The sequence below is a fragment of the Echeneis naucrates genome, chromosome 5 (assembly GCF_900963305.1).
Source record: "Echeneis naucrates chromosome 5, fEcheNa1.1, whole genome shotgun sequence".
Lineage (NCBI taxonomy): Eukaryota > Metazoa > Chordata > Actinopteri > Carangiformes > Echeneidae > Echeneis > Echeneis naucrates.
In genome coordinates this window covers 16,411,305-16,554,181 of record NC_042515.1, presented here as the reverse complement: position 1 = coordinate 16,554,181, position 142,877 = coordinate 16,411,305, and the positions used below count along the sequence as shown (strand labels likewise).

The window sequence follows — 142,877 nt, the reverse complement described above, 5'->3', positions numbered from 1 at the left end:
CTAAGGTGATAGGCATAGATGCACAGCAAACCTTGTTTAATATTCCAGGAATTATACAGTTCCTATGATTGGCCTGCTCGGGACAATGTCTTTTCTGAAGCTCAGAAGGTGTCATTAACAATCAGTAATTTCTGGATGTATTGGATGGATATAGACAGCAGGATATGATGTATGCATATGTTTGTTATTGGTTGATTGTTTGTGTGTTGTTGCCCTTCTGCTGGAAGAGCTAGCAGACCTGTGAGATGGGCAAATACACAAAAAGAGTCCTGAAGTGTTATGAGAGACATTTGGTCTAAAATAAGGAGCTCTATCAAAATAGCTCGGTGAAATCTCTCTGCTCTGTCGGTGGTCAGGAGGCATGTTCAGCTGTTGGCATCTCTCTTCCATCCAGCGCTCACTCTCAATCTCTGTCTCTATTTGACTCTCCTCTTCCCATCTTCCTGATGTCTTTTCATTTTTCTAAGCCCTCTGTCTTTTTCCTCCCCAGACAGTTTATTTGTTGCTTTGTGCCCTTGTTTGTGCTTCCTCTGGTTAACCTCTTCTCTGGGTCAGTTACATAGTCATTCGCCCTGGTTATAGGTGATGCTTATCGAGGTGCTCTTTGTCATCTGATTTTGTTTATTCAGGGGGACCACATGTTTCTATCTCACGGCAGGGATGATTATAGTTATCCTGTCTCCAGGCGCTGGATGTCGAGAGGGAGAGGGTGTGAGGTAGTAGAAGGGGGGTAGGGGGTAGGAAATGGCAAAATGAGGCATCAAAGGTCAGAAAAAAAGTAAGAGATTTAGTGTTAATGAGACAAGAAAGAGAGGGGATCCTTTCATGTGGGTCCCCCTAAATCCTGAGCCTTCCCTTCACTGCTCTGGGTAAAACGTCAATTCTGTCGGAAAACTAAAGAGCCCCAGAGCTTTATTAAGCTTTCCCTGGACATTTGTGTCTTTTTGTGAGACTGAACTTGGAATACGCTGTGGTTATTTTGCTTTCCCCATTCCAAATGGGAAAGCTTACTCACTTCTCCTTCTCCGCTGTGTGATGTCAGCAGCACTGCGTTAACTGTTAGAATCAGAGTCGCCCGTCCTGGACAGCGTCTCAAACACTCACATTTACCAAGCTCACATGTTTTTCTAACTGACTGTTGTATTTTCTCTCCCTGGGAGACATTTGGTGAGTCAAACGTTTTTCAGATCCACGCCACAGCCAGTGTGTTTTAGGAGGTGAATATCAGCCAAGCAATGTAATGAAAAAGCTTTGATTGATTGCTCTTTTTCAGTTGATCAGATTGTCAAGATTTACACCAATCGCAGCTTCTTAGGGCCTAGGATCACGTTTTCAGGATGTAGTTGCACATTTTAGGCTGTAAATATAGCCACACAGCCATCCAAGATGGCTATGTGCTGGCAGTAGCTTTATATTTATGCTACCATCAGACTGGTTTGTTCATTGGTTTGTATTGTTCATCATGAAACATTCTTATTTCTTAAGCAACAGCTGTGTCCAGATCCAAACACAAAGTGTTTCAGTCTTCTCCTTAACATCTCAGCAAGGCTGAATTTTACTTTTGGTCAATAACTAAGAATCCAAAAGCCAAAGCCATGAAAAAGGAGAGCATTCTCGTCTTCAACAGGAGGAATAAACTGGTTTTGCTTAAAAAAGGAATTTAATGTTTACTTTACGAACAAAGCTAACTGATGCAGGCATCTAGTCCAGCGACAGTCAGTAAGTCCCTGAGGGTGGGATTGAGTGTCGGTGGCACCTCAGTAAATGCTAGCTGATGAACAAGACAAACTGAACCAGATGGCTCTGGTCCCGGTGGCTTCAGTGTTCAGTCCACATGCATTAATGAAGACCCTGAGGCTGGCAGAGCTACCAAAGACACGTGCATACACTCTGCGTGTGTATGTGTGAACCTAGGTTGACCAGCACTGACATCCTGTTGCAAATTGCTTCCTGTTGACTCTGCTGTCTTCCTCCTCTGCCTTTCTGCAGCATGTGGGTGCCCTCGGCCTCTAGGTTCAACACAGCTCTTCTTTCTTTGTGCATGTTTGTGTTTGTACATGCTTATATGTGTACATTGTGTCCATCTCCTACTGTTACTTCCTGAAGCCGACCACTTTATCTACTTAAGCACTGTTATTAAATCAATTAAGAGAGGATTTATGCCTATGGCTGAATCTCCTTCATTTCCTATTGTAGGTTTACAGCATGTATGATCTCTCATCACACACTAACACTGGAGCGATCAGTGGGATGTGAAAGGGGCTAAATTGACTCATATTGTTCAGAGATCACTCAGAAGATCATTAATAATAACTAATAATAACAAATGGGGCCTGTTAATATTGTATACTGCCTGCCTGACTGTCTGCACAACAATAATAACATTACATCATCATGTTGTTTCAGCAGTAGCATTTCTCGCCATGCCCTTTTCCCCTTCACCCCTCCGTTTGCTAAGTCTTCTGTAGATCACATGCCTGTTGATGTCCTTTGTCTGTTACAACTCTGCAGTGTCTTTTATCATATCAACTTTTGTCTCAGAGTCTGTGAGTCCAATGAGATGAGAATGCCATCATTTGGAAAACACAGCTTCTGAACTCCTAAAAATAGAATCATGTATGATCAAATGTGACAGACCAGCTGTCATTGTGCCTGTTTTTAAGAAATACAGTACTAAAATAAATCTTGCAAATTAGCAAAAAAGAAAGAGGTTGTAATGCTAATTCCGAAACTTCCAAGCTGTTTTTACAGTCTGAGATAAAAAAAAAAAAAAATACAACACAGCAGACCACTAACTAGCACTAACATCTACTGTGTCTTTCTGCCTCCCTCTGAAAAGCTGAACATGGATCATGATACTGAAACTGCCTCAGTGCCTCACTGTGGTAAAATGAATCCATCAATGCTTGCCTCACTTTAGCTATAACATAACAATGTCACGTTGGTGTTGTTGAGCTGATGCAGTGATATGCCTGAGAGCTATGCAGCCATTCTGTGCCTGCTGAACGCAGACAGAAACAAATCAACCTCGACTGTCACTGGAAATCAAATAACCCTACAAGCTGGAACAAAAAAACACACACACACACACACCACACACATATATATATATATATATATATTTATTTTTTTTTTTATTTTATTTTATTTTTTTATTATTATTATTTTTTTTTTTAAATCAATGTTAGCACCGATAGAGTTTACAAATGAATTACGTAGATGGTTTCAGGGTTTATTTCAACAGCTTGGTCAGTTGTGACTCATTCTCATTGTCAGGCATCTGACCTGATCTCAACCTGTTGCCTGACACCCGTCAACACTGACCGGCGCTCAGCCACGGAGGGTAACTCAGCTGTCAGTCATCCTCCTGGGATCATTCACAGAACGAGGGTCAAAAGGTGACAGGGTGCCAAAGTGTACAGCGAGGGCCCATACGCTCAGCTGGGATCAGATACTGAAATATTTTATATATATATATATATATTTAATTTTGTTCTGTGGTGTAATTGATCTGACTGTTGTGTAGTAGTAATCATGAATGATTTTATCATGACATCATCAAATTAGCTGGGAAAGTAGTACATGCCCTGACATGCTAGTTTATATTAGCTCATCATTTGAGACTGGAAGAAGCTACAGGACTGGTCAGGCTTGTTTATATAGTAGCGGCTTTAGTCTGTTTGCATGACCTCTTCCTCCCTCTCTATAAACATGTGTTTGTGGTTTTGGCACATCAGCAGAGGACAAGGACTGCACACCACATGTAGACTCATCATCCAGTGAACGTCTGTCCTCCTTATGAGGAAAAGATGCAATCAATAATTTGTACTCAGTGTAGCAGTGTAGAGCCCTTCTGCTTATTCACGTGTTGTTGGCACAATAATTTTCTGCTCAGTCGATCTGCAGTGATACAGAATTCAAAAAAGTCAAAACAATGTCCTCAAGCTATTTGGATTTTTCAGATGTGCAGACTATCAGGTGCTTGTCAAGAGCTGTCTCGATGGGACAAACCTTGTGTGTGTCTCTGTGTGCTTGTGTGTGACATAATGCGTCACTAGTTCATCATGTGAAACAGCCAAATCTGCCCTGACAGCCTCTTCTTCAAACCAGCTGCTGCAGATGACAGGAGGATCGGGTGAGAATGAATCTTACTATCCTCTCCATCAGCTCTTCATCCTTCCTCCTTACCCCTCCCATCCTTCCCATCTCTTCATCTGCACGGCTGGAGCAGGACCAAGGGCATTAAACCAAACACATGACTTGGCATGTGCCGGTCCATTCCCAGTGTGCTTGTGTGCCAGTTTGTGCAACAAATTTTGAATGCCACAAAAACTAACCACGTGTTTTTTGTTTTTTGTTTCAGGTGACTCCCACATGCACCTCAACTTCAGATCTGGTAAGTTAGTGCACGTATTTGATTGAAGATAGTTTTATATTATGCAAGACAATCAGTAATTACTATAGTATTTCTTTTTTATGTTTTTGTATTGTTCTTGCAGACTGGTTCAATTAAATCTATATCACAGAAGAAAAGAGGCTCCCTACCAAGGTAAAAGACATCAAGGCAAAAGAAAATGATAAGTAAAATAAAAATAATGGACACATAAATAAAAAGCAAACAAAGAGCAGCATTTAGAACTTAAAGCTTGGCTATGTTAAGTGTTTTGACTCCACTCAAAAATGGATTGTCCCAATGTTCAGGGATAAAAGTCTGGAACAAGTGATGGAACATGTAATGGAGCATCACTACGACTTCGACCTCACCTACATCACGGAGAGGATCATCTCTGTCTTCTTCCTGCCAGACCTGGAGGAACAGCGGTACCGCAGAAACTTGCAGGAAGTGGCCTCCATGCTGAAATCAAAGCACCAAGACAAGTTTTTGGTAAGTAACAAAATCCACATTGTAACAAAGGCTAAAGTAATGTTGTTATTCATCCCTTTTAAATTAAAGAATAATTGTGAAATCATTAATGCTGTTAAAGCTATTTATTAGCAAGTGATTAACAACTAACAGATGAATAACAAATGGAAAAGGTTGTATATTTATAAGACTATCAAGAACGGTTATTGCTTTTAGTCCCTAGATGTGGTAGAGATAGGATTAGGGAATCATTCCTGAAAGTTTCTTTTTTTTTAATGTGCATATATACTCTTTTGGGTCAAAAGATTTGTGATTTTTTTTTATTTGTTTTTATTATATATTATATATTTATTATATTTCTTGTTTTTTCTGGTCTATCTTTTCCAGCTTCTAAATTTATCAGAAAAGAGACATGACATCACCAGACTTAATCAAAAGGTACATGTACTGACTCACAATGTATTTCAAACGCTGCTTCAGCTCTGAGACATCACTGAGATACATAAACTGGATGAGACCACTTCATATTTTCAATGTTGATGGAGGGTTGAATCAGCGTATCTTCCAATTTGTGGTTTAGGTGCAGGACTACGGCTGGCCTGACCTTCATGCCCCCCCCTTGGACAGAATCTGTGCCATCTGTAAGGCCATGGAGACCTGGCTGACCTCTGACCCAAGCAACGTAGTGGTCCTCCACTGCAAGGTTTGTGTAGCCTGAATTCACAACAGTTGGCTGTAAAAATGTCATGTGACGAAAGAAACGTTTTCATAGCCACCTTGATCTGTGTTCTGACAGGGAAACAAAGGGAAGACGGGGGTCATTGTGGCAGCCTACATGCACTACAGCAAGATATCGGCTGGGTAAACGGATTATCATTACTAGTGCTGCGTTATACCAACATGTGTAAAGATGACTTTTCATTACTCTTTTCTGTCACCATAGCTGTACTATCTTTGAATACCTTTGCTCAGTGTGATCATTGTAGGGCTGCAACTGACTTTTATTTTCATAATAATAACTTAATCTGCTTTTTTTTTTTTTTTTTTTTTGGGGGGGGGGGCACAGTTGTTTGGGCTGTATAAGTAATATATAATGTTTTCAAAAATGAAATATCTTGTTTTGTTCAAAAACTAGATCCAAAACCCAAAGATATTCAGTTACTCAATTAAGTTCAGAAACTTTATGTTTGCTCTCTCTCTGAAAATGTATAAAATGCCCTATAAAGCAGTCTTTGCAATATCGATTAGGCTGGTGAACAACAGCATCCTTGATTGATTGTTGGCATACAGCTCATTACCTCTGCAACCAGAGTACCTTACTTATAAATGGTTGCCTTTGTGAATCTTAGCTGTTAATCAATACTTCGTGGTGTTGCCCACAGAGCGGACCAGGCTCTCACCACTCTGGCCATGAGGAAGTTCTGTGAAGACAAAGTCTCCTCATCATTCCAGCCCTCTCAGAAAAGGTCTGACCTACTCATACACAGTTCCTGTTCCTCTCTTCTCCCATATATCAATTCACCCGTCAAAAGAAGAGTTCTGGCGTCTCCTCAGTTGGTGCTGTTGCATCACTTCCTGACCTCTCTTCTTCAGGTACATCTACTACTTTGGCGGTCTGCTGTCAGGTACCATCAAAATGAACAGCAGTCCACTGTTCCTCCACCAGATGCTCATTCCCTCTCTGCCAAATTTTCAGACAGGAGGAGGTCAGTTTGGCACAAACTCATGTTTCTTCCAGTGCTGTAATGGTAAACACTGAGTTTTGAAAAATGAACAGAAAATGTTTTACATATCAAAGGCAAAGGAAAGAAACAATGGAGCCTTTGTTATAGCTCTTATTCCTTTTCCTCTCTGAATTTTCAGGTTTCTATCCGTTCCTGAAAATCTATCAGTCTTTACAACTGGTCTACACTTCAGCTGTCTAGTAAGTACATGGTCAGTTATCGTGTTGCGCCGATGGGTTTCAGCTCACCTCCTGGGGGCAGTCGTCTTTCCCTCTCTACGTTCTTCTGACAGATTTGTCTATATAAGCCAGGGTGTCTGTGTTTAGGTGTAGTCTGGTCTGTGTTTACGTTAACGTTAACATTATGTACCAGAGTTTGACCCAACCGAGACATGTTTTTGACTCGATTTATGTATGGTTCTATGGCCATTCATTTCATCTTTTTTGTTGTATGTGTGTGTGTGTGTGTGTGTTTGCCCAGCAATCCCCAGAGCTCCAGAGCGAGGAAGCTGTGTGTGACTATGGAGCCAGCACTATTGTTAAAGGGGGACATTATGGTGAGGAGCAGTTTACAGTCATCTGTTACTGACTGGAAACCTTTATTACAATCCTCCAATGTAGCAGCTGCTGTTTTTCCGTTTTTAACTAGTCAGTTCCTTCTACTCCCGCTGACTTTGTAGCTTTCATAGCTTATTTTTTCTTTACTGACTATCATTAAGGTTTGTAACTTTTTTAAAAATAAAATCTGGATCTTTTAAACCCCTTAAGTTACAAATTCTGTTTAGACTAAAAACATATTTAATGTTGACTTTCACGTCGCTGAGAACATAACACATTCCACAGGAAATCACTTTCGTACTTGCGCCTTTTTCTGCAGGTGAAGTGCTACCACCGGCGGAGTCAGGCAGCAGAGAGGGAGGTGGTCTTCAGAGTCCAGTTTCACACCTGTACTGTTCATGGAGCCCAGCTGTGGTTTGGCAAGACGGAACTGGATCTGGCCTGTACAGGTACAAAAAACAGAGGCTCTGTTGTTTGTTTTTTAAATGCACAGCCGACCAAGTAAGAGCAATTTCCAGTTGTTGTTATTTCCAGGTATCACAGAGGGGATGAGAACGTAGTATTTAAAACCATAAATCTATCAGGACGGCACTACACTCAAATTTGAAGATGTAGTAAACGTATGGATCAACCAAGAGATGCCTTCTCCTGTATATTTTTATTACTTCTTGGAAATTGTTTACAAGGATGTATAATTTAAGACCCCACTTACTCTTCAGTCCATTGCGGTGTGTGTATTGAGACAAACAGCAAATGACAGTGTCAGTTTGGATGAAACAGAAACACTTGCACATGGCTCAGTAAGCAGCAATCCCATGACAGTTGCTCGTAGAGCAACATGCTGATGCATGCACACAATGTATAAATAATATTATCCGCTCAGGCACGAAAATAAAAACAAAGTTCATCTCAGATGGTACATTTCTTTCAAGTATTATTCTGTGTTTATATTCTCTCGTATCATTCTGTTTATTTCCATCTTGAAAGGTGAGGGCAGTATCTTGATTTATTAGTATTGTAGTTTCTTTATATTATTTTTTTCTATCACTCTCTGTGGTAGCTGTCTGGGTATTTTAGTTTCCCTTTGTGCTTGTCTTTCTCTAGATGACAGGTTCCCTCCTGATGCTACGGTTGAGTTTATTTTCTCCAACGGACCAGAAAAAATGAAAGGTATTCATTTTCGGGCTTCTGTCTCGCATTGCTTCCTGTGGTACATGTGCCCATAATCATTTTCCTCCTTACATTTTTGTGCGCTTCATATTAAAATGTCTGTGCATGCACCCCAAGGTCGAGAATACCGCAAGAATGATGCGTCTATCAAAGTGGACTTTGACACCTCAGACCCTGTGGTCAGATGGGACTCTTATGAGAACTTCAACCTGCACCACCAGGACAGCATGGAAAGTAAGAAACAAACACGCAGAAAAAATAAGTAACCTTAAAATTGTTATATCAAACATCACATCCCTCTCCTTTCTCCTTTCTGGCAGATATCTCTCATACGAGGGGCCCACTGGACGGCAGTCTGTATGCACAGGTGAGGAAGCGACGTGGCCCCGGCTCAACTGCCTCTGCAGCCTCTCCCAATGGGTGCCTCTCTGGCAGCCCGACAGTGAAGCCCCATACTCCCAGCCAGCCCCAGCCAACCACCTACACCAGCGATTCCAGTCGCTTTTCAGCACCCACTGAGCACCTGCAAGAAGCCCCTCAATCCGTAAACTGTCCTGAGAGAGAAAATACTGACGGCACATCAAGAAGAGGAGACAGGGAAGATAAAGCAAGAGAGAGAAGTAGAGGGAAAGAAAAGGATAGGGAGACAGCCATTTTAGATGACAGCGACCCCTCCACCCAAGGTGGTTTGAGGCGAGAGCACTCGTGTTGTGGTCGAGCAGGAGCGAAGTGCGGCGATGGGGGGTGGGAAAGAGGGCCCTGCCTTCCTAATGGGCAATGTCACGGACGGTGCAACAGCATCAAAAATCATCCAAAAAGTCAAACTCTTCCTGCTTTACCTTCCAAATCGGTGTCCCCTCCTCTGAACCCAGGCCATATGGAATTCTGCCATCGCCATAGTGCACATCCTTTACCAGAGTTACCATGGGAACGTCCACCCCCACCGCTTCCCTGTCTCCATAGGCCGTACTACCCTTTTTTCCCCCCTGAGCATGCACACCCACGCAGCCACACTCTCCCAGCTTCAAACCGGCTCTGCTCCGGGGACGAGTGTCACCTCTTCCATTATTCCAGCCACGGCCCATCCGTTCATCTCTCCAGCCCTTACAGGGAAATGTTCCTCAGCTGCCCGACGTCGTCCTCTGGTTGCCCCTGTTGGGACTGTTCCAGCAGACGAGAGCATCAACCAACATCAGTTCGACCATTCCTCCCGTTACACCCTGATCAGTCTGAGAGCACACACTGGTCCCCTGGAGCTGGGGCACAACGAGCAAGAGAGGCACCTCCACAATGGGAGAGTGAACATCAGTGGGAGGGGGCAAGAGAGGCAGAGTTCTGGCAGTGCAAACCAGCTCTGCCTGCATTTCGGGTCTGCCACTCCTCACTGGATCAGAGTCTGAACCCGGAGCAGTCCAGATTTACCCTTGCGCCTCACCAGAGCTATCATAGCCCACAGTCTCTGGTGGACGTGCGGGATGGAGCCAGCAGTGGGTACCACACACCCCCAAGGCCCCGCCTCTCCTGCCCCTGCTCTCCTTATCAGTCCTCTCCAGCCGAAAGCCACGAGAGTCGAGGTTATGCCTCAGGTTACCACTCTGGATCAGCCTCACCTCTGCCTGCTGGTAGCCCTTCTTCAGGAAAAAGTAGGCTGCCCGAAATGCCCTCTAGATGCAGAGAACAGCAGCATACTGAGGGTAAATGCTAAAAACAGTCAGAATGTATATATACATTATTTGAAATAACATGTTTGATACAACTTTTATCATTTACTTTGATGATCATTAAGTAATAAATACTTCTTGACTGATTTTATCTTTCTCTTCAAAGTGGATAAGGCCAAAACTGACGTAGTTGATGACGTATCCCAGGGCTCAGAGGGTAAATCCAACTCCAATGACCAGTCAAGCACCCCTGAACTTGACTCTGATCATGACTACACACTTATTGCTAGCAGTAGTCCAACACATACTGAGGACAGGTTGGTGTAACCTTCTTTTTGGATGTGTATTAATCTGGATGAATATTCATAAAATATGGATAATTGTGTTTTTCTTTTCATATTTTGTCCCCAGTGTTACTGCTGATTGTCCTTCCCAGAGCCAAGAAACCTCCAAACAGGAAGAATCCAACACAAATAGCAACAAACACATCACACCAGAACCAGCAGAAACACAAACCCAAACATCCAACACATTTATAAACAGTTTGAGTGTTGATGACAAAATCGCTGCAGCCAGGAACACAGGAAGTGCTGATGGACCTAAGAAATTGCATTCTTCAAATTATGCTGCTGTCGTCATCACCCCAGTCCAAGTGCAACTCAATGGTTCTGCTCTTCCCAGCGATGCCCCATCTGACAGCAACAGAAGTACAACCATGAGTCCTCCTGGTTGTCCCAGTTCCAGTCCCTCCACCATTTCACCAAATTCTCCTGTTGGCTTCCCAGAGCGGCAGGTTTCCCCCCAGTCCTCCCCATTGGCCCCAGACACATCGGAGCACAGACTGACTTCAGACGGAGACAATAAACCTCCGTCACCTGTGCCTGATGGCTATCACACACCCACATTTCCGTTAGCGTCCTATTACTACCCATTGCTAAATGTCCCACATGTCCCATACACGGGCTACACTGCAGTTACTATCCCTGCTGTCCAGCCACCACTCCCTGAGAAGAAACGCCTCTCCTCCACAGCAGGGTCCCTAAACGGGCACAACTCTCTTCTCAGAGTGTCCTCGGCTCCTTCTCCCACACACCACACCCCTGCTGTGGGAGATCAGAGACGGGGTTCGATACAGTCTAGCTGCAGGGAGGAGGCAGACATCAAGGTCAATGCCAAGTTTGTCCAGGATAGCTCCAAGTATTGGTACAAACCAGGCATCTCAAGAGACCAAGGTGAGGATAGTTTACCGCCTCAAGGTTTGTCTTTACCATCACCAAGCAGTCCAATGTTTATAATCACAGAGTGAGCGACTTTCCACCACTACACCATCCCTCTAACACATCCTCTCTATTGTAGCTATAGCAGTGTTAAAGGACAAGGAACCAGGAACTTTCCTCATCAGAGACAGTAACTCCTTTCAGGGGGCCTACGGTCTGGCCCTCAAGGTGGCCTCCCCACCTCCCAACAACGTCGCTGGAAGTAAAGGTATCCGTTATAAATGCTACAAAACTGGCTCCTAATAGGTCGAGCTTCAATATTAAAATGACTAATGGCTGAATTCCATTTGGCTGCTTCACTTTCAGGGTCATATTGTTTATGTTGACTAAGTGGTTAATGTGATTTGTAATGCTTTTGCTTTCCCTACAATGATAAGTTAGCGTGTGCTGTGAAGAGGGCCCACGTGAAGGTGTCCTACATGTGTCCTTCTTGGCATCGGTGAAATCATATCACACTCCTATTCAGAAAATTCTATTTAGAAATCTGACACCAAAACATCAGTGGTTGATTAGTTACATCATTTCATCAGAGTCTTTTCTACCATCTAAAATGACTGCAGATATGTTTGAGAAGAAGAAACCTGCCAGGAAATATCTGTATAAAATGTGCATATACATACGTTCATGAAACTGTTAGGGTAACAACAGAATAGAAGACAAACATATGAAAACTTCACCAACACTGGAGCAGCAAAAATACACAGATAGGGTAGCGTAATAATAATGTTAATAATAAACATTTGGGTACCTTTATGCGTGTTTGCGTGTCATTTCTTTCACATCCTTATGGAATATACTCTGCAGCAGAACAGTCAGTCTTATTTTTCATCAATGCTCCCCTTCTCACGCTCCTCCTCTCTCACCCAGGGGATCCTCTGGAACAGCTGGTGAGACACTTCCTCATCGAGACTGGGCCACGGGGAGTGAAGATCAAGGGCTGTCAGAACGAGTCCTACTTCGGTCAGTTATGTGTTAGACACAAATGTGATGTAACCTTTTATATATTTAAATCAAATCAGATTTATTTATATAGCGCCAAATCATGACAAAGGTACATTAAGGCACTTTACATATAGAGCAGGGCTACACCAAACTCTTTATAAACTCATTTAGAGACCCAACAGATCTAGATTTAGATTTAGATTTAGCCATGCATTAGTTTCAGGATATTGAAATTAGTGTTTTTAACTTGTGAAACCCAGAGAACATAATTATTTATTTTCCTGGCAGTTACTTCTCTTCTTTCTTTAATTCATTTTAATCACAGTCTGGTTTGCCCATTTCCCCTTCCTGTCTTTTTCCTCTGTCACAGGAAGTTTATCTGCTCTGGTGTACCAGCATTCAATTACTCCCATCTCACTACCCTGTCCCCTCCGCATCCCAGAAAAAGGTAAAACCAATAACTTCACCTTAAGTTGTTCAGGTTTTTAAGAGCTAAAATGAAATATCTGCCTTTTCAAATGAATTGTATTTCTTAATAGAGATCAAACTTATTACTGCTCATCAAACAAGCAGTCTGTTGCAACAGTTCCATTACGGATCTTCAATAATTCAGACGGTGCTGTTATGTAACTGACCATGAGGACCATGACCATGATGTTTCAGACCTTGTTGGAGAGCTTCAGGAGATGCAGAGTGCAACAAACACCAGCACAGCAGCTGACCTCCTCAAACAAGGAGCAGGTATTAAATTACACACGCTAGTTTGTTTATGGTGATGTACAAACTGTGATCTTGTACAAACTGACGCAGCGGATGTGTCAGTGCAATGCAATTCTTCTTTTGACCAGCAGAGGTCGATCAAGCCCCATACTTTCATTACCCTGACCAAAGGAACTCACATTTAATCCACATTTTCCTCATCTGTTCTATGAAACAGCCTGCAACGTGCTTTATCTGAACTCCGTGGAAACCGAATCACTGACGGGGCCGGAGGCTGTTTCCAAGGCAACCAAGTGCACTTTGGCTCTGAGTCCACGTCCAGTGGCAACAGTGGTCCACTTTAAAGTGTCCTCTCAGGGGATCACACTAACAGACAGCAAAAGAAGGTGCAGCAGCATCACCCTTTTTACTCAGTGTTTTATTTCTTGATGCGTCATAACTCAATTTGAATGAAATCTAATGCCAAAGAAAAATCAGCGATATATATATATATATATATATATATAAATACATATTTATTTTTTGTTTATGCAGGCTGTTTTTCAGGAGACACTACCCAATCAACAGCGTCACTTTCAGTAGTCTTGATCCCCAAGACCAGAGGTGGGTCACTGATATTAATCAATTATAATAGAACTGTATGTGCCTGAGTTACTCCTGATTATCTCAGTAAGTAATAAATGTTTGCCTGCTGCTTCTACACAAATGCCTCTTTAAGCGCCTTATATTTTATAAATATAAGTTGATTTGTTTGTCTGCTTTTTTACACTTATAGGTGAATGATTAGTGCCAGCGTTTGTCCAGTGTTATAAAACAGCAGCTATGTCCTTGTTATTCATGTCTTCCTGCATTTTGTCTGTCTCTATCGGTGCACCCATGCTTCAGGTGGACTAACTCTGATAGCACATCAAGCAGGTAAGTGCTTTTGTCTCTGTGTGTTTTTTTGGCAAGCGATGAAGCCGTATCACCAGCCTTGTGGTACCTTGTGTAACTTTGCATGGCAATTAATCAAAGCAATGACATGTACTACTCTGACCTCTGTAGAAAATAAAGTTGTCAAAGGCTATGTGCTTCCAAGTCTTTTATCCTCTCTTGTTTCGGCTGCAGGATATTTGGCTTTGTGGCCAGGCGGCCAGGCAGTGCAACAGAGAATGTATGTCACTTGTTTGTAGAGATGGACCCCGAACAGCCAGCTGTGGCCATCGTCAACTTCATCAACAAAGTCATGCTGGGGCCACAGCTACGCAGATGAAAGAGCAGGAGAATTTGAGACGTCTGGACTATGGGGGATGTGGCCGAAATTTTAACATATTTTTTTAAAGAGGTGTGTGTGTGTGTGTGAGAACCTAAGTTTTGTCTTGCACTTGTGCAGGTGCCATGGCTGTGCTCGGCTGTATGACTGTTTTTATAAGAGAATTCACTTTTAACAGACATTGTTTACATGGAAGTTTGCAGTTACAAAGGAATAATTTGATAAGCCAAAGACTGTCCTAACTTTGGTAAACTTTGCCGGATGAGATTCTAACGAATACCATTCTTTCCTTTTTTTTTTTTTTTGGAGGGGGGTCACATAATATACAACAAACTGCATGACAATCCATTTACCACAATATTATTTCTATTCAAGCTTCTCCACATTAATAGTTCAGGCTCAAGAGACGTTGGTGCTGAATGTTTTCAATACAAAATGTAGTAGAATGTCAGTTACGTTGGTGATAAGTGAGATAAGTGAAAGAGGAAAGGAAGTGATTCAGTGTAATAGGTTATGTATTTTGAATATAGAGACAAAGTGATTGAAGTGATAACCACAGATGTAGAAGCATATGATAATGAAACTACAGTTTCAAAGCAGACTGGGATAATGAATCTTTGTAAAAGTAAAAATGCCATGGTATCATAGGAACTCAGTCTCCACGTTGTATTTCATTTCATTATAAAAAGTAGGGAACAGTCTCTCCCTATCACAAGTTTAGCGTCAAGTTTGGCATAATTTTAGATGTGTTTCATTTACATTACCTATTTAACCAACCAATAGCCACATTGGGCTTAAGAAGCAAGCTGTGTTTAAGAGAAAAGATTCACTTTAAGCCAAAGACTTCATTATTGTGTTATTCTGATGGGTGATTTTTTTGTTTTCTTTTTTAAAAAATCTTGCTTTTTGTTATTTTGGTGTGTGTGTTTGTTTTGTTGTTGTTCCTTTGTTTTTGTTTTTCTACAAAGTAAACATTTAGACGACTTCAGCACAATTATTATTTTTCATGATGGATTTTTATGTAAAAGAAGTAATATATTTTAGGCCTCTGAGATGGATGAGAAAAAAATGGAGTATGTCATATTTGACAAAAACATTCAAGCAATAAACGGAACTGAAATATAAGTGTACGCCTCATCATTCAAATATCGTCTTACTGATTTGTTCATTTTTTTGTGACTTGCCAAGAGTAGTGATGAACGTTGTGATTAAAAGCACTTTTTCCCTCAGATGTCAGCAGCACACAAACATTTGTACTCCCTGCACTCACACGTCCACATGAGGTGGATCAAAAGGACGAGGTCCCACCGAGATTTGAACTCGGATCGCTGGATTCAAAGTCCAGAGTGCTAACCATTACACCATGGGACCATGCGTACCAGCGGAGGGGTGGGGCACCTATTTCTGAATATAACTGCTGCTGTTATCGTTATTATGTTTATTTTGTACGTGTCATCATTTGATCTGTCGTCAATAATCTCTTCCAGAAACAGATGCGACCTGACGGCACGCTGCAGGGCGGGTTCACTTAATCACACTCATCACACAATTTCGGCTACGCTAGTTAGCTAACTTGAGCTAGCCCAGCTAATTCACAAGGTTAGCAAACCGGAGACGGACAAGGAGCGGCCGGACATGTGTCCATCTGCAGGTGCAGATTACCCTGTTTGTCTAATCCACGTCGTCAAAATAGGTTAGTGTCAAATATTTGTGTGGTTTTCAGAGCCGCGAAAGTTTTATCCCTTTCGAGAATTACGTCAGTCACTTGCAATGACAAAATTGTTTTGGTTGGTAAAAACGAAACAATTTCACTGTACATGATACACACTTATGACGGAGTTTGGCACAAAGTAAAGCTGTGTGAATGGTTCTTAAAGAGAACAAGGTTAAATAACTGATCAGGTGACTATTTCAGGCTTTATGAAATTCCAATGAGAATAAATAACCACCACTTGTTCCTCGTGGTATATGAATGTCCTCCTTATTGTTTGATTTTGGGGCAGCACAGTGGGCAGCTTGTGCTGTTGGCTCACAATAAGAAAGTTGTGGGCTCGCATGTTCTCCCTGTGCCTGTGTGGGTTTCCTCCCTCCATCCAAAGACATCACCTTTGGGTTAACTGGTGACTCTAAATTGTTCGTAGGTCTGATTGTGATTGTGAGTGTGAGTGGTTGTTGGTCTCTGTCTGTCTCTGTGTGTTGACCCTGTGATGGACTGCTGACCTGTCCTGGGGGACCCCACCCTCACCCAGTACGAGCTGGGATTGACTCCAGCACCCCTTGTGACCTGGAAACAGGTAAGCAGTTGAAGATGAATGAATGTTTGATTCTGCAGCCTTGGTTGTCATCTGCAGTGGTGAAGAGTGATGGGACATGTACTGAAGTACTGTGTTTTCACATTCTCTGTCCACAATGTTCTGCAGTCACAAGGCACAACTAAATAAAATAACCTTCAGTATTTGTCCCCCTGGCCTGTGCTTTCATTTTACGTTTTCAGAGCCTTTTCAGATGAAAAAGCAGTTCCTTCAATGGAAGAAATTCTACAAGGTCATCCGAATGCTGTGACTTTTATCTGAAGGCTGCCTTTCTACTTACATATCAGAAGGCCACATTTTATCAGGAAGATTTCAAACACCATTTTGCAAAACCAAAAACAGGCCACTGCGACATACACAGTGGAGGTGTGACTTCAACCAATGTTCAGTACATCATAACACCCATATATCTTTGGAGAGAGATAATTTTTTGATTGTTTGATTATTTATCTGTGTAACAAAGCCAAAGATAGCCTAAAATAAAAATCCACAGTACAGAGTAGTAATTCCAATTCCAATTTTGCCTGGAATGTGACCTCGGTGGAAAATATTTGATGTATAACAATATTCATCGCTTCTCAGACTTAGACTTCAACTTTATTGTCATTCAAATGTACAAGTGTACACCGAACAAAAATTTCACTGCAAAAAGGCTCAGCACAGGATTAAAAATGTGTAGATGATATTTTATAACCACATAAATCAGCAGAATATATTATGGTATTTACACTATAAGCACAGCAGAGGATATGCTGCTCATAGTGTCTTCTCTTTGACTGATCCCTGTGCTTTTCCTCATGCTGCTCCTGCTTTTCTCCCTGCTGATTGTCCTACTGTCCTGCTTTCCTCTCTTGCCGATTCATCAGAGCAATAATTTATGTTTCATCCTTTCTACATTATAACTGGCTGCATGAATCTTTTTTGGCACTGAAGCCTGCTCCAAAGGGGGGCTTTGCATATGGCAGGACAGGTGACTCCCAAGAGGCTGTTCATTTCCTTATGTTGGCAGGGTTACTGGATTGATATGTCTTTCATCTTCAGGGCAATCCTTTGCATCGGCAGCATTGTATTAGATAAAAGACTGTAATGAACATGGGTGCTTAGAAGAAATATATATTTTTTTAAAAAACAGCCATTTATTTGCGCAGCTCCTAGAAAGGCCTCAAGAAGTGTAAAATGTTTGGGGCCCAACGATGCATACAACATGCTGGGCCTCCTTTGCCAGTTTACTCCGTTGATTCAGCCAAGAAAGCCCCAACCCTGATTCAACAGCAGAGAGCTTCTGCCAACAACTAAAGGTGGCCAAAGAAGGTGAGTATCAGTTTCTGATTAGATTACACTGGCACTGGGCAGAAAAGAGATGAGTCTGATATCAACAACAATAACAACACACAATAACAATTTGAGATAGTTGAAGCTCGCTTTTATAACTTTTTTTTTTTTTTATCTTGTTTGGCTTTCATTTTGAATCTGGACAGGAAAGGCAAGTAGAAACTGATTTGTTAATGCTTCGTTTTATGTAAAGACATAGGAGGTGTTACTGGGCAAACCACATACATAGCTACATAGTGTACACCACACTTATTTAATCATAGAATGTCACGTATTTAGCTGTTAAAATATCATTTCAACATAATTTTAACAACCAGCCCTGGATTATTGTTTACATCCATGTGAGCTGCTGTGAACCACTTTGGACAAAAAACTACTATGAGCTTTTGACCTCCTCCTGAAAATAACTTAGAGAGGCCTAAAATATAAACAGAGGAATAAAATGTAAACTCAAATATAATTTTTTTGCCTTGCTAACCATTATTTATTTTTTTAACTCAAAATTCAAATACATCTTTATCCATACAAGCTAACCAACCCTTATTTATTTTCTCTCCTCTTATCATGCTTATAACACCTGCACTTGCAGCAAACTGTTCCAATGGTGCACCTGTGTATGCATATAATATTACTGGTTCAGTAATTCCAGTTTCTCTCACCTACCATCATTTCTAATTCTGTTATCTTTCCCTCACAGATTGAGCTGCTGTTACTCACTTATTTCAATAAAACATTAGAAAGAAAGTGGCCTTGAACAGACGTTAATACAAACATAGAAAATAATGTTATTTCATTGATTCACTGCATATTGTCTGCTATTTGTCCAAATTCATGGACTCTAAACCCTTCTCACTTAGTCACGTTATTTGTTCTTTGTTTTTATGTTTATCTACTATTTTAGCTGCTGCGATTCAAGGTCAGTGAAAGCTTTTGACGTGGAAAGAAAATAAGTTGAACAGGCTATAAATACAATATAAAGTATAAATACAGTGAAAGGAAGCTTTCCCTGTTTAACTGTACTATGTAATATCATATATTTACATCTAATCTTTTTCTCACTAAACATTACATGTTCTTCCATTTTGTGTTGATCTTCTGGTTGAGCTGCTTCCAATCATCGTGGGACCAAAAGTGAGTACATGGCATGTAGGAAGAGTTTACATTATGATTGGTATATAGGTGATTATATTTCTATGGATTCATCCTAATCCTCTACACCTGAGCTGCTGCCAGTCATTGTTGACCAAAAGTAAATATTACATATAACAGGCTGTAATCTATACACAGAATAATTCTGGATGGATGTTTACTTAGAATTGATTAATAATATATTTTTAATCATTTATTTTTCTTTCTTTATCTTTAGCTCTCAACTGAGCTGCTAATGTGTGAAATAAGATGGTGATTCTATAATGCAAAAAATGTAAAAAAAAAAAAAGTATATTTGGATAAATTACTTGCCATGTAACTTTTAGTCTAAAGACAAAAATAGAATCATGCAGTGAAACGTGTATTTTTTAAACTTCTTCACCTATTACCATACTGCCAATTTAATGTCTTATATTTAATTATTCAAACATCATTTGTCTTAAAAAGCTCTCTATATCTTTTTCCACTCATCTGTCAATATGAGCTACAGCTTTTCACTGTAGTTGAAAACCGTGAGAAGGATACTGAGGTACCTAGCAGGATAATCGACTTCTGTTTACAGTTTATTATTCACCACATCTCTGTCTGCTCTTGCTACATCAGTTTTTCACTGGTAAAGTGATCTACAATAGGTCATGATATAAACACAGAGAAGGGGATGTATGTTACTGTGTGAACAAGCAAGGAAGACATTTGTCTATCTGTCTGTAATTTATTTGCCAAAAATTGAAGATTTTTATTTTTTCATCAGATTTTTTGATTTCTTCCAGAAAAATATTGAATAATTATGTAACCATATTATATAATTGCTTATCACATACAAGTACGTTTTTGGCAAAGCATTGAGTTTATGTGATAATGGCGTGTATTAGTATAGTTTGTGGCATTGCAGCCCTCTCATCATACTGTAGTTACTATCTGCACCATACCTCGAGTCACTGCCACAAGCTTGAGCCCCACCCAGAGGTGGGAAGGGACATCATGTGTATGGGTTTTCATCCCCAGAGACTTCATGGTGCCTCCCTGTGGCAATACATAACAGGGCATTACATATCAACTATGTGAGGAGGAGACAAGCAGACAAGTGCTGTGAGGAAAAACCCCGGCATCAATGAAGTCACTACCTATATGTGGGCCAAATGAACCTTTTTACTGCTCTATCATTCAGTCCAACCCCAGAGGAAGACATCCCAAATCCAAATAACTACCCCTCTACTATCTGCTGCAGCAAGAGTGATGAATGATCGATCCCAGACTCTGCAATTCACATGGTCTGCTGTAATACAGGCAACTCATTTCCCTCTGCCTGAGGGAATATCTGTATCATACCTAACTTCCGCCCCCTGGAAGTGACGAAATTAAAAGTAAAATCTACCGTTTTAGGGCCGATACTGCATCACCTGATGACTGACGACCCCTGACCTGATCAGAAATAACTGTACAGGACAAGCTGGAGTGCATACTGAGGTGTGGAACAGTATTGATATCACATCATTATAATTTATGCTACGGGTGGAACCGGAGGTAGAGTCATGTTGCTGCTTGACTGTGAAAGATTTGTCTCCTGTTGGATGCAATTAATTTCATGCTGTTACCAGACTTGGACTCAATTTGCAAACATTTAAAAAATGTTCAATCAATGTCTTTAAACACAAATAACATTTACAAGAGAAAAGAGGATATTCCAGGGCAAAGGAAGCTCTATGAACCAGTTTTATACTTGCTCAATCCTTGCCAGTTTGTACCATGTGGTAGTCTATACACATGATTCAGGTTTGTTTATATTTCCATATACTCAACATGATTTACCTCAGCAGGTTTGTCTTAGATCTAGATCTTAGATGTAGCTGATAAATGTGGTTTTGAAATGATCGGTGCTACACGTCTAATGTGAGCAGTACAGTCAGAATGCATGCAAACTTAAGTCTGTCTGTTAGTCTTGTATATGCTGTGGTTTCACATTTGCTGTGCTAGTTGGTTGATCATTTCAGTTTTATCATCTCAAACTCAGAGGATGAACTACATAATAAGGAATCTCAGTTTAAGAGCATTAGGTTATTGATGATGCAGAAAAATCTGGAATATTTGCACATTTGTCGTCTCCCTGTGGTTGTTTCCAGAGAAATCTCATAAATACTAGTTACAGCATGTGCCTTTGCAATGCAAGAGATTACTAGATTTATAATAACAGGCTTAAAACAGAAGACTGTAAAAAAAAAAAAAAAAAAGAAGCTCCATAAAAAACAGCAGACTGCAGATGAAGTAAATGTTATATTTATCTGTACATTCTTACCAAAGGAAGTACATGTTTAATATGATTTGCCAGAGAAGAACATTTACTGATTTGTGATTCAGTTAATAAATTAGAATGTTCGCTACACGTTTTTTTTTTTTGTTTGTTTTTTTGTTTTTTTTTTTTTTCATTTTTCAAGACAGCCGCATTCCCCACGCTTTCCTCCCAATACAGCTGGATTTTGGGTTGCCAGATAGAATTTGATATGTAGTCACTCATGTAATATACTATGATTCTGTAAAACCATTTTGTTTGTTGCTCCAATAACAGCAACAGTAATAACAATACCAGGCACACAGCAACTGCAATATCATAAAACTTAGCACTGTGGTAAATACTGTTATAGCACAGCCCACGTGTGCTATAACAGTAATGGCTGCCGAATGGCTGTGTTGTCCCTTATCCTCCCAGAAGAGGGAAGTAGAGGAACTGCAATATATTTCGCAAGTCGTCTTATGTAGTCCGGTCTCCATATTGCAACTCTCAGGGAGCTCTAAATGAAAACAGTCGAGCTGTGGTGTGAGGTTAAATATTTCTGTCTGTGAATGAAAGATCAGAGCAAGCCCCACTGCATCAATAGATATGAGAACTAGTCATGTAACATATGGACTACCTGTTTTGAATAAGTCTTGCTATTTTTGTGCTTTACAAAGTCTAAGAACAGCAGGATCCCAGGATCAGGGTCCACCCCCGTCTTGGCTATCTTTCTTCCAAGGAATTATAAAAAGAAAAATAACCTTTGGTCTCTTGGGTAAATAGTAGAAGGAGGAAAAAGAATTTGAACAATGCTCAATGTTTTATGCACCCACTTTGAAGACATGGGTTTGTTTTACCTATATATATATATATATATATATCATTATTGACTGTATACTATATGTTTTACAGTAAGAAAAAATTAACACTGACATTTATGAAGTAATTGTGTTTAACTTGGATATCTAATTTTTGGGAGGCTTAACAGTTGCATTCAAATATATTTGAAATGATAATAATTACTGAATGTAGATTTGTGCCAGTTAATTTAGCTGCATATTTTGTGCATGGACACACTTCAGCATTAAAATAAATGTATGTTTGCAGTAAAACATTATTTGCAATAATAATGGTTTGTAATAATGAGGAAAAAGAAATGTTCAGAACTTTTAAATATCCATACAGGGAAGAAAAAAAAAAAAGATTTGTTATAAATGTTACAAAATCGTAAAATGAAGGAAGGATGTGAGCAAGTGTTATTTGAGTACTCATGGTTTTGAGGAGGCTATACTGTCCTGAACGCTCCTCTGGAAATTAACTCTAATGGATTTAATGTTTTCCAGGGGGTTAAAAGACAGCACAGTTTGTGGTTGGGATACGGATTAGAGTGTGGTCCTCCATGATTTTGTGGGCCTTCCTCCAACGTCCCCTGTGGTAAATGTCCTGGAGGGCTGTCCGTGTATTGCCTGTGAGAAACTATGCTGTTTACATCACCTGCTGTACAGCTTTACAGTCCAGGCCGGCGTGGCTTGGACGCCACACAGTGATGCAGCTGCTAGATACACTCTCAGTGCAGCACATGTGGACAGTGCAGAGGATCTGTAGAGCCACGCTGAATTTCTGTGTTAACATTAATCCCTGTTGCTGACCCAAAGGAACATGAAACTGCTGACACTCTCCACTTAAGGCATATTGATGAGGTGGACGGTGTTCCTCCCTGTCTTTGCTGCTTCCTGAGGTCCGCAATCATCTCCTTTACCTAACTGTTCCACTGCCATATTAAAGGATCTCCTCTCTGCATCGTACTGCACCTGTCACTGGCAGTGCAAGTGTATTTGTGTGCAAACTAAATCTTGATACTAGTTTACATGAATTAAAAAATCCTGTTTGCTAGTAGAAAGTTTAATATACAAACAACAACAGTCTTGTTGCTTATCGAAGTTGTAGGAACAACAATTAATAACTTGACTTCTAATTGATCAGTTGGAATCAGAAATTGCTTATATGAAAGTTAAAGGCCTCTAGATTATTCTTATTATACCAAAATTAATTTGTGGATCATTCATTGAGTTTTCTGATTTAATTAGGATATAAAGGTCAGATTTTGCTTGGACAAAAATTTTAACCAATCACATATTAGAGCTCCACCTGTGAAATACTGGAATGAACACATTCCCAGGTGTTTATGAAAAGAGCCCCAGGACACCAGACCTACATGTGAAATGCAACCTGACCTCTGTCAACATGCCAAAGGTTCAACCACAGACCAAAGTGCTGATCATCAAGAGCTTGAACACCAAGCTGCTGTTGAGGTGGAAGACATCCTCAATGTAGCCAAAGTTCAAGTGGAGAGGATTAAAAAAAATAAAAAATAAAATAAAAGATTTGAAGAAACTGGTGACGTTCATGACAAGCCCAGGTTAGGCAGATCCTGTAAGAAAACAGTTTGAGAGGACCGTTTGTTGCTTCAGCAGTCCAGGGCCAGCTGTTTTTCAACTGCAGCAGAGCTACATGAGAGAGTCACCAGAAACCCCTGTATCTACAAGAACAGTTTGTTGAATTCTCTCACACAGTGGTCTCCATGGGTGAATAGTACTCACAAACCAGACCAAACAAATTGTGTTGCATTTGCCAAGGCCCAAAGCTTGCAGAAAGGATGGCCAGTGGAAAAGTGGCAGAAGGTTGATCTTTCTGATGAATCATCCATTGAACTGCATCGCAATCACTGCAAGTACTGCAGAAGACCTGTTGGAGCCCTCATGAACCCAAGATTCACCCAGAAAACAGTCAAGTTTGGTGAAGGAAAAATCATGGTTTGGGGTTACATCCATTATGGGGTTGTCTGAGGGATCTGCAGTGGATGGCAACATCAACAGAATGAAGTAAGAAGAAATTCTTGCTGCCCATTACATTCCAAACCACAAATGAGGACAAATTCTTCAGTAGGATGGCACTCCTTCTCATAGTTCAGGTCCACAGCATCAAAGTTCCTGAAAGCGAAGAAGGTCAAGGTGTTCCAGGATTGGCCATACAGTCACCAGACATGAACATTATTGAGCATGTCTGGGGTAAGATTAGGTTGAGGCTTGGAAGATGAAACCAAAGAATCTAGATGAACTCTGTGAGTCCTGCAAGACTGCTCTCTTTGCCATTCCAGACTGACTTCCTCAATAGGTTATTTGAGTCACTTCCAAAATGTATGGATGCAGTCCACCAAGCTCATGGGTGTCATATGTGTTATTAATTCTTTCTCCCAAGGCACCGTGACTTTATGTTCTTATGTTATTGTACCGTGTTTGTGTATTCAAAATAAAGTACATTAATTTTGTATGCAACAAGACTTTTGTCAAAGCAAAATCTGAACTTTCTGTCCTAATCAAATGATAAAACTCAATAAGTGGTACACAACTTTATTTTGGTATAATAAGCCTACAATAATCCAGAGGCCTTTGCCTTTAATATAAGCAATTTCTGATTTCAACTGATCAACTACAAGTCATTATTTGTTGTTCTTACAACTTGGATAAATAACAAGACTTTTGTCGGGGACTGTATTACCAAGACTGGTACATTTTAAAAGCAATGAAAATGTGTTATAACAAACAAATGTGTTATTATTATGCATTTAATATTATGCAGATATATATATATATATATATATATATATTACTGTTCTGTCGATTATATTTCAGAATCCTGATACTGCAAGAGTCTGGGAGGAAAATCTAATTTTCTTGTGTTGTCCATAAACATTCACTGAATGGTTGTGGTAATAGCTGTGGTGTCATTCCTGAACAGATGAAAGTGGGGTTGAGCCGTGCCACACAGTAATGTTACCAGGGAGTAGTGGTATGAGCTTAGCATGCAGTCTTGAGTGTCTGCATTACCGAAGAGAGAAAAGAGAGGCGGAAATGCCCATCTTCATCAGCAGTGGTCTGCCTGTCACCAAGTACAGGATTCAGTTGCACATTAAGGTCCCGAAGGATGAGGTCTATTACAATTAATGCCGTGCTATAATCAACAGTATTCACACATGTGTGATCCTGATCCAAATGACAGTGACAAGCCAGTGTGTGGTTAAGGTGATGGCATCGTAACGTATCCCTTTTACACTGCAGTGTCCTTTGCTCAGGGGAAGTCACTCTTTTGACCAGCAGCCCAAGGCATCTCATGACAACAAACGTGATAGTGGCCCCACAGTGCAGGATATCCTGGGTTCCCTACAACAACGGGAAAGCGACAGTGCACTACACAACTGCACTACACTACAGCTGGAGCAGGCAGTTTTTGAGCGAGTGCCTTAGGACATCTGCCAGCAAATCAGCACACGCTTTAAGAATCTGTCCAGAGATGGCTTCAGGTGCTTTAAGTGAGTTGGTGCACCTGGGGGCTCTGCTCACTGTAGCTCTTGACACAGTTGTTGCTCCGACATAATAGCTGGCTCTAACTGTAATTCTTGCAAGGATATGTTGACAGAAGGATGCAAATACAATGTGATGCATGTGGCACATTTTATCTTCTTCTTTGTTTTAATGGTCATAACCGCTGAGAGTTCTCCATGTCCTCGAAATCTGCAGCCACATTACTGTTTGGATGTGCATGCCAATATGTGTTTAGCTAATGTATGTGGCCTGTATTTCAACTATAGAATAGCCCAAAGTCAAATCCGTCTGTAAGGCATGTGTCGGCATGAGCTGTGTTATTCAAGTTATTTATGTCTCCGCACCAGTGCCACGAATACTAATTCCCATAGTTTTAGTGAGTCAAGTGTTTTCCACTCTCCTTCTTTCCAAAAAGCAGGCCAGCTAACTGTGAAGGGCCGGAGCATCTGAGGACACAAAATGGCTGGGCTGGGATACATGTCTGACATGGGTGTTGTGGAGCCAAATAAATCCCTGTTAGCAAAGCGGCTTGATCCAGTGCTGGTGCCAGACTTGGAGACCACCCAAGCCACAGGACAAGGATCAGCTCTCCATGAGCATGAACCTAACACCCACACATTTTACTACCAGTTATGGTGCATGAATCAATAGTTAATAAGATTATGACATGTCTAAGTTGCTGAAGGGCTAAGGGCATGGTAATTCTGAGTACAAACCTGCACATAAAGTTGCTGTTTAACATTCGTGCTTGGGTTTTATGGTGTGACCTTAATCGTTGAATGGCCTGTAATCTTTAGCCACACAATGGGAACAAAATGTATAACTGTCTAATGTGGAGTGGACTGGAATATTCAAGGAATGTTTGTTGTGAAAATTCTTGTTGTTTTGGAAGCAAAGCTTTGCCGGCAAAGAATTTAGAAAGCAGAACAGCAATGTACAGCATACAGTACCTCCAGCATTGTGCTGATTTCTAGATCGATGCAGGGGATAAATAACTTGTCAGGACAGTAAGATTCCTGTTACACATTTGAACAGAAAAGAAGTGACTGTTTTGCTTTCTCATTTATTGTGTAAGTGTGGTGGGCACAGTGTGTCCTTTCAGGTCTCTGTGCTTAACATTGAATCATCCTCTGTTCAAGCACATGGGTGCATTGCAGTAATATATTTTTTAAATATAAATATTGAAGCTTTTGAAGACAATTTCCAGAGTGCATGAATGGATAAAATAGGGTGGAAAGAAAAATCGTGAACATCAGTGAACTTTCTATCCTAAAATGTAGCATATATTTATAAAAGCTAAAAAAAAAAAAACTAAAAAATAAAAATAAAATAATGGACATTTTTCTTTTTGCTCTCTCTTTCTCAATACAATCTGCTCCTCTTGTTTTCAGCACGTAGCAGGACTAAAGAATTGGTAGTTGGAAGAGGATACATGGGACCGGACGGCGCCCTCCTCGCTCCCCTTCGTATCTGTAGCTTTTACTGTGTTTACATTACAGACACACCCCTGACCTTCACCCAGGCCCCCTTCGCTGGCCCTAACACACCACCGTGTCCACCACATACCCCTAAGTGCCGTGAATGTACATGTGGCACCTAAATAAATATGCGAATGTTGGAAGAAAAAAACGATTTTTGCGAAGGGCGAGAGCAATAAACATCAGCTCGGTTTAAAGGTGCCATGGGTTTGTTTAATCGCTTATTTTTAGCACATGCCGCCGTCTCTCATGCATTGCAAATGTACGGCAACATCGCCGTGCAGCGGCATCGCCTCCCAGCCTACCACCGTGCTGCAGAGTAGACACACCCCTCAGATACGCCCGCCTCATTGCACACATTTGCAAAGTGTCAAAGAAATAATGAAGCAGAGGACATTAAATGAACAATCTCGGGCCCCGCAAAGACTCTTGTGCTGATTCAGCTGCGTGCCATCGACGGAGCTCGTGTTGTGCTTACAATTCAGTCACAAATTGCGGGTCTACAAGCCCGCGACTGCAAAACAAAGGCGCTAAGGGGTGTGAAAACAAAAAAAAACAAAAAAAAAAAACACGGCGTGAAAACGGGACGATTTCCGCCTCTGAAACGCCCCGTCGGGTCTAATGTTAGCGCGGTAATCCCCGGTGCAAGCTGCCCGTAGATTCGGAGATCGGGGGTAAAACGGTGTCGCTTTAAACCTCACGCGGTCAAAGTTGTTTACCTCTTCGTTACCTCTGACGTCACGACACACCCCTGTTTGACGGGGGCGGAGCCGCGCGTTACGGGCACCGCGGAGGCCCAAACGGAGCCGGGCTGAACGGAAATGTCACCAACCACCACACGAGAAGGCCGCCGAGCGCCCCCGTGATTGGCTACCGGAGGGGCCGGGGGGGAAATCCCTCTTTCCCGTAGAGGTCCTCAGAAGGGGGCGGTGCATAACAAAAAAGTAATGGCCATCTATTTGGGTCCTGAAGAAGGAGGGATGATTCTCGTCGGACTACCGTAGGTGTGATTGACTTTAATTCACGCTATCGTGCGCGTCTGCCCCCCCGGTGGAAGCTGGTTTTGTCTCCGCTGCCCCCCCACCAAACACACACACACACACACCGCCCCGCTGGATGTACGCTGACCGCGGTCGCACGACGGTTAATAAGCTGAACTTGGAGCCGCGTTTTAGGGTTAAAGCTGCCAGCCAGCCACGCTAACGTTAGCCACTACCAGCGCTGCTGCCAGAGCCAGCGTAAAAAAAAAGGGCGTACGAGTTTGGCGTTTTCTCCCCACAAGTCTCCCCACATTTTCTGAGTTTTGTAACAACGTCGTCCTCTCTCCTCAAAGCTTACCTGGCCCAGTCAACATGGAGGGGATACACTTTGCAAGAGCATGAAGACGACGACCGCCACCCACGGCAACTAAAGCGGATTAGATCCAACTCGGTCTTGATGGGGAAAAGTTGAACTGAGGTATGAAACTCGCATGCACAGGAGGAATGTCGAATAAAAGTCGAGACCCGACTAATCGTAATGTGAATAGTTTGAGGGTACAGAAGAAAACAGATTTAGCTGAACGTGTCTTTTTTTTTTTTTTTTTTTTTTTTTTTTTTAAACCGAAGTGTCTGCATTTCGTATTTGCACGTCTACTTAGTTTCACCACTTGTGTTTGCCACCAAGTGTGTATTATGCTGTTGAAAATAGTTGTGCGTTATATAAACAGAGCTCCAGCAGGTCAGGTACTGGGGTAAAGGCCCACTCACTGACTTGCGACATGCCATTTTGCTTTTGTGTTGAACAGGATAAACAACTTGGGATAAATTGAAGAGCAGTTTCAAGTCTTTACCTATTTTTCAAGGGCATGGTAAAACCTCAGGTGAGACACTTTTTTTCCCCTTTGACTTCTCGGCCATGTCTGCTGTTGCGCATTACATGTATTGATATTTAATTGCTGAGAAATTTCCTCTTCACGCCGTGAAAAGGAAATTCCAATTAGCGTTCTCTAATTAATAAGTTTTGTACAATGCTCGTACTGTCCCAACTGCGGTTCAATGTGTTATTTATGATGCTAAATAATTTTACGGCCACCATATGTGGGAGAGGAAACCTCTGAGAAGTAAATCGGTACGTAATGTATGAGCAATTTTAAAGTTATATTTTAAATTAATACATTGTCAGGGATGTGTCTACAATACGGAAATGCCTCTACTTTTCATAACTGAAAATGAATTTGTCAAAACAATTAGTCTAGCGTATGCAAATAGTTTTTCTTCTTTTTCTCCATATAGGGCCCAGGTCGTGCAGTTCATAAAATTTGTATAAATTAGTTCATACCGTTTTAACCATATATATATATATGTTTTGTTTTTTGTTTTTTTTTTTTTTACAACATCTGTTGATTAAGACATAGCATAAAACTGATTGAATGCAGTGACTTCAACTGCTATGTAACTTAACAGTTGTTACAGTTAGTGGGTTAAGTAATTTGTATCCATATATTCTTGCACCTTACAAAAGTGAGCAGCTGACAGATAATGATCTTATTAATTGCTATGAGCCTACTGCCTTTCTAGCCTGCAGCTCCTCTCACACTGCTGCTGCTCATTGCTTAAAAGAAAACGTGAAGGCACCAAATGCAGATAACAGCAAGGGGCACATTTTCCTACATAACTATCTTTCCAGTGAGCCTGGAGCTACATTTCTCATACCTATCAATTTCTGTTTATGAAACAGATTGACACTTTGAAAGTAGCAGGTAGTATGTTCAATTTCTTGGTTTAGAATATGGTTTCCCTCCTCGATGGCTTAGGTAATTTACGATCAACGTCAACATACATTCTGAAATGGAATAATGTGGAAATGGACAAGAGAACCTGAATTATTCGGGACAGGGCCACAGACTATGTCCAAATGTATGCTAGTTATTCTTTTGAATCCATTTCCAGTGTTTTTGTGTGTTAAATTATACGCAGGTCTGTAATGGGCATCCATGAAATGAGCTTACTTTGTGTCTTTTATTGACTACAACCATAGCCGATTGTTTATGGAGCAGTGTGCTGTGCTGATGGTATAGTCCACTAGACTGTCTTTACAGTGAATTGCCCCGCCCCTTACCCCCTTTCGTGACTCTTGTAATTGGTCGCTTCCTCTCACATGTAACCCTATAGAAAGAAAGACGCTGCTGTACTTCACTGTAAAGGCCCACTTGTATGTTCCTCTGTGCATGTGTGGTGTTTGCTACATGGGTTCAGTAGCCTTTGAGACTAATGAAGTGTTAAGTTCCCCTAATGTCTTTGTGTCCACAATTGCCTCCTGCGGTCGATGGTTTCAAGGTTAAACACATCACACAGGTAATGTTTGTTGAATAAGGATTTCAAATAACGCAGAAAAAAAGCTCTTTGAAAGTAAAATGTCTCACTGCTTGTTATGCAGGCCAGTGGATCATTTAGCCTGATTTTCCTTTTCAATTAATATCAGCGTGTACATATATAACTTTTAAATATTTTTTGAAAACGGACATTTTTCCACCTGTCACAAGTTAATTTTTTTTATTTGTTTTTTTTTTTTTGTTTTTTTTTTCCTTAAGAGAAGTATTTCCTGGAAGACAGCATTTTATGGAAATTATATAACTTTGACTTGTGGGCTAAGTGTATTTGCTCCCACCTCACCCACATGTCTATTGTGTGACTAGTATTGTCCAGTTGGCTTTCTACATGCACAACTTGGTGTGCTTGGGAACGTGCATTCTCTGTCAAATTCAGCATAGACATAAACAGGACTTTTGGTGCGTGCATGTGTGTGTTTGAGTGGGCCTCTCCCTGCCTCGTCTCTTTCCCCTCTCCAGAGTCCAGCAAGGGGCCCAGCATAAGGGGGCAGGCTGCCGTCACTGCTTCTCTCTCCCCTTGCAGGCCAGCAGTGGGGCCTGTGGGGCGGGGGGGCGCACAGACCATAGGGTTGGACACGGGACATGGGACCCCCCACCCCTTCCACCCCAGTTTAGTCCATCCTGTGTAGGGCACAGGTCACCTTGTCATGTGCTATTACTGCTGCTGTAACATGCTCCCTGTGATCGTAGAAAAGGAGCATGAGATAGACCCGTGGAAGCTGCAGGAGGAAAACGAAGGGACAGGACTGGACTAGTCTGCTCTGCTAGTTGTTTAGCTGTGTTACCGTTTCAGTTTGTCTGCTTTGCTGTTTTTGGGTCCACATTGTCTGTTTTTGTCCATTGTTCTGTTTCCACTACCTGTTCTCCTGGTGTATTGTTGTGTGTGTTGTTTTTTTTTTCTCCTAAAGAAATGTCCTAACATCAAGATTATTTGAATTAAATGTCTCTTGTCACAAATCCCTGATCATTTTTTCTTCTTTTTATATGGTACTTTTTTCCCTTTTCCCTCAATCTCATTGCCTTTAAATTTCCCTCTTTGTCCTTTTCTCTGCTTTTTTTGTGGGCTTAGCTATGCTTAGCTATGTGCTGCTATGGGTGAATCACAAGCCCATGTAATTCCATTGTAGCCCAGTTCTCTTTGCAGCACGGGTCATTCCAGATCTGATTTGTTTTATGTCTCTTCTGTACTCGTAGTGACCCAGCCCGAGGTATGCAGTAAAACACAGCGCCTTATGTTTTCTCCGCTCTCCCTCCACCTCTCTCTGCAACTTTTCCTTTTTCTTTTCTCCCTCTCACTCTCATTCTCTCTTTCACTCACGCTTTCCTCTTTTATGTCTTTCTAGCGCTCTCCCTCTTTTTTCCCTTTAAGAGAAACTTTTGGCAGCATGGAACAATTTCAGAACCATTTGTGGGATTGCGTCATGTGATGTGGATGGAGGATGCTCATTGGACTGTCAGCTAGGGCCTCCTCTCACTCAGGCGTTCCATAGCGATCCCTCTCTTTCTTCCCGTGCTGTTATAGGTCTGGATGTGATTCCGTCTCTGACTCTTATGTGTTGGGATGTGGTCTGTAAGCCCATTGCTGACATTCTTGGGACGTGATGCCAGAGGTTTTTTATTTCCCACTTTCCCGTCTCTCTTCTGCACGTCTGTGTGCAGTTAAAATGATCCCTCCTTCAAGTGCTGACTGGATCCTCCTATTTACCCACTTTGTCATATCTTTCCTCATCCTCAATTACATTTAATTTCAAAGCCCAAGCACTAATGGCTCCACTTAATTTGGTTTGTTAGATGGTGTGTCTTTGTGGAGGGGTGGGTTTGTATAATCACTTGATATTGACTTTGATGAAACTTAATCTAGCATCTGGGCTGCTCTCCAAATCTCTTTCACGGCTGAGGTCTCATTTATGTCTCCTCATCTTTAAGTAACAGGCCACCTGACAAAGAAAACCCATGGCCACTTTCCTATTTGATAATAACATACTTCACAACGGTGCAGCTGGAAATGAAATGGTCAGGAAGAGCAGAGAGAAATAAGCTACCTTATGGGTGGTATTGGACTCCTGCCACGCACCACCTTGGCACTTATTCCTGTATGAACATCTCACTGAACTGCAAACTCCCTCTAAATGCAGTAACTGTAGTAGGAACTCATGAATTACTATATGCAAAGGACTATGTTCGACTTTGGTAGCATACCCGGCATCAATTGTTACTATCACTCATATTAGCACTTTGCAAGTGTCTTCAGGTTCACACCATCTGTAACGCAGACTTAGTATCAAATTGATTGACATCTAATGCCAACTAATTAGAAGGTGCAAGTTAGAGGTATTTGTTTGGGAGCCTGGGATACAGATGGTGCGACAATTTACACTGATAGTGTGGCACAGGTTGTGTCATAGACTGAATCCATTATGCAGACTTTGGTGGGATCTTTTTTTCAACTGTAATGATTTAAAACCCTGCCAGGTGTTCATTACTAAATATTTAATCGCTGGACTTTTTCATGTGGTGTAGGTTAAACTAATGGTATTAACGAGATTCTGTTTTATGACAAGAGCAGTGGACACGTCAATCTTAATTTAGCCCAGGCCACCAACAGCAATGCACACATTTGTCTTCAGAATTGATGATCTATTAACTGTTGAGCATAGGCACTTCTGTCAGCAGTGTCATGTGTTTAAATCTAGCCTAAGGCTAGCTCTAACGTCAGTTTTTGGATTATGAGACACGTGTGTCGTTCCAGCCATGATGTGAATAAATCAAAGAGGAAAAGATGAGTCACTGCACCACTGCATGCTAAGTAGCACTTCTTCTTCCTCGTCTAGTTTGTTGGGTTAAAAGAAAGGGAAACTCCCTAGCCTCTCCTCCAACTACGCCACCAAAATTGGGATAATGTCTTTATTTTGCAGCTTTCACCACCCAGTTAAAATGACAAGCTACAGTCAGTTTGCGGTACTGTACATAATTACAGCAGACCTCATCTCTTGCTCATCGGCCACTGTTGCCGGGTTTCTCAGACTCAACCTCAGTCTTGCTTTTTCATCTCTTTATCACTAGATTTCACAGATGTAAGCCATCTGTTTTCTTTCTTATGGTTGGAAAAAACTATCACTGTCGATAGTGTTTGTTTTACACTATGTGATAATCTCAATTTAAATTTGTACAATGGAAAATCAAAAATGCCAAACATGCCCTGTGTTTAGTCTCTCTCTTATGAGACCTTTTTTGAATATCTTTCTGTTTTGAACTTGCTTGGACATTTAGAGATGCCATCTTGTGCCTCTGGAAATTGCGATGGCAGTTTTCATTCATCTTCTACTGCTTATCTGTTTCCGGGTCGCGGGGGTGCTGGAGCCAGACCCAGCTTGGATGGGGGCAGGGTACACCCTAGAGAGGTCAAGAGTCCATCGCAGGGCGAATACACAGAGACAGACAAACACTCACACTCAGACCTACGGACAATTTAGAGAAACCGGAGTACTTTGAGGAAACCCACGTAGGCACGGGGAGAACATGCAAACGCCACAGAAAGGCTTCAGGCCTGGGAACCGTGCGCACGGCCTTCATATTGTGGGGCAACAGTGCTAACCACTATTCCTGCATGTTGCCTGGTGATGGCTGTTTTGACTTAAATATTAAATAAAAATTGTCATGCTGTGCAGGTGAAAGATTGTTAGTTGCAAGCCTAGTTATTAAATTAATGTATTTTGTTTAGCCAGACAAACCTTAAAAAAATTTTCCAGAAAAATTATTCAAGTCTTCAGCGTTATTCCTCAGTGGGTGACCAGCAGGGTATGGCGGTTTGGAGCCCATGTTTATTATCTCAAAGACATGCAAAGCCTTAAATGTAAAGGTTTCCAACCTAAATGACTGAGATTAAATATACTCATACCTGTTTGTGCATAATTTAGGTGCCCAACTAACAGATGTTTTGTAGTGATAATGATAAGTGGTCACACACATAAACAGCACACAATTCAGAAACAGGCTCCTTAATTTCAAAAAAGGAGCGAAGCAGGAGCAGCAGAAATAAGTCATACTATAAATGTAATTCTAACATGAATAGCTAATTGCTTTTTCCCCTGACACTTTTCAAGATGAGGTTTGTCAAAGATGAGACGTGTATTTATATTTAGCCAGTGATTGAAGTGGCTTATGGGTGTGTATTTTTAGCCAACTTTTAAAATAACAAAAACAGACTGTTTGTGTGGATGGCCTCTCTCTGGGCGGCTGTTGTGTACCCTCTCCTCATACTATTTCTCTGTCATATCCGTGACAGCCGGCAGGGCACAGTTGCTCTTTGTGACACAGAAAGTCACTGTGACAAAGAGGTCACCCCTCCCCTTCTTGTTGTATCTATGTATATATCTCTTTCTGCTACATTGCTCCAGCATCTCCTTCCCCACTTTGGTTGGATTTTCCAGTGCATCCTTCTCTCCTCCTACATTAATCTCACTGCGCTCTTCTGTGGGCTGGCATTTCCTCCCCCTGACTGCAAACAGCAAATGGCCATTCACATGGCAATAGATGAAAATTTGACCAAACTATATAGTTCAGTTTGTCTGTGTGGAGGGAAATGTAGTGCACACATAAATAGTCTACTGCCTGAAACTCAATAGCAACATGGTGAAAAGATTATAGGAGCCAGAGGATACTGTATGGTGGCAAAATCCTTACAGAAGTCATAATAGGAATAATATAGTTAACTTTACTTAAAAAAAAAGAAAAGAAAAGTATTTAAGTATTGGTATAAAGCAATTCACATAAAAGTTACTATATTATGTGAATTGCAGAAACAAACAAACTTGTATGTACGCAAATACATGAATATGAAAAAAAAAAAAAAATTGTGTCCTCAGTCATCTTCAGAAGCAAGTTAAAGCTAGTATATATTTAGCTTTGGTACATTTATCACAGTGTTAGAACTTGTTTCTTTTCTGGGATCCAGTATGTGGTGGAGTCAGCAAAGCACAAAACAATGAAATCACTCATGTACAACTGTTTTAAGACAGAAACCAAATTCAATAAACTGCTTAAGCTATGTAAGAGTTTCAAAACATTTTACATAAACCAATGTAACAGCCATAACAACCTGGTAGAAATTGTTCTTTTTCAAGAGATTTTTCTCCTTCAGCTGGTATAAGCTTATTTCAACTCAAACTAGTCATGTGGTTGAGATGAGCTACCTTAATTACCCTCAGTGGTCCTGTGCTTCACAGGGATATGTGTTCTCAGTGTTAGCTATAATTGTCTGTGTTTTATCCTTCTTGCAATTAAATGCTCCTTAAGATTACAGTTGTTTTTGCCACATTTGTACTTGTATGCTAATATCATTTCATTAATGATGCAAGTAGCAAGATGAAACTACATATGTCCTTTGACTTAATGTCTACACGATTGGTTAACTGTTAAAACGCCAGTTTAAAGTAAATTACCTCTTAGTACATTTTTTTCTACTAACAGCTGCCAAGGATAGAAGCAGTCCAGAAATGCAGGTAACATCTACCTCTAAATTCAGACGTCTGTCCTGAATTTAGAGGCAGGCTTTTGACATCCAATGACAATCTTGCATGAACTTCTGCCTGCACCATTTATTTGACTGTAGTGCAGCCCCTCCATGTTTGATTAGATGTTGGAAGGAAAGTGTGTGGCAACATTCTCATTTGTATTTTGTACTATATTTTCTGTTTTTAGTGTATAATCACATTGAAATAACTAGCAAATAGAGTTAAGTTTTGTTTCTTTACCCCCACTCCCTCTCACTTTATCGCTGTCTTTTATTGAGTAGTTGGAAAATTGGAAATATTGCCTAAACATGAATAACATTCCAAGAAATTTCCATCCCAAATCCTAATATTGTTAGCAGTAAAAATAAGTACTTGTTTGTAGAAGAAATGCAATATACATCACTGCAGCCTGGGGGCCCATGTTTGACCACTCAGTAATGTTTAGTGCCACAAACAACACCACAGTAGTTCTCAGACCTCTGGAAAGTATAACTTTGGGAGCAAGGACCCCTATAAAAAGAAAACAAAATAAAGATCAAAACCAGTATATAAAATATTGTTAAGTGAAAGTAAACTTCCCTTTCACTGAACTAAAAATAGGCAAATTCCTTTTATTAACCTTATAGTAGGATTTTAAAAAATAGACCCGCTCATCAGTCACAGAGCAATTTGTGTCTTTAATGTCATATGACACAAAAAGTGACTTAAGCCTTGTTTCTCTAGCCTCACATGGTTTATTATTAATTAGGTTCATTATTTTCCATTGAACAGTCCCAGTCTAGCATCCTGTTTTATGTCGAACCACGGGTTACAAACTAGACTCTAAAGCCATTATATAGCCAGGACCTTTAAAAAGGATGCCTCTTATTTTCAGCAGTCTTGTGTTTCTCATGGTGTCATCGGGTTGTGAAATACCAGCAGCCTTTCTCTTGTTACCATGATCACACTAAGTCACATGTTGGAAAGTTTAAGAGGAGCTCCAGAAGTGAATACAGTCAGTGGTAATGTATGATATAATCTCCCTTCTGGTGCATGAGCAGTGAGTAAAGTTTTACAATTGTCCAGTTGTGCAGTCTGTAAGCACACCAGTTTCAGCTACTTCTTTTCAAAGGGTGCAGTCATGAATTGCAACCTTTTAACCAGCTGTCAGGTAAGAGATGCATAGTGGGTCTGTTTGTGATAAAGCTGGACTCATCCCTTTAAACTAATCAGAAATCAGTGTTACTGTTTTATCGTCAGGCTTCATGGCACTGTAACACCCACTGTGAGTGAAAAAACATTTAGCATTTTTACAGCGAGGACACATGATTGATGCATCTAAAGGCAATACACACAACTTGTCTATCTAAGAACATGACATTCATTGGAAGCCCAAAGCTCAAAACCAGTTCGCTGGCTGTGCGTGCGCAAGACTGCAATGAGTACAGATCTAGTCTAATAACCTGCTGCATTATTTAGAGCTCTCTCAATACTACTGTGCATTTAGTGTAATGGCCTGTCAAGGCTGAATGCAATCACGCAGTCCTGACTTCACCGATCAGTTGATGATATAGTTAAGGTGAATGCGTGTTTTCCCTCTTGGTTCACAGTGAGTGATGAGTGTGAAAGCCCGCTGGGTTTAGTCTGCCAGCCTACTCTGCAGGGAACAGATTGTATGCTTCATAATTGTGCTGAATAATTATATTGGTCGTCATTATGTAACATTTCATTATACATGGGTGATTTAAAATCTTTTAATTTCAACATACTTTATAGGTTGGATCACAGCTCACTATTGATCTTAAGCAGGGCCAAGTTTTACATTGTATATGAGAATAGCAACAACCAGACTTTTTTTGTTTTGTTTTGTTTTGCTTTAATTTGAGCATCTCTTATTACTCAGCCAGGATTTTAATTGTTTGACTACTACTCACAACTAGAAAGCCACAAAGCAGATAAGGTTAGGAGCACAAGTTTACCCTGGACAAGGGTATTTTCACCCATGAAATCAGTTTAATCTCAGAACCCTGACATTCAACAAGTGGCAACCAGAGAAATTTAGATTACAGAGAAAAGATTTGGTTTGCCTTGGCAAGGTCCTGTGAAAGTGTGTCTTGGTTAAGCTGCATAGAGTGTGCATGTTTGCAATGCAAAACCTGTGCCCATTCATATTACATCACCTTGATGGCAAGTGTTACTATGTAGTAAACAGCCTTGGAATAGTAAGTCTTGTAACGCTAAAAGCAAGTAATTTTAAAGGACCCTTGTCTCAACATGTGTATTTTATGCCTGCTATCAGAAAGGATAGTTGCGTGAAAGCATAGGTGGGCGTAAGAAATGTTGTCAAATCTGTCAAGTGGGGAAAACGGCAGAGCGTAGATACACAACTTTACCACTTGACCCCAACTGACAATCGAAACAAAACCCTGCATTTAGAAAGTTGGACCTGATCTCTCCAGTGCAGCAGCAGCTGTCAATGTTCTATGAAGATAGTTAAAATGTGAGGCTTTACAGTGTAGATGTAACCGCTCATCTGTTATGCTTCACATAAACTTGCTATAGCTCGCTGCTTCAGGAGCCCGGTGCTGAAGCCAAACAATCTAAGGTGTCTTCCTGTGAACCTATGAATTTCTCTACGTTCTGTTGTTTATCAAAAGCCTGTCTGACCCATCTGCCGAATTCTCTCCACAAATATTTGCTGTCAGTTGCTGCTACTTCCAGTTATGCACATACATTCTGTTACGGCATACCACAAGGGTTGTTGTATCAGATGTTCCTTGTTAGGGTCTGCGGTGTCATGATACAAAACGCCAACTAACCAAAAATGCTCCAGCCTCTCGTCCATGATGCTGCTAACGCTGGGGCAATGACTAGATCCTCTGTTTCCTTTCTTCTTATGACCTTTTGTTTTAATAAGGACTGTGTGTCATGTTAATAGAATTGGCCAGGAACAGTATTTGGCTCAAAATAAATAGTTTGCATAATATTCACAACTGTACTTGGCAGCAAAACAACATCAACAAAAAACAAAGCCTCGGCTGTTGAATTTACAGGAGTATATGTAAGACTTTTAGGTAGAACAGTGTTTTATTAATTAGTTATGAATTATGGAGAGCTCCGTCAAATCATTTTAAATTATTCAGCTGGGCCCTCACCTCATTGGCTGCTGATTTGTGACTTTGTTGAGGTTTTTATCGGTTTAGTTTCCCTCGCCTGCATTCTCTTAGCCCTCCATCTCCTTCCATCATTTGCTTCACTTTCCCTCTGCAGTGCAAGAAAAGAAAAGAATAAGAAAGGAGCTTTGTGAAAAGGACAGTGATTGTTTGTTTATGAGGATGCTAGCCTTGCGGTGACATGCCTTTTTTCTCCCTCTTATGAGGCTGTTAAGTGAAATAGATACTCAGAGCGCTATGTAATCAAATGTAACCCAGATCCAGCATTTTGGAGTGGAACAAGGGTTTTTCCACTTGATTCATATGGCTCCAGTTCCTCGCTCCAGGACAAAAACTCTGGAGTTGGGTTCACCTCCAAAGGGTAGACTGGGACTGTTTGGATCCCTCCTGGTGGAAGGGACAGTGTTTGGTTGGCATGGAGATTGTTGAAAAGAGACGTGTCTGACTTGTGTTTAGGGCTTTACTGCAACCAGTGTATGATTATCTTAGTTTAAATATAATTTAAAAACCTCATGTACAATGAACATTTATGACTTTTATTATTTTTGTCCTCAGTTATCTTGTGAACTACAATACAAAACAGACTATAATTTTCGAAAATATTCAGAAATTTGCTTCAGATGTTAGAAATTGGCTCCCTAATTCAGATTTTTATTTTTTGTGCTGATTGGAGGCAAAGTAAGTGAACAATTTCTATAAAGAGGAGCTGATTTCATTTGTTTTTTTTTTGTTTTGTTTTGTTTTGGGTTTCCCCCCCCCCCACCCCTCTCTCTCTCTCTCTCTCTGTTTAATTCCCATCTGTCTGTTCAGTGATGGAGCCCACGGTTGTGAGTACATCCACTCTGGCCCCAGATGAGTTTGATAGGAACGTGCCGCGGATCTGCGGTGTGTGTGGGGACAAAGCCACCGGTTTCCACTTTAACGCCATGACCTGTGAGGGCTGCAAAGGCTTTTTCAGGTACACAAATGCATATTTGAGCTCACAGATACCATCTGAAGCAGACATTAATTAATTATGTTTGCGCACACACACACACACAGAGTATTATTATATATTGTATGTTTAGCAATTTATTGAGACATGTTCACATTGCCATACAAACATGGTTCTGAAACCACCCACACACTCACATGCACATTAAATGTAATTGGCACCCGCAGTTACATAAGAGAACACACACAACCACTGACAGCATTCCTGTTCACGCTAATGCTCAGCAGGAGGCAGAGAATACAAATGAGCTCGGCCCTACAGTGCCTTGGCTTCAGCCTGTTCATTGACACACACCAGTTTCCAATTTAACCAAAGACAAAACTAGAGCAATTTAAGATTTTTTTGATGCTTTGTGTGTGTTTCATGTATCTGCCCATTTTTGTCTGTTTCTCTCAGTCTAGATATTTAAAGTGAGTGGATGAAAAAGACGGATGTTTAATAATCTCCTTCCTCATCTTTCAGCTGGCCTTTGTTTGAACTCTCACCAAGCATGCGTGTGTGTGTTTGCTCACATCTGTGTATAAATGTTCATACATAACAGTGATGTCTAAAAGTATGAGAGAAAATTCCCATTGGCTTGACTGGGGAAACTGGTCCATCACTAACTAAGTCATTATGCTTTGCGTCATCGTTTGGCAAGATTCATTCTTTACCCCTGGATTCCTTGGCACTTGGCCATACATACGCTGTTCCACTCAGCCCCAGACTTGAAGGGCAAAATATTCATTCTCTTCTACTACAATTATTATTTGAGCAAAAGACTGTCAACTGTGCTACTTTGCTACATTTTTCAAATTCTCTCTTTACACACAGAACTCTTTTATCAACACAGCTACAAACCTAATTACATTTCTAACGATTTCAGTCAATTATTATTATTATTATATTACTTTTGTGTATTTATACACCAGTATATCCTTGTATTTTAACAGACTGTAATATGTATACAACTTATTTAGGCGCAGCATGAAGCGTAAGGCCACCTTTACGTGTCCCTTTAACGGCAGTTGCACCATCACCAAGGACAACCGGCGCCACTGCCAGGCATGCCGTCTCAAACGCTGTGTGGACATTGGCATGATGAAAGAGTGTAAGTATCATAGGTGACCCATATGTCTTCAGGTCAATACTCTATAACCTTGTATAACCTGATTTACTGAATGTATTGAAAGAGTTGATTATTTAGGTTAAAGGTTAAACAATTTGATCTTAGTTTGGCTATGTTGGGTTGTTGGTCAGTGCATGGTTCATCATCATGGATTACTTGATTCATTAGATTTTTTGTGATCGAGAATGGTGTCAGTGATTTTATGTTTTTAATGAATCAACAGTAAATTCTGACTTTGGCATTTTATCCATTAATTCTGTTTACTGGTAATTACATTGAATTTGCTTTTCTTTTTGAAAAACTATAATTGTTCGTAACAATTGATAGTAAATTTTAAACAATCTCTGTTTGCAATATTTTGCGGCCTCTTGTAAATATTATGTAATATTTGGACTGTGGTCAAGTGTCCCAGGGTCTTTACCCCCATTAGAGTGTTTACACATTCTATTTGAACTACCAGAGCCTCCCCACATTGTGTACAATAAGTATACTCCATCTGAAGTTTCAACACCTGCTGTTATGTACAATCCAGCAAGGCCTCTTCTTTCCACACAGGCGTGTTTATTTTCATTTTCTGTAAATAGCAGGTACATCTTTTCTAGTTTTCTCCTGATATCCGGATATTGTCCACAGGCCAGTTTTAAAGCAAAGGCTTCCCACTTCCGGTTTTTACCCACGGTGTTTCTGGGAATACCACAAAAGCTGTGGCACCAACACTGAAATTTACTGTACGTGAACAGCATTGCTGTTGCAAAAACAGGAGCATGTTGTTTGGACCTACTTCTCTCTCTCTCCCTCTCTCTCTGTGACTCTGTGAGCTAATTCACTGGCTTGAACAACAAGGAGTGAACAGAACAAAGACAATGCATTCACTTGTTCATTGCAGCAGGGGTCTCCATATGGAACTGTCCCCTCCCATTCTCTTCCTCCAGAGAATAACAACCCCCCCCCCCCAGCCACCCAGCACCCATTGACATAGTTGTCATCACAGTGTAAAAAAACAAATACAAACTGAAAAGCTTTTGAGTTGTGTTTCTACCTGTATACTGTCATCAGCTTTTTTAAAAATAATTTTTCTATTAAATTTTGTAGTGGTTTCTTTGCTTCTCCTATTTTATTGACTGCAGTCATCTATGTGTGCATTGTAATTCTAACAGTCCCTCTTTTACCACCTGCCCCCCAGTCATTTTGACAGATGAGGAAGTGCAGAGGAAGAAGGACCTGATTCAACGAAGGAAAGAGGAGGAGGCCCAGCGCGAAGCGGAGAGAGAGGCACGGCGGCCCCGGCTCACTGAAGAGCAAAGTCAGGTCATCGCCACGCTGGTGGAGGCACACCACAAAACATATGACGACTCCTACTCTGACTTCTGCCGCTTCAGGGTTTGTGCCTAAATATGGTTATTCTTGTCACTATATCACGTAGGAGTTCAAACAACATAAGAACCAAAATGATGTTATAAATGTTAAATAAAATTAAGGGCAGGGACACCTCGTGTCCAGAAACATTGACAAGGGTTTGGGGTGTGTTTCTTCCATAGTTCCATAAAATTATACAATTAAAATTAATAAAAAAATTTTACAGGGATTCTTTTGATATTCTTCATTCTGTACCCCAAATAATTTCCCCTCTGAAAAGTAATTTTCATTTTAATCCCCACAAATTGCACACAAATCCACACACTGCCCCAGAAATTAAATACTTTTTTTTTTTTTTTCATGTGCTGCATTTTTGAATGAGTGTCAGAACAATGAACTGAACGTAGTAATCATCAGTAAGCCTTAGGTATCTTTTGGTTTTAAATTTTGGATTTATCCTCTGGAGTCTTAAACGTGCCGTTTCCACACATCTAGCCTCCTGTGCGCGAGGGCCCAGTGACCCGCAGTGCAAGCAGAGCTGCCTCTCTCCACTCTCTGTCTGATGCCTCCTCTGACTCATTCAGTCACTCTCCAGGTAAGGGACTCATAGAATGAGGACTTCACTTAAAATTATTAATAGTAATAATAATTAATACTTAAGCAGTTATTTTGCCAGTTCCATTTTTTTATATATTGGCTTACATAATTTGTTTTGCTGCTTTACTGAGAAATCCACTGAATAACTCGAACCCTGCAGATACCTGGCTTGTTCTAGTAAACATCAGTTCATTACTGCATCCGTCACTAATGGAGTGAACACAGCAAGGGACATGGTCACGTGTCCCACTGCCAACACTCAGCACACACAAAAGATTCAAAACAACTCAGCTGGCTTTTCCTAGTTCACATATTGCCAGAGCTGTCATCTAAACTCAGTTCTACTGACCTGACACTCATCTAATTTCAGATACTCCTTTCTGCTTTCACGCCCCATCTATTTTTCTGTGTATGCGTTTGTAGTTGAATGAAGGGGACTTTTTTTTTTTTTTTTTTTAGAAAAATGTTCACACCTTTCTCTTCTTTTTCTGCCCCCTTGTCTCCTCCCTGTTCTGGTCGCTGTATCCTACTCACTGCAGAGTCAGTAGACACCAAAATGAACTTAAACAACCTGTTGATGATGTACCAGGAGCAGGGCAGCAGCCCTGATTCGAGTGAGGAGGAGGGTTCCAGCTTCTCCATGCTGCCTCACCTAGCTGATTTGGTCTCCTATAGCATCCAGAAGGTCATCGGATTTGCCAAGATGATCCCCGGGTTCAGGTGTGCATCCAGTCTTGCTTTTGCTCCTTTTCAGTTTAAATATTTATACTGGTGTTTATGTGCCTTTGTTGTTTCCTGTTTGTCACTCACCATCTGCCACTTGTTGCACTCTGTGTGCAAAAAGCATCTATGTGTCCATCTGTCAGTGTTTTCAATTTGTCACTCTGCATTCAATTTAATTGTTATTAGTTCCTAAGTGTTGTGTGGAGATTTGACTTGTCTGCATGTAGGCTCAATGACATAAGGTGGAAAGAAAAACAAGTTAGTTTGTATAAAACGGTTACTACAAGAGGCTGGATCTATTTTCAGTCATGGTCTGGACTGGTTTGCATTAAAAACTAGCATACTACTGACATAATGCTGGTTTACAGAGAGAGAGCGAGAGAGGGAGGGTGACTTTTTCTCTGTACTTCAGTTTTGCAGAGAACGTCCTGTTTATCTGATTTTCTTTGTTATCTTTGTTGTTGACGTTCAGGATAGTCCTGCTTATGTAACCAAAAGGTATGGTCTAAAAAAATAAAATTGTTTTCTAAATGCAGACTGTACTAACAGAACTTTCAGACCTCATGACCTGAAATGTGTGTTGAAGACTTTGTACATCTACTTGTTTTTCTGCCTGATGAGTCGATACTGTGCCACAGTGATGGCTGTGGTCTAAAGGCCAGAGATTACTGGTAAACTGTTACTGTATATTACACGCAGCTGACATTGTATAAAATCTTTGATGTCATGCTGTTCCTTCACTGGATGTAGTTATACATTTTCCATGGCTGTGATGTCTATGTGAAATTTTCCCCTTTAAGCATGTTAATAGGTTATTTCTTAACCTTTGAGAACAGTACGCCCACTAGCAGAATTACATGTGATCATGAGAACACGCAACAATCTGTGAAAGCATGTGGTGGACCTAGTACGCACAAGACTGTCTATACTAGGAGGAAAAGAAAAAGGAGATTACAGTACCTTTCGTCCTGAAATTTATTTGAGTGGGTAGAACATTATTACCTGTAGAACGTACATACCATCACATTATGTATGACAATAAATGCAATAGAAGTGGCCAGGGCTTTTTCATTGTTGTCTCTGTATCTGCCCCCCTCTATATGGCAACTGTTGCCTTCCAACACATTTGTTTCTCGCTCTGTTGACAGGGAGAAAAACTCTGCGTCTCAAGGGTTACCCCAAAGTTGTGGCTAAAACATGTCACAGCCTGTATTTCCTGAAAGTTGTCATTCCCACTGGCAGCGGGTGATAGACGTGGTCGGATTACCATTGGAATGTTTGTTCACTTATGATCTGCTCCCTAAGCCCTGAAAAACAGCCCAGACCTCCACTAAAGAGTTGCATGTTTCAGCTCATGTCTCCTGCCAGTTCAGTAGTTTCGTGTCATAAACATTTGAAGATTCTTGAAAATATTAGTGGATGCTTTTCACTGTGACAGTGATGATACTTATAGTGGTATCAGTTTGGCTAATGTTCATCAAATAAGACAGCAGGACATGTTACAACAGGATAAAGCAAACAAAGTAATTTTGTATGTTTTTCTTCTTCGTGCACACCATATCTGATAAAGACTATGAGTGACCTTGAACCCATGGTCAGTAAAACACTGGGCAGGTACTCTGGGGAGCTTGACTTGTATCATTCATTGTTGTTTACCTGCTGCTTTATCATTTTTCTAGTGTTGACATGATCAAAGACTGTTACACTGACATAAAGAGGATTTTTTTCCCTACAGAGAGTTGACTGCAGAAGACCAGATTGCCTTGCTCAAGTCCAGTGCCATTGAGGTGATCATGCTGCGCTCAAATCAGAGCTTCAACCTGGAAGACATGTCCTGGAGCTGCGGTGCACCTGACTTTAAATACCAGATCAGTGATGTCACCAAAGGTCAGTTTGAAAGCTGCCACGTCTACACTTTGCTGTGAAGACAGTCCAGTGTTTAAGACAGCGCATATACGTGCTTGGCAACTTGTTTTGCTCTACTGATAGTTGGAGGGAAGGCGCGCATGTTACACATTAACACTTCTTCCCACAGCTGAAAGAAGCAGAGCAGCGTTAAGGAGGTGGATCATTGCTGTGTGAGCACAGATAAGGTTCCTGGCATTGACCTGTATACATGTCAATAGCCAAAAGATGCTTTTTTTTTTTTTTTTTGTTGTTTTGTACTTCCAATGTTGCATTTCTACAGAAGGCCCTTTGGGCATGCCTTTTTGTTTGCCTTTCAAACAAGACCCTCTCTTTCTGGGATCAACCAAAGAATGTCACTCCTGACCTGCTCACCACACAAAACAGCCACTGTGTGGACAAGGAGAAGTAGTGCTATTGTGCTTGTCTTAAACTATATTATAGACATAAACAAGGAAAACTGACATTTCTTAATGTCATAACAAAAACTTTACAATGTGATACTATATTGACCTTATTAAGACAATATTGAAATCATTGGTATCAATGGAAAGTGTTCAATGCTAGTGTCACTACAACATAAATAGCTCAGCAGCTCAGTAACTGCCATCCCAGCCCTGAAATGAGAAAATGGAGGCACATTCATGGCAATCAAGGGAAACTTTTGATCAGTACTACTTGAAACGACATGGGAACTGACTTTAAATTTCACAAATTCCCACCCAGTAGTTCCTAGTGAAAACCTTAGTGACAACACATGCATGCACACATGCAAGAAAAAAAATGCACACCAGAGATGATTCAAAGAGTCAAAATAAAATATTAAAGAGTAAGAGGCATGGAATTTCATTCCACGTAAGGCTTTTCTTCTGGGATACAGTATGGAGCCGGTTGTACGGGCTGCACGATAGCCATGCGCTTTTTCTTCTGTAGCTGGCCACACTTTGGAGCTGTTGGAGCCACTGGTGAAGTTCCAGGTCGGCCTGAAGAAGCTCAACCTGCACGAGGAGGAACATGTGCTGCTGATGGCCATCTGCCTGCTTTCTCCAGGTACTGTTCATCTGAATGTGGAGGGGGAAACAGTGACTATAATCTCTTATCAGTTTGTTTGTTTGTTTTTTATGTAATAATATATTTGGGGTTTTTGTGGTGGCGAAGGATCAATATGAGATGAGATTTAATATTTTTTGTCAGAGTTAATGACTCTGATGTGATAGGCTACATCGAGGGTTTCCTGTCGCTTGTCGTTCCTGGCCTTTCTTTGAACATAATTGACACATTTGTGTCCGATATGCTTTTTGGGAAAACACAGTACATATGTTATAGATGTAGAGTTATGCAAGCAAGCATGTGTAACTAAGTGGATATTTGCATTTCTTTGTCTATATGAGGCAGCTCATTAACAATACATGGGTGTGCTCTACCTGATCTAAAATTAGCAAGCATCCTTGCCAGAATGGCTGGATTACAAACACAAAGATCATGCAATTTTGTTTAATTTAGCCGACTTCTTGATTGTTTTGTGATATAAATATTGCAGACCGCCCAGGTGTGCAGGATCATGCACGGATTGAAGCCCTGCAAGACCGCCTTTCAGAGACCCTGCAGGCCTACATCCAGCTTCACCACCCAGGAGGAAGGCTGCTGTATGCCAAGATGATCCAGAAACTGGCCGACCTGCGCAGCCTCAACGAGGAGCACTCCAAACAGTACCGCTCACTCTCCTTCCAGCCAGAGCACAGCATGCAGCTCACCCCGCTTGTGTTGGAGGTGTTTGGCAGTGAAGTCTCCTAGAGTCTCCCCTCTGAACCTCTAGAGGTACAGCAGGAGCTGGAGACGAGACCCCAGGTGGTGAAAATGGAGGAAGAGCTGAGAACGTGCTGGATGAGCTAAATGGAGGTGTGAAGTACTATAATAGTAGAGGAGAGAAAGGGGTGTGCGTGTGTGTGTATGTGTATGTTTTGAGTGTGTGTATGTGTGTTGGCTATGTGGATTAATGTGTGTCTCGTCAAAAGAAGTCTTTCTTGGTGTAAAGGCCGAGGTTGTATGGAGAGAAAGCTGATGTTAAAAGACACAGTAAACAAGGGAACTTCATAATTTCAACTTTAACTATACATACAACGTCTGTCTATATACAGTGTTTTGTCTGTATTTAAATCAACAAACAGCTGCTTCAGATGCCGGGACATTTTGTGTGTGCACATGACGTGCACACATCAACACAACAAACATACTCAGTTATTCATCTAGCCATTCAGTTGAGCTACCTCTTGGTTTTACTGGGGTTGTTTTATATTTGCATCACCTATGTGAAACAGTAACTTTTACACACAACAATTTAGATACAGTACAGTTTTCAGTTTACTGTTGCAAAAGCAGTGCCTGCACATTACTTTGACGTTTTTGGATGTTTCATAAATCCTGTATTTTATTTTTCATCTGCTTCTCTCAAGGCAGCATATGTATGACTGTATACAATTCAAATACATGCCTTTCACCTTTCACCAAAGGTATGGTCAACTACTTTCTGAAAAAGCTTCCAGTACCTAAAAATAATAACCTTGCTGCTTCATGGGTCTTTCATGCATGCAGTCTTTTGACATGCTAGCAAGTTGTCTGACTAGCCTCACAGCCTATGAAGGAAAATGTCATAATATAGGTTTATGCTGCAGAGTAGAGAGCATAGTGTAATTTAGTTAGGTTTTGATAGGAATTTGGGGTGCTTGGTTTTGAGGTGAGATTTAGCCACTAAATGTGTTAGCTACTCTTAGACTGCTAACTGTCAATCAAACGAAGCCTGCGTTACGGCTTCTTATTCTTTTGAAATTGTTTTTCATTATTCCTCTCTTTTGTTAAATTGTTTATTTTCCTGTAAATAATTAATTGCTACCACATGTATCCTAAGCACTGTTAAACCACCTTTTACTCAAGCCTATGTATTGTTATACAGCACGTATATTATCACAGATTTTAAAGGGCTAAAATGCCAAATCTAACTGGAATAGGAAATTGAGGCCAAAGCCAAAGGCCTCTCTTGTTAATATATATAGCTGCATACCTTACTTGGAATTGGCATAGATACGGATGTAATTGCAATGGTCTCTTTTGTGTTTTATGTTACTTCACCTTTAAAAACAATTCCATGAATTGTTCCTCCTCAGTACACAGTGAGCTCGGTGGGTGGAGAGCTTGAGAAGCTGCTTCAGACCTCCACAGATATCACACCCCTTTCATTTCTGACTGGGAAGTGGATTTTCTAGAATGTCTGAGGACCTGGTTGTCGTAGTGGTGCGCACCTCTACACCCAGGCCCTCCTGTTTGATGATGTATGCTGCGCAGCCCTCTAGTGGCTGCATTTTGTAAATACCAGGTGTGTGTGTGTGTGTGTGTGTGTTTGTATGTGTGACTGTGACTGAATGTGTATGTAAATACACATAAGAGTGTGAGTGTCGCTGTACATAGGGCTACATATTTCTCAAGGCTAATTTTTCAAAAAATATATATGCAAATATAATATTGACCCTTTTTTTTGTTTTGTTTTGTTTTGATTCATTATCATAATGTGCTGAGACACTATGCTCTTTGTTTTGACTTTGATAATGTTTTTAGGTAAGAATGAGTTAAGAATGGCTTCACAGGGATTGCTTGTGTATTTGACTCAGTCAGATTATTATTTGTGTAGCAGTTTGATGTATTTGAAAAATTTCCGAGGTTCAATTTCAGAAAGAGGACAAGCTAAACACATCGTGCTGCTCTCTAATATAAGCCATATAGATTGCCAAGCTAGTTATACACCTGATGCATTACAGTACATTGAGATGATGACTCCACAGCCTTGGATATTCTCATCATATAATCTACTAAACCCATGCTATCAGTATATCTATGGCTTTTGGAAGATAAGCTTGTGTATGATAGGAACTTATATGCCTTCTCTCTGCTGTCAATCATCTTTGGCTTATGCTTCATCAGACAGCATCTAATGGCTTATGAATCGAACTGCCAAGAAAATTTATATGCTTTAGACATAGAGGCCAGTAATGTATGGCTTGCCGCATGTGGGATAATGATAAAAGTATACGCAACAACATGCCGTTTATATCAAGGCAATTCCCCAAAGAAGTAATGAGTCCAATCCCTGCCAAGTGCAGATAGTTTCACAAGAAGCAACTTCGCTTAAAGGAAATCATTTGCAGAGATGACACTTAAGTCTCAAACTTTTACTTTAGTCTTCTATTTGCTGTGTGACAGAAGACATCTGTTAAAATTGTGCCTGTGATTGGCTATACAGGCTTCCTTTGTCAGACCTAGAGCTTCCTTCATCTCAGTGGACCAGGGTTACTCTGTGATCTTAGAGGAAGATAAAGAGAGGGCGAGAGAGAGTGCATATGTTTGTTGTTGAACTCAACGTGTTGTCACAACTTCTTATGGAAAATATGTGACAGTTGTTGCTTTAATAGCCCAAATGGGTAGAGGAAAAAAAAAGAAAGAAAAAAAAAAGTATGTTCTTCGTCACTGTGGCTTTATTCCAACTTTTTTTTCACTTTTTCAGTCACTGTGACCTTCAGAAAACTGACAGTCAGGGTTGGACAGATAGATGATCTGCATAGTGCAGATATTTAACAGTGGATGGTTGTTTCTGTATTCACAAAAATTAGCTTCCTGGAAAAACAAATAAAAGAATTCACATGTCCCACAAATTTCCCTACTGTGATTGAACTTAAAGGAGTCGAGGCTCGAGTGTCTTTAGGCAGTACCACTCATATGTATAGTATGTTAGTTTGATGAGGGGTATGATGTGCTTGGTTACTGAACACTGACTTTTGAAGTTTAGAAAAGTCTCCATGTTGATTTTTCTCTGAATACATACTTCTGTATGTAGCTATTGGTTTGATTTTGTTCTATTTTCTTTTTGAGATAGAAATGCAGTGTTGATTTGTGTATGTTTAATACAGTGGGAGGTTTGGTGAACATGTAAGTGCCACGGGGAGAGGTCCCTCCACATAAGAACAGGGTAAAAAGAGGAGTTCTCTTGGGGATTTGAAAACTGAACAGGAAGCGTCTTGAGGATGCATCATACAGCTGCTAATTGAACAAGTAGATTTTGGTCAGTAACACACAGCGTCTTGGGAATTTTGCCTTCGGCCTCTGGCAGTAGAAGGGAATCCCCTGTTTCCCCTTTATGACTGAAAACGTGATTAAATGTTTGTGGACCCGTTTCCTCATTTAATACCCACCAACACCAACATACTGTTCACAACATGAAAATGCAGTTAAATCTAAATCTGGTGCGTCCCCAGAGCTTCCTGCTTGGTTTTACCATGGAAGGCTGCTCAGAATCCGTAAGTTTAAACTCTGCATCGTGGTTGTTATAATACTGGAACTAGAAAAACCATACATCAGCGAAAGTCTACACAATGAAATTAAACAGATCCATCTTTGGTGAGATTTCCTCAAGATTGACAACATAACACAGTAACAATGCCTGCAATATACAACTCATGGTACACTATCACCAGCAAGCTTTACAGTTTATCATATTCTTAGACATTTTAGAAGTTTTTGTATAACTGTTGCCATTACAAATCCTGTCTGTAAAACATGTATGGTATCATTCATAGAAATCAGTTGGCCATCTCCAGCGCAAAAAGGCTTTCAAGTCTTTTCATCATTACTTTTTTTTAATTCAATTTTTGTTCCTCCTATTAGGACAGGGATTGTAATGGAATCAACTTAATGTAGTTCTTACAAAAAGGAGTGTCCACAATGGATGTACACCATAATCTACCTAAAAAACCTACCTCTCTTAGCTCAGATTTTTTTCAGCATTAAGCATTTGCCTCTGTTTTTACTTTTGTAATATTTGTATTCATGTTGGTATTTATTGCTGTCTAATGAGTCATACTTCAATGATTACCTCAGAGATATCTCACAGATTTGGGAGAGTCCAGCTAATGAAGTCATTCATAGAATTTTTTTTTTTTTTTTTTTTTTCCTTTCTCAGATTTAGCTTTTTCTTTTCTTCTTTTCTTTCTTCTTATTCTTACTTTCTTTTTTTTTTTTTACGCACAAAATACCAGGAGTGTGTTTTTCTTTTGTTTTTGTTTTTTTTTTATATAGTGCCTGCACTCTGACCAACGGGGCTCAGACTGGCTAGGATGAGGTTGCATTTACTCCAGAAGTGATGTCCTTCTCTTCCTTTTTGTCCTTTTTGCTCTGTCCCTGGGATATTGATGCAGTTTTCAGCAACAGGCGTTGTTCATCTTGTAGCCACGTTGCTGATTTCTACTTCATATCTGTATAGTTTTATGGACGAAATGAACAGGAGAGCTTTGATGTGATTGTAGCTGTGTAGAAGGAACAACCTGAAGGACTTTGTGGCAGTAGGAGAAACGAGAGGTGTGTTTGCACTCCATGTGGTATTGTTAGCACGGTCTTTGCTCTGTAGTACACCATCCTTACCTTGTCTCTCTTATTCGCCCCGTCATTTCCTCCATGCCCTCTCTGCGTCTTTGCCTCTCCTTCTGTCCTAAAGTCTCGTCTCACACCTTCATCATTCCCTGCCAACGTTTGGTCACATGAGGGGAATTTGGAGGGGTAAAAATCGTCAGTATCCACACATTGCTGCTTTTATCTCAAATATCACCGAATCATGTGTTATTGACACTTACATAATGTAGGCATTATCCAAAGTGTCGGCCTCCAGTGGCCCAACAGGCCTCATTGGAAGACTGTCTTTTCAAATGTACACAACTGGTGCTTATTTGGGGAAAAAAAAACAAACAAATTCCATTCAGATCTGAGTCTCACTGCTCACTTTGGTAAAATTAACCTTTTTTTTCCCCCCTCTTTGTTTGTTTTCTTTTTTCTTTTTTTCGTTCATGTCAAACTGCTTCAGGTAAACACTGAATGAAATTAGAGAGTATTATTGATCAGTACATACTGAGGAACAGTGTCACCATGGTCAGATCTACCCTGAGCTGTGTGCCATAACATGACCCTTTTAATGCAGGGAGGGTGTTAATGAAGCTGGCTTCAGATGTTACCCAGCACAATACGAATGGGAAGGTTGTCTAAGCATGAGATTAGGTTCTTACTTAGTACTCTGTCAGCCATGTTTATTGAGCTTTTTTTTTTTTTTTAAGAATAAAATCTGAATTTGGCATTGAATTCTAACCCTGCATTTTGAACCCAAATCATGCCACGTTCAATTAAAATGCCTGAACCAACAAAAGCACTTAATGTAATGTTTGTAACACATGCATACTGACAAATCTACTAGCCATAAACTGCCTGTGTAGGTCAGCATGATATGGCTGCAATTATGGAAAAAAAAAAAAAAAAAAAAAAAAAATTATGTCACCTAAATTCTAATGTCATTGCAATTTATCTTTTGTCTCTTTTTTTTTTTTTCAAAGATCTTCTTTTTTCTATTATAAATTGGTGTTTATGTAATGTTATTTTTTTGTCAGATGTTTTGCAAATCAAAAATAAACAGTTGTACATAGCAGCAGGTTTCTGTGTGTTTTTTTTTTTTTTTTTTTTTTTATTCAATTTTTCATGGTTTGCTTCCTTTATGGCTAAATGCTGCTATGAACTGTTAGCGCTACATCCTTCCTGTATGAACCTGCAGACATGTTTCCAAAGCATCCATGATGAAAATAAAGTGCTGTATTTAGGTTTTCATCCTTGTGTAGTAGACTGTGCAGAGCTAACACAAATGTTTTAACTCAATAATAAAAACATGAGAAAATAGTATTTGACTCCTGAAATGTAAAAAAAATATATTTGCAAATTTCAAAAGATCTTATTACGTATAGTAAAACTGCCAGGTGAATAACTGTACTAAGAGGCCTGTATAATAATATAGCTGTGTGAAATATTTATATCATGTTTTTGGTTTCAAGACATTATTCTATGCAACACATATTTTTTTGCAAATTTACCCACTAATCTGACACAATGTCACACTATTCTGGAAGATCATCTGTGAGTATCTTATCAAATTGTATTCCTAAATATTTCTGCACACATAAATACTTCAGTGGATAGATTAAGTTTAGTGTCCCTAATTGTTATTGCTGCCTCTTCTAGGTAACATCAGCAGAGACTAGTGACTTTCTTTTTTCACATCACAGTGCCCATGAAAGATTCACACTAAAATTTGAATGGTATTCATGTATTTCTACTCTTGTCCTCTTCTTTAATGCAATCATCTTCCTTATATTTGCCTGCTTCAATGTATCCACCAGAGGGCACTGTCCATCACATTTGTTTTTTTCTCCCTCATTGACCTGATGACCTCTTTGATTGAACACTGAGGTGGCCTAGAAAACAGTTAAGCTGATTTAGATTACCCCAGACAGTGTCACTGCTACACTGTGATGTGTGTGTGTGTGTGTGTGGGGAAGCAGAGAGCTGGTGAGCGCGCACCGCAGACTTGTATCAGGACATATCTGACATGTGTACAATATGGCGGAGGAGATTTGAGCTCACCTCAGCTCTCACCTCTTCGGCTGGTCGTGCGCACAACGAGATTGCATGAGCGGCGATGTGCAGGCGGAACAAATAAAAGGTTATCAGAGAAATACAGTCATTGCGCGACAGTTAATTGTCAGCTCTGGTACAAAGCAGGGGCACTTCTTTTGCCTGCTGATAAGGTTGCGCTCGTCCTGAGCCGTTACGTCTGTGCATGAGGTTAGATGAAGGAAAGAGAGGTTCTGGTTGCAGCAACATCCCTTAGGTGAGGACTCTGGCTGCATTATCTCAGAGCAGAGCAAGAAGAAACTGAACACGCTGTATTTTTCCACAGGCTTGTGTTTCTGGCCTCACAGCCAGACAGTTTCATGGATCATGTTCACTTCAAAGGTGAACCAGTGAAAATGCAATTTTTGGACATCCACAATGGTGCCATTAAGAAACAGGCCAGATTGCATCCATATTATTCTAACTTTTCAATCAAATCGATTTCCTTTGAGCCCAAACTATTGACTATTTGTTGTAAACCTTCTGTACATTTATCACGTCAGTTTTCTTTCCACCAAGAAAATCACATCTATTTATCAGCTTTATTAAATGTTTTCTTTTAAAACTACTCTAATTAACATTTCTGTTTTAATAGCGCTGCTTCAGCTCTTTTTATCTTTTTATCTCTTTTTACTTTGCAGCCAATCTGAAGCTGACGATCTGAAGAGGGATCTGGGATAAAGTTACGCATGAATTTCAGAAATTAGAGAGACATCAAAAATGTTTCTATTTGATTGATCATTTTGAAAGCATTAACATAAAATATTAGATGACGGTAAATTGAATTGCTGTTTTCAGCAGAAAAAGCACTTAAATCCCGCAGTGCTGACAGACAAGAGTTTTGTGAACATTAGGGAGCCTTTAGTTGCCAAAGAGACAGATGTTTCACACTGGAGATGATGACCAAAGACAATTAGTTCAATGCATAAAATGAAGTAAAAGGAGTTTTGCCTTATGTTGCCAGGTTGGGTAGAGATATGACGATTATTTGGTGTTGCTCCACGTCTGGTGGATATGTGAATAGATAACTGTTAGCTAACGCAGAAGTCACAAAAGTTTCATAAGGTTAGTAATAATATGTCAAGAGGAAAAAAAATAAATAAATAAAAAGATTATTACTTAAAAAAAAAAGAAAGAAAAGAAAGGAAATGTCTTGTGATTGTAAAATGTTCTTCGAAATGCGATAACATCATATCTATGTAATCTGACAAATGTATAATTGAAGAAATATTAGTGAAAAGAAATTTGAAAATGAAAATTCTCTAACATCTTTTGGTGCTCTGTCTGGGTGTCCCCCAACTGTGCACTCAGTGTGTAGGGTTACACCGGGACAGTTTCTTGGAAGGGCACTATGTGTTTTTGTTTTTGGCTGAGGCAGAGACCAGTCATGGGTACCAGATAAAGACACACACACACACACACACACACACACACACACACAGTCTGGAGTGGCCTCAGTGTACAACTACAATGGGGTGGTCCTGAAAGACATTTATTTCAGTCTGTGAGGGATATTAATACTTACAGGCGGTGCCTCCATATTATCGGAGGCTGATATTGCTCCTCTAAGCAGCACATGTGCACACCGATAGATCGCAGCCTCTCTGTGAAATCTAACTGTATGTTTTACTGAGAATGCCCCTGGCATAATAAGGAGTGTTTTATTTTTGCACCCCAGCTTGGGGTATGACTGTTCAGCTGGCACATAGCCGCCTGCAGGGATATGTCAGTTGTGACTTTCCAGTAATAACAAGGGCGTGTTGTTTTCTGTGTGCATATCTCTTGTACATGTGTGTGTGAGGGAGAGGGAGAGTTTTATTTCAAACCAAACACCCGGTCACAACGAGAAGACAAAGCAGAAAACGATGAAGTCGGATCAGTAACATGACGCTCTTGTTATGCATTGAGTGTGTGTGTGAGAGCCTACAAGTCAAACCAGAGAAGATCTCTTGCTCTTCTTTTTTTTTTTTTTTTTATTATTCCTTGCCCACATATCTAGATTGGATGTTAGATGCCCTTTATGCAAGTCATCCAAATATCATTAGTGCTAAACCCACCATGTGGTTTTGGTTCAGAATGTGAGGAACGCATGCATGGCCCGTGGATGTTTCTCTACTCTCTGGCCCTCCATGGGGCAAAATAATATTCTCCGCTCTCACAATGCTGAAGGTGGAGACGGAGAGAAAATACATAAATACAGAACATCAATAAACCTGAGTTTTATGAGAGATTTTGAAATCTAGCACTCATGAGACACAAGACACCCCTTCACCGTTAACAGTAGCTTTGCATGCAAGTACCAGGGCCACAGGGTGAATACCCTTTGTATTTATTTTTACAAAGCTGAGTGATCGCATTCTACAAATTTGTTAAGAATGAGACAGAAATAAATTATCCATTATTATGAGGGGAAAAAATGCTGGAGTGAAGTTTTTTTTTTTTTATTCTCTTCCTCTTAAGCCGGACATTGTTCCACAGGGGAAAGAAAAACATCTTGGCTTTTCTTTTCTTTTCTTTTTTCTTTCTTGAATTATTTTATGTTGTTCTCGTATCCTCTTTACTTTCCAGGCAGGAGGAAGAGGGCAGTGTGTACGCATGAGTGTGTGTTTAAGGAAGTGTTCTTCTTGGAAAATAATGCCCGCAAAGTCGCCTTAACAGCCAAACATTTCCTCCGTGTTTTCCCGTGGCCTACATTTATATTCCAGCCTTCACACACACACACACACAAAGAGAGAGAAAGAGCATGCCACTGTGTTTATCCACTTTTTAGCCACTTCAGTCATGCGGTTTCTATAATGGCCCTGATTTCATTATACGTGGCGTTTGGGTGGAAACAAGTTCTGATTTATTTCTACAGTATGAACACTAAACGCAGATTTATCTTAAATTGCAGTTTTGCTTCCTAGATAAATTAATAGGCCAAAATTACAGATGAACTGCGCCCAGAGAAACTCCCACCACACAAATGAATTCCCCTCCCATGTGTTATCGTCTGTAGTAGCTATTTGTCTGGACTCTATTATTGTTCCTTGATTGCCACTTTAATCATTGATTTTTTTTGTGTCCTGATGCGAACACCAAATATGAATTTGTAAGAAATGATTTCACTCAGTTTTGATAAATTTGAATAAAGGTTTAGCTCTCCTGTCGTGGAGACCGATCCCTCCAAAGAAAAATCTACCCATGTTCTGTCTGTTCAGCAGATTATTATTAGTCATTGAACTTGTTTGGACATAAAGAGATGCCATCTTGTGGCTCCGGAAATTGTGACGGCATTTTTCATTCAGTTAGTCATTCATCTTATACAGCTTATCCGTTTCCAGGTTGCGGGAGTTGCTGGAGCCAATCCCAGCTCACTCTGGGTGAGGGCGGGGTCACTCTGGACAGGTCAGTCCATCAGAGGGCCAACACACAGAGACAGACAGAGACCAACAACCACTCACACTCAGACCTACAGACAATTTTGATCTGTTAAAAGCAAACGTGTTTGGACGGTGGGAGGAAGCCCACACAGGCACAGGGAGAACATGCAAACAAGCAAATGGACCAATTTGTCAGCCTGTCAGCCTTCGATATGGGCAAGTCTGGTCACGCAGCATGCGATGCCATTGATCTTTAAATGGATATGACCTCCTGCACCAGGACACTGTTGATGTTGTTTCTGTTATCTGTGACTGTTCCACAAAGTTAACCACATCTTGAATTGTCTTCTTCCTTGTCAGATGTTTTATTTTAACTTTAGCCACAACTTTTTTGTAAATGAAATGTAAATGAGTCATGATGATTATTATAGTAACCATGGTGATAAAGGTAGGTATGCTGCTCTTGGTACAGTCTGTATGGTCATTGTGGTAACCACAGCAATGGAGCTCCTATATTCTTGTAATACCCAATTTCAGGAAATACTCCTCTGGGTTGAATCAGAGGGTTGTGAAAACAACCAATGGTTGTTCAGTTTGGAGGAATTATCTGTGTCTGCTGTGAACTGAAAGACGTGGGTCCAATTAGGATCTGGCCATCTTGCTAATGCAAATTTTTCAGTTGGACTTCCAAGAAAATCTATTTGTTTTTTAAAAACCAAACCTTAAAGCCAGTGCCAGTGAAAGGTCACTGGTTTCATTCTCAAGAACTGGATAAATCTGAAAGAGAAAGTGAACAAGCAGGCTGACATTGTGCCATTGAGCACAGGGGAGGAGTGTTTACATTCTGAGCTGCTGCAGCAGAGTTAAATATGTGTGTGTACGAGTATTTGAAGTAGGATGTTGCTATAAAAATCCTGCCATCACTGCAGAACTTTTCTGAATAAATAATGATTGGAAAAAGGATCTACCCTAATCAGTGCAAAATACACAAACTGTGTAACATTTCTGAGTTTAAGTTACATAAGAGTGAAAAACAAACTTCTTGAACTTTGGTGAGGCATATATTGGTTTCAGTTGATTTTTCTCACCACATCAGTTTATTTTGTGATGATTTTCTCGTCATTGTCTGCTGCTGCTTGTTGTGGATGCTGAGCTGCTGCTCTGCCTGAGAACCAGAACTCGTCTCACACCTTATTTGATGTTGAAAGATGGAGTGAAAGGTTTTGATGCAATCTGAAAGTGAGATCAAGTTTCTTATCTAAATGAAGGGAATTGTTTTGAGAATGCAGTTTGTCTTACATCTCTGATGTACACTACGCCGTGCAATAAGTGTCTCTGGATTAGAAACTACACTACACCCCTGGCTTCATCCCAAATGTGTCCCCGCATGGCTCTGAGGATATGGGGAGTTGCGTAGGGCAGACTGTAAAAGTCTTTGATCCAAATTTCTGGTTTGCTGCTATATAAATAAAGTTGGTTTTGCTTGCCATTACTGATTTTCAATGGCTGAGAGTGTCAGTTGGTCCATAACTCTGATGCAGTCCAAAGTCTCAACGGTCCTGGGCACTGCTGGAAATGAATGACATACCCATTAGCTTTGTGTGGGCTTTGTTTAAATCTATCGGACAGCCAAGTAAACATTATACCTGTTATACATTGCCATGTCATCACTGCCATCGTGTAGTATGAAAAATGAAAGACGGGATTGCCTTATTTTTGGCCATCATTGTCTTCTGTTTGTTGTTCACTGAAAATAGTCCCTGTAGTCACAAGATGAGCTGCTATGTGGTCTGAAAACAAATACAGCCTCATAACACACAAACCAGATGGCAGACTTAGTCTTGTTTAAACTACAGCAAATACTTTGTATAATGTAGAGGAGAGGGAGGCTTAGTCTGAAATAAATGGCCACACAACAGCAAGAGTGAATCATTTTGGTCATGAGTCAAGGAACAAACACTAAAAACTTACATAAAATCACTCAATATGAATGCAGCATATCTGTATGGTGTTAAATGTAAAAACTGTAATATACGGCTGCATGGGTAGCCATCAGATTGGTATGTGTGTGTAGGATCTGAAATGTCATTGTGTGCCACTCGAGCAGAATGTCTGTGGTTTCCTGCACATTTAGCACATATCGGGCCTGACTGAAATCACAAAAACACACATGTACAAAGCACAGAAAATATTGCCTGAAGTATAACTTTGATAGTTATACTTTGATAGTTCTGTGTAGTGTATGTGTGGCTCTGCAAATCAGGTCATTTCAGGGGAAAATTGGTACGGTTAACCTGCAGAACATACATTTGCTGTGTGTATGCGGTGATGCGTAACCTATGTGGATTTGTGTACGTCTCATATGCATATGCATTGCGTAATGCAAGCTATGCTCACTGGCAGTCAGCTATGGCTTGAATATGGGTGTGTAGAGTGTGCAGCTCTTTGGCTGGGGGCTATGGGTTTCACGCCTCTGCAGCGCGGCACTTTCTCAGTAAAAACCAATGTGTTTCTGATCACAGCTGGAGGCAGGGGGACACCTGTCAACCTCCTGATGAGCCCCGTGGTCACCCTGTCCTACATACAGCAGAGAGACAGTGGAGAGAGCACATTCTGCAAAAAGGCACCACAACAGACGAATATTTCTATATAGAAAAAAAGCTGAATATTGAGAAAGCTCGGCAGCTGTGAGCAAAATTTGTCCTTTTCCTAATGACAGCATTGTCCCTCCTTACGTCCTTTAAAAGTTTTATTTCAGGTTTGATTTCGATCTCTTTTTTATATCAAAGAGCAAGACAAGACTGGGTTTGTGCCAGCATCGTTTGCTCATAAGTTCTGGAGCTGCCCAAAGATATCAAACCACTGGAGTAATATTTTTCAGGCTTTGCCAAAAAATATGAATAGACCATTAGATGCAGAGCCTTCGATGACAGTTCTAGGAGTGGTAGACTCTAATGTTATAAAAACTAAGAAGGAATATAGTGTGGTGTCATTTGTCTGCCTACTGGCAAGAAGATTGTTCTCGCTTAACTGGAAACAGAAGACAGCCCCAACACATTTAAACCCGATGAAGGATGTAAATGAAACACTCGGAATTAGAGAAAATTAGATTCTCCCTGAAAGAACAAGGAGACATTTTACAAAATATGGCAATCCTTTATAAATGACTTTTTACTCCACTAAATCATCTGACAGAAGTTAGCATGGTTCTTTCAACATAAAATGGGAATATTTTATCAATTTATTTGTTTGTTTTAAAGAGAAGAAGAAAAAAAAGTTTTTCTGCAGAACTTATGACATATTAAAATGGATAGCTACAAATAACACCTCCGGCCAATAAAGAACACTGGTCCACTAAGCTGTATCCCGAGAGCGTTTGAATATGAGCTACTTCTAATATTTCTCTTCTTACTTTAATTTATCACTTTTTTCACAAAGTGTTACACTGTTTGGGTATATATATCCATATACATACAATAGATATATATATATATATACACACATATATTTACGTATTTACATGTTGTGATTTGTGGGCCTTGTACAGTTATGTGAAGACATGAACTTAGATAAAAAGAAAAAGAAAAAAAAAGCAAGACAAGGAAATGCTGCTCCCCATTACGATGACTGCACAAACTTTAAATATCTTTGTCTTTGCCTTTGCCATTTTATTATTTTGTTTAAGATTTAATTCATTTGGTGGCAGTTTTTTTTTTTTTTTTGGCCCTGAATCTTTATTTGGTCTTTCTTGTCCTCAAACAGCTTTTCAGAAAGCAGTTGTGACAAGTTACAGGGAGAGCATTAAGGTGACAAGCCAGACAAGAGACAGCACAGGTGGCCGATGTGTATTTGTGTATGTCTGTGTGTTTGCACTGTGGTGATGTTGGGTTGGGGGGATGGGGGGGGGGGGGGGGGCTGCTGCACTTCCGCCAGCGCACAGGTGCATAGTGTCATGTAGCCCCCACTTTGATCCTGTATGCGCACACACACTAACATACGCTTCAGATGTTGTGATAAGTGTCATCTCAAACCGCGTTGACAGTAGAGTTTCTCTAGAGATACCAGTAGGAGGGGATTTCACAAGAAGTGGAGCCTCAAAAGTAAAAACCTCTGAAAAAAGTGTGCATGTGATCCAGGTGTGTGACGATAGCAGGTGTCAGAAATGTTTGCCTCACCAAGTAAAGGAATGGAAGTTCGAAATCTAACAAAATTACTTATCCACAAGTATTTGATGTGTTTGTATGTGTCTCTGCATGCATGCAGCATGGGGACTGTTTGTAGCTGCATGTGGTTTTCTCTCCATCTCTTTTTTGTTTTTTTTTTCATGCTATTTTCTCTTTCTACACTGTGTGTACGCTGAACAAAAATGTAGCTGTCTTCTGAAAAATGGGAGTGGCACAATAAACCACATGCAGATGCTTTCTAGTATAAAAATACTGACAATGACAAAGACACATACATAACGTACAGATGTATATCTTGGCTAGGTTTCCCTCAAATGAGGTTGTTAACAGCTCATAACAGTGCTGCAGTGTTAAGTTGTGTGGATTAAGATGCTATTAAACAAACAAACAAAAAAAAAAAAAAATTTTTACAAATCCCAGTTTTAACATATAACGCCTCAGAGCACGACAAAAACTGAGTAGCCAGTACCATCTCAGCCAGGGTGACTTCATGTTATTTCCACTACCTCCAACCTCCTCCCACACACACACACACACACACACAGACACACACAGACACACGCACACACACTGGGGATCTGCAGTTTGTCATCTTTGCATTGGTGTTATTCATTCAACCTCTTTCAGCCGTTCAAGTTCCCAAGGTTGATTCATTACAGAGAGGCCACTTAATCGGAGGCACATCCACCCAACAGCGGATCATCGGTTCTACAACAGCTGAGCAAAACATCTGCTGGTCCCCCCAGTCCCAGCCAAGTTGCTCTGCAGTTGATTTAGACCAACATTTGACATAAACCGATAAATTTGTTGATTCCACTCCCAGAAAAATCCACCCTGTCCACATATTGTTACTCTCAGAAAGTCCACCCCCCCCCACCCCTTTTTACCATCATCTTTTCTGTGGCTGTACTTCACCCCTGTTCTGTGAATCAACTGCCCCCCCCCACCCTCTTGTTCCCCCACCTCTATACAGCTGTTCCCTTGCCTCATGTTGCACATTCTTTCATTCTTTAGGGCTCTGGATGTCAGGGACCCATTACTCTCCCCTAGTGCTGTGTGTGTGAGAGAGAAAGAAGCAATGTAACAATCTGAGAGGGATCTGGAGACTGAAAGACAGAGTACAGCTGCATGGAGTAAACCCCCCCCAAACACACACACACGCACTCCCCCAGCTGTTTGTCTCTCGCCAATTACTGTGGCCCCTGCTTGTCCTGTAACCCACACCCCCCATCCCCGGCCCATGAGCACCTTCCTATTCCTGCTATTTTTAGCTTGAGAGACAAAGAGAGACAGGGGGCCTTCGCAGCCAAATCATGGAGTCCACTGTGCCACTGCTGCCTTCATATCTCCAGCATTCGGTCTGTAAATATGTCTCCCACTCTTCAAAGCGCCCTCCCTGCCTTTCCCATCTTTTTGGCCACAAGCTCAGGTAATATACTTGGGAATGCCAAACAAAGGAAGAGTGCAACAGAAAAACAGGCACCGACCCGACAAACAACAAAGCAATTAGCCAGTGTTTGGTCTGGCTGGAACAACCGTGACCTTTCAGGAAACTCCCCTTTCCTGTGAGAGATGGACCAGCTCACTGCTCAGGCTCCACTGACGGCTGGGGAGCACAACAACCAGCTCTCTTGGAACAGTGCAAGCACGTTTGACACAGTAAGTGGCTAAATTTCTTCAGGAGGGCATCACAACCTGTGACAGGGATGTCTGCAGCAGTGGTGTAGCGTAGAGTTAATTGTTTGATGTTTGGTTTTGAACTGGTGTTAGTCAAGTAACCTGTTCCACATTGCAACAGCCATCCAAAAACCATAAAAAAATTACAAGACACTGGGTTACAGTATATGTTGTGAAATTTTATATATGTCAACTATTTACATATTATTGAGCATGCATAATTTATTTATTGAGTGCCAGGAGATGTCAGCATACAGGTACTGAGGCCACAAACCACCACACATTACACACAAGACACCATTCCTTAATACAGTGGTTCTCAACCTTTTTTCAGTGAAGTACCCCCTAACATTTAGGGGGAACTCAGCTAAAAAAAAACCATAACCATTTTTAATGGCTTTTGAATTTATTTCTATATTTAGCATGTATTTTTTTTAAAAATCTCATGTACCCACTGTAGTGCCCTGAAGTACCCCCAGGGGTATACGTAACCCAATTTAAGAACCACTGCCTTAGTAGGTGGGGTCGGGACACTGCCAAGATGGCAATTGCACAGCAGCCCACTCTGAGCTCAAAATTGTTTTTATCAGCAGAAATACAACCAGACCTGAAGAATTTGGAAAAAAAATCTTCCAGATGGCATGAGGGGCAATCATAAAAAAGATTCATAAAAACAGATGATGGGGGGGAAAAAAGATGGTCATTCACAGACTGATAAGACATTTCCAGTATTTTCCTTGCCTTTTTTTCAACAGGTCTGGCCGATAAAGTCCACCTCCTTTCCAACCTCTCCTCAGGGTCTGCGTGCACCTTATGTTTCCAGATGATGAAAATCCCATTGTGTTCCTCAAGGACTCCTAACCTGTTTCTTATCAGCCTTGACGTCTATTTTTTGCTGTGTTTTATTTCTTTGTCTCCTCTTCCTCTTCGTGCTCCAAAAGGAAGTGTTTAGTTATTTGTATCCACTCAGCCACAGACTTGCAGGTGCCCAGTCTCCATTGATTACACCAGATCGAAAGGAATTTGTATTCGCTTAGCTTGAAACCGGGCTCATGTAATTCAAACTATTTCCCTTATGTAACTCAAAACATGCATTCTGTCTTAGGTGAAATTAAAACATAAACACACAAAATTAATTCTGTCATTATTGAAATACTTCTTTCTTCTCCAGGAAGGCAAAACTTGCATGACAGTTTTTCTTACTAAATTTAATAAAGGCAACCATCAATTTGCCGCTTTTGAACCGTTGACTTAAATTTTGTACATCACAATGTTCGACCCTTCATAAAGTTTGTTTGAAGAGAAACTGAGGCAAGGGCAAGCCAGGCTCAGAAACTATCTCAGTTGCCATGAGGACAGAGGGACATGACCCCCAAACATGAGTTTCCTTTGGCCAGTGTGTTTTCCCAAAGGATTAGGTTACATTTGAAGCAGAAAGCTAATCCATAGTGGCGGTGCAGGAGCGAAGGGAGCCAGACCACACAGCAGTTGAGGTCAGCAGGGTTGTCAAACTTTGTAGCGGTATTTCTCTTCCACGGAAAGAGACAGTCACGGAGCACGCGCTCCCCAAAATCAGCACAGGTGTATTCAAACAGACACAACTAAGCCTGACAGCAGTTTCTCTGTGTTCTGCTTACCTGTCATGTCTGGTATTGCTGTGGCATTGTTTTGTCCTTCTGAGAGATTTTCCGTAGGTCAGTTGAAATATGTGTCAAGAGGAGGGGAGAGGAGAATAAAGAAAACAAATTAACTGATTAATGTAGATTTAGGAGAGTCCTTACATATACATACCTGAACATCTTATGGGAGGATGACTTATATTCACAGGAAGGAGTTTTTCAATCATTCATTTTTCTGAAAAAATAGTAAAATGTATGATTATAGAGAGTATAAACAAAACAATTTGCAGATTGAATTGAAGATATTACTAATTAGTTTCTCAGAAAGTTAAGGCCATTTTACCAAAGCATTATTTTAACCATACTTTATGTCCTCAGGCCAAAGGGCCCATATACTTCTGCATCAGGTAGATTCCTGTATTAACAGCCGCAAGATTTCCATTGTGTGTGCCAAATATGGCTGTAACACATGATAATCGTATATATGCTGTGGAATCAGGCATTTACTGGGCCAGAAGAAAAACAAGCATGTTGCCCAAGTGTGTTCCAGGTTTACCTTGTTGTCTAGTGTCCATCCACAGAGCAGCTTCTCTCAATTTTTTTTTTTCTTCATTGCGTCTTTTGGACTAAACTCCACTGATGCGTGATGCAAAAAATGGAAGAATTTAAACTATCTTTGGCAGATGAATTGATCGTTTTATTTCCTGCCTTTTTTTAAAGAGTATTTTCTAAAGCATTGTTAGATCAACAAACTCAGGTATAAGTACTTGATTTGAATTTTTATCCTGTGACTTCCTGGGGCTGTGATTTTTTTAATGATGCGCAAAGCTGTACTAAAATCGGGCTCAGCCATTTTTAGCCCTCTGATGTAGTTTTATATGAATGAATATCCCCTCAGAGCTCAGTGGTGGCAAAACACTGAGAAAACCACATGCAGTAACTTGTCTTTTCCGCTTGAATTTCCGGGGAACATTTACCAGAATTACTGTACCGAAAGAAATTATTTATGTCATGCATTTGCGTTTCCACTGAAATTGACATCCAACAATGTAAAGCCTGCCTTATTACAGCAGATGGGATCACACTGAAAAAACTACCACAATTAGCTAAGATTTTGCAACACTCTGGAGTTGTTTGCTCCTTTATCACTGACATCCTGTTTTCTCCCTTGTTAATATCACTCAGCCTGAAATGTGATTACAGTGGTGATATATGTCGCCTTGTCTAAGTAATCACACAGAATGCTTCATTTGTGTTTTCATGGAAGTTGGAGCTTGACTGGGTCATGTTTAAAAAAAAAAAAAAAAAAAAAACAGCAACCAGCGTTGCATACTATCGTTATCTGCCTTTGATAAGCGCCAAGAGTAAACTGTTGCCTTTGAATAACTGATGTAAAAACACCATTTAAGTGCAGCACATGTTGTGGACTACATGGTCAGTTTGCATGAATTTACAAGTAAAGGAAAGGTGAAGGTGTGTGTACTATCAAATGTCTCCATGCTGTTGAAATATAAGAATAGCCCCCCAAAAAACTGCGAAAATGAACCATAAATTAAAATCAGACACAAACTGAGGATGGCGAAACATTACAAAAATTAAAAAAAAAAAATCATTTAAGAGCCATTCTAGCCATTTCAGATGATAGTTAGTTTTAGTTTTTGTTTTTCTTTGGCTTTGGAGCCATTTTTATCCCATCAGCAACAGCAGATGTTTGCAAAACTGGTTGAATTTATTCTGCAGTGGCCAACAAAAGGTGACATTCAAGCAACAGACTTGTTTTGTACCTTCTGATCCACTGTAATAATGCTGTTAACACATGAGAAAAGCGTGATACTGTTGCAAATTGTTATCCTTAATGCAACTTTCTTGTTTGGGCCCTGTGTACTTTGTACATCCTAAAGCAACACTTCCTGCTATTGTCTGTGAGACACAAGCTGCTACACAATCCATCGCTCTCTCTTTCTCTCCAACACACACACATATCACTCCTCCCCTCCCTCCCCGGAGGTTCTGGTTGAGGGGCAGCACCGACAAAATGTTACAGCGGGATGATAGGGCAGAGCAACTGTGTCTTGTCTGAAAAAGGGCGAGACAGAGTTAGTGCACATGGGAGGAAATGCAACAAAGAAAAGTCAGAGAGCTCGTTGTGTGAAGCAGTTGACTGTGGCTCTCTCTATCAATGCACAGCCGGCTCCAGCATTGCAGCACCACTCCCCTGTCAAAGCAGGATCTATCCTCTCCGTGAGCCACTCAGCCCGTCCGATTGCTGCCGTTTGTGATTGAGTGGACTGCTCTGGGAGCACAGTGGGACCTCTCACTGGATGTCAGCACCCAAATCTGGTAGGATACTTCACACATTTGCATGAATATTTATCTCTATCTTTATATTAGTATATCCTCTGTGTAAAAAGAGCAGCACAAATAACATGTGTTTTCAATGGTTGTATGTCACTGGGGAGATGAATCTTTACGATATTCTGAAGGGAAGATTCATACTGCAGCTCTGAAAAGAGTTTTGTTTTGTTTTGTTTTTTTCAAACTTAAGATTCTTTGGTTTATCTTTGGTTGCTCTTGCTATGTGTAGATAGTCAGCTTTGGTTTCTTCTGCCGGGAGAAGCCTGGGTTTGCTCTGGGTTCAGAGTAGCAGCTACACTATGGTATCAACACAAATGTTTCAAAATCGTATAGACATACGAATGTGAAGGAATGTTTACAGGAAAACTGTGGTCAGCAACAAAAAAATAGTTACTGAACCTTTTTTTATTATTTCTTTTTGTATTTGATTGGTTTTGGAAGTGTTGTTTCTCAGGACAGGGAAGGGGAGAAAATTGGAAACAGACCCACCCACCCTGGAGAGCTAGTCTGTCCACGGAAAGTAGAGTGCAAAGAATGATACACACAACAACACTCCTTTACTGCAATGCTGAAGGAGACAAGCACAGAGAGACGTAGATGAGAAACAGAAAAGATAGAAAGCAGTTTTAGTTTTTAAAGTCAGAATTAATTAAGCTGCTGTCACAACATCAGCCATCCTCTGTACTCAATGACTTTACATTCAAGCTGGAGTAAAAACTAAATCTTGACAATGCTTAAGCTGTCAAATGTTGCTTATGCATACAATTTCTGCCCACAGGCAAGTGGTTTTTAAACATTTTTAACCAGCCATGGGCATCACATCATCTTCACTTCTACATGCTTGAAGCTGCATCATTAGAAAAATGGTAAAACATTGGGAGAGCCCGTTGTATAGCAGGTTTTCCACCCCTCCCTTGTTTTTGTGCACTGTACATAAATCTTGCTCCTCAAGATGAAATGCTGGCCTCAGCCATTTGCCTGCTCTCTTGCCGAAAACAGTAAACTTTCACTCTATTTTTACTCTCCCATGCTGCTCCATTTTTAGAGACTTGTCTATGTGGTTTGTTGGGTAACAAATCAGACTTTAACTGTGTCCTTCTAGAAAATAATGGAGGTAGAATCATGCCTGTTTTTATCACAAAGTTGTGTTTCAGGGAGTTAACACCTGACAAACAACTTAGCAGACTAAAGCTGAAGGAAGAATAAGCCACCTTGTCCAAACCTGAGTGTCATTTTTAAATTCTAGGGATTCTGTTTCAGCATAAACTCCAGATTACATGATAGACAAATAATATGTCTCTCATTGCAAACATTTGTCAAGTTGTGTTTCACATATTTATTCTAGAAGAATTGTGTATTGCCAAAAAAAAAATTATAACATTTTGATAACTAATCAATTACAAAAGATGTTTAAAAAATATGCTCTTTCCAAAAGCTAAGTGTAAATATTTTATGTTTTTGTCAAACTAAATCCAGGAAAGTTGATATATTTATATTTGTGGGCCAAATGATTAACAAATTGCCTGAGAAACTAGTTTGAGTAGGGGAGAACAAAATTGCCCTGTGCAGTAATCAATCTATACGGTCAAACTGTGTAAATAACTCAGTGAATCTGAACGTTTGAATTTCTGTCATTGTGATCAATCATCAGATGCCAAGTTTGGTTTGTAAAGCTCAAGGGGCAGAAGGTTAAGAGGCCATAGTAAGGAAGGGCCCCTCGGGGGGACTCTCACTCATCTCTGAGATGGAGTCAGAGCATGGGCGTCTAAATCAAGCCAAGTGGGTCGCGCTTGAGGGAGCAGGAGGGAAACAAAGTTGTGTTTTGATTCTGGATCAACAAAAATGATGAATGAAAATGATAAAAATGTTCACATTTGTGATTAAGTTGATTAAGTCATTTGTCTTTGGATACCTCCATCAACAATGACTTGTTGAGCTTTTTCTTTCTTCACAAATGTCAATTCAATCAAACCGTAAATTTAACATCTTTGTTTTCCAATGACTAAAATTGCTTTTGGATTCGCACTGGTCCATTACATTTTTCAAGCTCCCGAAGGACAGTACAGTAACTTGGCTCTTCAATAGGCCAAAAGTGTAGTGATTCAAAACAGATCACCTCCCATTAAGTCCACTCTGGTCTGAAGAGGGTTCTCAGCAGAAGCTGCCAACTGAGGTCAAGTGAGTGCTCTACATGGACAGAGTAGAATCTCAAGATGAGCACTGCATACTGAAGAATGGCCACCAGTGAATTCACTGTGAACCCTGCTCTTGCCCAAGATGTCTGCTCGGACTGGCTTTAGCACCCCCGCCACCCTGATGGACAAGCAGTTGAAAATGCTTATCCATCAAAAAAGAAGAAAAAGAAGAATTCTTACTTATTCTTAAATGACAATCAATTGACACAATAATTTCTTTGAGCAACACCTCAACACCTTGGTGAAAAGATATCTACAGCGGTTTATTTGAATGTTATTTCCATGGGTAGTCTAATCCTAAAAGGAAACACTGTCAGAGGATTTTATTTGTGGAAAAAGCTGTTTATGTGTATACTATTAAATATTATTGTGTGGAGATGGAAACCACTGTTAGTAAGAGATAAAAGGCATTTTGACGGTAGAATTGGACCCATTTCACACTCTCCCTTGTTTAAATTACAACTGAGGGATAAAGCTGAGTTGCCATGAGTTCAAAAGCAGAGGTATTTTCTGAAACATATTCCCCAATAAGCACAGCGGCGTAGTGCTTAGTGCTGTCGCCCCACAATAATAAGTTGTGGGTTCAGGTCCTTGCGTGGATCGGGTCCTTGTGGGTCCTTGGTTTGATCTGCGTGGATTTTGCATGTTCTCCCCGTGTTTCCTTTGGTTTCCTCCCACCGTCCAAAGACATGCATGTGTAGGTTAACTAGTGACTCTAAATTGACTGTAGGTGTGAATGCAAGCATGAGTGGTTGCGTGTTTTTGTGTGTTGGGGTTGGGGACAGGTTGCCAGTGATGGACTGGCAACCTGTCCAGAGTGTACCCTGCCCCTCGCCCAATGTGAGCTGGGATTGGCACCAGCAGCATCGTGACCCCGGAAACGGGAAAAGTGGTAGAAGATGGATGGATGGATATTCCCCATTATATTTAGCTTAAAGATCTTATTTTTTCTGTAGCCTGGCAGCTTCAGAAAAAAAAACTAAGGTTTTTCCAGATTGAGCAGCAGGATCACATGAGCCTCTCTGAAAGACAGTTTAACTGAAATGTATAGGAGGTTTAAATGATACGTCACAAACCTTTTCAACGGGGTACAAACTGTTCTGAACTCTGTTTTGACATTTTTCCACACATGTGAACACAGGAGTCTGAAGGCGTCGTAAAGCAACACTTTCCAGCATCACAGTCAGTTTCCAGAGAAACCAGGCTAGTGTTAAGCGCTATCTCTCCTCTCTGTGGGCTGACTGATTTGCTGTTGGGAATGGAAAGGCTTCAGAAGCTACCCACTGCTGCGTACAGCCTCCAGCGACTTCTTGGTTCAAAGTTACCACATAGCTGCTAGCTACAGCGACGTAGGGCCTACTTGCACACATGCGATGGTCTTAAGTATATGGAGTTCAAAAGAGCGAAAGAAATGTGCACCTATGAAAACCACTTATTTACACTCGCAATTGAGCTTTTTCCACGTACATAGCAAGACAATGCGGTTTGAAGATTTGTTTTTTTTTTTATCTCCTCTGCATTTCACATTAAGTTGTGGTTTAAAGCCAAATTAATAGACTCTTTGGCCAAGCTGTAAACACAACATTAACTTATTAACACCTCAGTATCTCTGCCTGTTTCGTTGTGATGGCCTCACATTAGTTAACATTTCAATTATCATAATGCAAAATAAAAAAAAAAGCTGCATACACAGAGCTGAAGTAATAGAGAAAGAGAGAGAGAGAAAACAAGAATGTTCACCCTGTCCTTCATCATTACATGATTCCTTTAATGTAATACAGCAATATTAGATATGTTATAGCTATTAGCGCAGCTTGAAGTTTCTTGGTGCATATCTCCAGCATTGTACCAGTTTACTACAGCTATTCCTATGACTCAGTCTGCCTCCTCTTTGTATGACACCTTTTTCACAGCTATCAGTCAGGAAGGAGGTACCTCTCTTCTGCTGCTCTTTCCTTTTGTTCATTTGAAACCTTTTTGTGAAGAGGGTGTAGTTTGTTGCATACCACGTATTTCAAAGTTCTTTATCTAACTTTAAAAATGTCCACAGTATACATAATTACAGCATAAAGACATTCATTTCATTCATTCATCTTCTAGCCATGTAGCCAATCCCAGCTCACTCTGGGTGAGGGCGGGGTCACCCTGGACAGGTCGCCAGTCCATCACAGGGCCAACACACAGTGACAGACAGAGACCAACAACCAGCCACACTCACACTCAGACCTTCGGACACTTCACAGTACGAATTGACCCAAACATGATGTCTTTGTTGGGAGGAAGCCAGAGTACCTGGAGGAAACCCATGCAGGCACAGATAGAACATGCAATCTCCACACAGAACCGAACCCACAACCTTCTTGTAGGGGGGCAGCAGCACTAACCGCCATGACCCCATGCTGCTAGCATAAGGACAAAGAGAGCTAAATTGCCCAAGTGAAACTTATGAGCATGAAAGAAAGACAAAATAAAGTAGCTAAAAGTTGCTTGTACTGTATCTGTATGCAGTTCTCAGTGCACTTCCGAAGAGTCACTGCACGTCTGTGTGTCTGTAAGGTAGGATGAATCCCTAGATAGTAAAAAAAAAAAAAAAAAATCTTGTTTGTGGACCCCCAGTCTCCACCCATTTCCAGGAAATCTGTCTGTCTAACTGATAACTACACACACAGTTCACTATATTATACTGCAGCTTTTGTGCTACTGACTCCTCTAATATCATGAACATTATCCACATCAAACTGTCGATCCCAGAGAGAACAATCACACGTGCGCCACATGGAGCTACAAAAGCCGCTTCTGGGCGTTTGTTTCTGCATGAGTGTGTCTGTTCAGCTTTGGAGGAATGCCTCGGTTGGATTGTGCATCTTAATTATTCCTGCCCCAGCCTTTTCAACTCTAATCACTTTCTCACTCCTCCTATCTTTCCTGGACTCCCCACTTTTCTTTCATTCTTCTTGGCACTTTGCCCTGTAACTGCTGCTCCCTCCATCACCGTATTGCTTGACTGCATTCCTCTCATTCCTGCTGGCTTCCTGTGACTGGAAGAAGAGTGAGCCCTACTGGCCACAAAACTTCACCTTGGAGTCTGACCCATGTATGCCATATGTGTCTTTTCATTTACTCACTTTTCTGGCTTTCCGTTTTTAAAAATCAAACATCTGTGAGTTTTTCCACAGCACCTTGCTCATAATTTCATTGTACTGAAGGATGACAAAGGTTTAAAGAAGGCTTTCATTACTGTCCGTCTCTCTCTATGAGCCGGTCATGACTCACATTGATATACACTCACCCACACACAGATCCAAACCTTCGCATGCTACATAGCAGCAGCACTGCCCTTCCAAAATGACAGCAGAGACGGTTCAGAAATAGCGTGAGGGAGCGATATAAGTAGGAAGAGCACTACAACCATCTGATGATGACGTGTTTACAGAAAAACAAGCAACGCTGAAAACTTCAAGTCCAGCTAATAAGCACTTACAGTGGCCACAAGCACCACAATGTTTAAATTCTATGAACATTAAATGAGTCATGCAAAAAATTATATACAGATCTAAGCTCATGAAATTATTTGTACAACAAATTGGTAAATTATTTAATTTTGAGGCATATGGCATTTAAAAGTTAAGCTGTTTGCGAAATTCATGGATAATTTAACTCAGGAAGCAACCATTACCAGCCACTCTCTACATCCGCAAATAGAAGAAGGTCTGTCTCAGGCATGTGCCGTTTAAAAGTGGATGAGCGGCTATAAAATTCAATTTGCTTGTACGTATCTCAAATTATTCAGGCCACAGTCAGCCCCATGACTGGGGGATGGACTGTTAAGCTGTGCCAAGAGCACAGGGAAAAGACATACTGTTGTTGAAATTACACTGACTGTTGTTGATTTCTGTTTCTTTCTCTTTTTTTCTTTAACTGGTCATAATTTCCCCCTTAGGTACTTAATTAAACTGATAAACAACAAGCATATTCACTCAGGAGAAGGCCAGTTGGAGTCCCATGAAATAAAAATCTGCCTCGGCTCATAATCTTTTAGTAGTTTTTTTCATCACAAATCCAAAGATATGGACTTTTGTGTTATGTTGGCAAATGGTGAACTTATCCTCAGGAAGGATGAGGACTCATTAAGCTACAGTCAGAGTTCAGTCTCAGAGAGTGCTCTTTGTTGTGTTACAATAAACAACACAGTGCAAATGCCTGGATCTATGTCTCAACATACCCCAAACTAAGCTAAGTTGTGTTTTCCACAGGTCCCTAAAATGCAATACAACAAAATATGACAGTTCAGATAAACACATTGCAATAAAACAAGCTGCTTCCTGGTAGCATTTCAAGGGTTCACTAAAAACTGGACAACAATATAGATATTTTTTCCATGTACCTAAAGGTTTGGGAGGCTGTGCAGCACCTCCTGCATAAAGTAGGTCAAATGTATTGTAAAAGCAGTTTAGAGAATAATATAGCATTTGAGACTTTATATGCATATATATCATAGGACTGCTGTCTGTCTTTCCAGTGAGGAATGTCTCTCCACTGTCTTTCTGCTGGACATCCTCAGCTTCCTGACTTCCTGAAGTATCGGATTATTAATTTGAACTGACTCTAAAAATATCAAATAGGAAAAATAGAGGAAAAATTCTCACTTCTGTGGTAATCTTCAAAAATATTTATCACTAACTTGGCAAATATTGCACTTGTCAAAGATCCCTGAATAATCCCCAAGGTGTATTTACACTATCTATCTATACATGCCTGTATAGATAGATAGTGTAAATGTATCTATGCCTGCTGTGAAACTTGTGAATACAAACTCTACCACAGAGCTGTTTGTTCATTACTACCAATGGAATATTTCTGTTCTTTGTAAGATTACAGTTGTATTTAATGTAATTTGTGTAAATAATGGCAGCATCATTCACAGAGGTGACAAACAACAAAGTTCAGACCATTATTTAAGGGCTATAGGTGGCAGCGCTTTGACACGTCAAAGTAAGAAAAACTTACTGGTACTATTTCTGTTTGAGTTCAGTTCACTAATGGTGTTGTTCATGCTGTATCACTGTCACCCAGCCATGGCTTTCTCTGACATTTCACAACAGAGTCACATATTTGCGCTGGAAATTACTGACTGTACAGTACAAAACCATCTATTTGCACAGGAAAGAAGGGGATTCTAATAAATTCCTGGATGATTTCTAAAATACACTGAACTCCTTTTTGGCCTGTCGTCCATCCGTCCGACCTTTGGTGACATATAAACAGACAGCATAAACAGCATAAATTCCTTGGCTATGATAATATGAAGAATTCTACAACAGTGATCATGGCAGTGGGCGGCTTGCAGTAACAGATCCAGACTCTTTCGTGACTAATGTCTTTCAACTGATCTAAAGGTTGCTGTGCTAGATAATCTGAACTTTTTTTTTTTTTAATAACTTCTCTCGTGACTTCCTCATATTAACAATGACTGCACTTGTCTTGCCACACTTACGGGACTCGACTTGCTTGGTTCTCACCTCAGTCCGGTCTTGCTTGAAGCTGAAAGTTTATAACAGTGTAAACAGCTAAGGTCCCTGAAACATCAGTGATCCCCCCCGCGCGCGCACACACACACACACACACACACACACACACACACACACACAGCAGCAGCAGCAGCATCATCCTTACCCAGCTGAGTGCAGCAGATGGAGCCCTCACACCAGCAGCACACACACGGATGGAAGTGAGACTCCCAGCAGATTTATCAGCAGTTTCAGCTCTCACACAGAGGCAGTGAGGAGGAGACCCGTGACTGGAGAGGAGCCCTCATGGAGTCGGTCTAGTCTTTTTTAGTCTTTTTGGAGTTTTTTTTTTTGTTTGTTTGTTTGTTGTTGTTGTTGTTGTTTTGTTTTGGTTTTTTTTTTTTTACTCACAATCACCGCGAGGCGCTGAGCCTTTCCTCGCGCACGTTCAGAGCTCTGACGGCGGCGCGTGCTTGACGGTCAGAAGTAAAACCGTAAAGGAAAACAAACCAAAGCAAACACAACAAAACAAAACAGACCAACATGAGAAGAAGCGGCTGGTGGACAGACCTTCTACCCGTCCTCTCTTTTGTCTGACTTTGTTGCTGAAAACGCGTCGCTTGTCAACGTCACGTCGAAAAGGTAGGCGATCTTCCTCCGGTTTAAACTGCCGCAGACAGAAACGGCGGTTTGAAGCTAGAAAACACCGTAACTGGACCTGACTGTCACCTTCCGGCCAGTCATGTCCGCTGGACGGTGCACTGCCGCCATGAACAGCCTGTGTGCCGACAGGTGAAGACAGGTGGATGAGCAAACAGCAGCTCCCCTGGAAGATGTTTAGTGCAGAGGAATAAATGGCCACGCTGGGTTTCAGAATCAGAATCGGTGTCGATACGGTGAGGACAGTGTCTGAACAATGAACACACTTCTCCCTGTTTTGACTCATTGGCTGTGTTCGTCTGGGTGCTCGGTTTTAAGGTGCTAAATATGGCTAAATAATTGTGTGATTGTGGTGTTAAGGCCTCATTGTGAGTGCAACTGTAGAAATTCCTACTAAATGTATTTCTGCCCATAACGTCATTGAAAAGTTTGACTCACTGCTGAGCAACAAATGCTTGGTTGTATGATGACCCAGGGGAGGGGGGAAGTTGTGTTTTAATGTGTGTATGTGTGCTTTATTATGACAGACGTTGTAAAAATTGTTAGATCCCACCTGAGCCCCCTTCAGTCTCTAGAAAATGAAAACACATACACACAGCAGCTATGTGTGGAGTAACTTTATTGTGTGTCCAGGTTCCCTCTCTGGGCAGGATGAGGTCATAGCCCCGGTGCTGTTGTGGAGATACGGTTACATTAGTTTCATGTGGGCTGTGCCAAAGGAATTGACACCACCTACACTCCTCTGACCCCTTTCTCTTGCCTGTTAGATCTCTCCCGCGCTCCTTAGTTTTTTCCTCTAATCATCTCAGATAACCAGCAGTGATCCTTAGAGCTTTGAATAGGTAAATGCCGACCTGTGTGTACGCATGACCGTTTGTGCAGGGTGCCAACACCGTATCCAGATATATGTGTCTACAAAAGTGTATCACTGAACTGAATCTTTGATCATAATAACCAACCCTTCATGCAGCGTGTTCAGTGTCATCTTTCTCAAACTGTTAATCGAAAGGCCCCTTTGCTGCACACGCTGTGACAACCAGTGGGTTCGGCTTCGTCACACTAATCAACATTGAACAGGCATTTTCTACATGAAACTTAACCACAATCATCTTAGAAAAAAAAGTTAATTATTTCCATTAGTGACGTGGAAACCCTGTCTCTCTGTGAAGTTTGTCTACATTTTTTTAACCCAAGACTTGAGATTTTATCATCAAAACGTCAGTCTCTCCTCCTGCAGTTGGCATTAGTTGTCAGGCGTGCTCTGGGCTTACTGGTCTAGCTGTAAGCATCTTGGTTCATACGATTTACACATTGATTCATTCATTCATCTTCAACTGTTTATCCACTTCCGGGTCACAGAATGATTTCTACATAAGTGGACACACTTTCCTATTCATTTGAATTAGAAATTGTGTCCAAACTCTTGACTGGTGGTGTACACATATATATATATATATATATATATATATATATATACACACACACACACACACATAATTGCTCTGGGATTGTGGTTTATAACAGTTAGTCTTTTTTTATTTGCTCTTGAGGTATGAAACAAGGTTTCACTTTACATACTGTATGAATTCCCTCATGCAGATTTAGTACTTTGTGAAACACAGAAGATGATGGGTTTACTGTAAATTCACACAAGGAACCAAGTAGAATGAAGTTTGCATCAAACACATTATCAGTGTGCATTTGAGCAATCAAATTAGATTTGTCAATTAGACAAAGGGTTTGAATTGTTCCTTACAAGCTTACTGAAATGCAAATCAATTAACTGATTCTCAAAATAGATTATAAATACATTTTCTGTCGACGGAGGAATAGCTGTTTTCATTTTAATTAATAATCCAAGATCAACTACATAATTATCCATATACATTTTTGCATGTACATGCCCAGCATTGTCATTTGAGAGAACAAACAGTAGTTGGCTTATGTGTGTGTGCCTGCTCACATTACCGTTTATATTTGAGATGAATATCTTGACAACACGTTGTTAATGTAAAATATGCAACCAAAACTCACTCAGCCTGCATTCTGTGTATATTTCTGGATGCCTGCCTTAGAAATACTGAGGTTACTCCCAATTTAATTTGAAATGCTTTATGACATATTTGCATACTGGCTTTTGTTCATCTATAGTGCCTCCCTGATCCTCCGTGTCAAATTCAATGCATCTCTTGATGTGTGTGATTTTTTGTTTGCCACAAACTGTGGTGGGCAACTTGTTACCTGCCCCAGCTGCCATTCCATGTGAAGTTATTGTTTACGTAGATGAGCGGTAATTGACCCCACATAATGAGTGAGTGCATCACTTATTTATAGATCTGAGGACAACAAAGGTTGTGCAAACAAAAAAGTCATATTTAGTGATCATTCATTGTGTATCCATTTTGAGTGGCAGGCTAGTTGTGAAAGTGAACATCAACCTTTTCCCAAGTCAGATAACCTTTAAAAGTCCCTAGTGTTTTCCCACTGTCCCACAGCAATGCACTGACAATAGAGACAGTGTTCTCGACCAGCCAGAGCATCGGATCACATTTCCTGTTCCTGATTTAAGATCAACTCAGCTGACTGCTGATACACTCTACTCCTCAATACCAGGGCCATCACTCTGCTAGTGTATCACTTGAGTTTGTGTTCCTTTGTGTGTTTATTATCATGTAGGATGTATTAGGAAAATCGACAAAGTTCAAACAGAGGCAGTAAGTTTATCAAAACCAGGAGTAAAAGCATGTTAGAGCCAAAGACAGTAACCCTATTCTTATTCACTACAGGGTGTATCTGAAACAAAGAAGCCTGTCTGTGTACATGGGCTGTTAACCTAGTGTGCAATAACAGACTGTGAGTACTGCGGACGCAGGGGAGACTTACAGTAGGACTTGGGCATGAGAAACTTTTGTCTCAGTTAAATTATTCCTGTCCCTATTTACACCTACAAAGGCAACATTGGCCCAGGTAATATCTGGTAATGTCAGTATCACAGTGCAGAGGTAGTGGTTTGAGGGCTGAGCTGAGGTGTGCAGACCTGTTTCTTTTGAAATACATGAAGGAAGTCAGATGATGTTCCCCTCAGGTCAAATGGCTCATGTCCTGATTTGCATAATTGTGGGTCAAGTTAAAGTGCTAATTTGTGTGTGGTAGGTGAATGAAGAGTGAGTGAGAACTAATATTCAGAGCTACATGAATGAGTAGCACCTGCCACATTATGAAAGATTCACTGCCAATTCTGTTAGCAACAACAAATATTGCCAATGTTCTCTGGCGAGAGAACACTTCAGTCTCATGCCAACCTTATGACAGCACCCTGGGCCAAATGTTGCAGCCCACCCCACCCCCCTCGAAAAAAGAAGACCTCCTAGAACCCAAGGAAGAAATAATGAAACAATTTCAACAATTGTCAGCCTGTTTTGCCTGTGAGAAATCAAGCTAGAGAATCATACTAAAGAGCATTCTGACTTGTGACGCTCGAATATGCACACAGCTCTACAGTGAGCTGGCGACCTCTCACCTTTTTCCCGTGCTGCCTCAGGGACTCAAGATCAAGAGAAGTAATTTAAGTGTCTGACCTCTGATCCTTTGGTTGAAGAGAGTGGCAGGGACAGTACAAAACAGTACTGATGGCACTATGAGAGAAAAAGAGAAAAGGCTAAACATCACAGGAATCTCATATCTACTTATTCTACTTTCCTGCTGACACTCAAGCACAGGAATGTACTAGTCTTACGGCATGGCCCAATGACCTGTTAGTTCATCAGCCTGGTGGGGAAATGAGCTGTGCGGTATGTTTTATACACTTAAACTGCAACAGTAAACGCATGACTCTGCTAATGATAGAGTGGATATATCTGATTTTAGATCTGAAAGTTTTAGTTAATTATTTGATTACTTTATCAACAGAAAACGATCTGGCAGATACCTCTATAATCACTATAGGTATTATGATCATATATTATTTTTACTGTGTAAATGACAGCCACTGGCTGGCTCCAACCTCAGTGATTGCAAGGTTTTCAGATTTTCTTTGTATTCAGATAATTTAGAACTGAATAGTTTTGGGTTTTGGGCAGCTCCAAAGTAAATAATCAACAAAATGACAAAACAATTTACCACATAATAAATTTTTGAAGAAAGCATTGCAGCATAGTGGTTAGCACTGTTGCCTCACAGCAAGGTTGTGGGTTTGATTCCTGGGCCTGGGTTTCTGTGCAGAGTTTGCATGTTCTCCCTGTGCCTGTGTGGGTTTCCTTCACCATCCAAAGACATCGTGTTTGGGTTAACTGGTGACTCTAAATTGTCCGTAGGTTTGAATGTGTGTGTGAGTGGTTGTTGGTCTCTGTCTGTCTCTGTGTGTTGACCCTGTGATGGACTGGTGACCTGTCCAGGGTGTACCCCACCGTCATCCAGTGTGAGCTGGGATTGGCTCCAGCACCTCTTGTGAGCCAGATACGGAGAAGCAGTAGAAAATGAGAGAGAACGAATCAATTTTTTTTCCCTAAAGAAAATCAGTGGCAGGTTGGCAGTCAGGCAGGATTTTATAGTTGTCAATTAAAAATGCAATAACACTAATAACAATTGATACAAACAAACATTTTCATCATAGAGCTCACTGAACTGTTATTATTGATAATAATCTGAAACACATACAGCAAAAATGTTAGTCTCAAATCCAGACAAATAAGTCAGAAAATTCCTGTACTGTAAACATTTTGGTTCATGATGTGGAATATACTAACATATGTAGCACCTCAATCATAGTGATAGTGATGTTGTTTTCTGACTTCATAAATATGAGGTTGAAGTTATTGACAGCCGCTTGCACACTCCATACACATACAGAGAAATGTGTGTGCAATCGCTAATGCTATTAATACAACTGCACGCACACACACACACACACATGCCAAATACTAATGAAAACATGGTTTGATGCTATTAATATGTTGAGAAACGGCAACGCACAAACCCAATGTCCTGGCACATATGTGCACATAATTGCATACAATAACACAAGTGTTTACTGGCAGGTGATACTAAAAATAAACTGGCTCACTTACATACACTTCAACTTGCACAAAGAGCCACAGTGAGCTCGTTCCAGAAACAAATGGGCGCTATTAATACTCCGACACCAACACGCAAAAATTAATGCACATGTGTACATGTGTACACTGTCAACTGTTGCTCAAGCAGATCCTACTTATGCAAACACAAAAACCTGTTATGTACACTCAAAAGAAACAACTGCAAGCTATTAATATCTTGGCATGTTTCAGATGGACACAAGCACTCACACATGGATGCACATATTCACTCAGAGATTGATACTCCAGCTGCTCGGAAGCAGAAGGACAGAATGTCCCCAGCAGCTGTGGATTCCAGTGAACGTAAGGAAGGGGGAGGGATGGAGAAAACGACAGAGGGATAGGTGGCGGCAAGGGGAACTAGCAACTGAAGGTGACCAGTATCGTGGAGAAAGTGTCATAAACTTGTTTCCATTTCCTTACCAGCCATCCAGAATTCATAGAAGCCCAGTTATGTTTGTAGCTCTTGTCTTTCATGTGATACATTAATTTTGTTGTTAATATTGAGACCAGAGTGTAAATAAAATAATTTGCATTCAGCACAAGAAAGTGCAATCGATATTTTAAAAGAAACAACATTAATATTAATAGTTCTCAGATGTCATTTTGTTCATGAAATCTTTCACCCGTTCCCTTTGCTGCTCATTTAGCAAGGCATGACCTCAACCCTGCCTCCTGTCTTTATGCATACAAATATTAAATACCACTTAACCTGATCTGTTACTTCCAGATTTAACTCCATTCAATATGTCTCTAGAGTTGACTACAGCCCAACAATAGTCAAGAGCATTTTAAGGCCATACTGTAGATATAAATACTGCTGAGGGATATCTGTGACTCTCTCAAGCTGCAGGAATGAACCAGTGAAGCCATTCAACCAAAATAGCAGCTTCTGCTTGCCTAATTGAACCAAGAGGATGTTATGGTGCAGGCTAACTTTAGAAACAGGAAGTCACTGTTTCTGTTTGTGAGTCTGTGTGTACAGCAGTAAAGCGTATGCATTTGTGCAGGTGTGTCTGTGTGTGTGTCTGAGTTCTTAAATGTGTTGCTGCAGAGGGCCTACAGAAAGAGGATGGTGGTTGTGAAACAAATATGCTATTACAGAAACCAGAAGTTTGTCTCCTGCCTATTTTTAGCAGCAAAAAAGCACAAATGAAAAACAGAGCATGCATACAGATCGTATCTACATAACTTCTCTTGTTACAGATTTTATCTTGTGAATAGAATTTCTTTCTCATTTTAAAATATGTATGTATTTTTAGAGCACAGTTGATAAATAACTGACTATAGTATGCACTACAATTGGGATACTTTTTTGTAATGTAATGTTGCATAAAATGTGTTACCGTAAATCTCCTATTGTAGTGAGTTCTTTGTAATATAATAGGATGGAACTAACAACCTTTGAACCCCTTAAGGATACAGGTGGAGGAAAACTTAACTCTTTGGCTGGCTCTTTGAAAGCACAAGCAGCCACTGAGCTGGTTTTGTGTCCAGTCATATAATGAGTCATTCTCTAAATCTGTCCCAAGTCATAGCTTTGGTATCAGTATGAAAACTCAACAAAAGATATATAAACTTATTGAAGGTGTAACAGACACAATTGAGTGAGTGTAAATCATGTGACTCTTTGAGAACATTTACTGTTACTTTGGTCAGAATTCAGATGTATGCGGCTGACGCAGGTTGATGTTTGTGCTATTTCTAGGGTAAAAATATACCACAGGTGTTTTTGTTCTGTTTAGTAAGACTTACTTCCTGATCATTTCCTTTCTCCCTTTTAGGGCCCTGACTTGTTTGGTAGTTGTGCATGTGTGTGTGTGTCTGTGTGTGTGTTTGTGTGTGTTTTAATGCATATGAGTGTGTCTGTGTGTCAGAGAGTGTATGTAGATTATTTGAGTACCCACCATCACCATCCTGCTCCTGATTTCCTTTGCAAACACAGCAGACATTCTTCAATAATACGTGCTGTTCTGCTGTTTCTGGTACTTCCTGTTTTTTTGTGTCACTTTTTAAATAGCTAAAAGCTCGAAAGAACCCAACACTGTCAGCATCAACAGTAATATACACTTGGGGATGCATTAACCAGCTGAAAGTCACATAAAGTCTTCACTGATGTACTGATGTTTGGCTCTGCTGACAAAGTAGGACTTCTACCTTGTGCAAAACAAAACAGAGACATCATATTAACAATAGGCTTGTCATCTGCGTGTTTCATTAACTCAGTGAATAGCTGTACAAATAATGACCCATCAAAGTTTTCGTTCTTACACAATAGTTTGTGTAGTTCACATGTAGAGACAACAAAGCTGATCCCATGCAGGTATTATGAGCTCCATTGTGCAACAGATCTGGAACCATTTGGCTTAAAATGTACAATACTGTTGTTTTGTAAATAAATCTGGCGTTGTTAACTGCCCACCAGTTTTCTTTCACATTCTACTGTGTAACTCATACAGAGTTTTCTTCTCTGGGAATGAGGGCCAAGTAAATTTTCTTGGATCTGTACAGCTTGCTGTTTGACTCAAAGAGGAGGGAATTTCAGTGGCATTTGGGTGCAGCCTGTATGTGGAGGTTTGTCTAGGGCTGTTACTGCACCACAAGAAGTTAGATCTGAGAATGTTGTTTCTGTAACTTATGGAGGTGTTGTAAACAATGAATCTGTCTTCGCTGGAATTACTGTTAGCTGTAATCGCACTAGTCTTCAAAACAGTCTTCAAACTCTAAAAATACACCCCTCTTGATTTATCTCTGGCATTTTGTTCTTCTTAATGTGCCTTACCCACATAGTTGGCTTGATAACGTCATCGTTTATTTATTTAACTAATGAATAACTCCCAAAATAAGTGAATTATTATGATAGAAAATGCGACTGTGGTATGAGAGGCAGTGTTTTTACTTCAAGGTTGTTACTGTGATACAGTGTTGACCACAACAGTTAGTGTAATTCAACAGCGTATTCAAGTAAAGAAATGTCCTCTTACAGGAATAATGTGAGTAATGTTGAGTAATATTCTGGGCTGCACTCATTCAGGCGTATAAGCTCAGTAAATTTCCACATCCCTCCCTTCTTGTCACTGTCCCTCTGCCCCAGAGGGAGCAAGGTATCTCCTTCCACACTCTATGTGCCTATTCCTTTGTATTAGCAACCAAAACATTTCCTGACAATGTTTATTGGTCTCAGGTATCAGGTGATCCACAGGCTTCCATATGTTTTTGGCTTGCATCATGCATCACAATAGTTGAGAATAACCTCTGGCTGTTGTCTTCCCAGTACCAGCTATCATCAGCCTTCTCTTGTACTTTTTATAAGTCATACCAGCAGGTCCATTTTGTGCGATACATACCACAGTTAAATCAGTTGTGATGAAAAGTAAAGTTATTCTGACATATTTACAATAGGCTTTGGATTGCATGAATGGATCAAAACCTTTTCACACTCCCCTGCACCTATAAAAAGACATCTGTCTTTAGTTAGGGCACGGAGGCTTGGTTCACTTGACTCACTTGTGCTAAATTTAGCTTTTTATTTCTTTCATTTTAGTTAAAACCTGCAAGGGCATGACAGATTGATGTACCTGACCCAAATGCCTTGACCACACGATGTTCAAATCCAACTCACCACTCAATTTTTTTCCATTTTATTTTATGCCTCTATTTCCCCAACACACACAACAGCCCTCTCTTTTTCATTGCTGAATGTAGTGTTGGACAATGGCCAATTCACTTGAGGCAGGAAGACTTGAATGAAATGAAATATGGCTGGTGAACGTGCAGAGTTCAAGTACAAGTACACATCTGGGCATATACTTGTGCCAAATAAACTGAGTGCACTCTTGATCTTGTTTATGTAAAACATAAACACTGGATGGTGCCCGAATTGTTCTTGGACTTTTTGTTAGTATATGTTGAAAACATTTTTCCTCAGGTGTTACAAGCTCTAAGTTATCAGAAAATTTATGATGCTATAATCTGGGATGATGATCGGTCTATGGCATTGAAAAATCATCACATTTTACAGTATGGTGAAAAGTCACATGATCTATGAAATTGTAGCTGATGTTTCACAGCACAAACAATTCTCACCTTTTTTCTTTATTTTTTTTGCTGTTTTCTCTTTTTCTCTGAAGTGGATGTGATCACCAGCAATCAGGTTTCATTATCAATAAGTGGGGAGCAGCCCATGGACCTAAGTGTCACCCAGAGGTTGTTACATCCAGGCCCAGATTCGGCCATGCTGGCTCCCCGCCCCGGCTTGTTCCTGGGACCCCTCAACACTCAACATTGCCCTCAGTTTTCCCAGCAGCGCTTGCAGGTGAGACCAAACCTTTGTGTCAGCAGAATAACACTCTTAACAGCCCTCTCAGCTGTCACAATCACCCAACATCACCAGCTCCTTAATGGCTCTGTCAGAGGGTTAATATGAATGAGTAAACCAATGACATTTCACACTACATGTCTTGCCACATCGTGCAACATTAACACCTCAACAATTCATTTCGTGTGCAGGATTTCCTACTATATCAACCATTAAGCCAACCAGTCAGTCGCCTTTGCCAAACTCCTTCAGACAAGTCCAATTCTCAGCAATGTCCAATATGCAAATCCTGTGGCAATATTTAACTGTCGACATGTTTGTCGGGGACTTTAACCGTTCCTGCCTTTTTGTATAAATCTCATATTTATAGCATAAGCAAATAAAGTCGGTCAGTGTTAATGTGTCTTCCTGCTTGTCCTTTGCAGTATAACATTGAACAAAGGCAAAGAGAGATGGAGGAGGAGGAAGAGCTTCAGCAGCTGACACGAAAGAATAAAAATGAGCAGAGTGAGTATCACATGTACCACAGAGACTTTACTGTGCCATAATGTGTTTTCATATGTTTGCTGAAAGACCATCAGGTTGTTGACGTGTTTCTCATATGAGTCACAGCACACACTATGTTTAAATAAAAAAGGGGATTTCCTCTAGTGCTGTGATGTATTCACAGATTCCTAGGAAATTTGTGCTCATATCAAACCAAAATCAAACAAGCAGTGGTTTCAGGAAATGTTGTGCTGTTTTTATATTTGGCATGTTGGGAAAATTAAGTGAGTATAAAGAAAATAGACTAATTTCCTGGATCATACCACTGACCTCTTATTCAAACAATATAATATACATCAATGTGAAAAAAACTGTTCCAATTTCTGCATCAAAAACATGTTTTATTATTAATTCTCTATCTCTCTACACTATTGCAGCTTTATCTATTGCATGACTTGTACATGACCCAAATAATTGTCTTCTTTACTAATGGGGGTATTTTTTGATTGGCAGGCGCTGTATCCAGTCCTCTGGTAAGGCTTAAACTTCGGGAACATATAATTATGAAGAACCAGCCCACTCATGATAGAGTTACCCCCAACCACAGCAGTCCAAAACAAGGGTACAGGTGAGAAAGACAAACTAGCGTAACAGAAATCCTGTGATTTATTTGAAAGCAGAACATAGACTGTGAGAGCTGCAAACACAGCACACTCTCAGCAAAAAAAAAAGACTATTTTGGTAATACAGCAGTTTCACATATGTTCATGCGTCTATATTCTCTATTTTGACATTTGGTTGGCTATTTTAATGATTCTCATGAATCGCTGTTAAAAATAAAAACATATTTCCTCTTATTTTCCTTTATCTTCATGAATAAGAATCTGTCTAATTTTGTTTTGGTTAATTAGACTACCAGCTCCTGAAATGTCCCCAAAGACTCAGCCCTCACCGTGTGAGCAGCGTAAGGACATTGCTCTGCGCAGGACAGGTGAGATGGCTCTAGCTGTCAGTGTCTGTGATGACGTTCCCAAACTTGAGGTTAAAGATGTGAAAGTCACTGGTGATTTTCCACTTGAAGTCTATTCTTATTGTGTTGTATTCTGTGTAATTTGAGTCAGATGGAAAGTTATCTGACTGTACTTTACATTTCAGTAGTATAATTTTCAGTGTCTCAGCAAACTGTCATTATGTATGTATTCTGGGTAGAGAAAGAGAAATTTAACAGTAGTGAGACGAAAGAAACCTATGAATCAACAGGCCTGCAGGCATAGAGACTCAGCAGCCATAAGAATAGGAGCAACACAGATGTGCAAAAACCAAAGCAGTTACATAACATTTAAGTAAGGTATGTGTAAAATGAACTGCGTGAGAGTCCTGAGCAGGTTTCCCTCACCGTGTGAATGACAGTGGGAGTGGTTTTGTCAGTTCAAGTACACTAACCATTCAAAAAGCTACTATTTATTTGCATTGCCTCAGAACCCTTAGGTGCCAGCGTGCGTACACACACCCTCCAGTGTTGGTTTTGGCCTAGAGACAAAACATAGCTGCCTTTTATCTGCTCTTTACCAGCTACTGATTGATTGTTTTGTTCAGGCTTACTGGAGCCTGACCAATGTAAACATGGGACTTTTTTAATTCTACTGAGATGAGTTGAAGCATTTGCTTGGTTCAGCTGTTCTGCAGATTGCTTTAACTTTGTTTTGTTATCAAAATTATGTGTGTCAATGTAGTATTACTGTGCATTACTGAGTCTGTGTATTCCTGCTCACATCCAGTATAAGATCATATAGTTTATCACTAAGTTCTAAGGACGAAAGCTATACATATGTATACATTTTTTGAAAAGTTAGTGCGTGTGATTCTACTGATGTTCATGTGTGTATGTCTGCATGTCCAGTCTCTGAGCCCACTCTGAAGTGGAAGTTGAAGAAGCTGATCAGTACAAGGCCAAACCCCCTGCAGCGTAAGATCAGTGCCCCTCCTGCTGTCAAGCACAGGACAGAAACTTTGGGTAGCGTATCTACATTTAGATAGATCATTCTTACGAACTATTGCTTTTGGTTTGTTCTTTTTATTTTTCTCCCTGTTTCAGCTATCTATGTCAATGTTGCTTCATCTGTTTTGTTTTTTTTCCTCATATGTAGTTATTTTACTAGAAGAATGTTTTGTTGTTGTTTATGTACAACAAACAATTTCAACCCACACTGTAGTGAGATGGTTTAATACATTTTCACTTAGCTTTATGTTGTAGGAGTACACTTGCTCTGTTGTTGGTTTTCATGAGTTTTGTGGTATCTCTTCATTCTATCATCTAGACTCATCTCCAAGCAGCAGTAGCACTTCAGCATCAGGGTGCAGCTCACCTAATGACAGCCTCCACTCAGATAATGGCACCCTTCCACTGGCTCATGAGGTGAGCTTTTCTTTATATGAAGGCTTTGTCAAATTTTGATATCGACACTGGTGTATTATTGCACTAGTTAAGGTTCAGCGCTCAAGCACGGGTGAACACAATTCATTTGGCCAGATGTTGATGTTTTATCTTCATCATCTTGATTATTTATGTATTTCCTCGAAAACTTTTCACTTCCTGTTTTCTTAGCAGTAATTACTCACTGAATAAATGATAATAGTGGGTTTTTTCTGGTGATTTTACATCTGCAAAAACCATCATGCGCTGAATGTGACATTTTTTTCAATTACATTTTTTCTCATCTCTAATTTATTTAATAAATAAATTCAAGTGGTCATATGCTATCATATGTGACTGTCTGTACTGACAACATGTAATGACTAAATGAAATTTATATTTCATTTAGGCACAGAGGTTGCTGCTAAAAGATGGTAGCTTGTCCCATTTCACCTTGCCTCCTAACCCCACTGCAATGCCCAACATCACTGCTGGACTTCCTGCACAGGTGAGCAGTGACACATTTTGAGGGTTCCCATTTGGCCTATGGTTGAATTACCAATATAAACTCCAGCTACCTTTCTGAATCACATATCAACTTATCAAATAGACACACAAAGTTAAATTTGTGCTGGGAACCCTTATATAGACGTGGTATATTCAGGTTTTCACTTCCCTCTTGATCTCTTTAGGGCTTTCATATGTTGTGAGCTAGTCTTGTGTTGGTTTACCCATATCACTAACATCTTCAATGGCGCTTACACAGTTTTTTGTGTAAGCTCCAGACATGACAAGGGTTCCTCTAATTCTTAGTGACCCCACCAACATGTCCTACCTCAGGCTCTTGACTTTTGTTTTCTCTCACTCACCAGCCCGACAAGCAAGTAGCCAGGCCACTAGCTCTGCATCAGGTCTACTTACCTGTGGAAAGAAACAGTCCATCCCTGGCCCAGCACCTGCAGCCTGTGCTCGTACTGGAACCACACACTGGACTGGTGCACCCCCAGCTTGTGTCCTGTAAGTTTTAAATCAACAAATGTGCAGCAAAAGCCGAAACACTGTGCAAATTTACAGTGAAGTGAAAAAGGAGCATTTATGTGTGAATTATTTTAATAATGGTGCAACCTCAACTTAAGGGGATCAAGAGACTTTATTGGATTTTGTTAATGAATAGTTGTTTTTTTTATTTATTGGTGTTAATATTGAAATAGAAGAATTGTTGAAGCTCAAAGTCATACATCTGGACATTGTGTGATGCGCAATGTCCAGATGTTTCCCATAGATTGATTTATTTGTAGATTACATTTGGTCATTTGGTCTTAGCAAACACAAATTCGGTATTTCCATATAGAGATTGAAAATGAGAACGAGCTGTCACTTAAGTTGTTAGTGTAGGTGCAAACTGATACACTTGGAGTCTGACATGAAGAAGTACATCTTAAAGAACAGCAATGCCCTGTAGCCTGTGCCTCAATATAATAAACAACATAAGGGTGCCCTCTACTGGGTCTTTGATACTACTGTAGATAATAATAAAACAAATCTGATGCAAACAACCAACATTAAATCATCAGCAGAAGTAAAATGTTCACATTTTCCTCCATACTTTACTGCCTCCAGCTTGCCTTTTTCATAAATTTTTGGGGGGCTTTGATTGCCTTTGTTTCATTGGATAATTATCACAGAGGCCGAGAGGAAACCGTCAGAGAGATATGGACATGAGCTGCAGCATAGGTCCCTTGCTTGGATTTGAATCAAGGACACAACTACACTAACCAATCAACCACCCGCACTGCCCTGTATTTTCATTTTTATGTCCATTTTATTGTGTATTTTTTCCCCTCAGCTCTTTCTGTCACCTTTACCTCTATTTCCTGTTTTCATTTCTTACACTCGCCCTTACCCTTCCTCTCTGCAGTTCATGGTTTGAGCTCCATTCCTCTGCAGCAGCATCAGCCCCCCAGACGAGACGGTGCTGTCAACTTGCCCTCACATAGGCCTGTGGAGCGTACACGCTCAGAGCCGCCACCCTACAGCCACTCTCCTTTTTCTTTGCATGCGATGCCACATTCAAGTGCTCAGCACCAGCTGCTTCAGCAGTACCACAAGAGTGGGCTGGAGAGGTTCAAGCAGAATACTCATTTGGGAAAGGTGAAAGGAAACACACATGGACAGAAGCATCGCATATAGAAACTAACAGCAAACAAGTTATTTGAATACATGTATGAGACTTAAGTACTTAAGTACTTAACTCTATTACTTCCCATATAAAATCTCTATGTAATTTATTTATTCAACATCTGACTTAATATAGAAAGAAACAAATTATCGTTAGCAAATTGTAAACATGGTTTAACTTCTATTTTATATTAGCCAACAAGCAAGTCCATTGAGAAGCCACGTCTGACACAGATCCCATCAGAGGACATGGACCTTGAGGAAATTGGATCAGGCTCTGGTTCGAGGTCAGGATCTGTGTGTGGCTCAGAAACAGGCTCAGTGTGTGAGGACAGCAGCCACAGGAGACAAAGCTCTGCAAGCACAGACTCTGTTTATGGCACTGAGTCCACAACCTCCTCACGGGAGAGCTTGATTGAACCCTCACATTCCCTGAGTCAGGTAACCTACCACTTGATAAAACTCTGCTAACACACAAAAAGCTTCCCAAAGGGATTATGTATGACTTAATGTAGTATTTGGTTGTGAGTAAGTTGGTTGTGTTTTGTGCAGCTCAATGGCTATATGCAGGATGTGCATATTATTCCCTCTGCTTCAGAGTTTGATGAATTGTTGTCTTAAGTATTTAGTAATTAGTTTTCAATTTAAATAACTATTTATCGTGTAATTAATTTATGATATTTATGACACAGAAAAAAGAAATTGTGTTACAGTTATGTTCATAGACATTAGAGGGCGCTGCAACTTTATTTATACCAGATTTAAAAAACGTTATATAACTTAACATTAAAGTATTTTGATTCAGTGTTTGGCAGTTCTTCCTTTTCTTTATCAGTTGCTTATTCTGGACACGCAATATTTAAATTGATCAAATAATAGGTTGCTACAAAAGTAGGATTTCTGGAATTTCTTATATTTAGTCTTTGCCCAATACTGCCTATGCTCCATCAATGATAGTTCTTCTTTTGGTACCACAGAGGCAGGTGATTCTTAGAGCAGGACTCCAGGTGGACCCAATGAATACACCTGCCCTAATTTGGCCTCACCAGCCTTTGGTTCGGACCAGGTCTTCCCCAGCCTCCACTTCTCTATCTCCTACGCATCCACCCACCAATATACCTTCTCTATCGCTATCCACCCCTACTGCAGATGTCCAGTTACGTTTCACTACTGGTGAGTGACACCTTCTTGATCAGGAAAATGGGAAACTGTGCTGGTTTTCATTTTTCAATTTGGGTTTCAATTCATGTACAATCAGATCCTGAAATACTAAAGGAGGTCTCATGAAGTTATGTGCACTTGTGTGTGTTTGTGTGTATTTAGGTCTGGTTTATGATGCCCAGATGCAGAAGCATCAATGTACCTGTGGCGACAACAGCCGCCACCCTGAGCATGCTGGGAGGGTCCAGAGCATCTGGTCTAGACTGCTTGAAAGAGGCCTCAGGAACCAGTGTGAGGTATAGTATACACACACACGCTTCCCTACAGACGCACTTTCTATAGGAGACATTAGGATTGTACTGACTTTATCATCTCATTCATCACGCCTTAAAGCCCAGCTGGCTAAAATGCCCCAAAAAATTAGCCCAAAAAGGCATGTGTACACTTACACACAAACTAAACGTACTAGAAGATGCATATTCCCACAATTAGTAATGTGTGTGTGTGTGTGTGTGTGTGTGTGTGTAGCGTATCCGCAGCAGGAAAGCAACTCTAGAAGAGCTACAGTCAGTCCATTCAGAAAAACATGTGCTTCTGTTCGGCACCAACCCTCTCAACCGCCTCAAACTGGACAACCGCAAACTGGCTGGTAACTTAACTAAAATAATCACAAACTTGCTTAACAAATTAATTAAATAATGACATTCATGGCATGAAATATCTCTTGCAGGCATCTTGTCTCAAGGGATTTTTGTCATGTTACCATGTGGAGGCGTTGGGGTGAGAACACACAGCCACGCACGCACAGTTGCACAGTTGAGATAACACTCATTGACATGGAGCATTCTCTAGAACCTCACCTTAGCTTAACCATTGCAGCTAAACTCAAATGACCTAGCAGTAATTTTACCCTTTACCGTAAGACAGCACTTTAGAGGATGTGAGAACCAGCAAAAATTTCTTCACGGCAGTGGTTTCAAACTAAAATATTCCAACCACAGAAGCAATAGGAAGAAAATTACAAATACACATATACACGGACACACACGTATACACACGTACACATCATGCAAAACCAGTCATGTGGGAATCTTTCCACTTATCTAATTGCATTACTGAACTGCAAACATTACATGGCTGATTATGCCTCATTACACAATTAAGCTAATAATGCTACAAATTGTTAATGCTATTGTCTTTGGCTGAGATGACTTTGAACCCCAATCGGAAATCAAAGGCTGTACAAAGGTGAGATGTTGGAGAAAGGGAGAAGAAGGGGGAAAAAGAGGGTACAAACAGAAACTACAGCTTGCATGCCAATGATACTGGGTTTTATGGAGTGGGGATGGATTAAGGCAAACCGAGAATGCAGAAGAAGAAAAAGATCAAAAGTGAAGGTAGCAAATTCAACAATTAACTGTAAGAGAGGGAGAAAATAGAGAGAATAAATAAAGGACATAAAGCAGTTTGTCTATAGACATGATAAAATACAGATAATAATGCCCACAAGAAACTATTGAAAAAAAATTAGAAGAGAAGAGACTGATCAGTAAAAAGAGAGGAGGTAGGAAAGGAAAAAACAGAGCTGGGTGTCAGTTGATAAGACGACTGATCTGCCTGGATTTCCGGCCTTTGGCCAGTCTGGTGAAGAGGAGTGATTGGAACAAGATGGCAAAGTCTGTGATAAAAGAAATTCCTCTGATTTCATTGTTCGACCACGGCACACCACCAGAAATATGAGTCTTGAAGAATTGAGTAACAGAGACACACATGACAGGTTTTTACTGAGAATAGATGCAACAAACAGAACGTTGATTTGGAAAAATAAGTGCATTAGCTTTTTTTTTTTTTTTTTGGATCACACATTTGAATATTTGTCAACACACCAAGAACATACTACACTATAAGAAGCTGCATGCCATTAAAAAATATTGAAGTCTCTTAAATCAGTCTCCTAAGTCAGTTCTTAACTACCAATAGCAGATTCTGCATTGGCCAGCAGCTCGAATAAATGAAATGGGACTTTACAGCAAGACTGTCTGGTAAAGCTGCTCAAGCTCTTCTTACTGGATTTAAGTTAAAAAAAAAAATTAGGTTCATCCAAACAAGACATTCCATGTTTGATGAGTCTGCAAGTAAGTATGCAGCAACTTTCTAAAACTTCAACACAGTTCACTATATCTTCAACTAACATCTGTGGCTGACTTTTCAACTAACTCCACTTGTCTCGTCACTGTTTTCCTGACAGGTAGATATTGATACAATCTGGAACGAGCTTCACACATCAGCAGCTTCCCGTATTGCTGCAGGATGTGTCACAGACCTGGCACTGAAAGTCGCACAAGGAGAGCTGAAGGTGTGTCTTTCATAGCTAGTACTTAGTCATCTCTGACATGTGTTTTCTCTGTATGCTGTGTAGTAGGTTGCAGGGTAAACACAATAATATACAGTTTATTTTGATGGATATTTCAACTGTTGACTATAATTTACATGAATTTACAACAGTGTACATATGCAAATCTTTAAAAACAGTTTGATTTATGAAAGCACAGAGGTGTTGAGTGTTTTCCTCTCTTCTTTCAGAATGGCTTTGCTGTGGTGAGGCCCCCTGGACACCATGCAACCCAGTCCTCCCCACAGTAAGGACAACAGCATGCACACGCGCACGCACACACACATGCATACACATACACACATACCAGGAGCCAGGAGGTCTCCGCAAATATTTCAAAGGCTTTATTACGGATCAGCTACACTTCTGAGCAAGAGAGAGTGAGAGGGCCCTAGGTCTCTCTGCCTTAATGTGTGTGTGTGTGTGTGTGTGTGTGTGTGTGTGCGCACTACCTGACTGATGCCTGGGGCAACCTACATCCGCCACTCAATTTCTTTCAAGCTTTCAGTCAGGACACAGAGCAAAGCACCTCAAAGAACTGTGTGTATGTGTGTGTGTCTACATGTGCCTCTAATGTATGTGTGTGGACATGTGCACTTGTGTTGTGTGCATGGGTGCATTAGTCTTTGATAGGAGGCATTAGCCAGTAACCACATTCAGCTGGAACTGTATGCTCAGCACTGTCTGTCGCTGGTTATTTATGGGATGATAATGATTTCTTTCTTGATGAGCAGAGTTTGAGCAGCATATATGATATATTGTCCACACGTATACACACGGCCACAAAAGCCTTCACAGTTTATGACCCATGCTGACTCTGCCACTTTTAACAATCCTCCTTTGTTTTTCATATATCAACACTTTCTTTGCATGCCTTTACTGTAGACAGTGAGTGGTGAGGGAAATGCTGTGCCAAATTGTGAGTTCATTTCTCTGAAATCACCTCGCAGCCAGCCATTCACACTGTTATCATTTGGAACATGCAGGGAATTTTCTGTTTGTCACAGAATTTATGGTTTCTCCATTTCTCAGGAGTGCAGGATTTTAGACTCAGCATAATGGCATGATATAAAAAAGGAGATTTTTGTTTGTCAGTGGTGAAAGATGAAATGCAAAACAAGTTGAAATGATTCATCCTCATTTCTTAAATATTTGCAGTAAATGTTTACGTGGCAGGAGTTTCCCTCTATGACTTGTGCTTGGAGTCAGTTGCAGTGACAGACACAACCTGGACTGATTAGCCACCATATGACGCTAGATAACTGGAGACATGTCTTTGAGGTTCCTAAGGTCCATATGGTGATTCTATGATATTAATTTAGCAGTGATGTCCCGATAAACACATGTGGCTGCCTTTGTTCCTGTCTGTTTGTCCACAGGGGCTTCTGTTTCTTCAACTCTGTGGCCATCGCTGCCAAGCAACTCCAACACAAACTCAACGTCAGCAAGATCCTCATTGTGGACTGGGTGAGGACCCAACACATCACTAGCTCCACTGGGCCACACATGGGCAGAAATAAACACACATGCACAGGCATATAAATACGTCATAGGCACATACATAGTCTCAGAAGCTGAGCAGCCCTGCACAGTAGCACTGCTATATATAATTTTTTCATTTGGACACTCTTATCTCTGGTCTCCATGTGTGATCTGAGCTGTCACGTAGGCTCAGAGTAAACACAGGGTCACATACAGTGAAATAAACGCACACATGCAGTTATTGATCTGCAGCCAACTAATCTTCTCTGTTATCCGTGTGTGCACACGAGCCTGCAACATGTCATGACGCATATTGTAATCTTACATATTATGGCATCAAACACTGGTCCATCTTTAAGATTAAAACACATATGCCATTGTGAGGGAAAAGGTGCAGTGGTTTTATGATAACTGTCATTCCTTCATTGGGCAGGATGTTCATCATGGCAACGGCACCCAGGAGGCTTTCTATAACGACCCCAGTGTGCTGTACATCTCTCTACATCGCTACGACGATGGCAACTTCTTTCCTGGTAGTGGTCATCCCAGTGAGGTAGTTACAAAACTCTCCTCCAAAGCAGTATTGTGTTTGTTTATTTATTTGTGTTGCCACGGGGATTTCTTAGTGTTTTTGTCTGCGTGCATGTACCTAAATTGCTAAGAACAACACATGAGAAACTTTTAGATCAGACACATGCTCTTTGAAGAGCAGACTCTGGACAGTCATTTTAGTTGGACTCTTGAAGATGCAGAGTTATAACAATATCGCCGCGGCCTCATGATGAAAGATATAAGAAATATTTGTGATTCATGAGTCTTGTGTTTTGCATTTACTTGTCAAAGCAAGAAAAATGCTTTTAACTTTATTTTATATTTTTTTTGCTAAACACATGATTCAAGCCATAATGATAACGTAAATTAATAATTTTCCTAATGATGACATCTGTCCTGCGCATGAAAATCGTAGCAGCTCCAATAAATATGCTATCTTGCACTATAGAGGGTTCGAAGATTATCTTGTCGTGAACTGCAGCGCTCAGAGTTGTCATGATTAGGACCAACATCTTTGACTTCCCATTGGAATCCAGGTTATGTGATCTGATGTCAATCAGAAAGTGTTTCTCAAGAGTTTAACCTGAAAATGTTACTAAGTTACTAATCAAAATATAATTTAAAATACAGTTTAAGATCTTCACCTCCTTCCACTTTCAAAGCGAGATAATGTTTTCATCTGTTCAACACGACATTTCCAAATGCTCCAAAGGTGTTTACCCAGTGAAGTCACGGTGAGCAGATGCCACTGTGTTTTGGTGTAACCACAGTAGGTTTAATACCCTACATCAATTGAAAAATTGCATGGCTTTGGACGTCAGAACCTCACAACAGGATGTGTACTGTGGAATTGCATGCCTTTGTTTGCGCTACAGGAAACTGAGATGCCTATGAATTCTGCCTGCGGTCTTACCAGAAACCAAGTGTGATGACTATCTCCATTCAGATGAATTGACCCCAACCCACAGTGGTGTTAAGCAACCATCCATTCCCCCACATCCCCTCCTCACGCTCCCATCCTCCTCCACAATAATAAGAGGATAAAATAGTCAGTGTTTTCCCATAAAACCCCTTGATGAGGGATGGTACATAAAACGCTCTGCTGACTTGGATGTGGCTTTGCCTAAAGTGGCCCCTCAACCTCTGTTGCGCTGTGTGGTAAACCTCTGGAGTCTCACTGTCCCCCGTGTAGGTATATAACACACCATGGGGTAGGAGTGTGATGTCATCGCTATAACAGAGAGTGCAGCGTACCACACAGAAACCAGCAGAGGCCTAATCCAGTCCAGCTACTCTGAAAACATGAAAGAGAGGAAAAGGACAGAGGAGCACATGAGACTTGGAGCAATAGCTAGAATCATGTGTGTGTGTGTGTATATGTGTGTTTGTGCGGCAGTGTGTGTGTGTGTTCGTGCACACATGTGTGTGCACGTGGGTACATTACCAGTTGGCAGAGGACAGGAGGCCTCATGTGTTTTTCGTTTGCCCTGTGAACATCCCGTCCACTGAGAGAAGAATGGAGACAGACGTTCTGTGATGCTCATCAGCATTCTTTCTCTTTCAAACATCCTCTCACACCCATACGCACGCACATATACACACACATGCAAAGGAAATTACCACGCCTTGATGCCAAGAGTGTGTCAATCAACCTCCTCATTCTCCCCTCAAACTGACACTTTGACTGATGGTGAAAGGCTCAGAAAACAGCTAAATGGCTGCTAGAAGGACTACAAAGAGAGATGCAGGAATACTCTTTCCAAGACTTGAGCTTCAGTTCACTCATCCCCAAGTATGTGAGGTCAGACTGAGATGAGCTCCATCAACTCTGCATGGTGTTTTTTCTACAAAATCTACATGTAAATCAGTAATACAGAGAAGTATGCCATGTTAGTTTTATATGACGTGATATATACCAAACCCTACAAACTGCCAAAACCATCATGCAGTATAAATATGTTACATACAAATACATTTTTATGCCGAAATATAACATTTTACAACATTCAGTCCGTATGAACAGCATTTGCCAAATATGAAGCATTTTCCAGTATGTCTGTAGCCCAAAGCTTGGGAACCATAAACGGGTGTAACTCTGTTGTGGCTCCGACTGATTTATAAGGCCATTTGACAAATTGTATCAAAATCAAAATGGAGAGACAGGGGTGTTGAATTAACAGCCATCCGTCTTTCATTTAGGAATCATAATCACTCCCTGGTGTTGCCTTAAAGAGATGCAGTCACTTTCTCTCAATTGCCGCTAGTTTTGCAACATGCTGATTTGGTGAACATTTGACACAAATCTGTCATCGTCACAGTTTCTGAACTTTTTTGGGACTCATTAACTTTCTCGACATTCACAGAGTTTGTTTTTTTTTTTCCTCTCTCTTGCCCTTGCTCCTACTCCCCTCACTCTGTCCATCCAGGTGGGTGTAGGTGCAGGTGAAGGCTTCAATGTGAATGTAGGGTGGACTGGAGGATTGAACCCTCCCATGGGAGATGCTGAATATCTGGCTGCATTCAGGTAAAGATATTATTCTTCAGGTGTCTGTTTGCCCTGTTATGTTTCTTACTTACTCCAAAATGTAAAATCTAATAGGTTTACAGTTAAATATATGTCCATACATTGCTGTAATTAGTTTACCAAAATAGAGCGCAGATTCACATTGTGGGTTTGCCTTCTTGTTGGACCTTTTAGACAGACATGGACTTCACTTGGTGTCATTGCAATATGTAAATGGACTCTCACAATTTTATGTAGATATCCACCCCTGAAAAATTTACACTGGTTATAATTTTTTTGTCACATTTCAGCCACTATGTTGAAATGATTTTCATGCTGAGAGTTTGCTGAGCATGAAAATTCCTCGTCCACAACCTATTTATGTGTTGCCTGCTGTTTTGCTGTGTTCTATTGTCTAAGTCTTCAAAAAAATACAAACAAATATAAGAAAATGCAACTGCACACAGTAAAATGTAAACCCGCTCATCCCACCAATCCATTATTCCTGCAGGGTCAGAGTGGGAGCTGGAGCCAGTCCCAGCTCACATTGGGTGAGGGACAGGTCCACCCAAGTCAGGTCACTAGTCTATCACAGGACCGACATATAGAGGCATGCAGACAAACAACCACCCAGCCTCACACTTATACCTGCAGCCAATTCATGGTCACTGGCCCTAAACATGCTTTTCTCTGGATGGTGGGGGAAAGCAGGAATACCTGGAAGAAACCCACACAGGCACAGGGAAACAAAGCCACAAGGCCACAGGCTTGGAGTTCAAACCCAAGATACTTCTTGCTGTGAAGTAACAGCGCTATCCACTGGCCCTTTGTTGAAACATGGCAGCCGTTACTGTAGACAAGTTTAGACAATTTGTATTGAATGGGAACAACAGTGATAGCAATAACTCTAAAACTAAAACAAACATGTATTCACGTATTCATGAAACACACCTGTACTCTCATCTCACTTTTCATTACATTTAGTATATTTTTCCTGAGTGAATATGGTTTGGTTCTGCTCTGCACTGTAATGAACTCAGAGTATTTCTGTCAGCAACACTGGCTCACCACCAAATGATTAAACAGTGTGTGAGCACTACACGGTGCTGCATGCAGCACACACAGTGGGTGGGCTCCTCGTCAAAGGAAAGATGCTAATGAGCTTCCCCATACTGGTAAAATCCATAGACCCAATAGGCAGGCTCAAAAACAGTAAGTCCAGTGTTTACTGGAGCCTTGGATGCTAATTAAGAGACAACGGGTCCTTTCCTAAGCAGGCGTCTGGTTTTGGTATTTTTTCATCCAGTTTGGGAAATGGCAAGTGTTTCATGTGTAAAACTTCCTTAGTTAACCGCACTGTAGTACTGCTCAGTATTGTGTGTTACTCCTAGAAACTTTTCCCCATATCAAAGCTCTGTGGTGAAGGAATGTCCTGGTGGTCCAGTGGTTTGAGGCTCATACCGTGTAGCTGTGATATCCGGGGTGCATATCCGGGCAATCAGCTTATGTCATATGTTATCACGGGGGGACAAAAAGTTATTTACTGGCCTTATCAACAATCTAATGAAGGATAAAATGACATCTGGATTTGGCAAAATTATGTTCTAAGAAACAAAATGCACGATAGAGCTGAGAAAAAACACATACTACACAAATGTTTGAATAGGTTTTCACGAAATGCTGCCATCTTTCTGTGGATTCACTGGCACGAATAAATGGATAACACGCTATACAGACAAAATTTAATGCATCATGAATTCATGTTTATGCAATTAACTATCCAGTCCGGTGCCAGTTGTGTAATTCAATTTGAATACATGATTTAGACAACAGAGCGTTCCAGACTGTGTGTTTCTCTTGGGAATGGAACAGAAGACCTAGCCAGAGTACGGCTATTGGTGATGTGTGTCTCTGTGTTCGACTTTGTCAGTGAAAGGGGAAATATTGTGGTCGAGAGTGGCGGTAGGACTCCAGTACAATCAGGAGAAAGCTCAGCTGCATTGAGATTAAATGTCATGACGTAGTGTGAGTGTGTGTGTGTATGTGCGGAGGATTACTAAGGTGGTCAGAACGTAAGGTCAGTGTAATCACCGGTAGCACAGCACACGTGCACAACATCCAGTTTCAAAGGAAGAGAATGCATATATATGTCTTTTTTGGCTTTTGTGCAGCATGCGTGGGTGCGTGGGCACATTTTTTTATGTATATTTCTAGGTGGCTACTGACAAATGACAGACTATGGAGGAGAGGAGAATGCAGCAGAAGAGAGGACAAGAAGTGGGGGGTGCATTGTTAGGGAATCCAAAGGCGGCGTAATTAGGCCCAATGGATCCCAGATGGCTGGCTGTCAGTGACGTGAGAAGAGGGACGAGCTCCTAATAGGAACCAGACCCACACAAGCGTCTTTGAACTGCCGCTGAGAGAGAGAGGGAGAGAGGGAGAGAGAGAATCAAACGCGGCATGGGCCATGCGCTCTTGCTAAATAACTGGCAGCAGGAGACAAGAGGAAGTGAGGAGAAGAGCATAGAAGCGAGGAAAGTGGTCTGCCCTGCGTAGAGTGTACAGTATGTGGGCGTCACAGCCCAGATATATCAAGGGTCTCATTTTTATCTGCTTGTGTCATTTACAAAAACAGAAACTCTTCAGTGTTACCCACCCACCTAAACATGAGTGATTTCAGACTTTGCTCCAACTGTTTTGCGATGTTTATGTATCCAGGGTTTGCAGAGCACTTGAGCTTTTTTATTTTATTTTTTTTTTTTGCACACATTCACACCTGGGAACTACCCCACCTTATTGAGTTGGCTTCTTACCAGGAATGGATCAAGAACAGAGATCAAGCACTTGGAACATGGTCTTTGATAATTTATCATTTTCAAATGGAGGGAGTTTACAGTGAAGTAAATGTTTGCAGTTAACAATCCAGAAAAAAATCTTACTTTGTACATGTGTTCCAGTTCACCAATCCAATCCACCAACACGATGCAATGATTTTTTTTTTTGGAAAAAACTTTTCTTAAAAGTTTGCTCATTACAATAATTAATCAATATTAGTTTAATCTAAAGTCAACAGCTTCCTCATAAATCATGTGTATGATATTTTGATATCACGATATCTTCTGTGTTCAGACCACAGGGTTTAAATGGATACATCATCATATAGATCTGCTTGCTTCCTCTTATCCTCCTTAGAGCTGTGGTGATGCCCATCGCCCACGAGTTCTCCCCTGATGTGGTGCTGGTGTCAGCTGGCTTTGATGCCGTAGAAGGACATTCGTCATCACTCGGAGGATACAAAGTCACAGCCAAATGTAAGGTCCAGACGTTCCCTCATTTTCATACAGCGTATTCAAATGAATACAGTCCGGCCCACACACAAGTTATTTTGGCTTGTCGGCTGTTGGTAAAAACACGCCCTTCACTTGGCAGCTGCCCCGTTATCGTCACTTAACACTCATGTTCAGCTTCCTGACATCTAAATGAAGAATATCAAAACGAGTGGTTGCATTAGCATCAGGATGGAAGTGCTGTACAATATGGCAATGTGGGTTGGTAAACTGGCCTTTCAGTATCTTACTAAAGTTACATGTGTGTATTTGTTTTCAGGTTTCGGTTTCCTTACCCGTCAGCTTATGTCACTGGCTGGGGGTCGAGTGGTGCTGGCTTTGGAGGGGGGACATGACCTCAAAGCCATCTGTGACGCCTCTGAGGCCTGTGTCAGTGCTTTGCTGGGCATGGAGGTGGGATACGTGTGTTAGTGTTTACAGAACTATTTGGGTGCCACTGCAGATATATACAGTATGATCAATTCAGGGTTGTGTCACAGGTGGAGCCATTGTCTCAGTCCATCTTGGACCAGAAGCCGTGTAAAAACGCTGCCCTCTCACTGCAAAGAGTCATCCAAGTTCAGGGTGAGAAGTTACTCAACACAACACAGCACAACTCGAAGGATCAGTCGGAGTGTTTGCACTCTGAAAATGTCATATTTGAACATGTTTGACTGTTGTATTGAGTCTAAGTCCTGGAAAACATTTTTTACCTAACCTGTCATGATTTATCCTTTTCTGTCAGCACCACCATCTGTCTTAGAGGCCTTTGATATCTCACTTGTACAGATGCAAAAGTCATACAGACTGTTGAAACATTGCAGTAAATATGAAAAATATGCAAATGTAAATATATTTTCACCAGCCGGTTGAAGTGAAAATATGAATACAGGTTTGTATGTTTAACACCATATACATGTCAAGATCTTAGTTTTTATAGGCCAAAAATGAACAATGTACATTTTGAACAACAAACAACACCCTCTCTCCTTAAACCAGTCAAGGAAAAAATCCAACTTCTCCCCTGTAATAAACAGCAACAGAGGAGAGATTGTAAAGCTATCCAGAGATTTTAATCTCTGTAAGACTGAATTATTGTATGAATAGACTGTGCTATTCATTGTGTTGTGCTATTTTGAATCCACATAGCCGCGATTGGATACTTGTCCAGGTGGTTGGTAGATTTTTCTCTATGTTACTTAAACAGTTCAAAATTTCAACTTCAACGTTTTCTTTATAGCTTCAGTTTCTGCCCTTGTCCACTTAATAATCTCTGCCCTCTGCCTCCCCATTGGTCCCCTTCTCCGGCCACCTCTCCTCCTTTGCATCCCTGTCTCCCTCGAGCCACCCCACACGCAGACAGACCACCACACACACACTCACGCACACGCACACGCACACACACGCACGCACAAACAGCCTGCCCTGGCTCCAATTATCTTCAAACACTTCTCTGGCACACGACCTTCGCAACATCCCCTCCTGATTGCGCACAAATGTTATCCCAACCAAATTAGATTAATTAAAAATATTTGCAAAGCCACAAGAATGTTAAGCCCATAATTTAGACCCAGGGTGAAATATGTGTGAGTTGCATGCACAGCCAGAACACACACATGTGCATAGATGAACACATTTGCAAACACTGATTGATTTTTTACTTCCACTGTGTGTCACAGGACTGAAGCCTGGAGACCTTGAGAGAAGAGATTGAATTTGAGTTTACATTTCTGAAACGATCAACATGGCTATTTAGACCACAGGCTGTTTATATCACAGTCAATGTTTATATTCAGATCAAACAGCTACAACTGCTAGCTCAAACACCGAATAGTGCTTTTTATTAATGCAGTGGAGGCACTTTCCCTGAAGGAACTATTCAGGATGAAAAGAACACTGAAATACCAACGATGGAGGCTATTAATCTTTCTCTATCCTGTTTCCTTCCTCTTCTCCCTCTTTTCCATCTCTGTGCTCCCTGCAGGTGAGTACTGGCAGAGTGTGAAGGATTCGGCCGCCACAGTGGATCTGTCATACCTGCAGGCCCAGAGACGACGGCTGAGACGAGACTCAGACAGCGAGGCCGTCAGCGCCATCGCCTCGCTGTCCATGGAATCCCTCATGTCAGACAGGTAAGGACGATGTCACATTCAATAACACCTGCTTTTACAGAGTTACAACACGGCACGTCATGCAACATAAAATCTCTCTCATTCTCTCGTTTATTAAGGAAAGAAAAACTGACAGAAAAGGGTGATTCTCTTTGAAGAAACATACTCTTGACAGCTGCCTTCGACCAAGTCTCAATGGGCACATACACACACACACACACACACACACACACACACACACACACAGAGCTATGCATTTGGACCATCAGTGGAACCAGATGTCCTTCTCAGTTCAACCACTGTATTCATTGCCTCACAAAAGGTTCTCCACCTGTGTTACTACTGGCTGCAGTCAGATGACTCAGATTCAAACACACACTGAGCAACAGCAAACCTGGACACTTGGACAACATTCACATTCTCATGACGCCTCCATGGGCTCTTCCTGAAGGGGACGTCACTCACTTGACTGAGAAAAAGTGAAATAATACGACACCTAGAAGCGGACTAATGAAAGATGTACGTTCTTGTAGCATTTGGGGCTGCCTACATGGCACAAAACACTCAGCTCTGCAACTTTAAACATTCACCGTATTAACGTCTCCAACAAGACCTGCACGTGACCACTCGGACTGTTGTAACCTCGAGGGGCAGAGGTCACTTTGGCTTACTGGAGCTGATCACTCAGAGCGGAAGGAGTCGTCGTGGCAGGACGTGCCTGTGAAGAAGAGCAGGCACATGAACGCTCAACTTAAGACGTGTCCTGCTACGATGATGTCATTTCTCTGCAGCTGACAGACATTCATGAAGGCAAAGATCTTCTCTGATCTTTTTTTTTTTTTTTTTGCACTGTACCGTTCTGTAATGTGAACTGGACAAGATGGACAAGAAGACTGATTCTGACAACCAACCTGAACATGTCTTGTTTGCTCATATTTTGAATTCATTTAAATATTCATTCATTTGACCTATGACATACTTTTTTGTGAATGTCAGCGTAAGAACTTTTTATTTTTTATTTTTTGTTTACGAACCCAATAATCCAGAGTGAAGCTACAGTGGAGTCTGCGATACATATGTTTCATATTGTTTTGTATGTCCACATATTTTCTGAAATCTTTCTTCTATTCTTTCTTTCTTGGGCTGTCAGGCGAGCACATGAAGAAAGACTCTATGGCTGCAGTTATTGTTATCACTCCCGGACAGATAACAGTAAATGCATCCGAAGTGCATCTTAAATGTATTTACATTTTACCAACTGTAGCTTATATCTGTGGCATAAGTCACAGTGAAGAGCTAATACCTCTAGTCACTGGAGTATCAATATCAGGAGAGAAAGTTGTCCCTCTGAAAGAGATTATCTACACATGAAAAATCACCCATAATGCCTCAGCGCAGCTTGACCACTCAGAAATGATGATTGTATATAAAAATGCAGGTCAGAACGGTGATTTTCATTACGTTGGATGAAGATCACACCCAAAGCCATGAGGATTTTCTGACAATCACACACACAAAGTGCACTTAGACGTCCCTCCGGCTGGGAGGGTTACAGCCACTTGGATGTTCAACTGAACTTTGATCATTTTTATTTAGCGGACCAGTGTTTCTACCTGTGGATGAGCATTCCTGCTGTAATTTGTAAATTTCCTTTTATACATTTCTTTCTTTTGTAACAAGGACAAAGTGAGCTACCCTTTGTTCGCCGTTTTGGTAGCACTGCTCTGTTTAACATCAGCGGGATGCTGAGATGTTTTCCTGCCTGGACCAAACAAGTACATTCGAACTGTTAGGATGGGGCAATAATACGGAGATAGTTGAATATCCACACAAAGCAATTGGACACAGGTTAAGTGCAACCAAAGTTTATGAGAACAATGTGCCGTCCATGGACTGGCATGGCTTAAAGAACTTCAAAGACTTTCAAGAGTTTCTGAATGTTTCTTCTTTCTATCCAAACACTTGAGCAGCACCAAAAAGGCACAATATGGATATATAAACAAATTCATTTGTCAAGAAAAAAAACCTTCACAACTTCTATTTAAACTTTCATACTTTCATACTGTCTTTGAAGTGCTCCTTGCATGTGTAACACAGTTTTGACGGTGCTATAGGTTTTTTTATGCAGTATGTTTGCCTTTTTTTCTTTCTTTCTTTATGTTGCATGATGTATGCAACTCAAACCTTTGTTAATCAAATGAAAATGTGAAAACACATGGCAGTGAGAGTAAATGGAGCTGTTCCAGCTCCACATTGTGGAAGACAGTGCTTCAGCAGTCTGGCTTTACGAAGCCTCACAAGTCCATCTGCGACAGTGACCTGACGAAATATTGTCTTATCTTTTGTCTTAATGGCTTATTTTTGTATTTGATCTTAAAAATGAATCCCAGGAATCACTTAGAGACCAAATTATCTTCCCATGTGCCTTGATATATCATGCTGACCATCCTTTGTGAAGTTGGCATCAACAAACTGGATGTTAATTAAAACTGCAGGCTAAGTCCAGTTTTACCAGAACTGACTGACTGTGTTTTTTTCTGTACAGTGTAAATAATGACTTATTTAGTTTTTTGTGTTTTCTACTAAAAGCCTTAATAAAGGTAAATTGTATACACTTGAACAAGATGAATTGAAATGTTTATTTCCAACAGCATCCTCTTTTTTTTTTTTTTTTTTTTTTTTCAGTCATTTTTAATTTCTTAGCGCTGATATGTCATGTATTCATTTCGGTACATTATACAGCACCAACATGTAAGGGAGCGGAAACAATAATATGATCAGCAACAGCACTTTGGCTATAGATCACTCCATCATAACTTCTGAGTTACAAAAAAAAAACTTTTTTTTTTTTTTATCCTTTATTGAAAATAATGAAGTTTGCAGAGATGTTTTTAAAGCAACAGAAATAGCAGACATACACTGACTTTGCATCTTAAAATACAACTTTCTGTCATGCTCACTAGTAACAGATAAACTGAAGTTAAAAAAAAAAACATTGAGTTGTGATCAGTGGTTTTAAAGCATTTTCCCATGGACATATTTCATCAAAGCCAAGTATAATGAGTTAGCAAAGTTTACAGTGTCCATACACCAAATTCACAAACAGATACACTTCAGAAAAAAAAAAATCTATCCAGTTCCTACAGCACAACAAAGAAGATCTGCATCAGATTCCTCCTGCTCTTCTTCTTCCCACAAGACGGGGGGATTTGAGAGCCAGAGTGATTAGCTTATTAGCATTTTAGCTGTAAACATTCATTGGCTGTGACCGCCCTCTAACCATCACTGTGCCATCATCATTAGTCATCTGAATGTCTGTCTGGCAGTGAGTCATCCGATCTGAAGTGTCGGGTGGGTGATGGTTATCATGGTGTTACCCAAGGCACTCGAACCAGCAGCCATTTTGTTTCATTGTCACCGCAGGCCAGCTGTTTGTTTGTTTGTTTGTCTGTCTGTTTCTTGTTTTTGTTTTTTTTTTGTTTGTTTGTTTGTTTGTTTTTTTCTTGTTTCCATCATTCAAAAAATATTCAGCGCTTGACTGGACGGTTATGTCTCCTCATCAGTGTTTCGGAAACACTTTGGCGAAAACAGTTACAGTCAGGAATACATCTCAGTGTCATGAGTCGAGCACGTGTCCGGAGAAAGAGGAGGGAGAAAAAAAAAAGGAGAGATTCTTAAAGACAAAAAATAAAGTGGGGATGGCTGGTGAGGCAGGAACAAATTTCTACTTTGTGTGTCAAGAATTTTCCATTTGTGGGTTTTCTGCAGAGATGAGAAACACAGATGAGTTAACATCACTCAGCATAACACTTTTCAGATAAGAGGACATGGATCATTGTCGAGCAGAGAAAAAAAAAATCCAGTGAAAGCCTGGAGTTATGTGTGGAGGTTATAAAAATCTGTATACAAACAAACAAACACCTCTGTTTGGAAGTGGGAAGTGGAAAAATCCCGACAGCTTCTCAACTTCGTCTTCTCATGTTTTAACAAGCAAATATTTCATCTGGATCACGCTCACGGCGCTTTAATGATAGTGTGTTTTTCTGCGCTGAGTGACACAATCAGTCCAACAAGCACAAGCTAAACGTATGTTTGTGGCTGTTGTTTCATGACAAAATGAAAGCACGCACATCTAAAAGCTTTCATTTTCTTTTCTTTTACACAAAGACTGAACCACACTGCCAGGTTAGATGATGGTTTTCAGGTCATCATTTTTGATACTGATTGTGGTCTGTTTTTTTTTTGTGTGTGTTTGTTTGCTTGTTTGTTTTTTTTTTTGTTGTTTTTTTTTTCGTTGTAACCACTGGATTTATTTACACCCAGTAATTACCGCTCTACAGTTTAGTTTTAATTGGCAGTCTGTCCTCCCTGCCCTGGATTCAGACTGCCCACCTGAACATATATCAAGAAAAATTTGTTTATTGTTGTTTGGAAGGATTTTTTTTCTACTTTACACTTTCGAAATGATTTGATCTTGAAGTCACAAATTCTTTTTGCTTTTGTGCTCATGAATGTTTGACAGATCCCGACGTATTTTGGACTTAAGTTTTGTTGCCTACGTGTCAAACCAGAAGTCATTCCACCATAGTTCACTATTCCTGCCGCTGCCTGGAAAGGCCAACACATACAAATAAGCAGATATGCATGCAGTAGTCAAATGCACACACAGAGCCCACCCCCGACCCCCACCTGCACTCAGTTCATAGTTTGGCTCTCTAAAAATAAAGATGACTATCAGAAGCCACAACTTCTGGATGGGGCTTTTAAAAAACGCAGATGAGCCACACAGCACTCTACATCTGGTCCCAAATCAGTCCAGAGAGAAAGCCAGTGATTTAATATGCACAGAAGAGCGTCCAACAGCTGGTCAGTGCAAACTGTAAAACATATACACACCCACACAAACACACAAAGACACACACATGGACACAGCAGAGCCAGGGGTTCCGGCAGAGGAAAGAGCAGTGACAGGCATTTTGATTATAGTATAAACAGAAAGGAGAGTATGTTTTTTTTCCAGCTCAAACAAAACACTCCTCATTCTAAAATTCTCACACCGAGCCAGACACCCACATGCCATGAAATCTGGTTCATTGAAGTGCTCAAACCTGTCCATCATATTTGTGTGTGTGGGCATGCTATAGTCTCCCAAGGAAACTATTTTTGAAGTACAAACTATAGAGGGAACTCACACGTTACCCTCAAGCACAATGATGCTGTGAAGTCAGGTAAAATCAATTATATATTTATCTTTGGGGCGAAAAAAAAATACAGGAACACTGTGTCTTAAACACACATTACAGCGAGAAAAATCAGTAGTTAATGAAAAAAAATAGGATCTTATCATGACACGTCTTTGTAATCGTAGGTAGTTTTCACATTTTAGCGGCTGCGACTTAGCTGATATATTTGGTATTTTGCATTCACATGCAAGAGGGACTGACTCTCCACCATACATACATCCTATTAAGTACATAGGCTGCAAAAAAAAAAAAAAAACACGGCACAGGCTCAAACATGCGGACTCTGACTGACTTTGAAGTTTCCCTCATTCTGTCTAACCTCATCCCTTCCTTCAAATTGAACGTTCAGGTCAGTACCAGGCCTTGACTTTCTGGCTCTCTCTGTGGCAGCCCCTGCAGAGCTGATGACAACAGGCAGAGCAGGCAAAGTGCTGGGTAATAACTACCGCGCTGCGTTCAAGGACATTCGGCTCCATGTGCAGGGGCCTTGGCTCTCCATCCGCTGCACTGAGTGGAGCCCTCATTGTCTGCTGCAGAGGCCGCTGGAGGTTTGATAATAACGCCGAGTGGAACACCTGGAGTACGCACACTGCCTGCAGCTGCATGTGTGTGTGCGTCTGGACAGTGTAATGTATAGATGGGGTACTTGTAGCATTATGTGTGATTCACTGAATCCTGTGTATAATGTGCCTGTAATCTACTCACAGCTCTGCATCAGTGTGTGTCTGTGGTGTGTTTACCTTGAGCTGTCATCTAGTTTATTAAAGGTGTGTATGTAATTGCTCAGCACAGCAACACACGTTCATCTCTGCAACATTTTCACTCTTTTTGCATGTTAATACTTATTACGTATGTTGTCATTTTATTTTGAAGGACTTCCTGGCTACTTCTAACTTTAAGCAAACTAAAACGAGAAGATGAGTGAGATAAAAATCACTGAAACAATATCTGTCAGCATATTCCTGTTTACTAATCTACAGATGTCTTCAGATACGTGCACACACACACACACACATACACGCGCGCGCACACACAAGCTAATTAAAGCCCACTATAAACACACTCAAATACACACACAGTGCACATGTACATGCGCTGACACACACAGGCCCATGTGCCTGACCCTAACCCTGGTACACACACCTTCCTAATACCTCACAACTGTTTCCAATCTAAAGGTTCCTGCTTGTCTGGGCCCCGGCGGGGCCTGATTGCACGATACAAGATCCTGAGGAGAGAGGGCAAGGCAGCAGGGAGAGAGAGAGATGTGCCCGCACTTTTTTTTTCCACCCTCCCTTTCTTTTGCTCCTTTCATGCTGTACCTGTGCAGGAATCTGGTGTCTGTTAAAACGGCTGAAAAAAAACAGACCCTGTGTGAAGTCGATCCCACAGATTCTGGAAGAAAACATTTGTCTTAAATACATCAGAGGTCTGTCAAACACTGGAGCAGCACAGTTTAGATTACCATGATAATGGGCTGTTAGTTCACTTTAGTTAATAAAATGAAACAACCAAGGCGCTCAGAGACTCTTTTTTTTTTTTTTTTTTTTTTTTTACCTTTAATTAGGTTTGATCTAACTCGTTGCATTCATCATGTTAAGTGTGGCTCATGGTTTTTATTGTGGCCATTGGCTGCAGTCTTGTCACACATTTTTATAGTTGTTCATGCTGATCAGTGTTTGGATCTTTGTCCTGGTGTATTTACGAGGAGAAAAAGATTTTGTGTAAGCACATTTTTGCTGCTAAACTGGCTGGATTGAGAAAATTCACAGAATTTACTGACTTTTTTTTTTTTTTTTTTTTCACAAGTCTCCCCTTCCTGATCTTTAGTTATTTATTATATCTTTTATCATTTTTAGAATTGATTTTGCAGTCTAACATAATAGATTCTATACTATATTATTATTTTACCCTATAACTTAACATTTGTTTGAATCTTTACTTTTTCAGTATATTGTTGGAAAAACTTGTTTTTGTAAAAAAAAAATTCTTTTGATATTTTTAATGTTTAATTTATGTGATAACTTTGTCTTATCTGAGCTGCATATTGTTTGTGGACTTCAATGTAACAACAAACAAAGAAATAACAGTCAACAACAAACTGCCAATTATACAATGACACTGTAGCAGCTGTAGCAAGTAAGCAATTGAAAATAAATTGTTTCATTTTCTTATCAAACTGATTCACATTTATATTGAACTAAGTGAAATACAATTTTGTTCATGAGATTTCATTAAAACGCTCAAGCACATTTTTACTTACTCATATTTCCTAATATATTTAGAATTTCCAAAAACTAAAATCCTAAAAAAAAAAAGAAAAAAGTTATTTCTATTAAGGTTTTATATTTTTGCTAATAAATACATTTCATTAAATTACAGTTCACAATTATTGTTTCCCTGTTGAACTTCATTGGTGCTCACAAATTGAACTTCTGGCAGTTTTTAAGTATGTGTTTTCCAGCAAAAACATTTGCTGGCTGTGCTGCATTTCTCATAAAAATTTTAAAACCAAAAATTACAACATGTAAGGGTCGTGAGTGTTTGTGCTTTGAGGTTCCTTTAAACACATGAGCAGTACACATTCGTGGGTGTTTATTATTCCATCCCATTTAACTTGTTCAGGAGTTCATCAGTATTTATTTGTTGAGCTGAAAGGTTCATGTTAAATAACGTATTGAAGAACTTTTGTTATTACTGGTCTGATTGTGAAATGAAAAAATAACAGATGAAAAATGTGTGTCCATGTGCTGATGACATGAGGAGCACAGGCGCTAGCATTTTTTTGAACACTACTATTTACTGTGCGTGTGTGTGTGTGTGTGTTTGTGGGCTCAGTCCATACCTGAGGGGCAGCAGTGGAGCGTCTTGTTGCACTGGACTAAACTGTGGGACCAACTGGGGAGAACAACAGTGGAAGTGGGAACAATGGAGGGAAACGGGGGGAACTGCAAGACGCTTTAGTTGCACAAAATCCACCTACGAACATTAGTGGATGCTAATAGAGTGAAACGTTACGAGAGACTGAGCAGAACGGGAAACATATGCAAAGGCTTGAGATGAAAAGATTAAGGTCAGGCCAGAAGACGTGAATTCAGAGGTTCAGAAGTCAAGAAATGGGCGCAAACACAGACAGGGGCGGTGGGATGGAGATGTGGACACGAGAGGATTTAGGAGAAAAGTTTGAGGGGATCCTAGTGGCTGGTTGACATGGCCCAGGCCCCCTCCATCCTCCAGACAGAGAAGGCGTAGCTGAGTCTTTCGTGGGCCAGGTAGTTGCAGCTGGCCAGCTTGGCGTCCATCTCATCGCTCTGCAGCACCTGGTAGAGGAAGTCGATGTAACGCGAGGCCAGCTTCAGAATCTGGATCTTGCTCAGTTTGTCTGAAGGTAGCGTGGGGATGATCTTGCGTAGAGAGGCGAAGGCGTCATTCAGGGACTGAGTACGTTGACGTTCTCGCACGTTGGCTATGATGCGCTGAGAGTGGAGATCCTCGAAGGGCTGCTCCGGCCTGGGGCACAGCGACGTGGGGGCCAACGACACAACTGTCGAAGGGCTTTTCTTCAGCCGCTTGGGCCCGGATGGCAGCACGCTGTTGGGGCTGCCGGTGCTGCTTTCCTCAGCCTGGCTCAGGCTGTCCTTCTTGGGATAAGGAGAACGTTTTCGGTTTCCCGGAAGGCTCTTCTTCGATCCTCTCTCCATCTCCTCTTCGCTGGCCCCCAGCCCTCCTTCAGGGGAGTTGGTGCAGGAAACCTCTTCTCTCATTGTACCGTCCACCAAACGCTTCCCACGCTCCGCTGCAAAGACGGCCTGTCGTGCGGCACTTTTTCAGCTGACAGCTGTAACAAACCTCAGCTCAGAAAGCTTGTGCCACAAAATTCTTCTCTTCCGTCAAATAAAGTTACAGCTTCTGAAGCTCCATCGGACTGGACGCTGCTCTGGCTGCCCTGTTCCCCGGTTACCTTGTTAAATTTCTTTCTTTCACATTCCCCGCTCAACCTGGCAGACAGAACAACAACAAACCATCTGACAGGCAGGTCCACCTCTACCTCTTTTATACCCAAACACTGACCCAGGGCCAGCGCCCCCTTCTCATTGGCTGCACCGACATCCAGAAGGTGCGGCCCAGCTCAGACAGGCAGGGAAGCAGGAAGTTAGCGTTATATGGGCGGGTTATAAAGTAAGGGGGTAAGTGGCGCTCTTAGCCAATAAGAGGTGCTGTGTCTAATGTTGCAGAGATGTCTGAAGCTTTATGGGTTCCAGATTTGGGCTAGAACGTCAGTCCGCATGCAGCCTTGTGCCTGCGTTCACATTTATCAATTCGTTATCAGGCAGACATGAGCCTAAACCTTTTATTTCCAGCAGCCACCAGTCTTAGCTTTAATGTTGACTGTGTATCATGTGACATTTTCCCGACAACGTATTCGGAAGAAACGTTTTGTTTTTTTTTCTTAAACAACAAATCTGTAACATAACCATCATAAATCGTTGGTTCAAAATGTCTTATTTTCTACTTTAACATGGAAATAACTGTGAGTTCACACCAATATTTGTCTGCCACGATCTTCACCATGCTGATAACCAGACGCTATAAAAACAATCAATCCATCAAACCAACAACCTTCAGTCAATGAAAATACTGATGATTAAAAGGCAGAAGGAGGATTTATGGGTTATATATTGCAATTACTGATTTGGAATCACATTTAAAAATGGCATAAATTATACATCCTTCTATGACAGATGGTAAAGACAGATAAAAAAAAAAAAAAAAAAGTAAAGGATTGTTCATAAATCTGTTTGGCTGCAGCAGCTTGAAGCAGATCTGAGAGAAAATGTGAGATTGTGAAAGCACGCATCCTGGGAAGGGATTCAAAAGATTAGCTTTTTTCCTGACACATGATTGTCTCTGAAAACTCTGATGAACAATGAATTACTAAAAGAGCAGACCAGCGCTTTAGAGCGTTTTAATGAGCAAACCCCTCCAATATCACGCCTGACATCAGCTGTCCTCCTCCTCTATGGTAGATCAGGAAGGGAGCGCAGACAGGACCCTAAATAACCCCCTGACCTAAGTGGCCCAGTGACCTCAGTCTGCTGAGGTGAGAGAGCACCTAATTGTGCCATCCATGGCCTGGAGGTAGAGCCGACATATGTTCCACCTTGGCACGGTGAACCCATGCAGGTCTGCAACCACTTAAACACATTTTCTACACGTTTGCAGTCATGACACAGCAGGAAGGCTCCTTTTGAGAAAATGACAACGTGTGGCTCCCGTTTTCTCCGTCTGAGCGCAGACAACAAGGTAGCGGGAACTTAAAAGTGAACAAGTCTTGCAAAAATTTGATTCCCAATGAGTTTCCCAACATCGTGTCCATTTATATCTACAAGCGTCACAACATGGGTGACTAATGTGTGGATCATGGCAGAGACATCATGTGGGGAGTTTTCTGCTGCTCTAAGCTGCAGAAATTCTGTACTTTTTGATGACAGCGTAGTAAAGTTGAAGCCTTTACATATTACAGAAGAGTCATTACGCATTTGATGTTTCCAAAACTGACTTCAGTCACTGTCATTTTACCAGAAGTTGAAGTTGACCAACCAACCTTACATGAGCTTTCACTAAATCTCATGTCATTCTCAACTTGCTGTTTGACGGCTTCCAGCCGACAATTTGGGTGTGATTGCAGCAGCATTTGAAGGGCTGTGTGTGGAGGGCGGTTCAGAGGATTTTTGATGAGCCCCGTGATTGCACTGGTTTACATTTCATTCAGAGAACGACGTTGAATGGAAAGTGTGCTTGATCCCAGTTGGGTTCAATCATCTCTGAAGAAAAAAAAAAAATCATCTGGCCATCAAAGTAAGCCTCTGGACAGAGACAATGAATTACACGAGGCTGTATTTACATAATAGGCCAAGTAAACTCCAGGATTAACTGGTATTAGAACTGGGGCTTATTGGGAGCCCTGGTGGAGACAGCGGAGGGACAGGAAAGTCATTGTTGCTGAGGCTAATCTCGGGAGCTGCTGCTTACCTTTTAGAGAAAGCGTGGCTGTGTGCCACCATCATGGAAAAAATTAGCTAATGAAACGAGTTGGCCAACAGGAATGTCGTGGCACATAGGAGAACAGAAGGGGAGAAAAAAGAGAGAGGGAGAGGGAAAGAGAATGGGAGAAGAATGGGAAAAGGGGAAAAGAAAAGGAGAAGAAAGGAGAGGGAGAAAGGGGAGGGGGCGGAGGGGGGGCTGTCCAAACAGAACCAGATGCAGGAGTGTGGAGGCTCGTTTGATCTCTGTCCTCATAAGCTGATTGATGTTGCACATTTCATTTCCTTGTCAGAGTCTTGACATAATGTTTCACTAAACACTCAGGTCCTGCTCTCCTCTTCGTTTTATTTCCATGGGGGTCATAAGTTACCCTTTCTGGAGCTGAAAACAGATCATACACATATCAATATATATCAGTGTATATAGGCTTGCACATACACACAGGGGGGTGGAGGTTGGATATCAAAGAAGACCAATGTATTGTCTATTTCTGTCTCCACGCCATATGGTTTGGTCCTGACTGAAATACAGCACTGAAGGGCAGCCATGTTGAAACTTTGAAGTTCCCCAAAAAAGGGGAAAAAAAGGCTTCTTAAAGTTCGTAATGCAGTCAGCTCAATTATCGTCATCCACCACTGGGCCGACGCTCTGCAGTGACATCCTCAGCTGGTTGGAGCGCAGCAGGATGACCAATCATAAGCGGTGTGTTTGGAAATCCACACTGGTTCAACAAAAGGAGCCAGTCATTAAATTCCTCCTCACCTTCACCCTCCTGCCCGCCATTATTAATGTTTGCACACAGCACACTACCCCCCCCCACTCCATCATACCCATCCTTCCACTGTTCCATCCCTCCAGAGGAGCCTATAGTGGCACAAAGGCAGACATCTGGGACCCATTTCCCTCCTGGAGAAGCCCTTCCTGTGGGGTATCCACTTAGAGGGGTTCAGGAGGAGCAGGGCGGGGGAGTTGGGGGAGGGTGGGGCCGGGGGGTGAAGGTGCATGCTAGGTGGGGGTTAGTGGGGACGTAACTGGTTGGGGTAAGGGGGGCAGACTTCTTTCAAACTAAAGATCACAATGATTTTATTTTTGCACAGAATCAAGAATCAACACCTGGCTAATAAGCAGTGAAATTAAAGGAGGAGTGCAACATTTTGAAAAAAACAAAGAAAAGTATTAACAAGAGTTGTACGAGAATTGTACCACTTTCAAGATTATTTGCAGTAAATGAAACGACAGTCAGCATGAGATTATTTTAGTGGAGCATAATGATTGGGAACACAGGGAAGCCAATCCTGTCAGCTGTTTGTTTGTTTTTTTGTTTTGTTTTTTGATGTTTCTGAAGTATTCAGATATTCAGATGCTCATGAGCTTTTTAGTCAGAAAAAAAGGAAATTTGAACATCCGCATGTTTCAGTCTTCTGACAGCTTCCATCTGATGAGGAGATGCTGACATGAGCGACGCTTCAGAACAGACTCTAACCAGACCTTGATAGGTGACTGTTTGGTCAGATGTTAACCAACGTGAACGTGCTTTTCACTTAGAAAAGAATCACTTAGTATTAAAAACACGTCCCTTCCCCACTGCGTGTAAGTCTGTATTATTCTTGTTTAGCTGTGATTTATCTTCCAGTATTAGTGCGTAATTTATCATAACATTTAGTACTCAAGCTCCCTTCGAATGTCCCTGCTTTCATGTGTAATTTAGCCAATATCCTGCTCTGGCCCTGATTACAGTGTTTAAGTGCTGGGGTCCTTCCATGGCACATTACCAACAGTCCCAGTGGAGCTCACAGCTGAGCTGGAGATTCGGCATGCTGGGCTGGTTAGTGGTGAAAAGCAGGTTAGGGTGGTTAAAGGCTTGGGTGGTTCAATCTGGAGCATCCAGGGAAGAAGCAGTGCATGATGCCTCCGTGCTTCTTGACTGATTATAAGTGATTATTCAGAAAAACTTAGAAGTTACCAAGTGCCCCAAAAAGATAACACTTTATTGTAAGTGGCTCCATAAAGCATTCATAAGCAGTGCAATGTATTGTAATCAGATATGTGTTAATGTGTTTATAGGAAGCCACAATAGACGTCATATTTGCTTGCAAATATAATAATAACTAGTTGCAATAAACCATTCATTAAATGTTGCAGTATCATTTGTAAGTCTTGATATGTTTTTAAATATAGTCTTTTTTGGTGGTGTTATGCTTTCTATCCAGTAATAATGTTGTAAATAAATGCTTAACAAGTTGTTAATCAATTTGCTCCAGATCAATCTGCAACTTTTTCCAGAAGGTGAGTGGTCAAATGGTCCAAACAGTCATAAACTGGCGAGCTTAAACTTCTGCTTATTGAAAGCTGATCACAACCACGCAGGCACTAGCTCGGCAACAACTTACGAATTCTTTATAAAGTGGTTGTTTATTAGAAGTGGCGCCCAAGTTTATAAAATTTGTCTGTTCGTTAATGTAACACAGACGTAAACAACATACATGAAACATGAATTTATAAACAAACGGTAATGTCACATAAAAGCATTGACCTTTGCATGTTGATCATAATCTGTTCTGTAATTGTAAAACTGTTCCCAGTGAAAGTTCATCCTGCTGAGTCCAATCAGCCAGGCAGAAAGACAGTGATGTTATCCAGCTCTATATATAGGAATATCACATGATAGTCATAAAGTCCTCTGCTGAATCAGCCGCTCAGATTTGACGTGGTAGGTTTACTTACTCGTTTTAATACTAATAGGAGTCTTGGAGAGTCAGCAGATTAGAGAAGACTATGTGGCCACAGGGGTTGGAAAATCCTGTTCAGCGTGAACTTCAGAAATGAGCTTATCAGCCCACAGAACTGTTGCTGAGAGAGGAACTTCCATAAAAAAAATGTGTGCACCTGAGAGAAAACAACTAAACAGAGAGAGAGATGAAATTTATATTCACCATATGTAAAATAACAAGGGCATCCAAAGATCATCGGGTGATGTTTTAGTAAATACTGATTAGTACAGCGTGTCCTCTGCAGTATATCTGAAAACTGGAAATTGAAAGGGCAATTCATTTGGTCTGTGTCTGAGCATGGCTCCTTGTCAGAAAAAACAAAACCCTCACGCCACAAATCAATATCTTCACATAAGCAGCCTGGCAGGGAGCCAACGCTGCTGCCTCCAACCTTACACTGTAAAAAGCTGGCTACTGGAGGCAGTGTCAAGCTGGGATCGGCAAGTTAGACACTATCGTGCATCCACTCCTGTCAAATGGACAGTGCAGCAGAGCCTGCAAGGTAGAGAGGAGTGCTGTGTTTCCACAACAGAGCTGTTGCATTGGAAACATCAACAGAGCTGGCTTCAAAGGGGTATGCCTTCACATTGAATCAATCCCCACTTCCATTAGATTAGATGACCTTACCAAAGTTACATTGCGCTAACGTTTCTTTATGGTTTCTCAAATCCCTCGCTCTGGTTCTGGTTCCCCCTGTGAAGCCACTTCAAACAGCCTCTGCCATGGCATATCCCTTTGTGCTCTAAAACAGCAAATATGTGTCTCTCTAAAATGTTTCAGATGCGAGCTCGCAGTGCTCCCAGAGGCACAGACAGCTTTGCACACAGACACACCAGAATCAGAGGGGTGGAGCAATAACTGAGCGTCAAGGTATGGAGCATCTACGGTGCTGTCAACTCAGCAGAAAGTGTGACTGACACATGTGTGAGGGGAGAAGATGATACAGTGATGCAGAAAAACAGGGGAAAATGCAAAGAGAGAAGAGTCAAATAGTGTGGGAGAAATGCTGCAGCAGTAAATCAGTGTGGAAATAGGAGGAATGGGGCAGGAGGGGGGCTGCAAAAGGTCTAGAAACATATGTTTCAGTTTGTAAATAAAACAGTAAATTGCTATGGATATTGCTTAAATATCTGTGGGCTTTGTACCACGCTTGCGGAAGTTCCTCGGAAATCATTCTGGGACTGCCTTCTTAAAATGCCAAAGCGGCTTCTTAATGTCAAAGAGGCCATCTGGTTCTCGACCAATTCAAGATGTTTGCTTTTCATTTAGCTTTTCTTTCCTCCCTCCTGACGCTTCTTTTTTTAGATCAAATGTTTCGTTTTTGGATTATTAATACCAATGTTTGCAATCGAAAGCTTTAGCCAGCGTGCACAACAGACACGAAGCTGTGGATCGGCCGGCACACAGCTAGTGTTTCGATGTTACCTTTCACAGCACTACACACTATTGAAGGAGCAGATTGTCATTGTTACACCACTTCAATCATTTTTATTTACTTTGGATATGAAGATGTTATAGATCTAAAATGTGTTTGTCCTCTTATTGAAACTAAAGATTACTACTTTAAGCAGCCAAAGCAGCCATAAGATGTAACAATAAAATACTTCATTATTCATGCATTATTAATAATAATTGCAATTGTAAATTTCAGCATGACTATGCTCCACAACAAAATTATTTCATGATTACATGTAATAAATATTTTGATAGTTGTTGCTTTGACTTAGGTACAGGAAAGAAAACCATTTGTATTTATAACCTGATAATAACTGCAGTGCCGGCAGCAGTGGAGGTATTCAGAAATGATGATGAAATGAAATGATTAGAAGTACTAATGCCATGCTGCAAAAACATTAAACACCACCAAGTCCTGCATTCACATCTTCAGCAAAAGAAGAATTAGTAGTGAATTGGAATTGGAGTGAAGCGATATCAATGCAGTAGTAAGCAACATGCTGCCATAGAATATAAATACCCAAGAAAAAATAAAGCTCTTCACAGTTGTTCCTCATTTAATGTATACATTAAATGTATTAGTATAAATAAGTATTTTTAATTCCACTCCTTGAGTAGACATTTCACCATCAATACTTTACTACTTGTGGTTAAGGAAAATGTTTGATGGCTGACCTTTGGCAGTAAAGCTGGTATGCGAGGTGTAAACTGATAAATGCAAATAGCCTGCTCATTTCACTGTGTCAGGGAGTTCACGGGAACAGGTCTGAGGGTGCACAGGTGGATGTTTGCACTGAGTTTGTTTCCTCCATGAATAAATTCAAATACTTGGATTCTGACATCATCTGCTGAAGAAGCGTGTGTGTGTAGCACAAAGGAATACTTTACCCCCATGGGTTGTTTGTTACAAACTTTTATTCAGCTGCTCTTTAGTATCCAATTGTACAGGATGTTTAGGATATTTGTGTTGTTTGAGTGTTTAAACTATTGTTTCCAGTCTCACCGCACTCTGCCAGACAGCCAGTCAACACTTGAGACAACTTCCTTCCTTGATTTGAGTAGAAAGGAGTCCCATAATTGAATAAAACAAGATCCCTCCCTCTCTTTACATACCACACACACACACACACACACACACACACACACACACACACACACACACACACACACACACACACACGTTTTACAGGATGGTGTATAAACTTAATGGGACGCATTTGGTTCCAAAGCCCCCAGCTTGCTCAGTGGAAAGTGAGCCGGATTGTTTTTCAGTTTCTTAATGTCGAAGTTTATAACAGCCAGATAAAAAATGTTGCCATGGTGATTTAACCACAACATTGCAATTACCTTGATGCAATGAGACTCTGGGGGCTTACAAACAAACCAGTTTAATGCAATTAACATATAAGTATCACCAAAAATGTCCTTAAAACGCAGAGGAAGGATGCAGGAAAGCAACAAAGAACATGAAATAATGATAGTGGCTTTTTAAGGATAAAAGTTACTGATCTTTCTAGTGAATAACAAAGCAATGAACCAGACTCACTTCCCTCGCTTGCAAGCATGAAAGGAGTTTTTTCCTCAACATCTCCATGATGGACTAAAGAGACACACTTTCACCAGATAAATGAATCACTTAATAAGTTATAATGCACCAAAACCTGATAGTGCAGTAATAATCCAGTCCCCCATTTTTAACGTCAACTTCAAAGTCCTTCAATCAGTCGGCTACTTTAACAAAATCATACAGCAAAAAACTGTGCGTCCCCACCCCCCACCTACCCTTTGAGGGATAAAATAAAAATGTGGATGGATGGAATAATTGCCTGACTTCAAAGTGCAGGTTATTGGTCTGCATTTGCTGTTACGATTGCAATGCTGTGGGGTGTTTTTTCGTCATAAATGTGGCTTCGGTGGGTGGGAGAAGCTGTTCACTCTTCTCATGGCGCAAATCCCACTTCTAATGCCCAACACTGACCTTCCTGACCCAGGCTTGTAGGGGGAAGAAGAATGTGCAGCAACTCCAGTCTGCCTCCATGACACTTTCTCAGGTTTCATGGAAGTCACGAGCCTTATGAAGACAATAGCTATATATATATATATATATATATTTTTTTTTTTTTTTGTTGCCATTGCATTTCCTTTGAGGAATTAAATGCTTTTAAGGAACAGAAACTGTAAAAGATGTCAACACATTTCTTCTATAAAAGAGGAACGGTTTTTAGCCGCTGGCCTAGCTATTTTAAGATTTTACTGCAAAAACACACAACGTTTTACATGGGATGTCAAAAACAACACATTTTTATTAAAATGACTACCCGCTCCTGTACAAATACACATTCCTACTTTCAGTCAAGTGATACATGTGGCTGAAGAAATACAGTAAAATAATCTCACTAATAACTCCATGCACATCAATGGCAGCGTGGCAGTTATGAGATCTAATGCTGTCATTTTCTTTGAATGTTTTAAGTCACACCGATAAAAAAATAATACAAAAAGCATTCTTTACATGAAAAATGCCCCTGCGTAGTTCAGAAATATATTAAATCAGGGCATGTGGTGCTTTTTTAGAATTGCAATTGAGTGCATTCACTTTGATGTCACAGGATTTTGGGGTTGTCCATTTTTGCAGACCCTAACACACAATGCATATTATATATTAAAACATTGAAATCAGCACTGTGATATAAGTACTTCATCATTTGCATGTGCAATCTGTGATTGAAGCATGGCTGGTTTTAGATTATTTCATCATTCCCTAACACAAAAAATAAGATAGAAAAGAAAAGAAAAAAATGCAGTTATATTGTAAAGTAGGGTTGTGATGTACACATACTGTGTTTTAATTGTTGGAAGAGTGACCCCCTCTAATGGCTACAGCATGAAACTGCACCTGCTAATTACAACTGGCCGTCGATTTGAAATGCCCTTCACCCTGTAGTCGATAATAATGACCATATTTTGAATTTATTCTGTCATGAGGAAATTTTGCATATACATGACATACAAGTATGAAACTGAGGTGATAATGTAAAAGAATAAAATCCATCATATAAAACTGGGTAGGGTTTTGTCTATAAAGCGACTCAATCACAACAAATCCTGCACAAGAAAAGGAGAGGAGGCCTGGGTGGAGACACTGAGGCTAATCCACAATAAAAAATATTCAACACTCTCCCCTGATTCCTCTTAAAAGTGTCCTCTTTCACTGTCACGTTGTGATGCTCCAGCACAGTGAGTGAACTTCAGAGTCTGACTGACCAATGTGGGACGTTTCACGCTTTTAAAAGTCACTGAGGATACTGATGTCAGCAAACTCATTGCGGTAGCGCCGGGCACTCAAGACGAGGAGGAAGGACCACTTCAGGCTCATGAAGCTCCACACACAGGACAAGTAGAGACTCTGAGGGTCAGCCAAGGCTGTGGGAGGGGAAGAAGCACATATTATGGTATATTCTTCATTATCATACCTGGTCAAAAACACTATAAATGGCACCACATAGATCGTCACAGCTGCACTGCATTACATACAGTCAAAATTATATTGCAACTACGCCCATATTTTACTCACTTATGCAGTGTGAGACTCCTCAAATACATACTTTATGTGTGATATATACACATATAAATATACATACATGTACATATATTGTATGAGTTGGGATTATTGAGACTAAAACCAAAAATGTGGGAATCTCAAAACCAAAGAGGAAAGAAAATCTCTGTCTGGTAGATGAGGTCTTTTGTTCAGCAAACTTGTCATCACATACTGACTTCTGAGTGCGGTCTGTCTGCATTACAGCTGTTTAGGAACCGCTCCGCTCCAGCTTGAGAGCGGTGAAAAGTTCTCCTAAATCTAAAAAGAACTTTTCACTTCGGGAATCATACATGTTGGACTTGAGATGAACAATTTTTCTATCTTTTAAGTCATAAAAGAATTTTGAGCAGTTTGGAGCTGTTCAAACCTCATCCCAACGTTGCCATATGGGGATGAGGGACTTGAACAGACCAGTCAACTTCTTCCACACCACACTAACTAAAAGGGGTTTGTGTACTTTGCCAGAAAGGAAATGGCCCTGATTCCCGAAATTATGGTTACAAAAATTGAAGCAAACAATTGTCCATTGTCTATCTTTGTTTGCTGCATTAAGAGTTCCCTTCACTGTAACCAAGGAGTCCTGCACAAACCATGAAAAACAAAAACTACACAAACATAGACAGACAGGGGTTCCCTTAGTCTAATGTTTAACAGTTATATGGGAAATAAGACACAAATAACTATTTCTGAATATATTGTAGCCCAAAAATGTGCCACATGCAGATATGATGCATCCAAACATTTTCTCAAAAAGGGAAATTTCTCAGTTTTTATTAAAGGGAATTGCAGGAAATCTGTAGGTTAAGTAGACATAATAGCATAATAAAGAACAAACAACTCAAATGGGACAGTTGTCTGCTTCAACACATCATCCACTGGACCTTAATCCATTTGTATTTATGTGGAGTCTGACTGATCACACCATTGGAAGCACAAATGGTACAGCACATTAGGAAACATCTGCACTACTCTAGACTCATGTGCATGATTTTTCTTAGAAGACCCACTTATATGCTAATATAGAGCTCGACAACCCAGTTCTCCCACACATTTGGTAAAGAACAGCATGCACACAGCGTGCTAATGTGTAACAGGAAATCGATGGAGAGGAGCTTACATTCTTTGTTGCTGATGGCAATAGACAGGAAGGAGATGAAGGCTATGACTGCCAGCAGAGAGAAGAAAACACCAATGTAGAAGAAGAATTTTAGGCCCTTCAGCCAGGTCCTCCAGTAGTCCTGCAGATACATGATGTGAGTGATGAGGGTCCAAAGTGCCAGCACACCTGAGGGACAAACGCACAGGAGTCTTAGCATTCAAGCTACATCATTTCAACACTGACAGAAACCTCACCCAGAAATGTTCCTGTTATTGTTGCAATAAGGGACTGAAATTACTGAGGACTCAAAACAATGCATTGAAAAACTATTGTATCAATCAAACCAACAAACTCAGCAGTTAGCTTGGCACAGTACAAATACAGCAATGTAGCTAAAATGAAGGACAAACTTATTCGACCTGTTCTCTCCCTATACAGATTCTGATCAATAACTCAGGATATACAGACATTCTGGTTTTTGAAATTTGCCATGTTCTTTATTTTTCCCTAAATTCACAATCTGCTGACTGATTGCGGAAACATAGAAATAAACTTTGATGTGGTCTCCAAATCTAAGTTAATTATTTATAAGTTAATGCATCCACTTTACAGGGTCAGTGTGAGCCCCAGTACCAACTTTTGTTCGTAACTGAAGTGAACGGAAACCAGCAGCAGGCTGGAATTTTAAATGCTAATCTAAAATTCTGATATTGTCAGTAAAGGGTGATAATTGTTGATATTGACATTTATTTGGATGATCCTGAACTTCCGGTGGCACGAGGTATGACTGTTCATTTTTCAGCAATAGACGCATCATGATGCAGCATGTTCCCATTTGCTGAGTCAATTAATCACACTTCTTTCTTCCCTCTTTTGATTTACAGCAACCACAGCATCCTGGAGCTGAACTACATTTGTATTACACTGGATTTCCCCCAGTTGGCTCTCCCAGAGCGGTGACATGAGGAGCTGAAATGTAGCAACCTAAGGTCAGCTTCTACTTCAGCCTGAGTGTTGAGTGGGGTAAATACTTTTTCAGAATGAGGGTGTACAATTCACACACACATACTGACCATGTGTATTGACGAAACAGGCTTGGAGCAGTTTGCAGCCAGAATAAATATACTGAGTATAGTCTCTAATTTTCCACTCCAGGCATCAATATTTCATGTTGTTATCTAATTTCTCTGAGAATTTTGTTAATTTTATGTGCTTGGATCGCCGATCTTAGTTGTGAGACAAAAGGAATAATTCAATGTCCATGATCATTTGCAAATTTAGGAATACTTAGAACTTTTGAGTTAGGGTTAGGCCATATATATCTGTTTAAAAGCCACTAAAAGTGATATCAGTGCATCCAGTAAACGGATGTAGAGCACAGAGTTTATAGCCAACTTGTGGCATAACAGTGGCTCAAAGGTCAGATTGGTGGACACAACTGTTAACAAAGTCCATTCAACAATTCACATTGTACAAATCTATTGAAATGCTCATGCTGTGAACCACAGTTAGAAAACGGCTTACTCCAAATTCACTGGATCATAATATTGCCATTTTGGTGACATTTGAAACCAACCATTCCCAATCATTTGCTTGTGTTTTCATGCCCTGCATTAAAGAGTGATTTCTACTTGTTAAAGTCGAGTTTAAAATTAAACTTGCAGAAATGTATGAATGGGAAAAAAAACAACATCTGTGTCAAAATGTGAAAAGAATACAATTCAACGTAAGACGCTTTGAAAAGAGTTTGGTATTTGGTAAGAATGGGTGACTGACCACATATTTGGAATGAAACATATGGTTCAAATAATGTGACTTGGAAACCCACTAAATTCACAGTAAGGGACCTAATTTACAATGTCTCTGCAGTGCAATAATACCATTTATAACATTCCTATTCCCATTCATTTAGCTGAACGCTGTAAAACCTGCAGCGAGAAAGACTGATCTGATGTTCAGGAAGGAATAATCTGATTTGACCAAATAACCCCACTGAGCCTTCGACAAGTGGGCTCTGTATTTATAGTGACCAGTGTGGGGAGGAGGTGGGGGGACTGTCAGTGCCTAAATCCATGCACCGTGACAGGAGACCAAAGACAGATCTGAAGGACAGACAGCAGCAGTGTTTACCTGACAGTCCTCCCATGGCACCGGTCCACGGCTGCTTGTACACGATGTTCCACACCAGGAAAGCCGAGAAGCCCACCAGGACACCAAACGACGCGTAGCCGACACTGATGTATGTTTTATTTACAGCCATTATAGCAAAAATAAACAAAACATATAATAAACAAATGCAGAGGCGAAAAATAGCGAAGACTGTGTGCGCACGCACGTGTGTGTGTGTGTGTGTGAGAGAGAGAGAGAGAGAGAGAGAGAGAGAGAGAGCAGCGAGCTGTTGTCAGAATAAAAGCACCCGGTCGTTCTGCAGATCCCAGAGGGCAAAGTGTGACTACAGACACATGTCCTGCTGACTAACGGTGGTTGTCAAACATGACAAAGCGTTTCTTTCTTTCTTTTCCAGCTGTAAAAACACAACCACACTACGTCATTTGCTGTGAACCAAAGAGACCTGCAGAGTGCGGACAGTGTATGGCTTTGCGTCCGCACAGCGCCCCCTGCAGGACCAGGTCATACCCCCGCCCCCACCCCCCTCCATGAACCGGTCTGAGGTCTGCCTCCACATCGCTCCTCCGGATTTGAGGAAACGGGCAGAAGCCTCAGTGCGTGTTTCACGTTGTCCCCTCTGGACAGATCTGAGATCAGTTTCTCCCCCAGGCCGAACACCTCAGTCAGCCACACAGTATCAGTAACCCTCTGACACCAAACAGATATCGTCATTACATCTGAGACTGCACTAAATATTGCAAAATCACCGAATCAACTTCAAATGGCTGTACATGTAAATAATAATATTGAGCATATGTATTTAGAAACGTTTACATTTCAGTTTCCATTCCCATCCATCCCCTGTATGCAGTTCCATCCAATAATTATTTTTTGTTCTACTGCACTCATGCAATCATACTGTACAGTGGCAAAGGGAACACTTTATTTTCACTGTAATTCAATGTGTAAACAACACAGGGACAGGGTGTATGGATAATTTGGTCATTGTTTTGCAACACATGAGTTTTCATGGCATACTAACAATAACTGGCATCCAGTCGTTGGACACCTCACATCTCTTTTTTGTTAATCGTTCTCACTTCAATTATCATGCAGATTTACTACAGGGGTATATTTGTCATAAAAATAAAACTTAAAATAACATGAGATCGTAAAGAATTGGGAAAAAAATCATAAACATAACACATGAAGGCAATAAAAGTCAATAACATCCCAAAATAAAAGTACCAGAGGACCAGAGAAATATACAAGGTGACACCAATAATAAAAACCACTTAAAGTTGTAAAAACAAGACATAAATCATAGAGTGATGCGAAAAAAATCCCAACTAAAGTCGGGATTTATTTCGATTAAAAACAAACAAACACAATTAAAAACAAATAAACAAAACAACATTTTTGAGTTGCTTGTTAAAAATACCAGTTGATTTTGTTGATCTAATATGTAGTGGGAGTTATTTCTTTGTCTAGCTGCAGAAAACAGCTCAACTTCTTGACAGTTTATTTGTAAGACATTTAATAAACCAACATTAACTGACTGACTGAGCTGTCAACTGCAAACATCATTATATGGTAAATATTTTGTATTTAATCACATATTTAAACAAGCTCAAAACAGGACTAATGCTCAGTTGTCTGCAACAGATTCATGAAGTCTGAAATTGTGTTCATACAATTAAACATCATGAAGCATCATTGTGATGAAACAATTAAAACAATTATACTTTTAAAGAGTTATTCAGATGTAGGAACCAAAACAAAACACTGGGTTTAAGCAAGACACTATCCCAGTGTTTCAAACAACTGACACAGACCTAGAGTAGTGAGATATGAATATATTTATTCATATTCTCGATTACAGCAACATTATCGAAGGAAATTGACACATTTGACATGAACCAGTCCAAAACTGTGATTCTCCTTGGGATTGTATGCCATCCCAACTGGCTGCACCCCTAACAATGGAGTTTCTGGGTGAACAACCAGGCCACAGCCACAACCTGTATTCCATACATAGATCCATATAGGAAGCAATAGGCCTTGTAATTTAGTGGTGCATATACAGCAACAAATTGTACAGGCACCTTAGTGTAGCTGCCTGCTCTGCCGAGTCGGAAAACTAGCTTCAATCAATTGGATTCATTTAATTAAATGTCAAAGTACATCAAGACAACAAGAAGCAGGGAGATAGGCTTGACAAGTGGTATTTAAAATTGAAAAACATAAAATAAGACACCCATGAATTCATTTATTATTCATTGGATATTTTAGTGAGAAATTTGGGACATACCGTCTACTTCGGTTCCAGCATGCCAGAGGAGCTGTTGTTCCCTTTAGAAAGCTTTTTTTCTTTATTATTACTGTCATGTGGATGTTTGGCCTCACTTGTAAGTATATTTTCAGGCACATTTCTGTGTACATGGGATGAAACACATCTAGAGCGGATCCCGAAACACGGCTCACACCAATGGAGGGCGTTAATTCAGCGCTTCACCCCGCAGCCGCCAAACAGGCGCCGAGAAGAAGAAGAAGAAGACGACGAAGCAGCAGCAGCAGAAGAAGAAGAAGAAGAGGAGGAGGGGGGGAGGGGGCGAGCAGCTGGTGACAGCCCGAGTGAACCGCTCCCCCAGTAGTACTCAGTAAACTGGAGTAAACGGAGTTTTTTTCGGACAGGTTGATGGAAATGCTGTAGTGAGGTCCACCGCTAGCAGGAGACACTCTGTACAACTTTGACCCGGCCGGCTCACGCCTGTGGGGCGGTCCTGTCGCTGGTCCCGGTCATGTTATCGTCCATGGACAACTGAGTGAACACTGTTGCTTCGAGTTTAGCGTAGGTAACGTTAACGTTAGCAGCAGTGTTAGGTGTTAGCTCGGTGTTTACGGTGGCGTCGAGCAGTCCGTTGCGGTAGCCTGTCACCTTGTCGACAAAACGCCTGGTGGTCGGCTGTCTGCCAAAGATGGGTGACATAAACCCATCGACATCTCACGCATTTCAGTCGGAGGTGAGTGTTTTGTGTCACTGTTTTACGGTGAAGAGTTTGCAGTCACGGCTAACAACGCTAGCAGATGTCAACTTGCCCGAGGTCTGTCACCACACGGTGTAGCAGCTGCTGATTAGTTAGCGATAGCTCACTAATATTAGCTACTGCTGCAGAAATAAGACAACTTTCACGCGTTTGGTCCGTCTTACATCTCACAGCCAACTTTCACTACCACAAGTTGACATTTAGTGAGTTAATTAGTCATTAACAGTACTTCTGATGTACTTAGATGACTGATGTCTCCGTTAAAGCTAGCGTTAGCTCATGATTACATCGAAAAGAAAACATTCCTTCATTATTGCGGAGCATGCTAACATTAACATTAGCTAACTAAGCTTCATAATCACGACATCTGCTTTTATTACCGGCTAACAGTTGGCTAATACAGATGCCTCGAGACTATTGAAGGGTCTGCGATGTGAACTCATTTATTTAGTTTTGACAGCTAAACTCCACCGATACTTACAAGTTGCAAGCCTCTTTAGCATTACTTATTTGCTGCCCATTGCTAGCAGAACAAGCTAACACTAGCTGTCGTTTTTAGTTGGTGCTAATCGGTGGGGGTTGGCAGCAACGATTTCAGGCGAGTCCAGAGAAATGTGTTCACGCAGTTCATTAAACTTGTGCCCATATTGCTATGTTATTGTTTCGTTTCTTCCCGTTTGTTTACGTCGCAGCGAGCCAACCCCGAGTGAGTGTGCTCGTTGTTTGATGATCAGTAAGTGTCAACGCCATGTCGACGATATGAAGGTTTGATGCAGCGAATGTTTCGTTTCTTTGGCTGTGTTTCAGGGCTTCAGTCCGCCGTACAGGAGGAGGAGGACAGTAGAGGATTTTAACAAGTTTTGCACTTTTGTGCTGGCCTACGCCGGTTACATCCCATACCCCCAGGAGGTGAGTGAATGAAGCGGCAGCTCCTGCACACCCATCCTCACATTAACTAATGTGCGGGCTTATTTTATTTTATGTGATTTGTAATTGTAAAAATTTTCTGTGGAACCACCCCGAGCATGTTTCTTAGTGTTGCATCACACTTCTAAATGTCAGCAAGCTCATGTCAAATAAAATACAAAGCAGAAAAAAACCTTCACCAAAATGTCTATACTAGGATAACAGAGTATCCCACAAAATTGCCCTATTTTTAGTGAAAAGGGGCTCCTGGCCGTAATTAAATAAAGATAAGTCACTTATTTATTTTTTGAAGAAAACATTGTATATGAATATAGGCCACATGGATGTTGAATTTATAGTAAAATCTTTTAACCTTAAAATGTGTCATCATTGCAAAGTGGATATTAGATTGGGGTTTTCTTGCTTTACTCAAATTGCATTCTCTGTTTGAAGAAAGGGAGGTAAATATCCAGACAATGAGATTATCTTAAATGGAGTCTTTTGTCTCCGGCTACAAGTGTCTTTTTCAGTGGAGACACCCTCTGCTAAGAACTAACCTCAAGTATTCATTTTACACAACAGACTACAGCAGGTAATTTATATGGTGAGAATACTATTTTGTTCACTTACACTTTTCAGCATTGGATTTAGCATCCTGTCTTTTTTTCCCTTCAATACTTCCACAGAAAAGGCCCTCCAGGTTGGAGGGATCTTCTGGTAAAGTTGTCACACCCATAAAGACTTCATCAAAGTTTGTTGTGTTACTATACTGTTGCAAAACAACAGGGGAAAAAAATATAAACTTTCATTCCTTTTAAAACCAAAAATTGGTAATGTGGAATAACTTTTTTGTATGAGTAAAATGTCTTTCTTTTTGTTTGACAGTTCACTTACTTTTCATCACCATCAGTACCAGTGGTTTATGAATTATGAACCGTTTTGTTTTAGTTGTGGCTGTTCCTTTGAAGGCTTTTTTTTTACCATGCTGCTTTTCTATTTTTCTCTGAGGCCTATTACATTTGTTTTCACCCCTCCTTCCTGTGCATATTTTGTCACCTGGTTTAAGAATGTCTTGTCATCAGTTGATACTTAGTGATTGGTTCTGTGCGTCACATCAACCTGTGATTGTAAATATAAAATACATTTTAGTTATTCAAGATTGAGGCATCGTGAAGATTTAAATTGAGTTTGATCCATATGATAGAAATAGTTTAGCCCAACATTTAAGCTGGCAGTACTTAAGCCCTTCCTGTACTCTTATTACTGGTGGCACTTCAACCATAACACCAACTATTTAACATTGTTATACAAGGGAACTTCTGACATCAAAGTTTCGCTAGGACATAGTGAAGCCCTTTCCAAGTAAATATACAGCAATCAAAGTTATAACTAAAGACAGCTAAATGTTAAGTCCTAAACTACCTCTTACCCACATGTAGTTGTCCAAAGTGCAGTGCATCATGGTAATGCTTGGTCCACTGGGCATGTACTGTTTGATAATCATTTATATCTTAGTTAGTCATTTAATTTTTTAAATGGACTCATGTTTGCAAAGCTTATTTATTTATTTATTTATTTATCTATCTATCTATCTACTTTTCAAATTACTGACCTCTACTTGTGCCTTTATTGTTACAGGACTCTCCACTTCGCAGTAGTTCCAGCCCCCCTAACAGTACAGGCAGCACAGCTGACAGTGATGGCTGGACCCCAGGACCTCCAGCTTCTTGCCCCCAGCGCCCCACCAAAGTCTCACAGGACAGGAGCAGGAAACGTCCACAGCCAGGAACCATGCTGTCCAACCACACCAAGAAAGATGTGAGTTGAATTGATAACTCATCACACCCTCACACATTTTGTGTTTGTTTTCTTCCATTTTTTTTTTTCTTCTGTTTATGCAGCATGCAGTTGCCAACCTGCACCCAGACGACCGCAGGAAAGCAGACAAGCTGAAGAAGAAGAAGAGGCGAAAGGAAAGAGAGCATCAGGCTGGAGATGAAAGTGAGATTCAGCAGGCCCACTCATCAGTTTCAGAGCTGCAGTACCCAATATCTTTTGGTGGCCGAGCAATCAAAGAAGAGCCAGAAGATGATATCAGCATTCCCCTCCACCCCCAGCGACTGCCAAGCCCTTCCCCCTGCAAGGAAGAGCCCAAGGAGGAGCGTCGATACTGGGATGGCCGAGACCTTGAAGAAGGAGTAGTAAAGGTACAGAAGGTGGAGGGCTTTTCAGGAAACAGAACGGTATTCCGCCAGGGAAAACAAGTGGTGTTTAGAGACGAAGATGGATCAGGAGAGGATGAGGACATCATGGTAGATTCAGGTGAGGTCTTGTGAGAGTGAATGTTGGATCGTTACAGGTTTGACGAAATGACAAGCATTGATTCCCTGGTCTCTCTCTTATTTCTTCTCAGATGACGACTCGTGGGACTTGGTCACATGTTTCTGCATGAAGCCTTTTGCTGGCCGGGCCATGATCGAGTGTAACAAGTGTCACACCTGGATCCACCTGTCATGTGCTAAGATCCGCAAGAGCCATGTGCCAGAGACATACGTGTGCCAGAGCTGCCGAGAGACACATGGAGCCCCAGATGCCCGCCGCTCCCACCGCTCACGTGTAGGCCCGCGCAAACACCTGCTAGACTGACCCCAAACTGAACCGTGAACTCTGAACCCTTCATCTTGCCTCTTCTCCACCTGCTGAACTGACCCTTCCTCAAATTCAGGTCTTGGGCCCTTCATTCTTTGTCCCTCATGGTCAGACATGACCCACATTTTCTATAAAGACTGTGGTGGACCTATCCCAAGCCCTTATTCAATTTGAGAACAGTTTGAGTGCTGTTTTAGATTTACTAAGGTTTGTTTCTGCTTCCCTACAGACTCTGTGCGTAAGGCAATCACCAGATGGATGTCTGTCTGTAGTTAACATTAGAATAGCAGCAAACCGCTACTGTTGGGACTTGGTGTCTCGTGAACACTGGAAAACATTAGAACTGCCACATAGAGAATACCCTCACAACTGCCACCCACTATGGTGCATGCTGGGATTTGTGGGAAAGACTGTTTGCACTTTTTCACTTTTTTCCTAGTTTTAAAACCATCTGACCTTTCTGTAATAAGGACAGGTATGTCTTTCTGATTAAACTGGATTTGATTTCTCAAAGATGCCTCTGTTAATGTTACATAATTAACCATGAAAAAGAAAAAATAAATTAAGCCTTGTGTTAATTGCTTCAGATGGTGCTATAGTATTAAGCTGAGGTATAATCCAATAGAACAAAGATATAGGATAAGAGACTAGACTGTACATCTGCTTCATCTGTTTGTTGGTCTGCTTTGTTATCAAAGACACTGTGAAAGAATATCACCAAGGATTTAAGCCTGTACAACAGAACCAAGCGCTTGTTACTCTCCCTTCCATTTCACAAACTGTCTTCCAGCTTCAGCGACCCATCACTATCAAGGTGTTGATTGGCCACACACACATGCGGCTTTCACATGCAGTGTTCTCAAATAATGTTCAAACAGCATTCTTTTTTAATTTCATGGTTTATAAAAACCCCAAATAATTGACAAGATTCAGCCAACATAGATTTTCAGTTGAGGTGTGTTTTATCGCCTGGTGTCAGCATGATTTAGCTGTATTTCCTGACAAGGTTGGAGGGTTGTATTGTTCACAAATACTTTTACTTTACAAACCGTTTACAACCAGGTTTTCAGAGAAAAATAAAATTCTAATAAAAGGGAACTCCTGTGGCCATCTTGTTAAAATTAGAAACAGAAAAATGCTATCTTAACTGGAAGTGGTATTAGTTAAAGTCACTCCAGTCCAATTATGCATGAGTGTATTTGATTGAATTGCCAATGCTGTGTGAGGATGTTGCATGAGCCGTTAAAATTTGTTTCAGCCAAGCTCCAAGGTTTTTGTGAGATGGGAGATTGATATCAGCAAAGTACTGTAGGCAGGGTTGGTTTGTTTGTCAGATCAGAAAAACAGATCTCAGTCTCTTATCACCTTTCACTAATGTTATTACAGCAGTATTCAGTTACTCCCATATGCCAGGAGGTTTATTTGTGGGGGGAGGGGTCTTTTTTGCTTATTTCTTAAACCTTGTTCCAATTTGGATGAAAAATTTTAAAGCTTTGTTATTCATGTGCCATCTGCTGTTGGGCCTGTCTGTGTAGGCTACATGTTGTTTCTGATAATACAAAAGCCATACTGTAGAGTGACAGATTTTAGAATCAGAGCCTTGGATATTAGACCAGGATGGGGTTTTTACAATGCAGAATCAATGACATGACCAGGGAACGACAAACGCACACAGTGAATGTTCGGTTTGTTAAGAACACAAGTGGTTTAACTCATCTCTGCACTCTGTTCTGCTATTTACAAATGTTGCCCAACTGGTTCATACTCAATTCCACAGGCCATGATATTTTTAAGAACTAAAATCATCCTTTACTTGCTGTTTCTCAGGACATTCATGTCTTGAAGAGAACCTGAAGACACCTCCAGGCACAAATTCCTAACGCTCTTCTCCGACTTAAAGACATCAGTGTAATCAATGTTAGCGACTCTTCATTGTGATACAGCGCGTGTATTCTGATCCTGGGTTGTCTTATCCCCTTATTGAGAAAGCGTTGTCTATACTGTGGTGCAAACTGTTTCTGTGAAACTATGTAAACTATTGTAAATAAAGAGTTGCCATTTTAATTTGTTGCCTTTTGTCTTTTATAGTTTCAATGAGTTTTGAAATGGACTTGACTGCCCGGTACGCTCTTGAAATCAGACACCAGATCTGTTTTATTTATATTGTAGTCTTTACAGAACAGAGAACACAGGTTCCTCAACCATTCACTATATTACACTGGGTGGGTCAGTTTTGACCATGAGCTGACGAACAATAGGGAGCAGCCTTTCTGTTGGACTCATGGTGGCACTAGAAGAGAGATAACCAGCTGACCTATCAAAAAAATTTAGTACACTGACAGCTAAAGAGGGAACAAGTACTACAAAGAGAATCAGTGCAAAATGTCTGCTGTAATTGTAACCCCAAGCCAAAATTGATGTCTCTGTGTAGAGACTTGCAGTGACAGGCGTCCATCTAACTTGTCACTGATGGCAAAGTAAGAATCCTGAAGAGGATGCCATTAGAAGTCAGATCAATCACTCTTAGATGTACTCTATAGAGATCAGTATAAAGCATCAGCAGCATCTTTCATATCAACTAGCTTTATATACTGCATATTTTTTGAAAAACATTATCTTTAATATATTTAGTAAAATACCATTTATGTCGTCAAGTAAATTCTCTGTAGTTCATTTGTAGTTGTTGGTCTCTGTCTGTTGGCCCTGTGATGGACTGGTGACCCCGCCCTCGGCCAGTGTGAGCTGGTGTTGGCTCCGGCACTCCCGTACCCAAAAATGGATAAGTGGTAGAAGATGAATGAATCAATGAATGGTACTATTGGTGCCTTTTGTAAAAGAAAATAATAAATCAGAATATAATTAATATTGCTTTATTATCTCTTATGTACAGATTTTTTTAATGATGAATGTGTAAAACGTATGTAGTTCACACTGATTCTCTATGGGGCTTATAAATCTGCTTTTGCAATTCATTTGCAATAAGCTGAATGGCAGACCAGCCAAAATTGGCAGTTGGGCCATCAGTGGAATAGAGCTAGTGTACATGTTAAACCTCACTTTTTACATCAAATTCCTGTAACCATGTAACTGTGCAAGAAAAATAATACTTCTTGTTTAGTGTTACTTGGATCAGCTCCAGCAGCAAGTTATTGTCTGTCATAGTAACAGCTTTAGCAGCAAACAACCTACATAAGGGACAGTGTTGATCTGGATGTTTTTCTGCTCTCATCCAAGCCAGTATATCTCCTTTTTCGAAATAAAGGCAAATAAAATTTTAGAAACTTACTGATATCACTGTCTTTCCTTTTTTCAGATATTAAGAGTGATGGAAATACTTTAGTCTTCACCGTCTTCATGGTAGAATTTTGGCTGCACAGAAATAATCAATAAACTTAAACTCCCAATGGAATTATTGCTTTAAAATTGCAGTCTTGCCAGTATGTTTATAAAAATTGCAGAGAGAATTTGAGCCTCTCTCTCATTGGTTGAATACCTATGCTATCCCTCCCCCTAGATGAAAATCCACAGCTTTACAGATATAAGTTTGGAGCACCAGTTTGCACCTGCTGACTGACACCTCAATGAGCAGCCGACATGCCACGAAAGTGATAAATTGATAAATTAAGATGACACAATTTCATCAACAAACAAAGACAACAAAAGGAGCTACGCAATCTTCCTCAGGGTCACAGTCATGACACATGTGTCTGCATAGTGTTGCTCTTAACATTTAGTGAAACGTCTGCTATGTTACAACATTATTCAATTCAAAACTACCAGGGTGATGCACACAGAAATACTTTAGACGGCAATGACAAGGGGTAAAATTACAGCACAGCTCATATTTGACTACAAATGTCAAGACACCCAGAGCACATAGTTGTGCTCAGGGGTGAGGAAAATGGTCACCACATCCTCAGCAACTACAAGTTCCTCTGTGTAGTGCATATATAAAACTATGTTCAAGGCTATTGTCTGATGTCCAGCAGCTGGCAGATGTGTGAGCAGCCCTGTCAGCCAGCTAAAGACTCAAAGAAACTGTGAGCTGACTCCTGTGTTTTGCTGAACCTGGGAGATGGCCAACAGGAAAGGGAGGTTTGGAGGAAGTCGATAAAGGGATTCACTGATACCATGTCAGAAGAGAACTGGAGGAAAGAAACTGACTTAATTTCAAAGCGTCCCCTCCGTTCATGGGTTCCTCTGTGTACACCGAGTCTGTTTTATCTGCTTTTACCCTCTGATGCTCCAACCACAGTGAGCTCCTAGGACTCAGTCTCAATTCTGTGAGCTAGAAAGACAAAAAAAAATATTCAAACTTGGTCCTACCATAGGGGCTTTAGCCATGATGTAATAATAATACAGAGTGGCTGCGTACTCACATTGCTTGGGTATTCGTAGAGGATCAGTGTCTGCAGAGATGACTTGGTGCATCACACCCCTGAACTGGTAGAGTAATTTAAGACTCTTCTCCTCTCCTACACATGGGTCATAGAAGCCTGGAAGCCCTGCCTGCAGACAGAGAAATCATTCATATACAAAACATTCAGATTTAAAAATGTGCAGCATCAAATGCAATCATGAAAACACACACCTTCGAAGCCTCTGTAAGGATGAGTTTGGAGTCTTTGACCAGGCACTGTAATGGCACAGTGACGTCAATAACCTTTGCTTTCTCCTGCTTCTGGCTGGTGTCTGACACAAACTTTCCATACCAGGCGTTGAGGATTATAAGACCTACACATAGACAAACAATAAAAGTGTTGGCATCCAAATTTAAGACTAAATTGTGCACAAATAACATACACACTATTTAGGAATTCCTACTATAGGAGGAATTCCTTCCTCCTATGTTAGCTTGCAATCAATAATTTGCAGCGATGCACACCCATATTCGATACAAAGACCATCAACAAGATGCCATGAACACACCACACAGAGTGGTGCTTCAAATAATCACATGCTCTCTTTACATAGATATAACAGAAAATCCATTAGCAGACTAACATCACGGTTTTGATTTATTTGAGTGTGCACACTGGTGTGTTGTGCACAGATTTACAAGTCCAGCCTATGTAAACACTGCAGCATGGAGATGGACTACATCATCATCTCTTGCTGTGCAGCAGGAGATGATGGAAGTCAGACTTAGCTAAAGAGACAGTATATTAGGCCGTTGACAGCAACCAAGAGAAATGCATTTAAATTACACCTTGGATTTTTACCAAGTCCTGACTGGCTGCAAATTAAAAAGGTTCTTTTCTCGACATAGTGTAGCGTCTGAGTGTATGCGAGAAAGTGCATACGACAAACTGTGTGTGTGTGTGTGTGTGTGTGCTCGCGCATGTGCAAACGCCGTGTATGTGTGTGTCTTCCCTCACCCATCTTGGATTCTTCTGCTTCTATGATTCTCCTCACAGACTCCTGCATCAGCAGAACCTGCAAAGGAGCCAAGGGAGAAAGGGAAGGCAGAGGAGGAGAGCAAAACAGGATAGGATAGAGGAGGAGAGAGGTTTTCAGACGAGATGAGGAGAGCTGAATCTAGACACAATGATCAATGATCCCCCCACACACACAATGAATAACGGTGTGTTTGCATGCGTGTGTGTGAGTGCTCACAGCAGACTCTGCCTCCTGCTTCTTCTTGGCAATGTCTGTGGCGGAGCTCTTCCTCTGCAGCTCCAACTCTCTGAGAAGTACAGAGACAGACAAGGCAGACATCAACAATCACCCACTGGGAATCACTGTGGAGGCATTAAAGAAACCTTTCTAGTATTAATGACAGCCACAACAGAAAAGCTGCGTCTTTTCCTACATCAGAGGTGCATCTTTGCTGTCAGCTGAAGGACAAAGCTTCATCATCTTAATATTTACTATGTGTTCACACAAATAATATTTAAGAACAGAATAAATCTTCAGCAGAGATGAATTGGGATGAATATAAATGAAAACTAGCTGAGTAGCAAGAAGCGCAATGCTGCATGAGGAGATGTACTGACTGCTGTTTCTGTGCTCGTGTATATGGGATGATGATCAGTCTATGGACGGCCATGTAGACCAGCAGGGGTCCCACAGTGGCGTAGAAGACAGCACTGGGCAGCAGCTGATCTGTCAGGTGGACTGGAAACAGGTAAGTTTGACTGGCACGTGCCAACCTGAATGGAAACATCAGCACAAACACACGTGCAGATCAGATTATAATGCAGCCAGAACAGGGACCCACAGAAGAATGAGGTCGTATTTGGTCTGGCCAGTACTTGATCTTGAGTGTGACCCCCTGTGGGACACCAACGCTGACAGTGGCTGACAGGACACTGTGCCGGCTTATCTTCCTCTCTGCTCCATATTCCACCACGGTGCCAAACCACCCTGTCCTGCAAAGGGAGGGATACAAAAATGAGCAGAGGCTGTTGGAGGGATGGAGCACAGCAACCTGGGCAGAATTAGACAAAATAAATTAAACAGCAAGGACAGCTGGATTAAAACTGTTTACTTAAACTGTTGATTACATTTTTAAACACCTTACACATGTTTTTTCTTTTAGAGTTAAAATTTCTTTTGTATTAATTTTTGTATTTAATGAACACTCAGTATATTGAATATTTTTTTGTGTGTGTGTGTTTTTGTTTTTTTTTTACCCCTAGCAGCTCTGTTAATGCTGCTAATGGCAGTCATTAAGGTCATTAATCTAATGACATTTTTTTTTTTTGGCTTGTTGCCCCTATTCAATTAAATTCAGATTTTTAGTTCATTAAATGGCATGTAGGATTTTCCCTGCTTGGTGAAGATAAAGGCTACATTTTCATGTTTTATTCACAGATTATTCCTATCACAGTATAACTACCATTTGAAAATACAGTCAGTATCCTGAAAACTATACAAGTTCTTTGCCGAGAAAAACATATCTTGCAAAAACAAGGACGACTTAACACCAGGGAGAAAACTAAACAGGTGTGTGCTGCACCTCTGGCCACAACCATTACTAATGTGTCCAGACACATCATCTAAAGATCTCAGCAAGTGCTCAATTTTACTTGAAAGTGCACGGCTAAGCATGCATTTGTGTACATTACTATACAATGTCTCTTTCTAGGTGGTTGAATTTTAACAAGTTGGTTTAAATGGCACTTCAGTGTTTAGAAACAACATAGAGAGACATACTTGACAGAGCCTTTAACTTTAGTCTGGTCTTCATCCTGGAACTTGTACTGGTAACTCATCATCAGGTAGGAGTGAGGCACACCCAGCTGGAAGACAGTTGGGGTTGTCGGTCCAAAGAAGCATATATATTTAAAAAAATTCCAAACCACAAGTCTCTGTTCAGCAGATTTCAGCCTTAGTTCAAACCTTATTCAACATGATGACAGCTAGTCGCGGAGTGTATGCATACCTGCAGAGCTAGGGTGAAGTGACTGCTCTTGGTATCTCGGACCAAGCTTGTAGTCATGGCGCTGTTGGGTCCCCAACGCCACTGAAGGTAACCCATGGTGTTCTGGTCCAGGTGGCGTGCGGTCATCATAGAACAGCTGGGCCGCAAACCTCGAGGTGAGAACTGCAAACCGCACTGGGCTGTCAAGAAACTAAACAAAGAAATGACAGAAAGCTGATTAAAGAGAAAATAAGTGATACAGAATGCTCTTTTCATGTTGTATTTGCTATTTTTCTTGCTGTCAAACTGCTGGCCTTACCAGCGAGGAGTGACGTTGCGAAACACCTTTAAGCCAATGAGTGGTCCCAGGATGTCTCCAGCACCCAACTCCACCTGAGGAGATGAAAGCATAGAGACATATAGTGGGGAACAAACCTGTTTTATCACATGCTTAATTTGACATGAGATTGGGAATTTATATTTCTGCTTTGTATTTTCTGTGTGTACCTCTCCCCAGCCTTTGGCTGAAGTAACCCTTCGTACAGTCATGTTAATGTTGCCCCCTCCATTCCCATTGTGTGTAGAGAGTGAACCAGACAGCACTGCTGTATCAGAGTTTGTCAAAGGAGCCTGAAAAAACAGAAAAAAGTGGGAAGCTGACAAAACAGATAATACTAAAGTGATTCTGGCCCATGCTGAGTTTGGTGTTTGGTTGGTTATACCTCTATGGACTGGGAAATGTGCATCTTGTTGATTTCAATATGAGGAAAGCCTCCTCCCGGCATCTCTTCAAAGTCCTCATCGTAACGATCAAACAGGTCAGTCGCATCCACACCAACGCTGATTGTGCCCTGGATAATGAGGGTTTAAAGGAGAGATTGATGAAATTAATTAATAAAGAAGGAAGGAGAACATAATTAAATCAATATGGAAACCTCCACAATCAAAATTAATTTGTGAAGTAAAAAGTGTTGGCCTGAGCAAGAAATGAAAATTAAAAAAGAAATGTAGTCGTGACAGAAGACCTTGGGGTTAGTTCTTTGCTGCAGTCTCCTCTCCTCTCTTTCTCTCTGCAACCTTTCGTACTCATCACGAATTTCTGCTGGAGTTCTCTTCCTCTCCACCACCTACACAGCATCATTGCCATGAGATATTGGTAATGAGGATACATTAATATTGTATGTATAATAGGGGAGCAAACCAACCACTCAACAGTGCAATTAGGATTATATCAAACAGAATACACACCTCCCAGCCTTCCACCTCGAGTCCTTTCTTCCCAAAAATGTCATAGATGGCCCTGGAGTGAGCATCAGTCAGAACTGAAAGAGAGGGAACAAAGTCATTCTTCAGTTCATGTTGCAGTATTGTGCTTTTTGTGTCTGCTTCACTTTGGCTGTATTTTATTTATTATTTTTTTTTTAAGATGAATAAGAGAAAAAGTCCAAATTCAATTTACCTTCATATGCCTGATGCACCTGGTTAAAAAGCTGCTCAGCTTGTCTTTTCAGCTCTGGGTCTCGATGTTTGTCAGGATGATAAAGCATACATAGTCTCCGATATGACGCTTTTAGCTCCTCCAATGTAGCCTGTAATTAAAAACAAGCAAAAGTTTCTCCAACACTAGTAATTTCCCAACTGATGGTAAAATGTCAGAAAAATAATTATAATAATGTCAGTCTCACTTATGACTGCTGACAAAACAGGGATCCGTTTAATCATCCAATTTAGATAAATCTAAAAATAAGCATCAGTCGGCTTACACTGATCCCCACTGTTGGGCCACAGTGTCTGCCTCAGTACCAAATGTTACAAAACATGATCCAGATAAGCGCCCAGGTGGCAGTCCCTGTGAGGCCTCCTTAGTAGTCTCTCACGGTACTCTTCACTGCAGATATGGAAACTGGGCTAGGTGCAATTTAAAGTACATTGTCTGCATTCTGAACAGCTGATGTTTTGATAGCCTTCACGTCCATATATCTGCAGCAGCAGCCGGTCTCCGCAGATGAAGGTGCTGATGGAGAAGACCGCTACTCAAGTCATCGATGATGCAGCGGCTGCACATTATTTTCTCAAAGTAATCATCCCGCAAAAGACCACCACTGCCGGGCTGCGTTATAAGAACACAGAAAAAATCGTACCTCTTTCCTGACGTTGAGTAGAGAGTAATAGTCCTGATTATTTAAGTCAAAATCATCATCTACGGACGCCGCCATGTTTGCCTTTGCCCCGGTCCCGCCCACTCCTCCAGTGTCCTGGAAGCTCAGTGGTCCGCCGCGTGAAAGGCGGAAGTAGTCCCATCGCCCTCTGCCGGTCCTGTCCGAGTTTGGGCTTTGTGCTTAAAGATTTGACGCTTTAACGAAGGAGGGGAGACCACCTTTGACGAAAGTTTCTCCTTTGAGAAGGTACTGTTCGTGTCAGTTTTTAAACCATCTGGTCACAGTGTGTTTCTCTCCTCTCCCTCTCTCTGTTGTCTGTTAGGAGGTTACTCTGAGCGCTCGTTAACGCCATGTTGAACTAACGCACCAAGTGGAAAGATACATCACTTTTAATGTCTGTAACTCAAAATTTAGCATGAATAGCTTTATCAACACCCAAGTAACGGTGGCAGCACGGATTTGTTTACATGTATCTGTGTTAACTAGTGTACTTAAAGCAACCTGTGAACTGCCCCCGCCC

At 40.8% G+C, this 142,877-nt stretch overlaps 7 protein-coding genes and 1 non-coding gene across 15 annotated transcripts in view; 4 read left to right on the top strand and 4 right to left on the bottom strand.

Moving 5' to 3' along the window:
* The window catches only part of LOC115043941 (tensin-2-like), a 25,968-nt gene extending 10,695 nt beyond the window's left edge, over positions 1-15,273 (top strand). The window contains exons 4-27 of one of the 3 annotated variants that reach the window (XM_029502733.1): positions 4,364-4,396; positions 4,500-4,549; positions 4,702-4,885; positions 5,252-5,302; positions 5,445-5,567; positions 5,661-5,725; positions 6,247-6,330; positions 6,458-6,570; positions 6,728-6,788; positions 7,069-7,144; positions 7,465-7,594; positions 8,250-8,315; positions 8,433-8,549; positions 8,636-10,009; positions 10,143-10,293; positions 10,388-11,208; positions 11,333-11,461; positions 12,121-12,213; positions 12,566-12,643; positions 12,859-12,936; positions 13,133-13,301; positions 13,450-13,518; positions 13,801-13,830; positions 14,088-15,273. In XM_029502733.1, the coding sequence (XP_029358593.1) occupies positions 4,364-4,396; positions 4,500-4,549; positions 4,702-4,885; positions 5,252-5,302; positions 5,445-5,567; positions 5,661-5,725; positions 6,247-6,330; positions 6,458-6,570; positions 6,728-6,788; positions 7,069-7,144; positions 7,465-7,594; positions 8,250-8,315; positions 8,433-8,549; positions 8,636-10,009; positions 10,143-10,293; positions 10,388-11,208; positions 11,333-11,461; positions 12,121-12,213; positions 12,566-12,643; positions 12,859-12,936; positions 13,133-13,301; positions 13,450-13,518; positions 13,801-13,830; positions 14,088-14,235 (4,293 nt within the window). In that variant the 3' untranslated portion in view covers positions 14,236-15,273. Of the gene's footprint in view, positions 1-4,363; positions 4,397-4,499; positions 4,550-4,701; positions 4,886-5,251; positions 5,303-5,444; positions 5,568-5,660; positions 5,726-6,246; positions 6,331-6,457; positions 6,571-6,727; positions 6,789-7,068; positions 7,145-7,464; positions 7,595-8,249; positions 8,316-8,432; positions 8,550-8,635; positions 10,010-10,142; positions 10,294-10,387; positions 11,209-11,332; positions 11,462-12,120; positions 12,214-12,565; positions 12,644-12,808; positions 12,937-13,132; positions 13,302-13,449; positions 13,519-13,800; positions 13,831-14,022 lie in introns of those variants that run through there. The other 2 variants (XM_029502735.1, XM_029502736.1) reach the window with 2 other exon arrangements.
* Positions 15,274-15,466: 193 nt separating this feature from the next.
* trnaq-uug (transfer RNA glutamine (anticodon UUG)) lies at positions 15,467-15,538 on the bottom strand. Its single transcript has one exon. It is a non-coding gene; the product is annotated as a tRNA-Gln (tRNA).
* Positions 15,539-27,963: 12,425 nt separating this feature from the next.
* On the top strand, positions 27,964-51,800 carry vdrb (vitamin D receptor b). Of its 3 annotated transcripts, XM_029502249.1 has the most exons (11): positions 28,035-28,089; positions 28,423-28,547; positions 28,876-28,950; positions 39,935-40,082; positions 41,078-41,208; positions 42,410-42,606; positions 43,078-43,177; positions 43,719-43,899; positions 45,638-45,789; positions 46,741-46,857; positions 47,348-51,800. In XM_029502249.1, exons 4-11 carry the CDS (start codon positions 39,937-39,939, stop codon positions 47,599-47,601), a joined length of 1,278 nt encoding a protein of 425 aa, XP_029358109.1. In that variant the 5' UTR covers positions 28,035-28,089; positions 28,423-28,547; positions 28,876-28,950; positions 39,935-39,936; the 3' UTR covers positions 47,602-51,800. The 3 variants fall into 3 exon arrangements, with proteins under 3 accessions (XP_029358107.1, XP_029358110.1, XP_029358109.1); XM_029502247.1 differs by having other exon boundaries at positions 27,964-28,547; XM_029502250.1 differs by lacking the exon at positions 28,876-28,950 and having other exon boundaries at positions 27,964-28,547.
* Positions 51,801-67,268: 15,468 nt separating this feature from the next.
* On the top strand, positions 67,269-104,670 carry LOC115043626 (histone deacetylase 7-like). Of its 3 annotated transcripts, none has more exons than XM_029502246.1 (25): positions 67,269-67,515; positions 85,116-85,300; positions 85,729-85,810; positions 86,303-86,417; positions 86,701-86,780; positions 87,690-87,803; positions 88,108-88,205; positions 88,612-88,710; positions 89,075-89,214; positions 90,134-90,353; positions 90,576-90,807; positions 91,356-91,553; positions 91,704-91,837; positions 92,070-92,190; positions 92,272-92,321; positions 93,790-93,897; positions 94,125-94,180; positions 95,313-95,400; positions 95,849-95,968; positions 98,394-98,491; positions 101,663-101,781; positions 102,077-102,210; positions 102,297-102,381; positions 103,781-103,928; positions 104,027-104,670. In XM_029502246.1, exons 1-25 carry the CDS (start codon positions 67,497-67,499, stop codon positions 104,061-104,063), a joined length of 2,880 nt encoding a protein of 959 aa, XP_029358106.1. In that variant the 5' UTR covers positions 67,269-67,496; the 3' UTR covers positions 104,064-104,670. The 3 variants fall into 3 exon arrangements, with proteins under 3 accessions (XP_029358106.1, XP_029358105.1, XP_029358104.1); XM_029502244.1 differs by having other exon boundaries at positions 67,283-67,515; positions 89,075-89,219; positions 90,121-90,353; positions 90,576-90,821; positions 91,358-91,553; XM_029502245.1 differs by lacking the exon at positions 104,027-104,670 and having other exon boundaries at positions 67,278-67,515; positions 89,075-89,219; positions 90,121-90,353; ... (1 more) ...; positions 91,358-91,553; positions 103,781-103,933.
* A 2,664-nt stretch (positions 104,671-107,334) lies between these two features.
* Positions 107,335-113,157, bottom strand: LOC115043423 (twist-related protein 2-like). The gene is made up of 2 exons (XM_029501869.1): positions 111,996-113,157; positions 107,335-107,669 (listed from the first exon to the last, which is right to left on the bottom strand). Exon 1 carries the CDS (start codon positions 112,912-112,914, stop codon positions 112,345-112,347), a length of 570 nt encoding a protein of 189 aa, XP_029357729.1. The 5' UTR covers positions 112,915-113,157; the 3' UTR covers positions 107,335-107,669; positions 111,996-112,344.
* An 8,587-nt stretch (positions 113,158-121,744) lies between these two features.
* LOC115044039 (heme transporter hrg1-A-like) lies at positions 121,745-126,522 on the bottom strand. Its single transcript, XM_029502869.1, has 3 exons — positions 126,252-126,522; positions 124,140-124,307; positions 121,745-122,844 (listed from the first exon to the last, which is right to left on the bottom strand). The coding sequence occupies exons 1-3, from the start codon at positions 126,379-126,381 to the stop codon at positions 122,708-122,710; spliced, it is 435 nt and encodes a 144-aa protein (XP_029358729.1). The 5' UTR covers positions 126,382-126,522; the 3' UTR covers positions 121,745-122,707.
* A 2,290-nt stretch (positions 126,523-128,812) lies between these two features.
* On the top strand, positions 128,813-134,890 carry phf13 (PHD finger protein 13). Of its 2 annotated transcripts, XR_003840731.1 has the most exons (6): positions 128,813-129,253; positions 130,085-130,186; positions 131,822-132,001; positions 132,085-132,505; positions 132,597-132,908; positions 133,062-134,890. XR_003840731.1 is itself a non-coding variant. In XM_029502052.1 (5 exons), exons 1-5 carry the CDS (start codon positions 129,209-129,211, stop codon positions 132,827-132,829), a joined length of 981 nt encoding a protein of 326 aa, XP_029357912.1. In that variant the 5' UTR covers positions 128,813-129,208; the 3' UTR covers positions 132,830-134,890. The 2 variants fall into 2 exon arrangements, 1 of the variants encoding a protein (XP_029357912.1); XM_029502052.1 differs by having other exon boundaries at positions 132,597-134,890.
* Positions 134,891-135,663: 773 nt separating this feature from the next.
* On the bottom strand, positions 135,664-142,415 carry LOC115043809 (dnaJ homolog subfamily C member 11-like). Its single transcript, XM_029502517.1, has 16 exons — positions 142,340-142,415; positions 141,658-141,787; positions 141,447-141,520; positions 141,224-141,325; positions 140,921-141,049; positions 140,706-140,828; positions 140,518-140,591; positions 140,220-140,409; positions 139,991-140,076; positions 139,087-139,203; positions 138,829-138,984; positions 138,449-138,518; positions 138,211-138,268; positions 137,424-137,566; positions 137,212-137,341; positions 135,664-137,120 (listed from the first exon to the last, which is right to left on the bottom strand). The coding sequence occupies exons 1-16, from the start codon at positions 142,412-142,414 to the stop codon at positions 137,095-137,097; spliced, it is 1,683 nt and encodes a 560-aa protein (XP_029358377.1). The 5' UTR covers position 142,415; the 3' UTR covers positions 135,664-137,094.
* Positions 142,416-142,877: the final 462 nt, after the last annotated feature.

Bases quoted from the DNA above. Each gene is read 5' to 3' on its own strand.
- LOC115043626 (XM_029502244.1), top strand. The intron at 92,322-93,789 runs GTGAGAACACAC...TTTTCCTGACAG, and splicing joins TACCATGTGGAGGCGTTGGG to GTAGATATTGATACAATCTG. The intron at 95,969-98,393 runs GTAGTTACAAAA...CTGTCCATCCAG, and splicing joins GTAGTGGTCATCCCAGTGAG to GTGGGTGTAGGTGCAGGTGA.
- vdrb (XM_029502250.1), top strand. From the start codon at position 39,937: ATGGAGCCCACGGTTGTGAGTACATCCACTCTGGCCCCAGATGAGTTT. The intron at 40,083-41,077 runs GTACACAAATGC...CAACTTATTTAG, and splicing joins GGCTGCAAAGGCTTTTTCAG to GCGCAGCATGAAGCGTAAGG. The intron at 45,790-46,740 runs GTCAGTTTGAAA...TTTCTTCTGTAG, and splicing joins GATCAGTGATGTCACCAAAG to CTGGCCACACTTTGGAGCTG.
- LOC115043423 (XM_029501869.1), bottom strand. From the start codon at position 112,914: ATGAGAGAAGAGGTTTCCTGCACCAACTCCCCTGAAGGAGGGCTGGGG.
- phf13 (XM_029502052.1), top strand. From the start codon at position 129,209: ATGGGTGACATAAACCCATCGACATCTCACGCATTTCAGTCGGAG. The intron at 130,187-131,821 runs GTGAGTGAATGA...TTATTGTTACAG, and splicing joins ACATCCCATACCCCCAGGAG to GACTCTCCACTTCGCAGTAG. The intron at 132,506-132,596 runs GTGAGGTCTTGT...ATTTCTTCTCAG, and splicing joins GGACATCATGGTAGATTCAG to ATGACGACTCGTGGGACTTG.
- LOC115043809 (XM_029502517.1), bottom strand. From the start codon at position 142,414: ATGGCGGCGTCCGTAGATGATGATTTTGACTTAAATAATCAGGACTAT. The intron at 140,829-140,920 runs GTATAACCAACC...CTGTTTTTTCAG, and splicing joins ACATTTCCCAGTCCATAGAG to GCTCCTTTGACAAACTCTGA. The intron at 140,077-140,219 runs GTATGCATACAC...ACTGTCTTCCAG, and splicing joins ACTTCACCCTAGCTCTGCAG to CTGGGTGTGCCTCACTCCTA.
- LOC115044039 (XM_029502869.1), bottom strand. From the start codon at position 126,381: ATGGCTGTAAATAAAACATACATCAGTGTCGGCTACGCGTCGTTTGGT. The intron at 124,308-126,251 runs GTAAACACTGCT...TTTGTCCCTCAG, and splicing joins TGCCATGGGAGGACTGTCAG to GTGTGCTGGCACTTTGGACC. The intron at 122,845-124,139 runs GTAAGCTCCTCT...CCCCTCCCACAG, and splicing joins TGCCATCAGCAACAAAGAAT to CCTTGGCTGACCCTCAGAGT.